Here is a 144,179-nt window from a genome sequence, read left to right on the forward strand (position 1 = left end):
CTTATACACAATCTCCCACAGAATTTCTATTGGATTACGATCGGGAGATTGAGCTGGCCACTTTAAGACATTGATTTTTTGTTGAACAAATCATTTTTTAACATGCTTGGCAGTTTGTTTGTTAAAATATAAATTATAACGGCATTTCCCATTCACAATAGGATATTATAATACCTTCTAATACGTTATGATACACAAAACAATCCATTTTGCCTTCTATTTCAACCTGAACTCAAACTACCTCCATGTTTAATAGTTGTAACATATTTTGAATGAAGACTACTATTTTTAGGGCGATGAACAAACTGTCCACCATCATTTCCAAATTAAATTTTAATTCGTCTGAAAATAGTACTTTTTTCCAATCTCTTTGTGTCCAGTTCAATGTCTATGAGCTAAAAGAAGTCTTGCTTCTCGATTCTTTTTCGAAACACAGGGTTTTATGCCTGGACGTCTTCTTGGCAGCCTTGCCTCCTCTAACCGACGCTGAATTGTCCACGAACTAATTGATTTATCTTCTAAATCTCTTAAAATTTGATTTAATGCTCTGGAGGTCTTTCTGTTTCGCCCACCTCGTTTTCGATTTTCTAGGTTTCCATGAACTCGAAAGCTTTTAATTTTTCTTGATATTGTTTGTTTTGATCTTCTTGAATTATAGGCCATAAAATAATTTTATTTTTTAAATCTGCCGACAAATCTTAATTATGAGGCAATGTTAACATAATATTCCCGTATGAAAGATATAAATACGACTGAAAAATCTCTTTATTTTTGTCGCGTACAGTTTCTTGGTTTTTAGAAATAATTGAATAAAAACAGTTTCTTTCCTATTGAACATGAAAAATATGTGGGACATAAATAAACTAAGAGAAATAAATGTTTAATAATTTAGTTTTTGCACATTTTTTTCAATATTTAAGACAGTCGTTCTAATTTTGTTCAATACTGTATTTGATGCGTTTCAAGAGCATCAATTATGTTTTCTAAACATTTTGTATTGATTTTTAAAATAAATTTAAACAATTTTTTTTTTGTGTAAATAAAGGAAAAATAATATGCTGCCAGTAGTCTAAAAACACCTACACACACACGAGCATTTTAACTTCAAATAAAATTAAAACACGAGATGTGTGAAAATACAATTCATAATTAATGTGAAACCCCCGGAGAGAATCAATTTACGTTCAGTTTACATAAGAGAGGTAAAAGGTAAGCTTACTTCATTGAACCCGTCCAAGCTATATTCATACACGTATTTATTCTGATGTTAAAACACAGACACGATTTTTTTTACCCGACAAAATAAATATTCATTTTTGTTCCGATGTGTGCTTTACGCGAGCTGACAGACTGCAGAGAAATGTAAAATCGTATTTTAATTTAAGAGCATTTCAAGGTGGAAAAAAACGCGAAAAGTAATATCGGAGCGGAATGAATCAACCTTACAAATCAAATGTAAATATTCATAAATTTCAAAATTGTTAACGGTATGGAGATTAAAATGTAGACGAACCACTGCAGACAAAAATTAATTAAAACACGTAAAGTGCAGAACAGTCTGACGAGTTTGCGTGCAGAATATAAATGTTGGAGGTGTTGTTCGGCGTATATTTTACTTATTCCCACGATTTCGCTTTTGGTTATTTCTTTTGCAAAAGCGAAATATCACAATGTAATATAAGGTTCCAGACGTACATTTGTTCTCCGCGCAAATTCGGACGGGATATTAATTTATTGCAACTAGTTAATTATGCAGTTAGTACACGACGCTGGAAACGAGATTGTTCTTTACAAATCACTGGCTGTGAAATTCACTAGTCAAAATAGAATTTTAAATGTTCTGTCTCCACCGAACGTGCAAATCACGTTGTTTACCCTTGAATTTTATTTAAAAAGGCCTTAATTTAATAATTGAATATATAATTACAGTACAAACGAAAACGTTTGTGTTCACAAAAACATTTAATCTTTTGGGCTGCTGCAGAGGACAGAAGCTTTAATTTTGGAGTACCAGCAATGTGAAATTAAAAATAAAATCCGTTATTCTGAGATAAAATGGTTGTCACAAGAGATGCAGACATTGAAAGTTACATTTTATTATTGTTTTTCTGTTTATTTTGTTCTTGTAAGTCAAAAAATATTTTGACACATGGCGTGTTTGATTTTTTACTTATTTTACGTCTTCTTGTCACGAAACTCCCAAATTACCTTCTTTATAGTCTAAATGTAGGTATATTTAAACTCCCCTGAAACATAATTATATCGGAAATCAGACAACGTCGTCACGTCATCATTATAGACAGCAATGAAGCCCCGTGGTCCCTCGTCTTGTTGGTATTCATCGGACATGTGTAATCAAGCTCGCAAAACTCGTGGACTCCTTTAACGGAAGAGACCTCCTGCTTCTATCTTTCTCTCCCCTTCGCCCACAATTCAGGTTAACATCTATTGGGAATATACTTCGAATTTAACTTCCTCCTAATTAAACCTGCTCCTCGAACTGGTGAGCTTTAAAAAGAGTCGCGCTGCCGTAGGAGTTGCAGGAAATGAGATGAGTTCGTGTAACGAGTTCTCGTTATGTGTTATGTGATTAAGCGACGGTTTGATTTAAATTATGTTTGAAATTTTTTCTCGCGAGAAGTTTGGAAGGTTGTCAAGCGAAATCTAATTAATCAAATGTGCGTCTCAGCTTTTAATTATTCACAGCACATATTACTTAAAATCCTGTGATTGTAAAACACTGTCTCGGTATAAATTTACGGTCTGGTTGAACGAGTAATTATTTTGAATGATTTGAATCAAAATATGAACACAACCAATTACAAAATAAATTTCATATTTCTCCATTGAAATAGAATCACCGTTGAAACATTTAAATCTTGAAAGTTGTAATAAGTATTTGATTTGTTATTGCTGAATTACGGTTCCATATATTTTCAGCCATTTAAATCGAACAATTGAGCTATCGACAAATTTTTGTCTTCAGAATGTTTCGTTCTTCGACGCATTAAGAGTATGTTTTGAGTAAAAACATATTATTTCTTAGAATAATTTTAAAATTGAAAAAGCTTTTTTCGGTTTTTGCTTGAAATTTTTGATTGAAAAAAATTTATTCCTATTTTTTTTACAAAAAAATTTTTTAAAAAAATATTGATGGAATTTTATGATTTTTTGAAATTTTTTTATTAAATTCAGGTTCATGTTTTATATCATAAAAAATCAAAAAATTAATATTTTTTTATATTTTTGTTTTCAAATTTTTTTAGGCGTGATGAAGAACTTGTCTTGGTCAATTGAAAAAAATTAAAATATCTTAATTTTAAATTTGAAGAATACTGATTTTTGAGTTTTTTTATATAAAAAAAATTTCATATTGTGTGCCTTCATCAAAAATAGAATAATCTCATAAAATAAATAAATGAATAAATAAAAAAATTAGTCTAACCTAAACTATACTAATCTAATGTTTTTTCAGAAAATTCATCAAAACAAAGACATGTAATTTTCAATTATTGAAAATTAATAATAGAGTAACAGAATATTTTAAAAATAGAGTATTAAAAAAATAAACATGAGAAATCATTTAAAAATATAAATATTTTATTATTAAATTTAATAAAAATTACTAATTTTAAAAATTCATAAAAATTTGTTGCGTTATTGACAAATTTTTTTATTTTTTGAAAATATTCATCAGTTTTTTGAAACTTCATCAAAAATAGAATATTTCCCTATAAATAAATAAATAGCCTAACCTAAACTATCCTAATCTAACCTAAGTTTTTTCAAAAAATTCTTAAAAAATAGCACTTACATAATTTTTCATTTATTGAAAATTAGTAGACTAATAGAGTATTTTAAAAATAGCACTTACGTAATTTTTCATTTATTGAAAATTAGTAGACTAATAGAGTATTTTAAAAATAGAGTATTAAAAAATAAACGTGAGAAAGTAGTCAAAAATAGGTGGAGCCGAAATTTAAAACAATTACATTTTTGTTACTTGGAAGAATTTTGAAAATGAAAGATTTTTTAAAATATGTAATAGAGATTAGAATAAAGAATTTTTATAATTTAAAAAAAAAATGATTAATAGAAGTATATTAAAGCAATAACAAATTTTAAAATTAATAAGAAATAATTTCCCTCCCTGAAGATTAATTGGAAAGCAGAAATGGCCAGAGCTGCCATTAGAAGCATCTCTTTTAGGTTTTTCCTATATAGGAATCCACATTTACCGAATTAAAACTTATGATATCTAATAAATTCGTTTGATGTTGCTCGAACGTGGTGCGGTGGAGGGGTATTTTAATCAGGATCCGGAGTCTTGTGCGGAAAAGTTTAATTTAAGCCGGAAGGCATATGAACACACTTCTGGAACATGTGATGAGATACGTCCCCATTCATTTCTGTCGTATTTAGTTGGGCGCGCAATTATAGGGCCTCCTTTTATTGGAACACAATGAGACCCAAGATGTTCACCCATGGGGAAAAGACGGTCAACGTTGCCAAATTCGAATAACCATTTAAAAACTATATAGGTGGGTTTTCAGTTGTTGCTACCGAGATGTAACGTAATTTGGGGAAATGTTGCTGTGCATCGTAATTTAAAAAGTAATTTCGGTTCAACAATACATGTTAATTTAAAATAATCCCGGCAATTGAAGAAATTTATTGAAATCGTTAACACTTTGAATGGAATACAGAACGCGTGAAATATCCCGCGTGTGCAGTCCTGATACCGAACACCGGTTTGTTTCCACCCCTTTCACGAATTACTGATGCTCCGCTAAACACTTGATAATTACTGCTATTGCTGCTGTACAATACGCTGGCTAAATATAAATCCCGTACAAGGTGCGTTCGGAATTGCCGAATTTATTTGTGTCGGATTAATTGGAGCGTCAGCAATAATTTATTGGACGCGAGAATTATGTATAATTCGTTTTACGAACTGTATTTGACGGATGCAAATACTTAGGTAAATGTGCCTGTACAAATGATTTTAGTTAAGGTCACATTATGTTTCATATCTAAAAACCAAATCTTAAAAAAGACTTGTTTGGAAATAAGTACATAAAATAATTCCTTATTTTTTGTCAAAAACTGATTATTGAAAATTTTTGAAAAAATGGATTTTTATAATTAAAATCATTTCATTCTTTGATATCATTATCCAGTTTTAATATCAAAATTTTGGAGGATGAATTCAAATTAATAAAAAATAAATTAAAACACTTGAACGGAATAATTAAATTTAACTTTTGAAGAGGTAGGAAAAAAAGCTTTCCAGAAATATACAATGAAGACAGGGGGGTCTTTAGTTTTAGTGCCAATAAAGGTGCTTGTTGATGTTCTTTATAGTAGTGATCAATTAGACCTTTTTACGACTTCACTGTATATTGTACTTGAAATACATTAAATTAATTTTTGTTTAGACGTGATAGTATTTTTGTTATTATATTAATTATCCCAAAATTTACTATATATATATTGTTGCAAATTGATAGATATAATTTATTTTATCAAAAACTACATATATTTTAAAACTTGATATTTTTTAATCTTTTAAAAGCAAACAAAACTATAAATTCTATTTGAAAAACACACATGACTCGAAATTTTAAATATTAGCTGTCAAAATTTAGCCTTATTTTAGTTACTTTTTTTCATAATTAAAAAAAATATTTACAATAAAATTAATTTCGTCTGAATGAAAATTAATATAACAGAAACTAATATAATAAACAAAACGGCATCACAAAGCGGGATTAATCTGTTAAAGGTCCCACAAAGACCAGCAGTAAACTTATTAAATGATGTTGCCGGCGCTAAAGAGCTGTTAAATTAAAGCAACCATTACCCGAGGAATTATTAAAAATCTTATTCCCGTTTTAGTGCGGTCGGACTAAAAGTCTCTTGATTAAAGCGGTCCCGGATCCGTCTGAAAGCTGCGGCTGCGGCAGTGATGCAGGATCGAGCCCCGGGCATCTTCGGACAAGCACTAACCTGTAGCCAACGATAACAATTAAAACAACGATAAAGTAAGAAGGGAACGGAGGGCGAACATAAGTAATCTATGGGCGCCCGGTCGCGGTCTGCCCCCGGACTTTTAAACGAAATAGTTTGGATTACGATGCAAAAAGACCCCAACGACGTCGTCCACAAACATGTCCCATAAACTGTCTTCTCTTTGAATTACCTACGTCCACTCTGCAAATGGGATTCTAATTCAACATCACGATTATTTTGGTAATTTAAATTACATATTATTATAAATTGAAATGTTTTTTACTTATATTTACTTCAAAGCTACCATTTTTACTTTTCTATAAAATATATAGATTATTGAAATTAATAATAGATATAAATTTTAAAAGGTTTATATTATATATATTATATTATATATTTTATAGAAAAATATATTATAGAAGAAGTATCATTATAGAACATTTTTTTATAGCTAAATCAAAATTAATTATTTTTTCTACTGATAAATATTACTGATTTAATTTTTAGGAAAATACTTCGTAAAAATTTTATTGCAAGCCTCATTTTCAAAATTTGTAGCCGTTTTACATGAACATTAATTATTAAATCACGCCCTTTTTTAGTCAACCTCTAGTTTGAAGGTAAAGGTCCGTTATCTTATTAAATTAATCCAATTAACATAAGTCAATTAAAGGTGGAACCTAATCGATAAATCACAATTTCGCTGACGGAAAACTGAAAACTGCAGAAGCATTAAAATGTCCATATGGTCACCAAAGTTAACTGCTTCGTTCGCAAACCTCTACATACGTCGGGTTTCGTACCCTGATTCATAGCGAAACTTTAATTAATTTCCTGTTAATTGATTAAACTGTGTCATGTACACCTTGCTCAGATTAATAGCCGTAATACACGCCATTGTTCAATTGAGACTTTGAAATTATGTCCAATTTTCAATTTGTAACGTTTAATGTGGAATATAACAACACCCTTGAATTTGTACAAGTTTATTAATTTTTGGTTTTGGTTTATTGATTCGGACATTGGATTTCCAAATTTAAATTAAAAGCACTCTTTCTAAAAAAATATGCAAATAAGCTGACATTGATAAATCTAGTAAAATATTAACAAGAAACTTGAATTTCACTCTATTCACTCACAAAGCTTCCTTCCATTTCAAATTATAATTTATAGAAAAAAAATACTTAAATCTTCTCGAAAATAAGAAAAACTAACTCTGTATTTCTGACAACGTATAATAAAATTGTTGAATGAAAAGTTTAATGTAAAAATGGTTAATAGTTTAAAAAGAAGATAATTAATTTTTAATTAAATAATTTTAATTACATGCATTAAAATCTTACTTGATTTTACATGTGTAATATATTTTTATAAGAAGCTAATAACTGAGAAATTTAGTTTGAAAGTATATATGCTTAATAATGGATCAAGGTGAATTCTTGGATTGTGTCGAAGAATCCAGTCGTTTTCGAAGTATTTAACCGGGATGTTTTGCAATCAAATCTTGATTGATGCACGTATAAATTAGCGACATTAAATTGCCCGTCCGAAGTCGGGAGTTTGACGTGTTTAAGGAAGAGTACCGAGGTCCGGGTGCACGGACAGCTAATAAAGGCCGTTCCGAAAATGCCTCAAGTCCGGCAGTCCAGTCTGCGGTTCGGTCGAAGCCTGTTCCGACGCCCTGTGAACTTGCGGTCCAACTTAAATTACTAAACAATCCATAAGTTACTTTCGAATAACTCGATTTAGTTCGGGTGACATTCACAAAACCGAAATGACCGGACCCTGTTGCGGATATTGCGACGTCGTAATTTTCTCGAAACATTAAATTGAAATTTAACACACCGCTTATTATGTTCCTCGACTAATTGTAAACTCATTGCAATTTTAATAATCAAATTTTAACTACCATTTGATTAATTCTCTTTATGTACGTACAGTAGTGGCCATATTTATAGTAACATATTAAAATATATTAAGAGCTATACGACTTCAATTGGGTGTTAGTACCTAAAGAGTTTATTGCTTTTTCGATTATTGTTATCTACAAGGCAATTGGTCAATCTTATTTTGTTTTTTAAAAAGTTATTAAATTATTGGGCAGAGAAGAGAAATTATAATACAAGAGAAACAAAATCAATTAAAAATATATTGTTCCCTTTGACAAAATAAGAATGAATTAAGGAAATTTCGGTTACTCTTATACTTATTTCGTCAAACAAATTCGTGTAAATGCGAAATAAATAGAGCTTCTGATGTTCCAAACTGGTGCTTCACATGTTTTCTATATTCTATAAATCATCGGGATTCGCATCCCATTTGAGATAATCCACCAATTTGAGATAATTGTTTAGAATCACCACTCTGCCTATTTTCTGCCATTAAAAATGGGAAAATTGCACTATCGACAATTTTGTTTGAAATTTTGGTGAACATTTTTTTATACTATATGCCTATTTTTATTAATATGTAACATAATTTACATATTTTATGAATTTTTAAAAATTTAACAATTTTTATTAAATTGAGCTTTCACGTTTCATATAATAAAAAATCAAAAAATTGTATATTTATTTCATATATTTTTTTAATATTATATTTTTAGGTGTGATGAAATACTTATCTTGGTCAAATCAAAAAAATAAGATATTTATTAGAGAAAAATTAATTTTAAACTTTAACAGTACTGATTTTTGATGTTTTTTATAAAAAATTCATATAATTTTATATACTTTTTTTCAGAAAGTAGAATATTAAAAAAAAAGAAACCAAACCTAACCTAACTTAAGATATTTTTTTTCAGAAAGTTTATCAAAAATAGAATATTATAATATATAAAAATGTTACATTTTTGTTATTACATAAATATTTGAAAATTATTGTTAAAATATTTACAAATCTGGAACAAAACTAAAAAGTTTTAAATAATAAATATGTTAGTTTCAAGAAAAAGTCTTAAAAAATCAATATATTTAAAATTTAAAATTATTTATTCAAAAGATTTCATTTCATTAAAAAATGTTATTGACAATTTTTTTTTTTTTGAAAAATAGGTTACGTTAGGTTAGGTTTTCATTTTTTTAACTAATCTTATCTATCTAATTTATTATTATTTATTACATAAAAACGCAAAAATCAGCATTTTTTCAAATTTAATAATGTAATTTACAAATAAATTAGTTTTTTACTTACCAACAAAATTAATATAAATTACACAAATCAAACATAATAAAAATGATCTATAAATGAATAAAAAATCAGAGTAACCCAAATTAATAAACACGGAAATAAATTAAAGATGAATATAATTTTACCCAAAATAAATGAATATAGGTAAACACATGTAAGAAATGAAATGTTAAAAAATATAAAAATTCACAGCGGCAACACATAATAAAAAATAACTATAACATTAAATACAGAAGTTATGGCTAAAATATTTAATATTTTGAAAAGTTGCTATAATATTGACCACAATTGTATGTACGAAAGTGTAATAATAAAAATGATTTAAAAAGGCAGTTATAAAATACTGAAAAATGTATCAACTTCTAAAAGTTTTTATTTGGTGGAGATTTATATGGACATTATAATTATTATGTCCATAGCAGTAGAAATCCCAATTCGAAAACAATTATCTAACAAATCTGGCGCAAGTGACAGACACGGTAATATGAATAACAAAATTCAAATATGATGCGAATGTGATTAACTGAAAATCCCCGAAGTAATGAATATTAAATAAGTTCCGAATCAGCTTACGGAATTGGTATTCGAATGTCAAATAAAAATTCATATCTTCGAGATTAATCCTCGGAAATTGCGTTGTTCAGAGTGAATGCCTCCACGTAAAAATTATTTCAAATAGTGTATCCAATAGGAGTAGTCTATTATTTTTTATATAAATTTCAAAACACATCCAGTTTTTACCATATATAATTTATTAATTTGAATTTAATTAAAAGAAAATGCCAATTTGAAAAAAAGTATTTTGATAACTTGTCCCATTTTATAGAATATCCATCTACTTTGGAAAAAAAATACTTTATGATTTATTTGAGTCAGCGTAAATTTTTTAAGAGTAGTTTTTTTTTTTATAAATAAAACTTTTTTTGTTCTTTTAATAATAATTTGTAGTAGTGTTTTTATAATTGTTTCAACACAGATCGTGTTCTTTGCCCACTTGAAAACCTGATCTAACTGTAATTTTCTATCGACTATAACGATAGACATGTTGCCGAAATGCAAATTATAGGAATCCGCTCGAACCCCAAGAAGTTCCATCAAATTTGGTTGGCATGTGGCGTGACGGAGGTGGGCCTGATATCGGAAAAGGGCAAGTCGAAGTTAGACCAGGCGTCTCTGTGATTATCCCGAGTCGGTCGTCGTACGGGGCCCCATTTGATCCTTCGGATAAACTGTTGATGACACTATTTGCTATGCGGCCCATGTGGCACTGGCCACTCTGCATACACAGGTCTCCGGTCGTTTGTCATCGCGGTTGGCGGCTACGACCCCTCTGAAAGACGTTGTCCTGTCCTGTCCCCAAGAACATCCCTCAGGATTTTTATTCCAACGAATCCTGCGATCACGGCCTTTCGCTGACGTTTGATGTATGTATTGTCTTATGGTCGTGCCGCGAATTTAAATAAATCGAACGTTATCTAATAGATAGGGCAAAGGACGTCTGTAATTTCGTCTGCATACATAGAAGCAATGTTATTTTAGGAGACTGAAGGTGCATTTTCTTTAGACTTTTATAGGATAAAAGTATTATTGAATTTCTTACGAATTCTTTTATCCTGCCTTTTTTATTTTAATATTCCCTAGCAAAATCCTTAAAAGCAATATGCTTATATCAGTGCTACACTAATTCATATGAAAACACAACAAATTTAAATTTCAAAAAATGTTTTTTCCCCTTATTTCTATTAGCTTTGGTCTAATTGTGTTTAAATATTTTGTCACACAATTTACTACGCCAATGAAAATTTAACTTAATTTTCAAATTTCTACTCTTAATTAATTTTGATTATCACAGCAGTTTTTGAGATATTTGAGTTTTAATGTTTGATAATGCTAATGTGATTTTCATATAATTTCAAGAGTTGATTTACTTTAGGAAAACTATATACCTACAATCTAAATTTACCCATTATTGGTTCAACTCCAAATATTGACCATCTATTTTAGAAACACCTTGTATAATGATATGGTGTTTAATATTCGCAATTCAAAAACAGAAAACCCAAATTCCAAATTATTTAGATTTTTGGTGTTTTACATACTTTCCACAATTTATTAATACTTAGATAAAATCGGTACTGTTAAGTATTATAAAATCAATATGAATTTAGTTTAGTAATTGTTTATAAATTATTACTTACCTGATATTATTACTTGTGTTAAAAACATTTGTAATAACAGAAAATATAGATGTCTTAATATGAAAGGCAAAGTTGGGAGGTTGGAAGGGGTATTTCGAATAAAACACATGGATATAGACAATGGTTATATTAATTACGTCTTAAAAATTTGTAATCCCATTGTATTACATTTATATAAAAAGCCGTCAAAAGCTCGATCATTTTATGTCATATATTATATTGATATCAAATTTTCACGCATATAAAAAACATTTCCACATACTCTATGCTGGGTAGATCGGTATGACACCAGGAAGAAAAATTTTTAACCGTCTTAACCTAAATATTTTTTCAATAAAACAATAACGAAAAATAAATAACTTTTGTACATTCTAAAGCTTTACACTCCGTGACATTATACCGACTTAGTCAGCTACAATTTTATTGTTAGCCTAATGTTACAAATAGATAATTTACAATATACTGAAGGATCCTGACAATTGCATGCTTCTCCAGCGACATCATAGGTACTCTAGTAGTGTTTAATAAATACATACTTGTTTTTATTGTTTGTAAATTTGTTGGTATTCAACAAGGATGTGAGAATCTCCGTCAGATTCATACAGTATATTTGGCATGGGAATCCTTTCCAGGTATGGCACACATTGCTTAAGAAAACCTACGGAAATGCTCACCTCCATATTCAACTTAACATTCATTTTTTTATTAAAAGGAATGGCAACGATATTCCACGACGAAAAACAACAAACAAATCAGTAATTTATTGCTAATATATACGTATGCACATACCAATAATAATTAATAAGTTAATTGCCTACTAAGATTGGAGACTTGGTTTGATGCATCGATTGTTTTATTGAAACATGTTTTATTGTCTAAACATTGGATAACATACAATGGAATATCGATGGAACCATTACCGAAAACAAAATGATAATAAAAACCTCTGATGATATTGCTCATGCTAAACTCTGAAGAATTACATTATCAATAATAATAATAATGATAATAAAACCGGCGCGGCGAGAAATGGCAGCATTTTGTACTCAATCAGTAATCACTAGTTGATTTGTAACGTTCGCGGACTTTTAGTCCCTTGCAACCGTTCCCAAAGCTCCCCGAAGAGGACTTGGTCGACTTCGATCGAGCTTTGGGGACCGCAGCTTCAACATATCGATAACAATAAGCTTCGGTCGCGCTCTGCTAAAGTAGTGCCGCCCCTAACTAAGGCCAAGGGGCGGCAATGCAGAGCGTCGACTCCCGGCCCTGCCAAATCCACCGCCCGCTACTACAGTACACTATAAACATACATAAACTACCTTCTCAACGCTCAACACTTTCCAATAATAATAATTATGTGTAATTGAAAAACAGCGAGGGAGCATTCTAGCGGCGGTTATACATATGTGACCGCTAAAATTACGCGGCCTCACTATGAGAAAATCTACGACACCGAAACAATTGGTTATCTGTTAATGAATAATAATTAATAATTATGTTAAAAGTGTTAATATGAAAAATTTGTACTTCGATAGGAGAAAGGTTGGGTCGCGACACGACAGGTTTTTCACTGGGGGTCGTTGGCAGATACATATCTCGTAATGTGTTAATTTAAAAGAAAGTATATGTTTATTTTGTAAAAGTTTGCTTGTCATAAAACCTTTAATATGCAAGCGAAAAGTGTTCAAGAAAATTCAAAATATTATTATGGTAATATTAATAAAAATACATTTGGGTGTTTGAATGTTTGCAAATTTATTGATGTACCAACGACCAGATTATAATCAGAGACAATTTTCCCTCTATCCGATGTCAGTTCTAAAACCAGTTATCTGTTAAAATCTTACATATTATAATCATCATAAACTTGAAAAATGCCTCACTCTATAAGCATTGACCTGAGTTTTAAAAATGTACAATATATAGAGGCTATGAATTATATGGTTTTATTGTGACAATGGGACTTCGTGGATGTTGCTTTATTTTATGTGAAACTGCACGTATTGCAACCCGTCAACGCAAAAGCAGGGGAACCACCACACAACCATGAGCAACGAACAACACAAACGACACCTAAATCCTATTTAAGTCTTAAAAGTCTACTTTTTAAATCGTTATACAATTTACAATAATTTTAGTATAAAAACATAGAATCCTTACGGTCCAATTTCAATTTTTTTGCGGATTTTTACGATTTTTTATAAAAAAATTATCACTCATGAGTTCCTTATCAAATACGATTGAATCACACATTTTTAAACGGAACCGCCCCGTCTTATCATATCGTAAAATTTTGAGCCAATTGAAAACAACAATATAAAAAATTTAGCGGTACCAATATAATAATAATAAACGCTACCACGATTCTCGTATAAAAATATAGTATCACAAAATGTCAATTTCTCACATTACGTTTTTTTAAGCCAATTCGTAAACACTAGTTTACAGCAATGTCGAGACATCACCAGTTACCGCGAACCGGACCAAAAATTTTGGGTAATAAGGTAATTAACCTCGACGGGTTGTTCTCATGGTTGGTGGCTGGAGGACTCAAAAAGTTAGGCTAAAAGACATAAGCGAAACACACACAGATACATATCATTATCTACTTGCAGCCAAGCTACACTACTAAGTTTACATATAGTGGTGCTCTATGGTACGACCCTTACCCTGATTGCGCCTCCGTGTATTGTGCATCGACAGCCTTATCAAGTGAATAACAGCGGCCCGGCCAAAATTCATTGTATATCCCTACTCTATTTTGATCTACGTTCAGTTTTTCCAACGATTTTTATTGAAGAAATATTTTAATAGTAGTATCACATTTTCAATTAAATGAAAAATAGTCAACTACTTAATATTTGAAAAGTAAGTTATCAAAAATGACTGTTGTCTTGAATATTGATGGTGAATATTTGACACATTTTCAAATTGGCATGACAATATTTAATGGAGTATTCTTCTGTTTCGATTTAGATAAAATATCAAAAATATTATTTTCAGACCTTCATATTTGGTTTATTAAATAAATTTTCAGAGGTATTTTATGGCAGTGATAAGAATTAGATAGAATTCGTGATATTTGAGTGAGTTCATTCAGTGAGGTTTAATCAGTGTAGGCCGAGCCGCAACGATTAGAGAGGACACCGGACCTCCGAACGATTTTGTTCTGGCATATTGTTTGACTTCTCGTTTTTAATAAGCCCGAAACCAGACAAATGAGTCGAGCTCTGGCAGCCACCGATTTGGTCCTCGCACCAGCTTGGGGTGCCGCGCCTCTTCAACGATTACACCTATAATTCGTATTTTTAAATTTATATAAAAAATCACTACGCACTAGACTTACGATTAATCGACATATATTATTGTAATACCAATTAATAAAAAAACTAATTATTTTTTTTCGAAATCGAATACGTTATGTACAAATTTTAAGTCGCTGTAACGACTGTCAAAAAGATAATAATCAAAATGAGTCATTTTATATCCGTGGAATGAACCCCAATTTTTGTTATCTCAAATCTGGCGCAGTCGGTGGATTAACGATTGAGTGTTTGACACAAAACAACCGAGTATGATTAACAAAATTTGGGCTTGATTAAACAGATCGAAAGTCTAATGACCCAATAGTGGATCAGTACTTACTCCAAATCACAATAAAACATGCATCACCTAGTTGTATATTACGTTAAAGTGTAAGTGTTATGGTTTAATATTTTACAGATGACAGATGAAATGGATGATCCTCATTTCTTAGCTAGTTTAAGCATTTTGCCTAAATCATTTGACTATAAACGTGGGATGCACACGATCAAGAAGACGGTGTTCTAGAACCAAATGCTTGATTTAGACTAGAATACTCACAGTCCGTCCGAAGTTTGGAGTTGCTTGTCCACCGCACTAGTAATAGTAACATTAAGAACGATTTCACGTAAAAAAACTGGTAGATTATTAGACCGTGTCTTAGGCCTCGATAACAAGAAGAAGCGGAAGTTCCTACTCACTATAGTCATTTCAGAGCCAGCTAAGCGGGTTGGGCATGCAGTTCTACCTTTCTAAAGCTACACTAGTACTAATCTAAACTACGGCACAGAAGCTCGCTCTCACACGCGCAACAAATCAAGTCGGTCGATGTGTAGTGGATAGTGACGCGACGAATTTGGTCCAAAACTTGCACCGCATTCGGCGCTGTCAAATCCTTATTCAAGAAAAACAACAGAAGCTTTGGCTAAACGGAGATAGGAATTATTTTACCCTCAACAATTGATTATATGTATTATTTATTATATAAAATTTGCAAAAGTAACGAACGGTTTGTACTTGAAGCAATTTCCTAGATCCGCCACATTCATCGTCTTCTATTTCAATTGTATTTAAATTAGTTCTGAGGTATTTGCGGATAATCTGAGCGGCTGAGTACTTTGTACGTCCGTTTCGGAAAAGGCTACTTTGTGCAGCATCAGGATATAGAAGGGGTTGTAACAATTATTCATCTTCACCACTGCTATCAGATATTTGTTTGTATTTAATAATACAATTTATGATTGATGAAACATTTAATGCATATTTAAATTTAAATAAATAAGTAAATTTAAATGATAATGAGAAAAAATCTACTAAAAGTGTATATTTCATATAAATAAAAATGAATGGAGTAATATTATTAAAATTATCCGTTATGTAATTCGTTTCATTTAAAAAAAAATCTTGATATAAAATATTAAAATAATTCAAATAAAGTAAACAAAGTAAAAAAGTTTTAATATGATATCAAGATTAAAATAATTGTCACGAAACACATACATGAACCCACCTCTATAAGGGATGATTGTGGCAGTGTGCTACTCGCAGGGAGACCGACTGTCCCTGAAACCCATCACATAGACATCGATAACGATTAACAGGACACAGGCATGCACTTCTCACTTGTCTCACGCTATTTTTTATTCTGTTTGTTTTATTAAAACCCCAAACACGCCGCGTCCCTCGCCTCCCATAAAAGAACACTTCCTTGGGACCCGCAGGGACGTCTCTCACACCTATCACTAATTATTGGGACACAGCAAAGTTATTACTATAGTACTGTAATGTATTACAAATATTTAAGTAAGACGATCGCGTGGATCGATGATGAAACAATAAAGGATATGATAATTAAAATAAAGAACAAGAACTAACGCAGGTGCACGACTAATCTAAAATCTAGCTAAGGGCGCGAAGGTGATTTCTTTTTAGTTTTAGTTAGACAGTTGATGGAGTTTATAAGTAAAATTGTTACAGTCAGATCAAAGTACTGTTCAAATTTTACTTGGAATTATATTTGATTATCACAAGTTGACGATCTGTAACACATAATTAACTAGTAAAAGTTTGGTTACTGAAGGATTATTTAACCTTCGCGCAAACAGAATTCGAATAAAACTTAGAGTTAACGATATAATCACAATTGTCATTCATTTTCGACTTAAGATGAATAAATTCACTAAAAACTAACAAACATATAATTGTAATAATAATAAACTAATAACATAACTGATTTTACGCGGGTCGCTCACGCGTGAGGCGGTTCCTCAGCTAGGGCTGGAAGCCGTCAAATTTGTGTCACACTGGCAACCGCCCCCCGCGCGTCCCCCACATAAAAAATGCAACAACATAACAAAGAAAACTAGTTGCGCCCCGGGGCGAATCAGATCTACCGCGCCCTAGTCAGCTGCAGGCGACAAAACTCGTCGAGACGGAGACCGGCCAGTTCGCGCCACAAAAGCCCAAGATCCAAATCCATGGGATCTGGATCGGGGGGCGTAGGGGGCGTGGGAGGCGCTTTGGCTACGGCTCCGGGGGCCGTTAGCTATGGCCACATTTGGAGTGTTCGCGGTGCAGTCTGGCGGGTGTAGCAGAAGCCCAAGGGCTTGACGAAGTGCGTGTCTAGAGTGCGACAGTGCGGACACGGCACCATGTGACTGTAGTCGCTGAAGAAGTTCAGGCGCTGGGCCGGATGCAGGACCGGCTTGTAACATGAGTTGCACTAGAATAGAGGAGTACTCATCAGTGATCATACTTGAAACTGTTGAAAAATTTACTGTAATTTTCTCTTTGCCCACAAATTACCGAAACATCTAAAATTTTTTAAAACTTACCTTAATTCTTTCGGTGCAGCAGGGCATGGCGGCGAAAATGTCATAAGAGTACATGGTACCGAGAACCAGAGACGAGCCGTCCCATTTTTGGTTGCAGTAACGGCACACAATGCCGCGACCAGTCACACCCTCCAGACAACCCATGCAAACGACCGTCAAGAACTGGGTGCGACCCTCCACTTTCACCTGGAACAAAACAGACAATCAATCAATATTCAATAATAATTCAGCTTATCAATTTTAAGACACCAGGAATGCAACACGTTGCTGTATCACGCTAATACGTTTGAATGCAAAGAAAATGAATCATTGTCCTTACCTCAATGCAGCTCTTGGCATGTTGACGAGGGCTAAGGAAGAAAGTGCCATCAACAAGAGGATATCTGTCGAAAACGAGCAACTGATCTTCGCACAAGACGCAGTGTACCTTGGAACGCCCTTGTGATGCCAATGTGGATAAGATGAAGCAACGAGTATCGTCGTTTCCGTGATTACCTTCATCTTCAGTCTGAAACAATGACACATTTTTTTATAATCTTCATTAAAATATCAATATTTGTTGACGTTTTATAATTTTTAAATTTTAATCTAAAATATAAATCAGGTAATGATTACAATTTTGTTCCTTCAGTTGTTTACTAGACACACTAATATATAACCCTTGAAGATAATTTGAGAACTTAGGTACAAACAAATAAAACATCGCCACGTGGGGAGAAAATATAAGAACAGTGCCTTGCGGCTGGGATGCTCCGTTATTGCGTCCGGTTTTCGCCACCTTATTAAACGTCGTCCGGATATTATCCTTCGGAGTTTCCAATCGGAAAATGATCAAAGCACAACGCTTAAATGGGCCCCCGTAGTTATTGTGTCGTTCGGTGGCGTCGTAAAGACACTTTTCACAACAGAAACGAGATCGTTCTGATGTCTGTTAGGCGTGTATGTATCGGGTAAATGGCTGATAGAATGTGCGCAAAAAATACGAAGGGTCCAAACTATATTATGGACGGTCAACGGAGCAATATTTTACATAAATAGTAATTTCAAAACATCTGAAAGATAAAGTTTAACTCTCCGAATGGGCTTTCAGTATTATGGTCTATTCACATTTAATCATAACATGATGAAAGCTTTTTTATCTTCAATTTAATGCTAATTTTTCTATTCACTATGCTAAGTGATTTCTGTTTTACACTCCCTTAAACTTACAATTATATTTACATTTGGGTTCAACGTTTCATAAACATCTTTAAAAGAATCTGAGACACGCTTGCAATGTTCCACCTTATTGTCTTCATTACTATAAAAATAATTACCATCAAAGCTTTAGCGTCTAGGAACGAGTCGAATAAAAACACGCCCGCATTAACAGCAACGTTCTAATAAGAAAGTTAAGACTCGTAAAGATTTCATGAAAATTACTGAAAATTCACTCAAAAAAGCTATTTACAGAAGCTTTTGTGTGCGACTACGTTCCCTCTAATTTATGAATTTCAACAGATCCCGAGCACCTTTTTAATCACGGAACGATTCTTGTCCCGGTCTAAGCTTGTAATATCTCAAGATTTATGATATTTCAGAAGAGACTTTCTGTCTGTGTAACGACCGTTCAAGTTGGTGAAATGAGCTTTCGAGGACGTCGTATTTAATAGATTCCTTCTCGGATGCTTTTTAAACGAGGATAGCGTATTTTTTTTACGGCCATTAAATGTTTCTACTCCGCATGTTTTTTTTACCTTGCAAACGTATTATTCAGTCAATTTGTTGTCGCCCGGTCAACGGCGGCTCGGCCGGTCAAATAAAAGCTCACATTATTGGACTTCGCAACGAGCTTGCCCTTTTAAAGAACAATTGTTGCGAGAAACACAATACAAAACGTCCGTTAGTTTCAAGCTCAAGCACCCTTTATGTTTAGAATAAAAAAGAAAATATTTTATTTAGAGAAATTGTTCATTCATAATATTTGTTACTTTGTGCGAATGCATTCAGTTTTTAATTTAATTTATATTTTTAGCGAGATATTAAAAACTTGTCACACAAAATTATGTTTATGTAGTATACTTAATGAATCCTACTGTAATTGTCAATTTTATTAATTAACGCGTCAACTTGTATCGTTAAGGATTTTTTTTGCGAAATTACAGGTTTTATTTCAAGATTATCTATTAATTTGTTTAGTGACAATTAATTAGAACCACTCTAAAGTAACAGAAATTGCGTGTACCTTTCATAACGGTACGTTCAAATAAAATTACTACCGTTAGATAAATATGAAGTAAATGCACCTAACATTTGTTTAAATAAACTATCATGAGCTAGTCATGGGAATAATCTAATTGGAATCAAATCTAGAATTACTTTAAACCAAAAAAAAAAGGAAATTATCTGATGTATTAAATTAAAGACTTTCGCCACCGAAAATAGGACTGGTTTTCTCCATTGAAAAAGTGCGGTGAAAAGCAAAGTACGGCGGGTCTTTTCATCTGATAGGAGTTCGAGAAGGAATTTATTTATCGCTTAGGGCCAAGTGATTTGTTTATTTCATTAGACATCGAGGGACTCTATTTTTAGTTGCAATTACCATAGTTTCTCGACTTTCACAAAGATCTAAAATCTAACGGCAGTCAAGTAGTGTAACTAGGAATGATACACGTATAATAATTTCCCTTGCTCATGTTAAAAGTGATAGTGTTAATAAAAAAATCAGGAAAAAAGTGTATAATATTCCGAGACAGTTTTTCATTGAACACGTCGTATAATGGGGCCGTAACAAAAAATCTCTTTCTCCTTTCATGTGTAAATAGGAAAATCTCACGAGTGGCTACCCTTTTTTATGTAATTTGAAAAGGTTCGGATTTTGCGGATGTAAAGGCATATAAAGGAGTTTTGTCCGGGTTGACACCGAAACCGATGTATATATCATAGGATTAGAATATTGAAAGCAAACACTCCTGGACAAGGGATAAATCTCTTTTTATTTTAATCTCGAGATTGATGTGCATAAGCAGTTTTATTTATATCGTGGAACATTTTCGTAACGATATTCCGCATCAAATTTTCTTGGCGCAAACAATTAATTTAAGGGCTGAAAACGAAAATTAAAAAAATTAATCAAACTGATGAATCATTCCCAGTCAACTCAATTACCTCACCCTATCGTGCGCCAACCCTTTTTTAAATGCGCCTAATTTTTCTGCTAATTGTTAATTTGCTGGAAACTTTTAAAAACGTCATTTTTCACTATCTGATCGGGGCTGTGAAGTTTGCGCCAAATGAAATTGATAATTTATGGGCACGATATTTGATAATCAGATTTACAAATGTCACTTCGGAAATTAACTTTCTTTGATTATTTGTATCTACCCTCTCCTAAACATAATTAAGTAAACAATGTAAAATACGAATGTACATCTTAACATCTTATGTGTTACTAATTGAATGGATGAATTTTCATAAAAACTCAGAAGTACTCTTTTACATTTTATCAAGAATTTTTTCTGCATTTCTTATATTAGATAATTTTTCTGGGAAAACTCATTAAATATGTAAACAGGTAACATAAAAGTAAAATTAAATTGTAGAATCATCTATTTGTTGATTGTTTATAATTATGTTAAAGGTACTGCAAAATTGGATTCTCACAATTTTGTAATAAAGTTTATACCTTTTAAAAAAGTTTACACATATTTTTAAGATGTGCTTTCCTTTAACTGTAAATCTAAGTAACAACAATATACATTGTTGAAACAAGAGCTGATAAAACGATAATTAATTTATTTACCTCCTTCATAAACACACTTTTGTTATCATGGTTATCAATCGTTTTTAAACTAATTTATACATCATTAACATATAGAACACCTGATTTAAATAGCTTAGTAATGTAAACACGAGTACATAGATCGTCAGATACAGTCCAACAAATCTTATTATTTGATTGGCGATCTCTGAATAGAGCCGACATTATTATCGTAAAGTTAAATCTTGTTTTAGTTAATATGGGCCTTGTTCGTCGACGTGAGAAGATGGCAGTTAATCCGTAAAATCGCGGTAAAAAACACCGCCAAAATCATCTAAATAATGTACCATTACATTTTTACAAGAGTTTCGCGTGATTGTTTCGCTTAACATGGCAGACAACCGAAATTCCGTTGATTAAAAATGCTCTAGCCCTACGCCTTTTACGAATTCAGAAGCACGCAAAGGTCATCGAGTGAATTTTTTGTCTCAATGAAAAATGAACAAACAGAAAAAATCCTGATAACTTTTGTAAATATATGATATCCTTATTTTCAGGATCCAACTCATCTGTATCCTTGACTTTTACGGATAACTACTAAATGAGATGTCAATCTGAAAATTTTTGTTATGCATTTTGCTGAAATATTTTCAGTACAATAGTATAATATATTGTCAATTTTTTTTTGGCCCACCCTAATATACAATATAGCATAAAATACAATGGTGAAGATTTTATGGTTATTCTATTTGAAGTAAAAAATTATTGCCTTTAAAAAAAAATAGTTTTTACGTAGAATTAAAAAATATTTATAGTGTTCCTTTTTAGTTCTTTATAAAATTATAACAATTCAGTTAGCACAATCAATGGATTAAACTATGTAATATATCAGGTGCAGCCATAGCTGCAGGTTTTTCCCACATGGGTAAACTCTATGCCAACCCTGTATTTATACTTAAGCAAATGGGCGTTGTTGTACCACAAAAACGTCGATCGAAAAAGCAATTAACTTCCACATAATGCCCCATAGACATGTTTTAATTCGGCTTAAAATCGAAATCGTGTGGTGAACGCACCCGTTTAAAATCGAAGTTGTTCACCCGTCAAAGTAGATATAGGAGTCTCGTCCCGCGTGTCCAGGGAAGCGTTATTTCATTTCGAGATATTAAACTTTTGCCCGGTTTTTATTAGTGCCTGACAGAAAAAAAAACCGCGCCACCGTAGCGGCAAAACGGGGCGGGCGGGCTATTTGCACAGGCTCCGCTGCCGCCGATGAAACAATACACTCTTTTGCTGCGATTCCAATTCGTGATGATTGTGCCAGATAAATACTTGCCTTATCGCAAATGAAATATTTACCAAATAGAACAAGAAAAACGGTCCGACCCCCCGATTTCGACGAGTGCAGTTTATTAACTTTGGAAGGTATTACGATTCGACGTTTTATTATTTATTTTTTGTACGCTGCGGGTTTTTAACTTGAATCGCAAACATTCGTTTATTGAAATTTTTTGACGGGGGCGCAAACGACTCGCCTCGGGATTTGTTTATTGCTTAAAACAGGCGACGCACACATTCACGTTCAGACACAGAGTTTGAAATTAAAATGGAAAAACAACAAGAATAATTACCCAAGTTCTAGACTTTAATAAGTTCAAATTAGGGTATATTAACTGGGGAGGGCATGTATCAACGTGACAACACACTCAAATAAACTGGATGTTAAACTGACAACAAAAAACTGCAATTTAATTTGTAATTCTCCTTATCTCGTAAAATATACTGGTCCCATTCAGTCACACAGCTCGCAGTTGACTTAATTGTCGAGATATTTTAAGCAAACGACCTTTTGGCTGCAAGCCAAACTCGGTACTTCCAACCTATGCTAACGCCTTTCTTATTGGAAAACATTCCGAACGTTATTTCGAGTTTTATAATAACGTAAACTCAGTCGTATATTGTGCCTTAGAAAAAATATGCATACAATAGAAAATAATAAAACTGGCATTGATATTAAAAATTATGCGGCCGTAAATGATAAATTTAAAACGTTGTAGAAAAAGTGTCTGTCGGGATTCATCCGAGCGGGCGAGTTAAATATTCAAAAAATCTGCATAATATGCCATTCCGGCATAATCGACTCTAACGCGTAAAAAAAACTTACGGTAGGAATGATAGCATATCCTCAAAAATCCGTTACTTTTAACCATGAATATAAATTGTTAGTTAGAATACGGATAAAAGCACACAAAAAAATATTTTACAGCATAAAAGTTTTCTGTGTTTGTTTATTTTGCTGCGATCCGAAACTAGAAACGGGGCGCGACTAAAAATTGCATGAAATACTGATAATAAAAATATAATTGGATATATTTTTACGAGTTTACTGTTCCTACTTTACAAATAGGACTTTTATGAATTTGCCCGGCCAGTTTGTACATAAATTTTAATTAATTAGAATCGCGGGATCCGAACATCTGCAGCTAAAATGGACTTTTTTACTTTAATTAACGACGTGGTTTTGTAAATAACAGCGAACGCAATATACGGAAGATATTTTAGGATTTTATTATGAAATAAGTCATTAAAATAAAGTTGTTTTTTTTTTGAAAAAAATATTTCATTAGCAGTTAATTAGCTTAAAATAAAATGTCTGCTTTAAAGAGATACAGTACAAAATGTAAATTTTAAAAAGCATTTTTATAGAAAAAATGCCGCAGCTAACGATTATTATTTCTAATTGTGTAATAATTTTTAATTAAGAAATATAATAAAATATATTATTAAAATATCAAACTTTATATCAGATATTGTTTCTTCTTTTCCCTTATAATTGTCCCAAATGTTATATTAATTTAAATTATAAGCTAGCGTAATTTGTGATGAGCTTCCATTGTAAATCAGTAATCCGGAAACAATGAGGGATTATAAGGCAATACATTAAGAGATAATCGACGCTGAATTCACGCTGATGGTTCGACGCCATCGCAATGTCGGCGGATTATAACGCGGATCTTTAATTAATCCGCAGATCTGACCCGTGTCCCGTCCGCGCGGGTTCTTTTTCGGTTCTCCGATCTCCCCCGTCCGTTTCCTTTTTTTTTTTTCGCCTCCGCCGGTTCCAAAGTGCAAAATTGGGGCGCGTGCATTTTCGCCGGTGCGACGTGCGATTTAAGTTTTAAGCCGCTTTGCCCGCTCTAATCCAGTCGTTCACAAGTCACCACCTCGCGAAATTAACTCGAAATCAGATCTTTCCGCCTCGGCTTTACGGATTTTCCCTTCTTCTTGTTCTCGACACGGAAAATTATTTCTATCTATTTTATTTTAAGCTACGAGAAACAATTATTATCCGGAATTATTTTCGCGCCTTTCGGACGGGTCTCCGGATTTTACCTACCGGCGAAAATCCTCTTAAAACTCGGAAACTTTTCGGGGAGTTTTTATGTTTAATTAAAATAAAGATTACACCCTACCCAATTAACGGGCGGAACTATGGCTAAAAGAATGACAAATTATTATTTAGTAAAACCGCACTTTCACGAGCACGCAATTAATTTTGCTTGAACTGCTGTTCGTCCTGTCGTGTGTAATATTAGATACTAATTAGACTTAAGTAACCACAATTATTTTAAATCTTGTCTAGTCTCCGTGTCTCGATCTGCAGCGTAGCAAAATTTAATTTCCGATCCCTGAACATTCCACTTGACGAACTCTTCCCCGCATGTACCGATAATTTTCTTACGTCGTCTAAATTTCGACTTAGACGATAATGAGCGCCTCCCAAACCGCATCGTTACAGGTGAATTGTACGACTACCGTACCGATATTTGCACTACACATTAATTAATCCAGCCCTGATCCTCGCTGACAAAAGCGAACGTAATTAATGATGACGTTTGCGGATCGATGCTTGACGTGGATTAGATCTAATGAATTCGTGAGACAGTGTACATTAATGGCGAATGCGCCGAGAAAATTGTGTTCTTAAATATTTAATTCATTGCTAGGAACTTTTTTTGTGTCGTCCATTAGGCGGTTACAAATCAATCGACAAGCGGCAAAAACCATGCGACAGAATGCATTGAAAGTAAAGTTTCGGATACAGAAAGATGGGGCGACTCTGAAAAAGTGTTTCGAAACAGGACACGGACGAGCGGTAGAAAAACCGAAACGGACAATGGTTAGGGTCGTTTCAGACCAGATTTGTCAATCCTTATTAAATTGATTTGATATGAATCGCATCCTGCAGACCGAAACACAATGCGGCTTGAGATGTGTCAAATCATGTGTCGTTGATCTGGAAACAATTCATGGATTATTGGACAAACTTTTACAAACAGTTATTTAAAAAAAATGTTATTATATTAAGAACATAAATCAATTTAAGAGTAACTTTCCAGTAAAAATTGCTATTACGATAAACTAATTTTATAATTGAACCAAGCCTGCCGTTTAACAAATGTGTCGTCAATAGAGAAAGTTTTAAATAGCATAATAAAAATATCATTTAAAATTTCAGCTTTTACGATAACAATAAAGCCATGTACAGTGGCAGTAAAAGTTTAATTCCACTCCTCTTTACAGACTCTTTAAAGACATACCTAGTTATAAAAGTAAAACTGAACTTTTATTTATGGAAATGCAATAATACAAAAACATTCATAAAAAAAAACACCCGCCTTAGTTTACGACGAGAATTTTTCACAGTAAAAGTGAGGACTTTTTAAAATCGACTATTATTTTTACATCATAAACTTATGGGCGAAAATATCCAAAGATTTTACGATAACATTTTTCGAGCGCCATTTTCTCGTAGTTTACCACTGTAAAACTGTTTTATTCCTGTCACACCTGTACGTATTCTAGAGTGTAGTTTAGACGGCGCGAAAATTTTATAGGTGTACACTTTTACGACCTCAAATAAAAAGATATCGGTATTAATCGCTGAAATACGCGCCGTGGATGTCTGCGGATGTCTGTCAGATTTTACTCCGAATGCGCTACTGTTTATGTCGCGTGGGTTTACGATGCTACAGCACTTTCAAGTTTCCCTTTTTTTAATTATCATCTTTGTTTCATGGGCGATAAAATGGAAATGTATTATTAATTAGATTTTTTTTATAACTAACATACACTGTTTACGTCATATTGAATAGAAATAATATCGTATATATTTGTTAAAATATCAATTTTAAAGGACACTTTTACTTTAAAATTAAATTAATGACAGACCGAAATGGGCCTTTAAGATGAGTTCAAAGATGACTTGTCTATATCAAAGAATACAAAAATAAAGTAAGAAGTATTCTTTAGTGGTCATTATTATAGCAACTTTTTAAAATGTTAAATATTTTAGCAAAAACTTTTTTAATATGTTTTATACAGTATTATAAAAACTACCATATTCTTATTCCATAAAATATTACATATACTTTTTTAATTGAGCTGGACATAAATATGCAATTTTAATTTCAAAAGGGTTTTTTTAATGATTCAATCTGTGCTATTTAATTTAACATTAACTGTATAATAAAATCCTTTTTGTTTTCTAATTTTGGCCCATCTCCATAGACTCGACCATTTTCCGAATATACAAGTATATCCTTTAAAGCTTTTTGAATTACTGTGATGAGTTTATTTAAATCTGTATTTTTTTTATTTGTGATCCTCATGTTTTATAAAAGATTGATGTCTTTTGGCAAGCCAAAACATACATAACCAATCCATCACAATTTTGTGTAACCATCTCACAGACCTTGAACTAATTTTGGCTAGTTCCAACCCCTACAGGTTGGCACAATGTGATTTATATAAGACATAATAATAATATATTAATTAATGTATATAATACACATCCAACAATTTATTGTTTTGAACGAATCATGATATTTATAATAGTTGCATGAAAGTCTGTTTTGCGTGGAAGTACGCCAGGACCATTATTCTATTCTCGTTTCCTGTTTTGGCAGCCATAAAACTTACTGTACCTTAATAAGTGGTTCTGTCGGTTTCTTACCTGTAACAAAAAAAAAGCGGTTATAGATTTATGTATTTGCAATAATCGGAATTCCATTTAACAAACCGGGCAGGGCAACTGAACGTTGCGACTAATTTCGCCGGCTACCGTAATCGTCGTCGTGTTTATTTTATTTCATACAAATTCCATAAATGCTAAACATTTATGCATGCAACGGGGCGATAAATTTATATTTTGCAATTAATCTCTGGCTACGTTTTTGCTTCGTTTACCCATTACATTGTAAATTGATACCGATCATGATTTATGACACGGCTAGTTTTCTTCCGTCTTCTGTTATCTCGGTGGGTGATCCGTGTTTTATTTTTAATAAATTTATCGCCACTCCTGAATGGCAAACACAGGAAAAAAGTACGTGGTATAATAAACTCCCTTTGGTCCAATTAACATATTTAATAGTGACGGCCGGAAAAATGGGATTGCAGTGAAAAAATCGGACCACAGACAACAATGGCGCTTCCTCTTATAAATATGAATTAAATCGAACGAAATATAATAGATGGTGGAAAAAAGCCATGGCATGGCGCGTTTGGAAAAGTGGGCATTCGTTCGGTGCATTTAAAATTAGATGTCCTTGGTTTCGATATTAGCATCGGAGTGCAGTCGTTGTCCCGTACCGGTTCATGGCAGGTCACACTGTCATGTGTGCATTTGTCATTTGTGGGAATACTAGAAAAATGTCCTTAAAATGTATTTAAAAAATTTCGTATTTTCACAATGTCTGAATAGGAACAAAGTGTTTAGAATAAAATAAAAGTAAGTAATTCCTGCAAAAGTTTGATTAAATGCAGAAAAGTACAGAAACAGAAGATCATTTGAAGGAAAATCGTTTGAAAATATTTCTTGATTTCTCCGGACTCGTTATAAAATGTAATTCTGTTTTTGAATGTATGTTAAAAATTAATATCTGAATATATAAATAGTAATGGTAATTATCCAATTATTTTTATTTACATTGACATCAGTTTTGTGTACATTTCTTCACTTCTATTTCTAGCATTACGGTGCTGGAACGTTCATTCACAACCAATTGGAACACTGGCAACGATAATGTGCAATTGAAATTATTTTTAACCCATTTTATCTTATCAAAAGTGGAACGATTTATGCAGTTACGGGTTGAGTGGTGCAAACAAAGCAGCTCTAATCAAAATTTTATTGGTTAGATATGACCTTATCACATCGGTTGTGGTGAAAATAATTGTTTATCGACGAATGGGCTGTGAAAACATGCAATTATTCAAGAGGGGCTGAGTCAGAGAATGAATGAAAAAGTGAACATGTCCCGGCTCTATGATTGATACGTGTTTTCTTTTGGAAAGTTGGTCGGGTTGGTTTACGACTTTCGTCCCTAACAAATTCACGTCGATTTATTTAAGGCACGGTCTTAAGTAAGTAATGGAAGCAGAGGAAATGGTTCATTATTCACAAAACGGCAAATAAGACACTTACGCGATTAGGGCTTTTGCCTTCGGGTTTTGTTCTTTTTTTTTTGCTAGTGCGGTGACGTCAACGACCCATGACTATTTGCACGTAGAGCTTTTACTGTCGCCAAAATCTGTGATTGTGATTTTAATCTCAAAATAAATTTCAAACTAGAGAAAACCCTTGGAATTGGCATAAAAACCGACATTTCGATGAAACGATTTATATGAAACATACATAGAAACAACTATCTATTTATTTTTATTTTGTTTAGTATTCTTATTATTTTTTAATAAATAAATAATGAAATAATTTCGTGTGTGAACTGTAGAAATGTTAATTTTGAAGAAAAATTATTAAAAAACTATTAATTTAGATTAAATGTAGTGGAACATACTTAGATCCTATATTATATATGTCGACCTTAAGTGATCATTAGGAGCAACGTTAAAATTAATATTTGAATCACTTTAATTATTTATTGACAGCACGTTTTTTTTCTTGTTTGGGGGACAAAGAGGGGAAAGTTTAAAAACCCGTCTCTGGACACCGATCAGAAGATCATAACCATAGGTGTTTACCATGTATGATAAATCATACATGGGGGAAAAGACGTATATTTGCATATACGGGGTATGGGCAGCACGTTGGAAATAACAATTAATAAAATAATAAAAAACACTGATGAAGGATGATTTAAAATAAAATATAATAGCAAATAAGTGCCTTGGTCAATCCTTAACAGATACTACTACTAAAATTAATGAAAATGTTCAGTTTTCAAATTTTAATAAAAAAAAAATCTGTTGGGGATTACTATTAAAAAATTGATGATTAATTGTTTAATTAATTAATTTTAATGTTAACAAAGGTTTTATTGGAAGTATTGTTAGAAATGTTTGTTCAAAATAGTTAAAAAATATTGAACACAAATATTGACTGTTTAAAATTTCCAAAGGATCCAAATAAAATTACAATGGGACGGAAGCCAATAAAATTGTGCACTCAAAGCAAAATCAATCTAATTATTGACATATATAAAAAGAGTATTATCATATTGCCGTGTAACAACGAAAAATCCATTGTCCAAAAACTTATAATTCCGTCCCGGGCACCGATTAGCGGGAAAATTCACCACTCGCGTACCGGGATCGATCGTTTTAAAGTTGAACTGCCGTTCGGACGCGTCGCGACCAGTCGCATGCAAATATTTGGACAATGCCGTGGCGGCGGCGACGGCGGCGGCAACTCCGACTCCTCGGGACGACGTGCTGCGGGGGGTTATTTCGCTTTTCTGCGGATCCCGGTTTCCGAAAGTCTCCCCAAACCCGAATACAATTTAAATTAGCCTAGGTTTCGGCTAACGGGGTCCAGTTTTGCTAAAATAGTTTGCCTACAAATTGATATAATGGTAACTTGATTTCTGTGCGGTTTTGCCGGCTCGGATATACGGATTAATTATTCAGCAATCCTAAACGAATTCCTGCTACGGACTATTTGCTGCTCGTCGGGCTATTAAATTGTAGTTATATGTAAAAACAATATTGGCTCTGATACTTTGTAGTTTTAAATTGGAAGTTATTCCGGGAAACGAAATACCGATATGCAATTTGTGCCTTTTAAAAAAATCACTGTGCGAGCTGGCTTTCGACAGGAAGGGCAACAAAGGCACAAAACAACATAAATAAATTTTCGCGACGGTTTTTTCTACTGTCACTGGCTTGTGTGACTGTATATGAAAACAAATAAATGCGATAAAATTGCTCGTTATTGGCCCATGTTCAAAATGTTGCCTTTTCATACGTGATGAATGCGCGACCGTAAATAACTACACGTCGGTGGTCCCTGCTTTTTTTCTTTGTTTTGTCAATTTACTATTGATGGCCGTATATTTGTTTCCATAAGATAAGCAAACAGTGTTGGATGAAACGCTGCTAACAAAGTTCAGCAAGTTAAACCAAAAATTCTTCATTTATTCATTACTCAAAAACGGTGTAAAACATATAAGGCATTCAATTAATCTTAACCGAACATTAACAAGATCTATAACAGTCTTTTTGAAAGTCGTAACTCAAACCACATGTTGCACGAAACATAAACGAGAGAGGCAATTAAAACATACAAAAGCCTTCGAAAATTGACCAGATACAACAACTTGCTCATTGTATAAATAAGAAATAAATAAATAAAAAAAAAAGATTGTGAGAGATGGAAATGGGTCAAGTGGCGCGGCAACACTCCTTATAACACGTGCGATCTGATGCAGTCGGTGTCTGGTTTGGTGTTGCTAAAAATGGTCGACAAGTTCGCAATAAATGACGGGGTCATCGTCCCTGAATGTGTGTCGAATGCGTGTCGCAAATTGTTGCATTTAATCCAATGTTACAATGAAAAAGGGGCAATTATAAAAATTAAAAAGAAACATGTAGTTTATTCCCCTAACAATGATTAAAACAACTGACATAATCTGATAAAGTGAACTCCAATTTGGAAGACATTTTGATTATACCTTAAACAGTTACGTATATTAAAGTCTGAAATAATACTTTAATATACGGAAAAATTAAATTTGTCACGACAAAATATTTGTTGTTAGCAAAACAATTAAGAATTTTATGCTATTGAAGTAACAGTTACCTACACTAACTTTTTCTCGAATTTAAACAATTTATTTCAAAAAGGTAATTGTAAATCCTGTTGAAAATTTCAAGAAGTACCCGTTATTAGTTTTAACGACCAAAAAATTGAAGTTTGTCGACAATTCCACGAAGAATCGTCAACTAACCATCGTTAAAGTTAATAAATATTACTTTTACAACAGCATTTACAAAATTGAACTAACAACTGATACGATGTATTAAAGTGAACTTTAATTTGGAAAGGCTAAGAAAACATATTTAAGTCGTGACATTCTGATATGGGAAACATAATTACGAAATTTGCTATTAAAATAACATTTTCCGTAGATATTTTCTTTAATAGTCACACAATTTATTTCGAAGGGAAATTGAAAAAAAAAAAAAATATAGAAAACGTTTTGGGAAAGAATTCTCTACTTACCATCGTTAGTAATGAGTAAATATGGTTATTTCGAAATGGAGTTGTAAAAAGTCTCCATCAAAAATTGAATACCCTTTGTAAAAAGTTCAATAGTTTTTACATCGCTTTCAAACAATACGATCAAAATTGCCTATAATAAAATAACATAATAACCCTTGAAATAGTAATTATTTTGGATATGATATAGTGCACTTTCTATTCATATATTGACAAACAATTCCCTCATATAATCAGCGAAAAAATGCATCAGGTTTGCAACAGGAAGTGCAAATAAACCGGAAACTGATAGTAGGGTTAACTAATAATAAAGCGAGTTCACTAACCTTAGTCGTGCAGTATTTAGGTGAAAAAATTAAGAGTTTATGTAGTTATTAAAATTGTGTTAGAAATTTAAAGATGCATGAACCGTTATATTCGAAGTGAACAACAAAAATGCAGGCACGGAGGTGGATATGTGGAAAAAATAAGTGAAATATTTTCGTTCGACGGACAGCGAAGAGGTGGAGCAAATTGTTCTAACAGATGTCTATCTGGAACAAAGTACTGAGAGATTTCACTCGCCTTATATGAAATGCGCGGTTGGGAATTATTATAGAAATCAAGCAGTATTAAATATGTGTACAGTTTTAGTTTCATAATTGATTTATCGACGACGAGACGTTGATGCAGTTTAATAATATTTTTACAATTTGTTTTCATAATTCATAAAGTTCATTCTACTGTTTATTTTTTATATTACATACATTATAATATTAATAAATAGTATTCTTCTGATTTAATAATACATTTTCATTATAATCCAGAACTAATGAGATACTTGAAACAATAATATTCACTAATTAACTTACAACTGCAATTTTAAACCAATTGAAAAATTAAATTGTGTAATTGTTATAATATTAATTGTTCTTACTTACACAATGGCACATAAAAGCGTGTCAATGGCCTACAATAATAAATAACAGATATGAATAATGAAACGATTTTTTATAGTTTCTTGATATCAACAAAACATTTACTTATAAGGTTGCGATATATTAGTGTTCCAAATAAGAATATAAATTCAAAAATAGTAAGGAATTGTATAAATTTATAAATTATACTTGAAACTTTCAATTGAATAAAAAAAAAATTATAGTTAGTTACACATTAGTTTTATTTACGATGTATGAGCATAGATTTTTAAGTACTCGAGCAACTTCACAATGAGTTTAACGAAGAATTTAATGAGATTTGATCTGAGCAAATTAGACACTTTAAAATATTAATCGAGTTGTGTGAATGCAGCAAGGATAATAATATGCATCCAGTAACAGGTTTCGTATAAGTAGAATCTAAACGAGTACAAACCTATACTTTCTCTACAAGATAATAAAATGGCAAATAATTTTAATGAAGAAAAACAAGTTGGAATTATCTATGAATTTGACATTCTATAGTTCAAGACACATTGTCACAAAAAAACTTGATTTGTGTTATAATAAACGGTTTGATTAAAGAATTTCATTAAAAAAGGCCCTATGTTATTTAGAAATGTTATCAAACATTGAAATGCAATTGGTTGTTACAGTTGCCAACTGTAACCCAGTTCCAAACCATCAAATATAATTCTTATTAAGTAATGTGAACAATACAAAAATAGCTCGTCGCGAGTGCTTTTAAAACGCAACGTTTTATGAAATTAGCGATAAACATTTCTATTAATACGTTTAACTGACCTAGCCTAACTCCGTTCGAGTTAACAAAGCCACCTACTATCGATTAGTACAGTGCAAGGCAAGCACTAGCGGTTATTTTCAGACGTTTTACAGCTATGTGCTCTCGTGATAAAAACGTTAAACTGTTAGTTTCTTAATGGCTTTAGTCCATTATCTATCGTAATTGTGAGACGTAAAAATTGCCGACCATCCAAAAAAGACACACTGAATACAAAAGCGATTATTAATAATTATTTTTTTTGAGTACAGAATGTGGGAGGACAGTATAAACCAAGAATATGAAAGTACAACAAGGAAGATGAATCAGGGATGTGTCATATAAATAATTATAGGTACGGCGTTGCGAACTATTCCTGGAAAATAATTTATTATAAGGATTATCATTGTGTCTCTTACCCGGTTAATTTAAACTTAAATCGTTAAAAAACAATTTCAATAATTATGAGACAAGTGTAAAAATTCAATAAGGATAATTTTTAAATTGATTTGGATCGTGGCAAATTCTTAACACGTAATTTTACCTAAATCACAATAGATAGTACTTAATTATAAGCAATTACCATTGCTTTCTCATAGAAAGACGATGTTGGGAAATCGATTCAGATATGCAAGAATACGCGTGACAAATTGAGCCATTAAAACTGTTAAATATTTCCCTTCGCATTTTCCATTTTTTTTTCAGTGCTGTGAAAATTATGCAACAAACAATTACAGGCAATTAAATATGCTAATTATGCGCTAATTGCATCGAACCATTCTTGGAGCCATTGTACATTTTAAAAGCTTTTTGGTTCCGATCGATAGCCACGGTGATAAATTCATATTAGATTAATTAATTTATGGACGCCTGTGGTTAAAATTTTAATTGTGGTCGCTGCAAATTTATCAGGTGTCAATTTTAAACCAGACTCGATTAAAAAATATTGATTTATCGCGTTATGATAAAAGTTATCATAGTTTTGTTTTGTGTCTGCCCGAGTTGGGAACAAACAAAAATATTTATTTTTAAATATATCCCAGGTGAAGCTTTTGCCAAGATCAATTTATCCAGGGAATATTAAGCCAGCAATATAACAAAAAACATAAATACAAGATTGACACGTTTGGATGAAAGACGAAAAGACAATTTTACTTTTACTTTTTTTACTAAATCTAAAATAAATAAAACGCCTTTAATCAAACGTTAATTGATTTTTTTCAAAACATCAGACAAGAAATGGTTAATATTTCATCCGAGCCCTTTGCGTTATTTTATTTACGCGTTTACCACATTTCTTCTTACCGTGCATGTGACACGTACGGGAATAAATAAAACAGGGAATCGATACAGTTGATTCCGAACGATACACAATTAATTCTGGAACGGTTGGTTTTACGGGCCGGCAGGACGGCGGGAACTTCGCAGGCAGACGATTTAATCTCGGTTTCCTGTGGCCAATTGTTTTGCTAATTGGATGAATTATGCCGGCCACGTTTCAATTGATCCGTTCGGTCTTGGCAGGGTGACAGATTCAGCACCGCTTCCGGCGAGAACGGGATAAAAGAATTGGAAAAAAGGCGAGAATGATTGTTAAAAGTAGATTGGACATTTTTATTTTAAGAAGTCTAATTTTCTTTATACTTAAGTTGATTCTATTTTTTGTTTTCATAATTTTATAACATCTTAAGTGAAAATATAAAGATTGAATATATTTTCCCGCAATAAATAAGAAAATAGTTTTGCATACTTAATTAAATAAAAAATATATAAATTTTAAATTAAAAAATAATCAATTGTGTCAAGCTAATAAGGTAATATAAATTAAAAGTTTTTTCAAATATTAAAGAATTTTTTTGAGATGGAAATATGCTTTTTAATATGGAAAACTTTAGATGAATTATGTTACGACTTGATGATTTCAAATATTATATTTCAAAGTAGTCATAATAACAGTAAATTAAGAAAGTTGTATAAGTTGATAACTTCTGTAAAAATTTCTCTAATTCATCATCCGAGGTCGTTTGCCTTCGACAATTATTGCTTCTAAATTATAATAATTTTTAATGTGCGCTCCTAGAGTTTTCGTAATAGACTTGCATCACGTCCGAGATACATCTCACTACTAGTATTTATGACGATTTATTATGCACCAAGCCCCGCCAGAGATCCCATCTGTCCACCGATGAATGGTACCATAAATCTTTGACCCAGTAATGACAATGTCATTCTCCACCTCGATTTTCTAACAGCGCCACTTTACGACATCGTCACATGCATAAATCCAGATTTTTTTTAATTGTCCAGTTCCATTTGTCCCAATCAAAACCGGTATGTTTTCCGATTCGACTGGGCCTTTTTACGTGTCACCAGGAATTACGAAACCAACAGACAAACGTAATGAATATTTAATACAGTTATGACGGTGATGTGTTTGTATTGTCGCGGGGGCAAATTTATAAATACAAGTCGGGCGATTCCGCGATCGATTTGTTTTGCAGACACGGACGCGGGACGAAGCGAGGAACGACTAATTGACTTTGTGTTTCATCAACTGTCTATTATCTTTTCGTTAATCACTTTACGGCGTGATCGATAGGGGAGTCGTTGTTTTGATGTGAGCGGATGTTTCAAGTGAAAAACAGTTCTTACGATTTATCGATAAACAAAAACGGTTTACTTTTAATTTATTGTTTACGGAACTGCTCGAAAATGGCTCGAATACGTCATCATTCGGGAGAACTGATGGTGGAGGAAACCACGAAATATTTCGTATCCGTTGCAACCAAACGCAGCAACGCACCCCCCGATTCCAGCCAATTTGGCACCGGATTTCCCATCTAAACACCAGAATATTAACAAAATACTCGGTTAAATGGCGTGTGACGTTCACGAAAGTCTGTAACATATTGCCCGGGTATTAGGCACGCGGACGCGTCGATGATGACCTCGTATATCTTGTCATTCAGTTGTCGTTCACAGACAACTTGTCGCATTTGCCTTCGCGTATTTCGGATGTAAAAAATGAGAAGATATTACGGCCTTAGGCAGATGCTCTATACATTACGCTCTTTTTCTCTTTTCCGTCGTATTTTTCAGACTCCTTCATGTTACGAGATCAATTTCCCAAGTTTTATTATGGCATTTTCGTTTTAAGTTCTGCGAATTGTCAGGAATTTGCTGAACGTTTCTCAATATAATTACTCAAAATCTCACGTGACACGCGAATAAAGTAGCGTGGTTAAATAACAAAATATCCGTAGCGCTGCAAACTTGAAACGTATAAAGGTCAGTCCGGCATAAATTTTACTCACACGGCGTGTAATCCGCTGGTGGTTGGCCTTAAGATGACATGTAAGTACTTACCTGGAAAGATAAATAAGAAAAATTATTAAACGGTTAAATAAATTGTCACGAATGCGGAGCCCGATCCATTAAATCAAGTGCACAGGTGGGTTATCCAAGAGATTTGCATCTTCAAGCCCGGTGAAGAATTTAATAGCACAAGTTTTGACTTGTTTATAAAACGTATATTTATTTACAACATTCCTGGTTCCCTTTTTCCTTTTTTCTGCACATCGCAAATTGTAATTTATCTAAGACTGAGATCTAAGCATTAGCCAACGAATTCAAAACACAAAGAATTAGTTGTTTAACTCAGTTTGAATGAGACACATGTTTTATTATTTTCAACTTCGTGACAATGCTATTTTATCGAGATATTGTAGAGATGAACTCGACTACTATAGTTTAAGGAGAATCGCCCCCGCCGAACAGAAGTTACTCTGCATCAATCAGGCCGTAATTAGTTTCAGAAGTTGCTGCCTCTGGGGACCAGATAGGACCTGTGTTCGCCAGTTATTTGCTACATATTTAGTGATTCAGTACTGCTACCTCGCTAGTTTCCAATTATCGACTCTGGATGGGAACTTTTAGATATAATGATTATATGTATATGTCTAAGAAATCGCCGGCAAAAACTTGTTTCCAACGGCAATGACATCTTGTTTATGCTTAAACTACGAATCGATTAAGGAATATAATAATTTCTAAATGTTTTTGATTTATCTTAATCTGGAGAGCCATGATAACTGAAGTTATCGTAAAGAAAGCTGGTAAATTTTGTTCTTGAGCTCAAAAGGCAGCCATAAATTTAGCCTATCCTATGTATTTACTTCTATAACGTGAGGAAATCAAGTTTATAACTATGTAATTTATGAACTCATAAATATAACAAGTGATTTTATTTCATACTTATACAAAGAAAATTACAAATACAATACAAAAAATACAATACAAAAATAGTTAAATTTGACAGCATCACTTATGTTGTAAGCTTATACTTGCAAAAATTCTTGACCGCAAAGTCAATACAACAAAAACTGACATCAAAGCTAATAAAGTTTATGCGGCGTTTATTTAACCGTCATCGTATAACGTGTATTAATTTTAAAGTCGTGTCGTGTCGATAATGGTCTTGGTAAAGACCATTAATCATGCTGTGCACTCCACACAAAATCCACATAACGTGAAGAACCGACTTTTGACACGGAAAACGGAAACGTGGCCCTCAAGAAACTGACGATTAATAACTGAAAGAAACAATTCACGTGCTATGATCACTAAATCAACGTCTAATTTAATTTGAAATATGTTTTATGGTCAGTTGCTTCCTCATTTTCAACAAATGAGATTCTCACGTATAATTAATTATTTTTAGTGAACAATACCCATGATGTTTATGGCATGAACTGAGGTCAAAACGAGTCCCTTCTGACTGCAAATAATCCCCGTATCAAACAAAAAACCAGACATGAATGAGATGTCAATTTATCTGGCCCGTTTCCATCCTAAACACGGGGGATAATGTAGACATGGGAGAAAGAAAACTAAAAGCGTTTAATAACACTTCTCGCGTAACTTAAACTTCGACAGGGAAAATTTGCCTGCAGAAAATGTCGGTATTTTGTTACCGGGTGTGTAACGTTACGTTCTTTGACACTTGACACGAGAGACACTGGCAAAATATGACAGGGTCGAGCTTTAATAAAAGCCCCCGATACGCGCTGAAAGGCATTTCACGTCGACATTTTTGTTGCTTTATTATCGTGTTAATGAAAATTTAAAATTAAGTTGACACGGGATGAGTGTCGCGGGAACAGAGACAGAATCAGCCACAATCAGCCAGACACGGACATCACCTACAGATTTTCCCCGCTGATAAAGCGCCTTTTCATTATGCCCGCATTAATTAAAAACAGAAAACGAATCAAATTAATTTTGTGGAAATAATTTATTTTAGTTTGTGCGCACCAATCGATGATCATTTTGGTGTCTTCCATGTTAATTAATACATGATTTTTACTTTTAATTAAGGGGACTTCACGATTCACGATGAAGATTTTTAATTGGTTTTATAAACAAATACATTGGTTCCAAGTTCTGAAGCTAAGGAAGTAAAAAACTCTACGAAGCCAGACAATCCCAAAATAAAACAACCCGGCGTACGTGTCATTTCCATATCTATCGAGAGACAAGTGAATTTATCGACTCAATTCCGATAATTTTCACTCGATAAATCACGACATTTTGGGTTTGCATCCGAATTATTCGTAAAATAGACCCGAACCTAGTGCAAACATACCCACCACACACTCACACAACCACGTAGTTGGCGAGAGATACACAACAAAACTTTCGTTATCTAAACACGGTCTGGCAAACACAATATGTCTCCGGCGTCTTTCTGCCGCAATGCTCCTATTCTTATCTTTGACTGTATTGTCTCAACGTGACTAACTTCCCCATTCCTTTTTTCCTTATTAAATATTTGTGATTAAGTCCTTTTCACGTGTAATTATTAAGGCGACCCTTCATAAACATTCCATATAAAGTACCACATCTAAATTATATGTATCCAATCATCAGCAATTTTCTCATCATCATTCAAACGACGTGAATGAAGAACCTCTTGAAACATTTGACGGACAACCTCTTTCACGCCTCGCATTACAAATTTTTCCGGGCGATTAAACTTGATATCTTCGTCTGATACGCAGATAATACATGCATAAGAAAACTATCGATAAAGAATCGCATTGTTCTAGGCTGAGAAACTCATCATCATTATATTATTATGTACGGAGCAGCGCACCATTGTGGCAAAACGTCTGCATAACACTGCAAGGAACGCTTTTAACATGCACGTCGTGTAATAAGTTTATTAATAGATCACATCCAACGATTACACGCTGATTGGCAGTCTAATCAACGCAAACGGTTTCGTGTGTGTCGCGGTTAAACCAAATTTGATTTACGCGCGAAACCGTGACCTTTCATCCAATCCAGACGATGTCAAAAACAGCGAAACCGATAATTCGATTTTGCCTTTGATACTACCTGTTCAAATATTTGCGATGGCTGAAAAAACTGTCTGGGTATTTAACCAGGTGTAATGGATGATTCGATCTAATAAGCCATTATTAGTCGTTTATAAAACAACAAATACGTTCAAGACTGGTACATTATTCTACGTATTTTCAATACAAAGAGAATAAGTGGCATGTTGGTCGAAGTCATGATCCTATTGGGCATTGGCCCCGGAAAAATCGTTAAATTATATCATGAAAATAATATACTTTTACTTGTCGTGTGTTCAGGCTTTATTTTACCTTAAAAAAATTCCATGTTTCTAAGCTCTCGGTGAATTATTTAAAGAGAAGCACTCAAAAGAGGAATGGCCAAGAACGTCAGTTAATTTTAAACGTAGCACATCCCCAAGAATGTTTTACAAAAAGTACGATATATAATTTACCCGAAACACGAAAATATAATAATGTGCACCATCGTGAGACAACTTTATGACAATAATAATTGGACATGATTAACGTGGTGTGTTTTAAACAAGGCTGATTCTATTCAAATTCTAAGGGAAAAAATTAAGAGTATCGACGAATAGGAATGATTAAATTAATCGGTAGACAGCTACGTTAACTGAAATATTTAATGGAATTTCTGATTTAATTAGCAAGTTATGATTTCCACATTAGGTGTGTATCTCTTGGTGGTGTACACACACAAAAGTTTCATAGTTCGCTAAACCGCGTCATATAATTACCCGAATAATAGAAAATGTGACGGGACTGCGGCTTGTTTGTTTGCGAAATTCGACTTCGGGATTTTGGTGAAAACGGGAAACGCGGAAAATGTAGCATTGTGTGCGGGTTTCCTGTTCCCGAGGCTGTTGAGTGAAATGAAAAGAAATACGGTGTTATGTTTCTGTTTTGAGGGGATTTAATTTATGACGACTTCACTATGTTATTAATATTTTAACTTGGCAAACATAATAAATATTATTTTAGTACATTTCCAAGTCATAAAGCATTATTAACAGTATTTGATTTCAGAATAACAAGGCAGTTTTGAAGAGTATAATTGTTATAGACATCCAGTCCTACTGTTTTTGCTATAAATTTTCGCTTCACATTTATTATTATAGCATAATACTTCTACTTGGATTGGAATCAGCTTTAGGATACTTCCTAGTACCATTCATAAAATTAATTTGACGTCGATGACCCAGTTTGTCAAAGAAACCCAGAAGTAATAATCAGAGGAATAAATAAGACGTTGGGGCCTTTGATACAATGGCGCTTTGTTTAATTCTCTAACCGACCATTTACTGTTGTATATTGCTTCCATTTATTTAAGATTCGTATTATTAGCATCCTACACGTACACAATATCTACATCTAATATCTTGAATGTAAATTGTATTTCGTATTAAGCAAGTCAATATAATAATTTTCACAATTTTCCAATTAAGATGTCAGATTTAACACGCTGCAACGGTCAATTATTTACAATTTTTACATTGCTTATCTTCGTATAATAAAATTCAAAATTTCATTGGCACTCGTTTACGTAAATGTCAAACCAAACAAAAAGCCACTTTAATACTGAAAGCACGTTTCACTTTAAACCAATGACGCCTTTAACCTTTTCAAATACAGTCACCGTTTTTAATAAATATCATAAAACTATTTGTTCTGTTCGAATGGCCGCCTATTGATTTCCAAACGATTTCGAGTGCATCAATTTATAATGGTTTAGTGCTAAATCGACATTTAATTGTTCCACGATGCGTTTTTTACCTATCCATTTTCATTTGTGTTTAAATAAAACCAAAATACGCCACCGAGTGCATATTTGAACAATCGGGAAGAGAGATTAACAATATTTCATTACTCATTTTTAATTACTGAGTTGTTTAAAAAGTATATGATGATAATCAATCATATTTTTGATATTCTTGTAAGTAAAAATTAATAAATTCAAATCAGCCAATTCGTAAATTTTTATCCGTGTTAAAGACCAATAAGTTATAAGTGCCAAAACAGCGAAACCTAAAACTGTCCAAGTTTTTTGGTTGCGACATTTTTATGTTTGCCGAGAGCTATAGATCGTTGTCTGGTCCACGCAAACATATAAATTACTCGGGGGGGTCGTCCTTTTGTGGAATCACGTCCTGCGTCGAAAAATTATTCAACCCTTTCGCCAACGACTCGGCAGTCGTTCCGTGCTTTATGGCAAGACTAACGACCGACTTCGGCGATTCGCGCGTATGATCTAACGGCATAATTTCTGAAAAGAGGGCTTTAAAAGATTAAAATTTCGCTTTATTGCCGTTTAGAACAAAAAGTTTTACGGCCTGGCAGCTGCGTGACAAAATTAAAAATTAACGTTAAACAATGCGCCGTTGGCGTGTACAGTATTTCATTCTGGTTAACGGGCGAAGACGACTGCGAGTAATAATCGAATAAATTACTCTAAGTGAGCATAAAACGGGCCATTCGGACGGGTTAATGTGTATTAACTAAATTCCTGTTTATATTGCTGCTTCATATTCTTTTAGACTAACAAGATCACGCGTAATTCATAAATTAACATGGATAATGGACGTTAAATTCATATTTTGAGTTACCAACTTCGAAGGAGACTAGTTTTTAATAACAGAAATACGAAAAAGCAAAACAAAATTTTGATGTGGATCAAAATGAATTCAATAAAACCTCAAATTTATATTTTATTTAAAGAGTCATGTGATGATATCCGTGGTGAAAAATATGAAAAATACAATCTGAGTTCAACAAGTGTTAATATTAAACTAAATAACACATTTAATTATTAAAAATCTTTTCAAAATTAAAAGTTAATGTATTTTTATCTTATCTTATAATTTAATTTAGAAGAATCTTTGTAACATTATATAGAATAAGAATATTTCGACATTTTCAGGACATGTTCTTTGTTTTTACTCTTTTTACTTAACCCCAAGCTTTAATCTTATGTAAAACAGAAAATACTTGTTATGTAAAAGCTCAAACACGTTCCAGTCAAAATATTACACGGCTGTCTTATTATCATTGTTGATACTCGAGCCCACGTAATACTATCAAATGATTCCAAACACTACTAAACGTACGCCTACCGCAATTCGTGTCTGTCGCCTCACTCTCGTTTCAGACGCCTAAAAATCGTAATGGACCAACCAGTTTTTTAAGTCAATTTAACCGCTGCACATTATTTAATCGCGTCGGTCGTGCACGAGATGCGTGAACCCCGTTGAACCCGCTCGCGTATCACGTAGGCACCAAATCGTTTGTTTACGAGAGAAGGTACTATTTAATAAATGCATCGAGCAAGTAGGTTAAATGGGTTTTTCGTTTTCGACAGTGCCTACCGGTTTTTTGATTTAATGGGCGATTGTCGGGACCCACTGAATTATGTATGCTATAAATTATTTATCTGGCCGATATTAATTCAAGTAAATTCCCTCAGATACGTGTGCAATTTATTTTGTAATTTGATTTTTTGCCTGAGCCCAATTTATGGGCTTACTTTTTCGCTGGTTAATTGTTGTGGTATAAAAATAGTAATTGTAATAGTAGGTAAGTGTGCGTATGATCTGGTGCAACATTAGAAACGATTTCAAATGCTATTTTAAGCGAAATGTATGCATTAAATTTAAATTAATCATGTAAAATTACTTAAAGAAACGCCACAGCTTGCCGACCAATTGTTTCCGATTTTATGGTAAGTTAAACAAAACTGCAATTCCATTAATTCCATTGGATGTCACAAGTGAACAATTTAATAATTTAAAATGCATAATTAACTAAACTTTTTCTTCGGCTTTCAAGACTGGAGACTTGCGTATTTTGTCGTTTTTAATTAAAGTTTCAGCAATAAAATTGTTTTTTTCGCCGTGTCAGGAATGCACGGGGTCCTTTAAAACACTGGATAAGAAAAAGTGCAGAAAAATGCCGAACCTTAATTAAATACAAGTACGTTTTATTTTTAAAAATTCAACGGAAACTTTTTGCGCACAGATAGCCGCTCTAAATAAACTCCCTCGTCGGCTGGAAGTTTTCCCACTTTTTTCTGCCCTGATGCCAATAAAAAGCGTTTTATCTGAAAAGTTCGTATTTATCCAAGCGAAACAACACAATGAAATATACCGCGGTAATTTATACCGGTATTCCACAACATCTCGGGGAACTATTAAATTGTAATTAAGGTTTTAATATCTCTATTAGAACCGCAACAGAGCCAGAGACATCTGCTATTAAGACGGTGGCGCGCCAGTGCCAACTTATCCCCAACGAAACGAGATAAGCACATGCTTGGGGTTTGCAACACTGAAAACTGCACGCCGCACGTTATTTATACAGGACATTAAGGGCCTTAAATTTCCCATCGTCAGTATCGTGTCTAACAAAAATATGTGGTCAAACATTTGGTGGAGTAATTTTTATCTTAGAAAACTCAAGAAAGTACTCTTACTTGTCAGTATTCAACAACAGAAACTAGTCGAGTCATATTGTTGAACTTGCTCCTAACATAGTTTCTAGACTATAAAATGAAGAATGTTAACAATGAAAGCATTAAAAATAATATATTTGCAGTATCTATTTGAAATAAATAGTCCAACTTGATGAAATAGCTATTATCTTTGAAAACTCAAGGATTTGTCTAAAGCACACATAAATTGTCAACATTTAACAAGAGAATTGAGTTTACTTAAAAGCTAATAGGGAGTCAAACTGTTGAACTTGTTTCCATCACTAATTCTAGAGTATGAAATATTGAGAGTGTTAATACTCGGAGTCGCACAAATATAAACACTCTAGGGCCAGAAAACCAATACCAACGGTATAAATTAACTGTTATTCACTCGTCCCGGGAAAGTCGGCTCGTTAGGTTGTTTGAAAGTGAACAGTTATTCACGTCTACACGATAATAATCCCTAAGTTAAACAAAACTCCACATTCACGGGAGTTCTTCGCGTTCCGGGACGTTCCCGGGTGTTCACGTGCGTGCACACGATACAATCCAGATCCCGGGGCTTTTACAACATAATGACTGGCAAAATATACGCGCGGAGCAGCCCGACATGATCCGCCCATTACTTCTAACTACTAACCGTCTATATTATGGCCCCAGCTATTCGTAATTACATGTGAAGATTTGCATATCATCAGAGCACCCCGAAATGAACAAACGACATTGTTTGCTCTCAGCTTGAAGGCCAACTTAAAAAGGTGTTTGGCTAAAATATCCTGAGCTATCGCGTTTTATGGGAGGCACGGCAAATCTTTCTAAATCGAGTTTGGATTACTTTTATGCAGCAATTTATTTGGAGGTCAAAAAATTCGTAATGCTAATTTTTTACATCAAAAAACTAGACGTACCTTTGTCTCAAACGCATTAACGGTAAACATTTAAGTCATGTAAGAACAGTAGACATTCGTATTCAAGTGTTCCTGAGGCAAAGATGAGGGAAAACATTAGAAGGCGACACCGCGCCGTTTCGCGAACAAAATACTTGGAAACACTCGACTTTTATCGGCTACCGTAAAAAAGACTGTCCCGCATTTCCATCGTAGACTTACCGGAGTCTGTATTACAATGCATTTGTCTCCATTGTTGTCAGATGCGTTGCGAACACAGCGGTTTCGGTATAAACAACGAGTCTGTATGACTTAAAGAGCCCTTTTGTTTCTTCCTTTTACCCGTTTTTGTCTGAAATACGAAATCACTAAATTCCTTCGGTGTATTTTTGCTAATGCGATAAAAAAAGGAATAAATTGTGCACCGCCGTCTGCGCCGCTTTTTTCCTGCCAGACATTATTCTGATGGAATATAATATGTATATAATTTCTGAGATGAGGCTAACGATGCGAAATATTTTTGTGCATTTGCTGTCTTTGTGAAACGTTTACATAAAAAGTGAAAACGATGAGACCAACCGGTGCGAATATCTAAAGAATATGAATGGAGTATTTTTGATAGATGAATTTTATAAAATTTAATGCGAAAGATACAAACTAAAAATTATAAAGAATAAGTACAAGAAAGGGCATCAGGAACATATCGAATTCACTCAAATGACAGCATAATGCATATTTTACTGGATCCACTCTAGACTAAACTCAAGCCAGAAGAGCAAAAGGGAGTTCCATACGCCGTTGTTTATTCATTTACATCAAAACCAGCCGAGACAAAACAAAGGAATGGCTGCGCACTCTGCCGTCTCGACAAAAGTTGCAATCCTTACAAGTTCGATATACAAAGATTGGACGACGCAAAACAATTTCGATATCAACTTTCCTTCCTTGAACCCAAAGAATCAGGTATCGCGACTTTTTTCTTATACAGTTCTTCGGTTTTCATATTAAACGTAAGCTAAGAAAATTGTTTCAGTCTTTGAGACGGACCGGACCCGTTACACGACACTGTGACAAAACCCAATCTGGCCGACTTAAATAAAAAAGCGAACAAGGAAAAATACACGAGTTTGTCATTCCACGAACAAGAGTTTCTACTCGACGACGGTTCCGGAATTATCTGCGGCGTCTGAAAATCGAACCGGTTCTCATTTTCTTTGCATACGGTCTAGCATTTCCACATAAATTGAGATTAAGTGTAAATTTTTGCGTCGTTTAAGGTCGCTGATTTAGAGCGTCGATAGCTGTTTCATTTTAGTTATGATCTGTAAGACATAATGAAACGGGACCCGCCCGATGATAAGAATCGCGCCAGACAGCCTTCTAAACTCTTTCATCCCGGAAGCTTTTCCATTGAGAGTTTTGTATCTCTTACAAATAATCATAGGAAAAGAGGGAACGGAGGAAATCGTATAATAAAAAGCAGAAATAATACGAGTAATAATTATTCTGTAGGCTTCATTTTTGTTCAAAATTCAGACAAAGAAAATGTAAATTATTTGAATACGCCGGAGCAACCGACTAATTAGAAAGGTTTGGCGCGTTGGACGAATTCACCTGCGTGCATGTGTTTTGGGCGCAGCACGGCTGCAACAACAAACATTATTCTAAATTTCGTGTTGCCCAATAGGCGTTTTATTTATAGCCAGTCAACGACCGGTTACTTAACAGTGTGCCAAAAGAATATTTACTTGAACGAAAATGCTTATTTATATTTACTGATCAGCTCACGTAAGAGTAGGTCGGGACAAGTTTATTAAAAAGGTCCATACCACTTTAGAACATTAACATCGAATATTAATTAAAAATATAAAAAATAATATAAACATTACGCATTGTTCTCGATGAAAGGATGGACAGATATTAAAATGTTTATGTAACAAGTTTGGTTTCAAATCTTCCATGAGGTTCGTTTCCGTTTCGCAGTTTCCCACACACCATAATACATTATTTAAAAGTGCTACTTAAATAATTTCCTCAATAACACTCGAATTAATTCAGGATACATAAACTGGCTGGTTTTCATCGCAAGCCCATCAACTAAGAAAGATAACATCGTTGGCCCCGAACGCTTCCCTTTATATTATGGCCTCCATTCAGCTCCCAACACACACTTGTGGTTAAGAGCTAATATTTTAGGTTAAAACCTTTATGGACACCTGCGGACGCACAAATGAGGCCCGAGCCTATTTTCTCGACATTACAGCATTTTCATCCACCTATAGATGTTTATAAATATTGCTTTATATTTTGGAGAAGCATACTTTCTTTAATTTAACCGCAGACTTGAAAGGCCATCGTAGATTTAAATCATTTCTTTGGGGCTACATATGAAGAAGTATGAGGTAAGTTTGTTTCAATGTAAACCATGGAGAAAAGGATAAAGCGGTGAATGCGAAATATAATAATAAACGATCTCGTTCCATTTTATGGACAATTTACTGCGACCAACAAAATATGATATTCACGCCGCTTTTATGGACTTTCCGGCTATATACTTCATAGTATGCACTCGAACATTGTATCGTGGTATTATTTCTGTTATGGTTCTCTTCAGTTTGCTGCAACGTATGAATTGGAATTAAAATTATGATCGCTCTATAAATTGCAAAACATTCACTGGTCTTGTACTTGTTATCCTGTTATCTTTAAAATTGCTTGTTTTCTAGCGATAGGCTCTTCATGTGCAGTAAAAGCTATCGTTAATTATTTATTAATCAACCGTTAACAAGTTAGTTAGTACCTGGACATTTTTACAACCATTTAATACCGTTTCCCATTTTTGTCTTTGTTTATATGCTGTCTGTATTTATATTTATACAACGTCATTTTAGAGGTTGCAGGATAATGAGAGTATATTTCCTGCGTTTTCTCCAGCTGTGTTTAAGTTATCGAAATGCAGCCTTGTTGTTTCAGAGTCGATATTTGTTTGCTTGTTTAACACCGCGCCGCGAATAGAAACCTTCGAGCACAGAAAAGTGAAGTGCACACTTAAGAGGCATGAATATTTATGCACAGTTGACACCTTCATTAAAAAAATATTAGTCAAAGATGTCTTTGAACGTAAATTAGCGTAAAAAGTGTTTAGCTAATATTTTAAATAAACATGACTGGCAAAAGAAGCGCTTCGAGCTGCGACTTTATTTACATAAAGTTGGCATCCAGCTCGAGTATCATTAAAAATTAACAGCGAACTTATGTAGGATTTTCACTTTGGTGCTGCAAATACTGCGATGGTGTAATTAATACAATGGGAGAGCCTGCACTCCCTCGAAGAATCGTCGTAAACTCGAACTTTGCATGGCGGCAATCGTGAAGCCGGAAGATTGAGGACCTGCAAAGGGGGTAATTAAAGCAATGACTGAATTGTTCTCATTTACATAGCAACCAACATGGCCTTCGCTACGTGATGCGACATTTTTATGTTACATTTTGAACCCTTAATTAGATGACCTACGACCGATGGGAATGTCTGTAGATTGAGGGGCCCCTTTTGGGCCAAGTTTATGGCCCAGATTCTCCAGTTTACGACCCGGCGTCATTTTATTAAACACAAAAGCTGTCTATCACACTCCAAGAATATATCCGGATTAATATCTCAATTAACAGAGCTGTAAAAGTCTCAATTAAGAAGACAATTAAGACCAAAGAGGGGTGTAAAGGATTAACAATGGAAAATAAAGCCTCGCGGTAATATTTATGAAAAAACTCTCAAACCTGTCAGTAACGGTAACATGGAATAAAGTGGTTTTAAAGATGAAATCGACAAGACAAGTAATATTTAATATATCTCATCAATTCAGCTGGATAGACACAATAAAGTCTTTAAAGGACTGATCATAAGCACAATCAAACAGACTTCATACATACATACAAGCCCTTATCCAATAAATTCTGCCAACCGCACAAAGAAAACATTTTGCAGGAGTGAACATTACGGTCAACAGCCTTAGGTTGGGTCTCATTCGTCGAATATGAGTTTATGTCATTCGATATGATCGAACACACTCAATTGCCCTGTTACCTGAGAACATTGTAAGCGGAAAATGTTAATGCTCGACAAACTGCAAGTTGTCTCAGTTTGTTTTTACATTTTTATGGTCGTGTACAGCTACGAACGATACAAAAAAAGAAATAAGGATAGTAGTACTGTTAATCAGCGCAGCGATCTGTGAGTATAGTTTCCAGTACATTTTGCTGGGATCATGATGCATCGGAACTTTGTAGTCATGATCCGTGTAAAGTGTCAACTTAAATCATTGTCCTTAATGTAAACATTGTAAGATTTATTAGGATTAAAATCATAGTATCGCTGTAATTAGAATGATTGAGGTTAATGTTTATTTTAAATAACTTTAAATTAGATTGTAGCTACAATAATTGTAGAGTAATTATTATTGATTGATAGCCAGATTAAAATGTCATTATTACCTCTAAATACACATAAACAGTTATCTGTCGGACTGTTGAATTTGACATAAATAGATTGGAAACGGTAAAATCGAGTATGTACCATAACACGAAAATACAATAACATCCTTAATATTTACTTTTATTCTCACACTTAATAACTGATTAAAGCAGAAACTGACCAGGAATAATAATTTATATACGTGCAATTTATCCGGCAAATTAAAATAGCTGACATTCTCCATATAACAGAATTTTAATTGCTGACATAAAATTAATATCATTATCATACATTATTAAACACTGTTAGTAGGTAAAAATATTGTCCATTAAATAATAGTAATAGTCTATAATTACCACCATCTCCAAGTTGTAAGACAGTGTGATGCCCTATAATTAATAACCACTCAATTTACATGTACTGTTACTTCAGTTATTCAAACACCGGAAGATTTTATTGGCTTTGAAAATAAACAAACAATACGAAGGCTAGGAAATGAATAATGTTCAAATGAAAGCACAAATACACCTACGAATTCATTTAATGATCGTGCTAGAGACGTTAATTTTGCCTAGAAAGCAATGAATATTGCCGTTCGATAATTTAATAAATTAAACAGTAATGGTAAGAAAGAGGGGAATTTACGTATTTGCATAATCTTAACTTATGCCAAGTAAAAACACCTTCCTAGCTTATCCCTGGTTACTTACAACTCGCATAAAGTGTTGGAAAACGAGGCTTACCTGAAACAGAAACGCATATAATTAATAAAATATGTAAACGCCACGAGTGTTTCCTAAAGACAATTTATTGAGCCATCAGGAAACCATAAATGATGATCATGTCGGACGTGTCTATCCGTTTAAATTACAAAAAAAAAATAAGTAAATAACCCGAAAAACGTGTCATCACAAATTTTGACAAACAGCTGTGAACGTGGACCCGTAATTACGACGACAGGTGGTTTTTACATTTTCGGCGGGTCATTTATTAACAATTTCAATTTTTCTTTGTTTATTTTGGTTGTATTTTGGCACCTGCGCCACGGTACGATAACTGAACGCGAAACTGGAATGCGTGCATGTAAATGTGCTTGACGGAAAGGCGGTCTAATTGGCGTAAATTTGATCGAAATGTGCTGATAAAAAAATTGTGACACGTGCGATCGATGGGTTCATCTATATGGCTGCGATGACAGTTATAACTTCATATTTTCCTCGGGCGTTCTGGTTTTTAGGTACACCTTTAATTATTGAAAAGAATGTTGTAATCAGCTTCCATTCTATTACGTTACGAACATCATTTTGCCCTAGTAACATTATCGTGAGAAACGCCAAAGGTTTTTTAAATTCTATTAATTTTCCCAAGATGGCGAGAGACTTTCCCGTTAAACTGCAAGTTAAATTAAATCCATAAAATTGTTTCTTCCCGGGAAAAGTTATGGAGAACTCTTTATGCAACACTGTTAGCGCTTCATTATTATCATACTGTTTAAGACTGTGAAATGCTTTACACCCATAAAAGTAAGCGAAATAAAAATGTCTGGGCAAATAAGTAAAAACAGACGGACGTGATCAGCTTCAGTGATGATCTTTTATGATTTCATTTCTGATTGGTATTTTTTGTCAGGTACAAATTGGTGTCAGCCGAGATATTTCCGTCTAATTAAATCATCATTGTATAAAACGAAATCAATTTTTATGGCGATCGACATATAAGATACTTTTGCTTTAATCCTTTTCTAATTCTTCTGACCTTTTATTAAGACACCATAAATATTTCAGATTGCACAATACAAAGATTGATTCCGTATATGGATGGTGTCGTCTATAAAAACCACGACCCCGGCATAATAAACAAGACATACTGTAAATGACCGGCGGTTAGGATCGGCTAATATTACGTAATATAGGTGTTTGTCAGGACGAAACGGCGTACAAACTATAAAAGGCCATTATACCGATCCCGCTTCTACAGGCTCTGCCTGGATTAAATGGATGTGTTCACTTCGCAGCCGCCATGCCAGAAGTTTGTTAATATTGAGAATGACTGTTAGTTTAGAGCCAAATAAGCAAACTTGGGTAGTTTATGCTCAGGTGCAAATAGCGGGGGGAAAGTCTTCAAATAAACGGTTTTTGATTAAATGAACGATACGTGTTTTTCTATTGTCAAACTGAATTCGAATGATCCAGGTCGCAAGAATAAAACGTAAACATCCAGATGGTTGTTAACTGATTTAGTTTGTGTCAGACTATTTTATCTAAGTAGCCGAAAAGGTTCTTTAAATGGAATCAGAGATTCGTCTTGAATGAACAAACCGTTTTCATGTTAAGAGCCCTTTAATATAATGCTTATTTATTCATTTATACGGATGCTTTTTTTATTACGCACTATATTTTCCTAAATGACGGGAATTATAATAAAAATACTATTAATGCGCTAAAGACTCCTGCTATAAAACATATATTCTGTTATACTCTTACTATACACACACAATGAAAGCAGAGTAATTGTATTGTAATTACATATTTTCACATTTTCCTAATTGTATAAATAAAGTCTTTGTGGATAAGATGATGATTAAGAAGTTCAAATTAGAATTACATTTACATTGGGAGTAAAGTTTATATTTTTGTTACACTGGTATTTAAATTTTAAACTATGTAGATAGTTTTAATGGTATAACTTCAAATTTCATTAGAATTTTTCAAGAATGTAAAATGTATTTTTTATGGCTTAGGTTTTGAAAACTATGTAGGTATTTCTAATTTAAACAAATTCTCCTTGGACTTGATGACGGATCTAAAGAAATACAATTTAACTAATTTCTTTAGAACCTTTTTTTCTAATTTCTTTTGACCTATTATTAAACTTTGTGCCTTTAACTAAGCTACTAATTAGAATAAATGAAAATTGGAAACTGTAATATCCAAAAATATGTTTTAAGCACACTCGAGTGACAAATTTATAAACATAAAGTGAGTTGTTATCTTTTGTAATGCGTCCTGATAATTTTGTTTAGCGTGCAAACATGGGAATTTACATCATAATTTCAAGTTTTATTCGAGCTTACCACCTGTAACACGATTTTGCTTTTACAATCGCATTACTACAAAATAAGTGCCGTAATTAATTAATATTCACGTATTCAGGTTGACCAACTTTTTTATTTTCAAACAATTTTCGAACAGAATCACTGTTAACTTGCATACATATTTAAATTAGTTGCATTGTGTTTGTTCATCGGATTGTAATTCATTTAGGCGGTTTAATTAAAATTTAAGCGTGTTGCAAGAGCAGAATTACACTTTTTTTTAATGAGTTCACCGCTTGAATTCGACCGCAATCGTTTATCATGCTTAATGCAACTTCTCTTTTGAACAAAAAGGCATTACGTTACAGACTATTTTTCACGTAATGAGTTTATAACAGCGATCGTAAATATCACTATTTAAAAATTGGTTGGTACCAAAGTATCAATGATAAAAAAGTTTATGTTTCTAAATAAAACAAAAATATCTTAATGAAACACATGCACAAATAACAATTATTCTTATCTTTTTGCTTTGTTTTTGTGCTGAAGGCAATTCATCATAGGACTTATCTGAATATTATTTTCATTTTATTACATCACTTAAAATATCAAAATCAAATAAAGATAGAAAAAGGACTCAAAATGCAGTACATCCAGAATTGATCATTTATAAAGATCCATTTATAAAGATCCATTTGAAAAACGAAGTTAATGTCATTTCCGTTTGAACAGGGAGTGACAGTACATTGAAAATATTTTAATCTCAAAATTTTAGGTTGGATGGAGATTTTTATAGGTACTCTGTCATTGAATGTTGTGGATAAAAAATTATTTCGGCTTCTTTCAATTACTTTTTTAATTAGACTTTCTTGTGAATTATATCAAGAGTTTGCGATGACACAATAGTCACCTATCAATAGATAGAGAATTCGTTATTTTGGATTACGTGAGAAGCCGTGGGAGTTTCCCGATCCCGGTAGTTTAATAAAACGGCCGAAACTCCATTTAAATTTCGTATGAATGCTTTTTATTCTCGTCCTCTAAAGAGATTTAAAAATCCCCTTCGTTTAGTCGTAAACGTTTTGGCAAATTTGATATTGTCTGTCGGAAAGCGAGCGGGATATTAAATAAAAAGCGCCGGTGTTATTAAATAGAAGCACATCATTTCGCAAATTTACGAAGCCAATAACAAGGGTAGCGCAGACGCTCATAATCATAACAGCGCACAGGTTGCGATAATGCGGAGACTCTCCTTTTCTCCCGGCCCGTTCGCGCTTCTCCTTTTCCTCGAGTCCCGTCGCGGTTTTGCACGTTGTCTCCGCGGTAAACAAAAATCGTTCGTCAAAACGCCAGAACCACGTAAAATCACCCAGACAATGGCGTACCGACTCCACGGGGACTTTATGGAGATATTAACGGGTCAAAGGCGCCGCTGCAAATTAAATTCGCACGCCGAAAAGTTTCCAGCCACAGTCAACTGGGCTATGATGTTAGTATTAGCTTGGTTAATAAGCTGCCAGTGTGTACTATAATGGAAGAACCCACTTGAATTTGTTGGTGTTAATTAAAAAATTTTTAGCAGGCCATTAATCATCGTTGAGCGTGTCTCTGTTCCTGCTAGATTAATTAATTGCTGATGAATTAAGCGGTGATTGTAATGGTGATGATAAGATATTTTAAGCACACGAAGTCATCATTTAAGCACTCGGGAGACTAAAACTGCTAAATGATGTTCATATACTGTATTAACAATACAAAATTAAATTTTAGGAGGTCAGACTGTCAAAGAAGCTTTATGTTATTATTGTATACATTTAATTAGCTAAAAGTCAAACTAGGTTTATTAAACACAAAGGTTTTTGCATATAATATGAACTAAAAGACTAGTTTTCATATAAAACATTTTTAAATGTATGTTTTATTTACATTACTTAATTTTCTTTCCATCAAAACCTAGCTGTTGAAACCGACTTGCTTACTACCAACAGCTGACACTCAATCCACTAAATGGAGATTCACGTCTGGTACGTTCCCTGCCAAGACGGATCTCAGTGCCTTTTCACGTTTTATCGTCTGCCGGAAATCTTGCATTGTAAACAACGGCCTGATTCAGGAATTAAGGGGATGCTCAGTCTCGACGTATTGCATAAACGGGAAGCTGGATGCAGTTTACGGCGGCGCCGGCAATTCGCACTAGGTGGGTGCACTGTGTTACGAAATTACAATGGACTTGCTGATACGGCCAAATTGAAATTTACGTATTACGGGTTAGTCGGGAACAATTCGTCGGGGAATTTTCCAGCCTGTAATGATGGTCTGCGTATGCGGTTTTCAAACGAACAGAACTTTAATCGGATTCGATGGTTTTTGGGGGAGTTTAACCGGTTTCACACTGACCAGAGAGTCTGCACGAAGTTTGTTATGATATTTGTTAAGTAATTTGCACATTCCCCATATAAATGTTTTTATCCTCATTATTTTCAACTTCATTTTCTGGCACAACTCGAAACTTTAACTTTACCATTTAATATCAAATTTTTAAAATTTTTTATGCATATCTATATAATAAATAATTGTATCAAACTTATATTTCAACGAAAATGAATCGTCATTGAGGATATAACAAAATTTTTTGAAAAGGGTAAACATGCTTTGGGTGTGTCACTGTGTCGTTCTTACTGTTGGTAGTTCCTGTAAGACATTTCTTATGAATCAGAACTTTTGTTGGGTTATTTCTTTTCAAATATCGTGTCACGAGTAGCTTGGGGTTGACTAAAGTGATGATGCAACGATAATTCGTCGGCATTTTTCCACTTTTTCCTCATACCCTCGTTTTCCCTTATCGACGTTAATCTTATGCGTTCGCAGTGAGTCAGCGGTGTGCAGCGTGTTTCCCCCCAACAGGGCTGACGCACCGGCTCGGTTTCAGTATTGTATCGATTTCGTGGGGACTCCCTCAAACGTGCAATCCCTAACCAACGACACAATGATCCAGATTGTGCAGTCGCTAGATCCGTATCGTGCTTCCAGGGATACGTGATACGCACGTTACATGATTAATTAATTTTCCTGTGTTTTGTTTGCTCTTGATGGAGTAAGCTTGAACAGTGGCCAGCAAAATATCAAAGTATTTTTGCAGTATTAATTAATGTTTACTAAACTCGCTGTTTTATTCAAATACATTATCATTTAGTAAATGTAAAATTTGTTATTAAACTAACTGAATCCTTTTTATATAAAGACTGGAAGTTTGAATTACACTCTACCTACACAGTTTGAAACTGGCAAATGCAGTTTTAAATAGAAACCAGATAGGGAATTCATATTTCAATTACTGCAACTGTAATTCATTAAACGTAGAATGAAATGCGTATATATGCGATGCTCAGGCAATAAATTTGTTTATTAAATTAACCTTGTTCCATTGTGTTTGTTTTGAAAAGTCCTACTTCACCGTGAGAACTTTTATTTTTTATTGTTATCACTGGAAACGGAGATGAAACCACCCACTGAGTAAATTTTATGGTAATACTTGCATTTGCAGTTTTAGTTACTTTAAAACACAATGATTTATAAAATGCTTGATTTCTGTCCATTCCTGCCTAATTAATTTCTTTACTGTTATATAGTAAAAACGATTGGTCGCAGACACTTGAATAAAAAAGATATATTTCTAGTTCTCATGTTAATTTGACACCCTCTTTCAAAAATCGTCACTAGTTAGGCTATTTTGCAGAAGCTTGTTTCTTAAGCACTATCATTGCTATCAATCGACTTTGCATATCGCTCATTAATTTCCACGCCAGAAGTGCACCATTCCCTAATTACGCCACGTAAATCCCGTTGATCTTTTAATCCTCTGGCATAATTCTCGCTTTCGCCTGCACGCACGTCAATCGTGGCGGTAGGTCACAACTGGGGGGAAAATGGTGACTCATCGAGAATGGCGTGGAGTAAGGATTCATCTGCTCCCCTTTTATGGGAGGGGGGTTTTCTGTGCAGATAAAGCCCTCCCCCAGAAAATACAATTATGGCTTTATTTTTATGCAAATGCAGCAAACGAACGGCCGTTTAGGGACGAGGCAAATCGGCTTATTTGCTGTTACCAACCGGCACTTGGTACAGTTTTAAACTCAACAGATATGTTCCAGGAAGAGATCAAGCTTAAAATAACACAGATCTGGTTCAAGTGAGATTCGAATCGATATCGAGTAGACAATGGGCACAACGGAAAGTACATAATGGCTCAAATAACTGTTCCATATGAAATATAGACATACAAAACGACCCAATAATACATATACAACATGAAAAACAACATAACAATGGGGCTTTTTTGCGGTGCAGTAAATTTTCCGACAGCGGGAAACGCACTTTTTTAATTTATGCTCTGTGAATATTATTTATGCGGCTATTTATATGATAAAATGTAGCTGCAATCGTACGGCGAATTATCGAAGCGTGAAAAGTACTTTTCCACTGAATTCTGGAATAGTATTAGTGCGAAAATGTCAGCAGGAAATACTGACATTATTCATAGACATAAAAATTTAATATGCACCCGAATGTTTTGCCTCACTTCATTCAGCAGACTCCACAATTATGAAAGTACGAAAATAAAAATTAATAGGTGGATTTATTGGTTGGATAGACTGGCGAACAATTATTTAATTTGCGTCATTTGATTTATCGTCGAAAGATGTGCACAACCTACACCATTGTTAAAAAACAGATAATCGACAGGAAACTGTTAAAATGTTTATGGCCATTGTCTTATAACATGTGTTTTATTTTGTGATAAATTTACGACTACTTACATGTAGTAATAATACCTTCTAAATTAATGATACAATTAATGAAAAACATTAAACCATAATAAAATTTTAAACAGTTTGTCGTATAATGAGAATTATTTTAACGTATATGTCAGGATAGAATTTTTACTCCACACGTAATAAATTTCCTCGTATAATGTACTTTTGACTTAAAAATAATTAATACGTATGTAATTGGAATTTATAATGTAAGTGTGAATACTTATTAAAAAGCTATCTCTATTTTATAAACGTTGCACACCTTTATACTACATGTTTATTTTATTTACAATCATAATGCGAATAAATATATTGCAAACATTATTAATAATTTACATCAGTAAAATTTAGATATACGTTTAAATAAACCTAAAACACACATAGTGCTTTTACATAAACTGTACATCACACTTTACAATTTTATGAGCATTTAAGTTTAATAATAATTAAATGTAACTGCAAGAAGAAAAGTTTCATCATCACAATAATAATTAAAACTCACCATGTATATATAATGTTAGTAATAATCGTTCTAAACAAATTATACTCAACCACCAAATAATTTTTCATAATTCTGCTTAGTTAATTTTAATATCAGATGCATCAGGTTTCTTAATTACATCGCCAGACATAATTAGCAATAAACCGACGAATAAATTCAATTAAAACATCAACAAGGTGTATAAAATTTCGTTCGCCACACAATTTCGTACACTTGAAAACAAGGAGTACTTCTAAGTTTTTTTTCCAAGGGGGGTAATCCAAACTCATCGTTAATACAGCCACTTTGGCTGAGTTACGGGCGGGTTTAATGAAGAAGAATGTTGGTGGAGTTCGTATGAAATTTCAATTAAACTAAAGTGACGGCCAGTTCTACCTATGTAATATTATAATTTGTTACTTAATCAAAAAGCCATACAAATCAAGGAGTTTTAAAGTTTACATTAAAATACAAATTCTTCCTTCATAAAACCGGAAACAAATATTTATAATATGATTACCGCGGAATAAATTATCTTATACTTAAATAACAGAATAACAATCCTAAATAAATTGTAAAAGAAATTGAATTTTTTAAAATGTCGTATTTATTTGAAGTAAATATAAATATCGAAACTGGCAAAACGAACTTATTTTGTTATTTTTCCGCATTTCAACTTGTTCAGATCTCTTCAAAGACCCGTAATATTCCCCATAGGGCAGCCGTTATTAGTAATCACCGATAGGAAATGAGATCCGTTGATGTCGTCGCGAAAACTTCGCCCAAAAGTTTTCTATTATATCTGTCGAAAGACAGAACATCTTAACTTCGAGACTTTTATCGTTGAAAAATGCAAAACGAGAATTTCCGATGCTCAAACAATGCGACGAGTTTTTATTACTGTCGAATACGAATTGCGCGGGGAATCAAATGAAAAATAAAGGAGAGACCGACTTTTGTTCATACGTAATTGCAACAAAAATGAATTTTAATTAGAAAACAAAAGTAGTTAAAATAGCGTCAAGTTAATAACAGCGTTTTAGGAATGAAAGATTAAGCATAATCGTAAGTTAAATTCTCGACAGATAATCCCAGACTCTTATCTGCAAATCTCTAACGGCGGGAATGAACTTAAGACGGGCACACACAAAAAAAACTTCCACAGTTTAGATTAGCCTCGTAACTTGCAAATTACCGAAACACACAGAGATTTTGTCTTATTTATACTTCATTTAGAGAACGAGTCAGCCGTGCTAATTTATGTTTTTGTACATAATTTTGTGCTAACGTTCAAGCTGTATTACCCTGGGGAATTAGAGGACTACAGTTTTTGTTCTAACCGGGATGTATATTGTTTAACGTGTTACTTAAATTGCCCACAAGCCTAAATTTAAATTGTTAATTGAAACAACACAAGTTCTCTTGCTGATTATACACATTTACATCTACAACCACCATTTCTAACTAAAACATTATTAATCTTTAAGAAATAAATTCTCCCGTTCACATAAATATAATATTACGGACTTCTAGAAGATGGTGAATAGATAATATAACACATTGTACAATAAGTTAATGAGAGTGTCGTTTAGATAAAACTAATTCAGATATGTAAAAACGTAACTTATTAATTATCCGTCAAACAAAACAAAAACAAAACTATGAATTAAACATAAACTGACTTTTATCGTTGTTTTCAAACAAACAACGTTTAAAAATAGCTATGCCAGATTAGCAAGGTCGTGCATATTAAATTACTTATAACAGTTAATTGACATAAATAATGATCTTATTATTTACGAACAGATTACGATTGTAAGCCAACCATTGTTGTGTAGATTAGCATTTCTTTTACGTTTTATTGAATGTGGGATTTTGATTATGTTATTGAACGATACGGTGCGTTATTGTGCAATGTGAATTGATCAATTTTAAATTTATGTTGAGTTTTCTTTCATTTACTATTAATTTCTTTTCTATAAAAGCAATATTCAGTTTTTAAGATGGCTGATATGAGTCTTGAAACATCTGACTTATCAGAAAAAACATTTTTTTTAATTTTTAATTAAAGATACTGTTTAAAAATAGATAAGCTTTCCATAACATAAAATGTTTTGATCATTTGCAACAGCTACATTGACAGTTTTTTAATACTCTTTTAATCACGAAAACTGGGCAGGGTAAGGCAGAGGTAGAAAAAAGTTAATATGGACCTAAAGGGGGAAGCAGAAATAAGGTGGGATGAATCGTGAAGAATTTCAGGTATACATGGCTAATTGGATTTAGATTATAATTCTAATTTGACCCCCAAATCTTCATTTCTACTTAAGAATATAGAAATGGAATTATGTTAAATTCAATCAGTTTTTATATAAAATATTAGAGCAGATCAACGAATCTGAGGATATTTTTTGCAACACGATTTGACTTAAAAGAAAATAGATATTTTTCTCCTATTTTACATAAAAAATATTTTTTTCTGTATTAGCATATAGTCCATCCACTATTAGTTTCTGACCACCTAGTACTGAATTATAGTAAGTATTGCATAGTACCGCTATTTTTATCAGCAGACAAGTAATTAAATACATATTAAACAAAAACATTATCCATTGTTTATTCACAGTGATTGCGCATGAAAATTCTTTTTCCATGTTTTCCCGCCATGACAGTTGATATATTAACAAACCGGCCGTCATTTAAAACGCATTCGTAACTATAGATCAACCCGTTCCGATGCGATGCATGTGTATTAATATTATTGTAATGTATGCGCGTGTTCGTGTGGGCAGTGATCTCCTTTTATGGAAACTGAACCAGGGGGACCGGGCCCCGCCGATTCCATTGGCCCACGGTGCAATCAATCCGGTGAATTGTTGATAGGTGTATGACAGTTGTGAGCAATTGTTTAATGCACTTATTACGTAATCCGTATGGCGCGGTGCGTTATTAAATGTCGTCAAAACGCATAAATTATCGCGTGATTTTGTAATTACGGCCGTCGAAAACTATTAATTTTAAATTTTGAACCGGATCAGTCGATGGTTATTACCCCCTTAACGGTCTCTGTTAATTAATAATCCATATTGTCCGGACGATTTTATTCAGTGTATTCAGTGTATATTCAGTGTATCATGGATTTTATTGGCATATTGATAATGTTAAATATTTCAATAACAAAAATTAACTGATCATCTTTTTAACGTTTAGCTGACATCAGATATGGCTAATCAAAAATCAATACGCGAGAGATAAAATGTGATTTGGCCTTGTGTGCGGTTGCGGTGGACCTCGTTAATTAAAAACAATAAACCTGGTCCGTATTATATGCAAACAAACCCAGACACAATCGAAATGCGAGACGCCGCACCTTTTTTGTACACGGGTGTGCAGTCTGTGCACGACGATAATGGAAAACAGTCGTCGAGTTAACTCTTTTTATTCCTGAAAATTTGTTGAAAATAAAATGATAAAAAATCCGGTAAAAAAACACAATGGACTGCAAATCACTACTTTTTCCTAATGGGTATGAAGTCTCTTTAAATAATTTCTAAATCTAAAATTTACAAAATAATATCAAAAAACACCCAATTTTTGTTCTACATTTAGAAAAAAGATCTAATTTATAAAATATATTTTTCCTTTCAAAAATATTTGTCATATTCCATATTATCAATGAATTATTACAGTAAATTCTAACAGCAATTAATAGTTCAAGAAAATATCGACTGTAAACAACCATTACCTCATACGGGTTGTAAAACACACTCTCAAGTCATTTCGTGGCTTTCCAAACCACTCGTAAATTTTCCCGTTGTAATTTTACGTCTCGTGAAATTTTCTCGAAACCAGACAATTTTAATAGAAGGATAATAAAACAAATTTATTCATGGGACTTTTAAAAAACAAACAAAATCAACAAAACACATTTTCTCTCGCATAATTTTGTAGATGTTATATTTCGATAGACCTTTAGCATATTGACACACATTTGGAAAAATAACTCGTTTTCGAATCAATCTTCGTGGAAAATCATATTGATTGGCTTCCAGGCGCGATTTCCCGCGGAAATTGGAAAGTGTTTCTAATTCGACCCAATTTAATTTGCAGTTGATTTTCGCCAAAGGCAGAAATGGAATTATTACCCAACCCTTACACATAATGATTATGATGCGTATCGGAGAGTAATTAATGACAAATTAAAAAGGAGATGGGTTTTCGTGTCCTCATCTGGTATAAATATAAACGGATGTGTTAAAAATTTACCAGTTATAATTGAAAATATAACTTCTACCTGTCCGTTAAATTGGAAATATTTAAACAAATGCATTTTTTATCATTTCAGATTACTTGTAATTAAAGCGGTGTAATGGTCAGTTACAATCCAACGTTCTAATGGCTAGTTGACGTGAAGTTGGGGTAATATCAAAAAGTTTACATATTTTTTGCCTCGTTTGTAAGATAGCCGTGTAATTACAGCGCCGATTTCCATATTAAAGTGAACATGAAACCAAACGACACACAATTGTGGAATTATCAAGTGTAATGAGAGCTGCAGAGGAAAGGTTCAATTTTAACGTGCACTCATTTCAACTAAGCCAAACTTTATTCCAGACCCCTTTTTTGCCGGTTACTGTATTGCTCTCATAACGATTGATAATCGTGTACGTGTGGGTACATCCTTATCTTTTAATCCCTGGGATTCCCGACTGGATACGATGAGTGTCTGCTCATTTACATCCACCGATTATACAGGCTTACAGCACGATATAAAACAGATGGAGATGTTGGATGGGGGGCTTAGCGCCGTTTCTTATTACGCCAATTTACTGTTGCCCGGCCTTCAAATGGGACGTGCTCTTCTTATCGCGGTCCCGGAGGAAACCCCTAGTCTTTGGCGGGTAATTTTAAAAAGGAAAAAAAACGGTTTCGTGTTTCTAATTTTAAAATACAAAGAAGACAAGTCTTCACTGTGTACTTTTATAGAATTTATTCTAATCTTAACTGATAATTGATAAAAGTTTTTTACATTATTTTTAAATCAGGGATATTTAATTTCAATTATTGTACATTTTAAATTTATTATTATCCAAGGTGAGTATTTTAATATAATTTCCTCTACTTTGCTCTAATTCACAAAAGGCTTTGATTTTGTAAGAGATTTTTTCTTTAATTCCAAAATAGGAGTGTTTAATTAAATTACTGAATAAATTGTTATTGTTCAAGGTAATCCATATGCATTTTTAATTAATATTTACAATAAGTAAACGTTCATTTTTGTTTGTATATACATATGAACAGATAAACAGATAAATATCTTACACTGTTCACTTTTCATGTAATCAAGGCTAATGCTCAATGACCTACAGACAATTAAGCCGTAATTAAAAACCATTGTTCGTGTTCAGACATCTCACCTTGTCAAAAGATCGATTTATGCATCGTTTTTTGCTCAATTGCAATTCATATTGTGCAGATCAACATCTCGACATTTGCATCTGAAAAATGTCCAATGTTAACACGTAGGTTCCCCGTATAAATAATCCGAATGCATCGGGATACGCGAAACGAACCAAACGCACGATATTCAATCGTTACATGAATACGAACGACCTGAATTGTTCGGATTTATGAATCGAAAACAAGGTTTCCCAAGGTATCATGTTCGCAAACGTGACAACACAAAAATTTACATAAACAAATGTCCCGCAATACGTTACGGCAACATTTCGTCCCGTTTCCTCGAAAACATCATGTTACGTAAATTGAAACGGCGGATCAATTATTTTTTTTTTTTCTACTTTTTGAGCGTGATCAGCGCCCGTAAATTATATGCGTGGGCGTAATCTGAGCTTTTATTCGGGGAATTATTTGTGAGAAAGAAGAAAACTGCAAACAAAAGCCGAATTAAGGAATCCACCTGAAACTTAATTGAATCGTATTCTTTGTGGATATCAATTACTCATTATATTCCCGGACACAATGCATTAAAAGAATAATTAATTGATAAGCTCCGCCAAAAAGAATATTTAATTGCTACTTAAAAATCTCTTCAATAATTCAATACGTGCGCGAGCGTCGTTTAATGGATGCTTCATTGTTAGGAAACTCCATCGGATTACTTGTCATTAGCGTAATTCGAGGACAAACAAGTTTAAGTAGAGTATTTTAAAATATGTATACTGTTATTTGATTGCTTGAATGACTCATTATATTTTTAAATGACTCTTACCCTTTAATTGTTGGCGATTTTGTACTAACCTGCAAAATAAGGAAAAATAAAATTAATTATACATAATATCAGGATTTAAAAAATAACAAAAAAATGGTTTTTATTAATATAATTTATATAATAATTTCAGCCTTTGAAAAATGAATGGTTAATTGTAGGTTAGGTTTAATATCGTTATTATCTTTTGAGTCTATCAATGTCGAATTTTCTAAAACAAAAAATAATTTTTATTTGAATGAATGCTAAAATATACTGTTAGTATTCTATTACTGTTGCCTTTTTAATATTTCAAAAAAAAACTCATAGCTACAACACTTTAATAGATTTCGAATCTCCTAGAATACAACACAATCCTTCAGACCTCTCTTAGAAATGTGAAAATACATCAAAATTATAGGGTTATAAGTATCTTAAAGGTACTTTAAGTTCAATAAATGGACAAATTTATCAGAAGTTTAAAGGCGCTTTAGACAGACATTATATAACCAATTTTGAAACTTAAAAGTACTTTAACTTTAAAAAGCTTGCGTTATAAATACCATATTTTATATTATTAAATGTATATATTTAATCTTTGCTATGACTAAGTTTAATTTCAGCAATTCGAAAAGTTAGGAGATTGTTTCCGTTAAATCAAATAGCTATAAAACAAGTCTCCTGTGACGCCGCCATGGGTGACATGGTTGATATAAATTCAGGGATGTCTACAAAGTCAGTGATGTGAGTTGACAATAGCGTCCAACGAATTCCTGACTCTAAAACGGCAACGAATTGTGGCCGCGGAAGTGAAAGGGTTGACTCTGACGTTGCATTTCCCAGTCGGGAAATTAAGGGCTGTAACTGACAGATTTTAATTATTATTGATTTGGTAGTTGTTTGATTTTATTCGGCATCCTGGCATTTTATCCTCTTCGTCTCTTTCGCACACAAAAATAATAAAAAAAACGTTCAATTTCAACAGTCGATTTATTTCAATTTGCCGAGGGTAGTTAGCTATGAAAGCCAAATCGGATCGACAATATCTTTGCAAATTAAATTCGCTTACGTTGAAAACTTAAATTTTTATGCGGTCTGAATCGGGACGGTTATTAAAGCAGACATACACTTAGATTTTAAAAGCATACTGAACTTTTTTATCGATATTACACCTTAATCGTTCATGTAACCTGGGAAGGGCACTAATCGAAAAATTAACAAGATGGAACATTAAAGCGTTTTCGTATAGGCATTAAAAGTTTCATAAAATTTAAGGAAAAATAAATGGAAACCAATATCAATTTCAAAAATACGGAAATCCGCTTGTGAAACATGAGAGTATTGTAAATGAATAAAGACATCATATCAGAATTATGAACAAAAATATAACAAGATAAATCATAGACGTTAAAATTTCATAAAATTCAAGAAAAAATGAATAAAAACCATGTGCAAATAACAATATGGGAACCTACTTCTAAGATACAGGAGTACCGAAGATCAATAAAGTAATCATAATCATAAGTTATAGAACAAAATTTTCTAGTAGTTATTCACGGCTCATAAATTTCTTTCGACGTTGAATATGTATTCGGGCCTTTTTTCGGGATCCCCACGGACACGAACAGTCCCAATCTCCAAATGGCGCATATTGAAAAAATATATTTCGAACAAGAGCACCGAGACGAGGGGGGTGGCCATTGAAAAGGTCCGCCCCGCACAAATTTCTTGACCCGTGGAGGAATAATTTGTCATGAGGTACGAGGCAGACGAACTTTTGCGCATTTATTCTTTCGGTATCGACGCACTTAGTAAATCATACCCGTCTCGTCCAGGAGGCAGGGTTTGAGGTCGCCGCTCGTTTGTTTTACCGTTTTTGCACATTTTATTATTGTTTTCAGTTCGGAGCCGGCTCTAATGCTTTCTCTAAATTGCCCCCCGAAAGCCGTTTGCTACGAAATTATGACAGTCCGAATCCGCAACTTTTTTTTTTTTTTTGTTCGGGCGGACAGATGCGGCGACCGTGTTTCGTGCGGTTTTGTTCGTCGGTCGGAGAATTTTGGTAATGGATTTATAATTTCGGCGGGCGACGCGTCGCATCACTGGCCGCAAACTTTTTGCTCAGGGAACTACTTTTTATTGGCCATTAACGAAGAGAAATATTACTTGAACCTATTTAAATTTTAAATATTATAAACATTTTATTCAGCATTGTCAATTATCTGTAAATAAAGAAAATTTTTGCAATCTCCACTTTTACACAAAAAGCTATTACATGTTAATAACAATATTCTACTTAACAGTTTTTGTATCAATTAGTCGGATAATTAGTTTTAAAAAATTAACTTAAAAAAGTAATACAATGTGTCAGCAATCAACATGTGTTCACACAATCTGTGAGTCAATTCATATCTCTATATTTATTTTTTTTATACTCTATAAAATAATTTGAATAAATAGTTTCCAAAGCTATTTAATGAGAAGCACCCCCCAATAGACCCTTTTGGTCTATATAAACAAAAGTACAATATTTGGGCAACCAAAAAAGAAAAAAATAGAAAAACAAGAGAGAGATGAAACAAAGTTTCTTGTCATGTACAATGCAAACGACTCTACACAAAGAAGTGGACGAATTAAGGAGTGCGTGGAGAAGTAACGTAATTTATTTAACCAATTTAACTAAATTATTACACCAAATTCCATAAAAAGTGCGTCCCGCGTTAAATAATCAACCGACTACAGAGTTACGCCATTTCTACCCACGTTAATACCCACCCAATTAGTGGTTGTAAGAACTCAAACTCATTCAAGGACTGTACACTTCTGACTCCAGTGTTTCGTAACAAATACGACCCTGGGGTATAAAATTGCGTGAGTCTTACCAAATAAATGTTTTTGGCTATGCCGTGGCGGGTTTTATGTACACATGTCGACGCATCTTCTAATTGGGATAGGTTAGGGTCTGGGAAAAAATAAAGGGGGATTCAGAGACGAATCACTGATGAATTTTTTTTATGATGTAATTGGTCAAACACCAAAATCGTTACTAGATCAGCGTACTGTATGACTTAACACAGGGTGTATAATTAGCCATCGCCGTAAAACTGGCTGTTTGAATCCGGATTAATTAAATTCGAAACCGTATCGCATCATCGCGTCAGTAACAGTACATTGTGTTGTCATATTTGCATAGATACTGTCTGCTCCACTGCCAACCTAGTAACAAGTCTCGATCTCTCACATTTTACACAAATAATGCTAATTATAGAACAGCGACGAGTTCAACGACATCTTAGTGCATTCGAAATGTTTACAATCGCTGTCAATATTTGGTTTTTTGGTATAAATAACTGTTACCGGCGGGCAAATATGCACGCATCCAATTTATTTGGAACACAACGGTTAGTGGATGGTAATTGGGGTTTATTGCGTTAGTTTTTCATCAATATGTAAATTGTACTAATCACTATGAAAAACGTTTGTACAACTAGCAACTAGTGTTAATTATAAGTCAAAAGCTTTTCAAAGGCGATTGTTTCACTGAGTGGTGTGTTTTAGCTTCATTCAGACACTATTTTAAATCAAAATCACGTTTACAGTTTCACACTTGTGTTACTTCGGCGATGTAATTGCAGACTCATTGTCTAGTGTTTTTGTTTTTTTCAATTTCCTCTCCAATATCAAAAAAAAACCTGAAAATTCCGCACCGGTGTAGCCTGGTGACGGACGTGTTGGTGCTGTGCATTTTGCGTTATCACGTCCAGATTCCCGGCACGTCCTCCGTCCGATTGTCACAGTATCTGTTGTCGAGCTCTCTTCCACCCCTTCAATTCTATAATGCGTTTGATTTCCTCAGTCTCGAAATCGTGTCATGTCAGACGTTTTTTTATCACTGGTTTTTTTCTACCTTCCTGCAATTCTTTTATTTCGCGAACAGCTTTAGCCGAATCGGAGGTGGACTAACTGGAAAAAGAACCGGCACAAAAAAGCCGAAGACGTACAGCCGGAATACCGAAACGACACAATACTTATAAAACAACGTCGGTGGAGGATTTGAAACTAGAACTTTTCGACTTAAACTTTATTTTGATATTGGAGTTGTCCAAGTCAGATTGCTAGATTTATCATACTGTTCCGTCGACCGTAAAATCGAACATCCCCAACGTCTCTTGAATTAAATATACAAACTTGTGGTATTAATATATTATTACCTTTCTTGCCATATTGATCCCGACTTGTAATCCCCCAAAGAGCATTAAGTTTGTTTATACGTCTGCTCGAACCCGGTATTTTCTATTTTATGAGGGAATAATTAAAATAACATCGCCCCCACAATGCGTTTTATAGATAACTGTACCAACTCCAACATTAATTGCAAGACCGCAGTCATCATTCTAATGCACCGATCCCCGTTTAATTAAAACTGAAAATCAACCGTGCACAACAGGCAGCAGTACAGAACGGCGTTGTGGCAACAGCGACGTTGGGAAGTGCGTGAGGCAGAAATCGGCGTTGGGTCGTCGGGGACCTACCCCATCATCTGATGCGTTATCCGAAGCCATCCAATCCGAGCCACGCACAATGCGTTCCGCTGTTGCTGAGCGCCGCGTTTCGGGGGGGCCTCCCCCAACTTGCAATCGTTGATGCCCGACGTCGCGACGCCGCCCGATGCACGTTTGGACGTTTCACGTTCACCGGAATTAGTCCCCGCGGTTGCGTTTGTGTAATGCATGCAGGATTAAAATGGGTTGAATTTATGCTGGGCAATATTTATCTTTATTGGCGAAGAGTTTATTGCTAGTACGTACTTACCTATTAGTGCTCGGATACTACTAATAGTTACTCCAATCAATAGTTTCCTATAATTCTAAAGTATACTATCAATAATTTTAAGTGTTTTGGGGCCATTAATTTATTATTATATGCTTCACCTAACAGGTTCATCATGTTCAACATAAAATTTTGGTGGCAGATAGCTTCCATGAGTTTTACAATAATATACTGCCACTTTCGGTTCAAGTGTAATTTGCTATTATTTATAGAATTTTTTAATTCTACATAAAATTCTATCTTCAATTGTTTCTGAGATTTATTAAAATATCTGCATTACTTACAAATATAATGTCAAAGGGTTCATTTTTTGTTCACAGGTTAACAAAAGGTTGTCCTACCAAGGACCAAGGTCATTAGTGTCCGACCAGTATCAATTTTCCAAAATAATTAACTACCATTCTTCTTTTCTTCAGAGCAATACAAATAAATAAATCCAACAATATCGAAAACGAATAAAGAAACAACAAAAAAATATTACAAATATTACGTGGGTTATGCAAGTTCTCGCATAACCATACGTTCCGGAAAACCAGTTATCGGCCGCGTTTGAAAACGAAACACGAAGAAAAAAAGCACGTGGACAAAAATTCATTCTCCAGTAATTGGTTTCGTGACTTACCAGTCGGATTTGGTGGTGTCCACTTGGTTTTTGACCAGCAAAAAGAAATTACGGGCCGTATGGCCGTGACCTAGCGAATGCACCGACCGGTTTTGCGTTTTTGCTGTGGGGAGTGCCGAGTGCAGTTTGCCAGAGACGGACTCCACCGGGAGGGATCGTTTCGATCGACGAATGAACGTACGTATTTGCACTAGAAACGGTTCAGCGCAAATCACAGTTAATTCGCTGTACCGATGAGAAAAAAAAAACGCAGTTTCTGGAACGAGAAAATTGATCCCGGCCGCCATTAACTTAAATATCTCCGGCACAATAAAACTCGAACTTCCTGGTCTCCGGTTCTATTTTTTCTCTCTTTATGTACATTTCCAAGCACCAATATTGGCGCAACAAAAAGAGAAATTCCCATAACAACCATCATATTTGGCAGTTAAAGTTTCCTTATTACGCGCACTTTAACCATTGTTTGTCAAGCGAACTGGCAAACTTAGTTTTCAGGACTTTGACACTGTTTTTCTCACAGCGTCCCCGGAAAGGTAATGTAAGTAAGTTAAATATACACAAGTTTACACAATAATATCATAAATAACTAAGTAATTAATTTATATAACTTTGATAGTGATAGCACTTCAAAAATGAAAATAATTCTCGAAGCAAATAATAAACAAGTGTTTTAATTGTGGGATATCCTTTAACTGTCGTTTTATTGTAAGTACTGCGAATTTAATTATACATACTAAACAAATTGTGGTTCTGGCCAGAATTAGCGAAATCTCGTTGCTGGCGATGGTAAATTAACTCCCCGGCTACATTCAATTTGCACCTTTCCGCCGGCAACTTTCTTTCGTCGAAATAAAAACGCGATTAAATCCTCGACTTCGGGGCCGAACGTTTTAATTCCTTGCCAAGTTAACCAAATTAATGTGCGCCGATTTAAATAAACCTCCACGGTCCGTGGAAAAAACGCAGTTTATTTGGATGGAAAGTACTTTGTAATTCGCGCTAAAGGAAAGTTGTAAATGGGAATATTGAATGTCTGGCAGTGAATGCGTATTCCCGGACTATCGATCTACGACCGACCGGAGTTTATAAATTGAGTTGCACATCAGTTTTCCTCGGGCCGACGATTTAACTTCTTTAGTGCCTACCTCAAGTATTTTTCTCAACTTATTTAAATTTAAATTAACTTTTGACGTGCGTTCTTCCACCCGACATTATTTGTGCATGTAAATAACTTCAGATTTCTGTCCAAAGATTGTTAATAAATTCCGATAATATTTTTGTTTTTCCATATTTCGACGTTGTTTATTGGTTTATAAATTTAAATCATTTGTAGAGGTCAGAGCGTTACAAAATTAATAATGCAATTTTTAATTTTTATAAAAATAACAGACTAATAAATATAATTAATTTAATGGTCGAAATCAATAAAAATCAAATAAATAAATTTTGATATATTCTATAGACGGTTACATTTATTGAGTATTTAGGAAATACATAGAATTTTTTTATGTATACGTGATATAAAACATGTATTTTTAATTAAGATAAATATTTATCCACGTTATTAAAATTTACTGGTAATGTTTATATTTATTAGCATGATAAAGAACGACTTGTTTGCTTAATTAATATTGTTTATTTTTTCGATTTATTATTTTCATTTTCAAGTCAATTATCTTAGTATGATTTTATTATAAGTAGGAATGTAAAAATTATTTATCTGAATAACACGAAGTACCAATATTAATATTCTTTATTTACTGATAAAACTAAAAACTAACATTGAAAATAAAATTTATATTTAGAAATAAAATAAAAATAACTTCATGATACACATAATAATTGTTCTTATCTTTTATTTTTTAATCCGTGCCAGTCATCATCAGACTCATCTGGAACACTCATTTCCGTTACTGTAGCAAATTTTGTAAGAGTTTACCACTGTTATACTCTCGTGTTTCTTAAATTTGAATCTCCATTAAATCAGTTTTAAATTTGTTATCTCAGGATGATGGTTATATATGTCATCAAGTCTATTTTTTTAATTTGATGTCATTCAAGTTCGTATAAAATGTAAATTTACCAACTTAAATGTAAATAATGTAATATTGTATATTTAAACAATATTATTAACAAAACAACATAAATAAATAATGTAATAACATTTACATTATATTATATAATCTTAATTAAATACAGTCAATAGCCGAAGCCAAATGTGGTAAATAAATGAAATAAACTTCGAAAGATTTATTTTTGCAGTTTTTGTCAACACTGCCCTTTCTCTGCCAGTATTTACGGTTTCCTGGGCAATTTTTTCGCATCCCCTTGGCGGTCGGCCGAAGTTAAATATCTCCGTATTCGTCGCCCCCCACGCAAAACGCAGGTGAACAAAAACCCGCACCAATATTGATTATAATGAGAGGGACCTAAAACTGCGTGGGACTCGTGGGGTTGCGTAACTGCATTCTACGTATGCATCGGACCAGACGAACGCTGCGCGGGCCACGCATTTTCCACCCTGAATAAACGTGCGGCGGTTTGCGGCCGCGTTCGGGCAATCCGTTGTTTGGCGTTGGCAAACGCGAACGAAACGGAGAAATGGATTGGACGATTGATGCGTTGACATACGACTTGGGCCTGCATAAGATATGCGATCCTTCTGTGTTGGCTTTTGCAGGATGGGACTGAAGTGGCCGTTCATTTAAGATGAAAAAAGGGAATTAAGCAGTTGGGCCGTTTAAAATTGAAGCAAAATTGTCCGGGTTCATAAAAATCCAATTTAATTCCTCCATTAACACCTCGTCATGTTTTAATTTTAACATACTTCATCAACAGATAATAAAGCGTTAAATATTGCTGGGTGCCATGATATTTTATTTAAATAAGCAATTTAATTTTCTCATTATGAAAGTGCATTTCGCGTGTTGTATGTTAATAAAAGACATCCAAGCAAGACCATCGAAACAACTCATGAAACTTCAACAGAAAACCCGACAAAACGGACAGTTTTCATTTGATGAGATTCGCCATGACCACGATCGCAGCCCACTTGGTGAGTAAGTGCCATTGTCTGCGGTTTTGCATAGAATGCGCAAGCAAATAAAAAAATATAAATTTAATGAATAATGTAGACAAGTGCAGGAGGCAAAAACAATGAAGCAATCATGGTGCAGCGGGACATTATAACCGCCATTAGTCACAATTACGAGACAAAACACATTCAAATGTCACGAACCTACGACAAACGAACCACTTGTCCTCGGCGACATCCAAAATTAACAACTATGCCAAGTGTGCGTTACTCGCGATATTCAAATTTTGCTAATTGTTTTCAGCGGGGATGGAAGCTGAAAAACTCCCTAATGAAGAGGCTGGACCACAATAACTTAACTTGAACTTCCATTTCACAAGAATTATGATGTTACGTGTTATGAACCGTGAGTGTCGAGTTAAAACCATCGCGTTTATTGGCCTGATAATAATATCAATTACTTCCTTAGCACCGAAAAAAAAAACGTTCCTTAATGCCATTAATACCGTCTGCAAGAGCGTTAGAATAACGATGTTTGGCGTGCGTCTCTCGTTTTAAGTATCGCTTAACGGTAAGAACTGGCCTGCCAGTTGTAATTCCATCCAGTGAGACAAGAGGTTGGGCTCGGTCTGGCCATATAAGAAGTGAAAATAGACATAACGAGACTGGACAAGTTACGGGCACGCCGACTCTAAACAGTTACTGGGACTTCTCGAATCGCGACACAACTCAAGAATGAAAATGGTTGAAATAATTTTTTAGTTTGGTCGCCAAAAAAAACTGAAGATGCACAGTGATGAATTAACTTTTAAAAAACACCAATAAGGTTGCTAAGAATATAACAGCAATTAACTAATTTTCTCAATGACATAAAACTATAACTAAATTAGAAGTAGTTTGATAGTCGTATACACAATTAGTGCAATTAGTAATTAGTATAATATTTCATTTTAATGCATGACATTTGCTGGACCAACTAGGCCATCATTTCCATTTGCTTTATTGAAATAACCGATAATTTCGAGCACTACTGCACATACATAACTTCCTCGTTCGCTTATTTTGTTTAACATTAATCATCAATTACTCTTTTTATTGTTTTGTTTACTTTGTTAATCAAAAACGACCATGAATAATGCCATAAAACTCTAGTTATTAGTACCGGCGTGAATGAACGTTCGTTATGTTGTTGACGAACTGCGACTTGAATTGTTATGAATGCAAATGTCACAAACCTGTTACGTTTTGCACACAATAGAAAAACAACAGCGTTTATTTATATGATTCATAAAAAATAGCCTGTGGAGATCAGTTGTGACGTGACCACAATCACACATGCTATTTTAAATTTAGCAACGATAATAAGCGACGACCGAAATAATAATCATCATTTTTATTTCGAACGCCGAATAAGGACGCGTCCAAATGACACAATCCGAAATTCATCATAATATTAACAGGTAAAAATAAACGATCAACATTCAGTCATAATTTCCAGATGTAACGCAATAAATTCGTTGTCTCCAGTTAAAGAAATTTATTCGTTCAAGTTAAAGTGTTTGGAATGGAGGGGTCCTTTGCATCGAAATGTTTTCAATTAAGTCCTAATTCGTCGGAATCGTTCGAATGATCGGCGAGCAATGAAAAGCAATTGTACCGAATTTGGCGGGGACGCCTTAATTTCTGCGAGAGACGTATTTTATAAAAGACGTGCACAGGTCCTTACCTTAATTTGATAAGAATTAAGTTTGTTCTTCGGCAGCGCGTTGAACGAGCTGAAATCCAATCGGCGAGTGAAAATACCATTGGCACCACCTCCGACCCTGTAATTAAAAGAAAAAGGCAGTCAGTAAAAAATCGATCGGTCTCATTTCGGTTTAATTGAGTGCGGGGTAATTGTTTAATTTCAAAACGGCATGTTTAATTGCCGGCTTTCATTATTTAATCAGCAATTATTGTTATATGGTTAAATAAATAATAATTCGGATCTAATTGCAAATATTTATTACTTCATTTAAGTTTCTCAAATTTTTTTTTCATAGTTTGACGACAAATATTACAAATTCTGTACGTCCAACCTAAAGTTTATGTCGTACATCTTCGGTGTTATTCATTATTTAAATATTATTTAAGTGTACTTAAAATTTAATGTGTTTTTTGTTTAGTATATTTCTTGTTTAACCTTACGTAGTACCTAAGGTCGAAATATGCAAGGTTTTAAAATGAAATAAAACAGTACATACAGCAAAGGAAATGTTTTTCAACAGATAACCACTGCTAATATATGTGATAAAATTTAAAATATACAATCTCAATGTCACTTAAAAACATTAGATATTTTAGCAATTTGTTTAAATAAATCGAGCTCCTTGCTTTCAAAACAAAAAATAAATATTGATGACGTTTGGATCATTCATTTTGTTATTTAACAACCAACTTTTAAAATATGCCAAAGCCAATTTACGATGGTAAAACTAAAATAAAAAATGAATCCCCAAGTGGTTTACATAATTATTACATACAAATCGCTTTTAACTGCTAGCTCTGAAGATAAATCTTACTCATTACGTCGCAGCGCGACTTAATCTAGCACCAAACACGCCTCACAATCCGAAATTAAACGCTTAATTCGTTAAATAATCATTTAAATCATTGTCCCGTCCACAATGGACGGCACTTATCCTTCCATCCATCGGACTCATTGAATGGTGAATCAGTGAGGCGCGACCTAACGAACTGATTGTGGCGTGTCCAAAGTGAGAAACTCTGCAATTAAAGTTAAATAGAAGGCAAATTTATACGTGAGAATCTTTTAATACACTTGCAATTAAGCCCAGACCCTGTGAGAATTGGCGAAGTCCACGGACCGTGCTGGGGGATTCGAGAAACGGCGGAGCCGTTTCTGTTTTGGTTGCCTGATGCAAGGCCGGCGAGTCTTCGTTCGCTCGAATGCTCCACTGCCTCCCATTTAAATATAAAACAATGTGAAGGTCAGATAGGACGACTTAGACGAAAAACCAGATTCACTTATTATAATTACTTAACGTTGGGTCTCGTTTTTATTGCGACCGCATTGTTTGGTGCCAGTTTAATGGATCGTTTACCGTTGTTTTTTTCAACGAACGGATAATAAGCGTTTCGAAACTTCGCATAAAAGGCATTTCGTAATGATTCATTGCCAGATCTTGAATTACGAGCATGAAATTTGTAAAATGCTTTTTAATCGCGTCACCTTTTTATTCGAAATTGCAAATAAGTAACTAACCATTTTGGAAGATTGGCTTTTCGTTGGTCGTGCACAAAAATTCAACTCTTTTTATACACTCCACGCTCCAAAGTTTCAGTTTCTCAAGCCAGACCCGCATTTTATTTAGACTTTCAGAACGAATGTTTACACATTTGTGCAAAAGTAATGAACACTAGAATTTCAATATCTGAATCTCAAAAAGACGTTCCATCTAAATTTACAGTGCGTTATCCGAGCCCTTAAATGGAAATGATGTGTTTGCAATTTTGATTCCCACAGGCACGCCGCGACGCCAAACACCAACAGCGAGACAGGAAAATATGGATTTCGCCGTGACATTTGACGGAGATCAATGTAAATCTAATTCGGGGAGTTGTGCGTTCCTGGTTGCGACAACCTTGGCTGCTTCGCCGTATCCCGTTTAAGTGTGTGTGTGTTGCCATTGGAGAGGAGAATGTGCCTGCCAGGCAAAGCAGGCAAAATGAGAGATATTACATTTTCAATATCCATTTTACATTACAGCTTTATTTGCTGGGAGAGTATTTTCAACTACAATAAAAACTGAGTGGCAATAACTGATCCAAAGATATTTTTATCGATTAATGCCAGAGTTCATTTAGAAAATATATAAAAATAAAATATATACATATTTCTTCAATATTTACATAATGGAAAACAATAAGCAAATTTATGCAAGTCAATATTTGTTAATTAACAAGTAATTTACCATTCGAAAGTTAATATTTATGAGAGGATGCACCATTATGCTATTAAAATATTATGTTAATTAAATAATGTGTAATGGTGAACGTTATTTATTTTATTCTTGCACGTACTAGTTACATATTTAATTATGTAGATGAAATTGGCCGTTTAAGTCGGATGGTGTTTATATTAGCTTCAATAAATTTATATGTTTATAAAGTTTTAATTAAATAAATGAATAGAAAGGATTTAATTACCCAAACAATTGAATTTTATAATATATTATGATTAACGAAGTAAATGACATAGGTGTGAACCATAATTACAAATTCAAGGTGTCTTCCAAAGTGAAAAGGATATTTTACTGGTGCCAGACATGTGTGTTTTATCAATTTTCAACCAAAATTTAATGACTTTTGATTGACAAAAATTACTCAGAATTTGATATTCTGATTCTGAGTGTCAAAAAGGAGAGAAGTTCTTTTCCATTTCCTGTGTAGTAAGAAACGTACCTCGCATACGGTCTCTGAACTTCAGTTGTTTGAAACTATAATTTCTGATTCAGTTACTAATCATTGAATAGTATTCAAGAATCCGCATTGTTCCTTATGAGAACTTCTTAAAGAATTTTGTTTTTTTTTCTTGTCCTTCACATTACGATTAGCAACAAACCGGCTAATATTATACCACATTTTTTCCATACAAACACACCATTCGATTTAATTAAATTCCAGTTGGAGCTTATCGAATTAGCCAAAGCGCACATAAATTCCCCGCATAAAACTGACAGGAGCTTGTTGAGGCCACAACTTTCTAGCGTGTATTCATTAAACCACGCGTATATTATTGCTGAATTTTATATTTGCATCGTTAACGTCGTCGTATCCCCGCCTTATTTATGGAAAATATGCCGATTTGACGTTCTTACACTTTCGTATTTCTGAAATCAGACCTGCTTATTTATGGGGTCCGTTATGGAATTTCAACTGCAATCAAACGCATACAAATAGGTAAAGATTCCGCTCGATATGTTTCCTGTTTATCCATATTCATACCAGAAACGTTACAGAATTTATGGACATTACCAGTCTTAAATCGCAGGATTATTTGCAGATGTTTCCCATGAATGAAAATTAATAAATGTTAACTTTCCTCTCTAATTTTGCAAACTAATCATAGTAAATTAAACATAGTCAACATGAAATGCTTTTGCAATTTGGATGTATTTATACTTGGAACCTTTCCGAGTTTATGGACATTACTACTCCTATTGCGGGATTAATTGTACAGATGTCCCATGATTAAAATTTCATAATATTAGCTTTTCCCTTTTTCTATGCAGGCAAACTATTCATAACGAATTAATAATAGCCATCCTAAAAGGAATGGACTTTTTACATATATTCATATCACCATCGTTTTAGCATTTATGAACATTACTAGGCGAAAGATAATTTTACTCGTACTTCCCATGAATAAAAATTACTAAATGTTAATTTTCTCTTTTCTCATTATAAGATTTGCAAACTAATTATAATGAATTAAAAATAGCGAATTTAAAATGAATTCGCTTTTTATTGCGTCAACTTTTATAACCTTGGACTTGATGTAACGTGAACTACGTTTTTTCTGGGCCATTAAATTACCATTGTCAAGGTTACAAACACTATTTTGACGACCATGACTTTTTTATCTCGGTTATTTATGTCACTTTTAACAATTGCACAAAAGTATAATCTTCTAATGTCTAATCAATTCTTTAATGGACTTATGAATCACATGTGTAAGAGATTTAAGAAGGAAAAGGGTTACAAGTTAAAAACGGGCCCGAGTTTACTTAGCCCGAACACATTCGAAATACCAAAATTGCTCTGGCCAGGCATCCATTAGCGAGTCACCCCATGCGTAAAAAAACGTTATTAACGAAAACATGTAGCCAGAAAATACGCGAGGGGAGATTCCAGGATTTAAATGCGCGAATATCCCTCGTTATAGCATTACCTGTAATTTGCCATAATTATTGTGGATTCCTGGAACTAATAGAATGCGTTTTGCATGACGTAGGGAATTTCATTTCGGTCTAGCGCACAAGCAATTGAGGAATTTTTCCAGTGTTCATTTTTTGGTTGTAATTACGTGCACCCGTGATACTGTTTATTAAAATGAGCGTCCGAATGAAGAAGAATGCAATTAAATGTAAAAGGTTGGATTTTAAACGTGAATTAATCTTTTTGGTCAACCATAATTGCTTTCAACTTTAATTAGTTAGGGCAACACGGTTTCATTAAGTTTTTTCATGTCATGAAAATAGGAAATATTTTTTGAAAATAATCTTAAAATCTTAAATATTTAAATAAATAGTAAAATTACAGAATAGCCATGTTTTGGGTAGTAGAATCCATTGCAAAAACTTTGCCAATCATGAAAGCAAGTAACACTTGTACAAACAATATCTTTAATATAAACCTGAAATCTGGCAGGAAAGTTTATTTACATCCACTTAAAATTAGAATTATAAAATATTTTTAGATTTCCAGTTGTAAACATGTTTTCCGAATACATTAAGCCTACGATGTAAATGCATTATTACTTTTTTATGTGGAAGACTCGTATTTATGGAACATTTTGGAAATCACGTAACGTATTACATAACTTGTCTTGAAACCTGTTTGACATAAATAAATGAAGTTAATTAAGACTTTGAATATGTGAGGTTTCTAGAACTTACTTCTTCCGTGCACGTGCAATAAATCTAACGGATCACTTATTCTTCGAACATTTTATGACCGAACGGCTTGTAGGTTATAATGTTAAAAGAAACAGATAAACCTAAACAAAATTCGATGACTTTTAACAGTATTATTCACTTCCACTTCATGTTCAGTAATATTAAAAAGTTCCATTTCGTTGGACGTATCACGAAATTCATTAAAAAACTTCCAAGTAAATCCTTAAACAGCCTCCGGCTTCCTAATTGGTAAAGTAATAAATGATGTAGTTGATTGGCGCAAACAAGTTAAACAACTCATGCCAAAAAATTAATAAGCTTCTATAATTTTTCCCCTACAGTAGAAACTAAGTATAGTCTGTCTTAAAACTTTCGCCAGTTCTTGCGAGCTTTCCTCGCAAAGTCTGAGACGTTTAAATCGAATATTTTAATTTTGTACGTTAATTAATTCAACAGAGAGAATGTATATAGTTGCTTTAAGTCTGTTTCGGTTTGTAATTATCGGAATATTTGCTCTTGTTATCCTTATTATTACCTTGACTTAGGTCTATTTGAAGTTCGTGTGATTAATCTCAAAGAGCTCCCTATCCATATTTTTAGAGAAGCGGAGACGTGAGAGGGGAATTGAGAAACAGTTGTATAATGCGAGTAATTACGCCCGAGATGCTGATTTTATAAACAAGTCAGACGGTTTTTGCACTTCTGTTGATTGACCATAAATTATCTTAATTTAAAACATACATTAAATAGTTTCACGTCTACGAGCTAAAACTAAACTAATGCTTACATTTCATGAACGATCTACGTCCATAATAAATTCTGTTGATGCAGCAATAATATAAGCTTCTGGTGAATTTTCAGGAAAACAATGGCTCCGCCAGTATTTGCTTAGCCAAAACGCAGGACGTGTTTTCTCGCAGTGTTTACAAAAATGGCCGAGATGTCTGGCCCATGGATGTGCAAACGGAGATTAAGCGTGTGTTGGGCCACTGTTATTGAATTTATAATGACCTTTATTGACCTTGGGGGCTGGCGAAAGGGTGCCCGGTCCAACATCGACTGCATTGCGTACACACTCAGGCTCCGGATCCCGCATTGATTTCCACCCGAAATTGGTATGCAACGATCGGGACGCGTGTTAACCGTTTTATTTTGCTTAACTTTGTTTCGTTGTGCATGGCCTCCCCGTTCGCCTAATTAAAATTACACACGTAAGCGAACGATGAAAGGGAAAACAAATCAATTAACCGAAGGGGGAACGCCATTGTATGTGCACTTTGTTTGGCAAACTTTTTTTATATGCATCTTTTTGCAAGAACTCACGTTGTGTGATTAAAAATGGTATTAATGCAAAAAACTGTATTTTAATATCAGTTTTTATCTCTGTAAGTCTAACGAAAACCATTTGAAGATTACGGAGCTCCATAACGATAAAAACGTTATGGAGCTCGTTATATCCCTGAATTATCAGTTATAGAGAATTTAAATGTAATGTAACAGACCGTATTTAATAAAAAATACAACAAAAAGTAACAGTGCAAAATAATTCTAAGCATTCGAGTGTCGGTTGGACGCAGGACACTAAAAACCTTTTAATAGCCATTTGGAAAGTTGTCACCGTCCGTCGCGTGTGAAAAAATGTCGGGGCACTAATTTTCGTGCATTTTACCCACCGAGTGCTCTTCCAAATGGATTCTAGTTCCACTACAAACGGTTATTAGCAAATATTTAAAGCATTTTATGGTTTTGGTGCGACTAATTTATAACACGTTAACCTTTATAATGTACATTACAAGAAGTTCTTTAAAGGATAATTAATATTGATTTTAATGATACTAAAATTTCTTAAGTATAAAATATACTAGTTTATTGCATTAGTAACATTTTTGCACAATATTACGGAATGTGATTGTTATATGTTTTAAATATAATTAAAAAAGTCATTATTAAATCTAGACTAAAAATTAAACATAGTAAATAAGTCCTAGATTTCCATTTCTAATTTTTTTAATTTTACTGCACCATTCTCAAGAAAACATTCAAATACTGAATTTTTATAAAAAAAAAACTTGCTCAATATAAATTAAAAATAAATTTCTCTACAAATATTAAGTAATATCTAAATATAATTAATCTAGGACAGTCGTTTATTACCAGTGCAATTAGTACATTTCGATTATTGACTAAATATCAAAAATAATTATAAGTATAGTACTAAATCATCTCCAATCGTATAATCTCAGTAATAAAACAATCGCTCTCAATTTACATATGATAATTCCTGCAACCGTACTAGAATGCATTACAGATAACCCAAACACAAATTACTGCTGCAATTTAATATTAATATGAAACGTGTAGGCTTCAGTTTTTCACGCCGCACAACCAGTTGTGCCAACAACCGGTTAAATTAATATAATAAATAGTTTATTGCAAAAAACTGATGATAACTGAGGTAGTGGTTTCAGTTTTCTTTTTTCTCGGCCTGTATCATTGCCCGTTTAACTCCGGACGGGTTTGCGATTAAATGGAATTACGGTGTTGCAATTTCACAATTACGCTTATTGATCATTAATTATGTTGGTATTAACGAAGACAAAACGCCCTTATTGCGAACCGATATGTTATCGTTGTGAAAGCTCTGTAATTTGGATTTACTCCTACATGCTGAACACTTTATTAGGGAAATTAAGATGAATTATATTGCACTAGTTTACATAAAAAATGCATCACTTCGAAAGTAATAATTTTAATTAAATCGGAGAACATGAATGCACATACTGGCTGTAAAAGTAGTACTTTTATGGGATGTTACATTGTTTTTTTTTAATTATAAAGTAAAGATAAACCCACGTTGTATCATTATTCATTCATTATTCAACTTTCAAACATTAGGAATTATAGAAATCAGTTAGAAAATATCCGTTCTTTACATGATTTTATATATGCTTCCTTTATATATATTTTCTTCTCTTCTTCTTTGGTAAATTACTGTAAATTCTAGTTTAGTAAATTTGGTCTGGTGAATTTCTTTTTAATATTGGCCACAACACCGCAAATTTTTAAATCTTATTTATGTCGTCCCTGCACAATTCCCCAAAGTACTGTATCGCATTTCACACTATCCCGACACGATGCATGGAGTCATAATCCCGCATTTTGTAGCAATTGATTTACGGGAGTGCTAAAGTATGTAGAGTGTCGCGATTACGCGTCATCCGATTACGTGCCTTTTTTTACGCTCCATTGATTAATAATGTGGTGATTTAATTAAAGTTCTCCCCTGTCAAAACACGGTTGTCCGGAAATTAATTAGCTGGCATTAAACATTCGCATATCCACGATGGACCAAAACTAAATAAAATAGTACGGTTGAGTGAAATTTACACATCTAAAGTAAATATTTGAAGTGGCAAATTGCTGCGTTTTTCACGACCGCTCTCTAACTTATCTGTTTTTCTTTAGCAAACTGATAAACCCGTAACATTGTGTTTTTCGAACAATGGCCGTCCGCTTATCCAGCATCTGTCCTTTTCGTTATTATGGCAACAGACTTAAAACCTTGAACGAATCATCTAGGTTTATTAACCACTTGACACTTAACATCCTTCAATGTATAAAAACATTAAACGATAGACAAGCAGTGAATGCTTGAGGTAGGTCAATGCGGTTATCTGAAACAGCTATGAATTATCTAACATTGTATTATACCAGTGCATTGTAACTATAACTTATATTGTGTGTTATTGAATATGCGATAATGATCAACAAACAACGAATTGCATTTGAAATTGTACTTAACGTTTTTTCTTGAGTTAACTTGGAGTTACATTGTTCCGTGGAATGAGTAATTATTACTGACATGTTCAATTAATATATTACACAAGTACCTATTAATCGTCGTAATTTTTAAATCGTTGGTTAAATAAACCCTGGAACTCATCATTATCAAGAAACATACTATTGCAGTAATAGTATCTTCTAGTAACATCTCAATTAACGTCGGTCACAAGTATTCAGGAAACAACTTTGATTCACACCTTGAAACTGCCATATGCATTTTGTTTGTTGTTTGGATGGAGATTAATTGTCGCGAATCGATTTCGTGTTATTGCACGCATCATAAATTTTAACAATCCGTTCCAGTTGCATTATCGGGAACGCCTTGGCGCTTTTTAATTCGAACCCTGGGCAAGGTATCATGAAATAAATTTTATTTAGTTGCACGCAAAGTGTCGGGCAGTGATGTATTAAGTTTGGGAATGAAGTTACACGTAATGGAAGAAATGTGTTGGTTAATTAGAATTTATAACAGGAGACACTCTTCAAAACCCAACAACGGTTAAAATTATTTGACTTTGAGATGTTTAAACACGTTAATTTGAAACAATTGTATTAGTTGATTAGAATTTATAAGAAAAGAACGCTTTCTTTAAAACCCAACAAATCTTTAAACTGATAAATCTATTGTCAAGCACAGTGGCTTCACCCTCCAGAGGTTTCAAGAACCACACCAACAATATCAAAGAAGTGTAATGGTTAATTTGAGCTTTCTTCAAAATCTACCAAGAATTACAATTATTTGATTTATCTCGACAACTGACAATTGTGCTCTAGTACCTTCATCCTGCGGATGCTTCAATAACAACCTCAATAATATTATTTAATATCGAATTCATTCAATCACAGTAAGTAATAGTTTACAAATCGCCATTATGCATGTACCGACATACAATAAATCAACGTGCAACTAAGCGCAAAGCATGTAAGTACATTAAGGCCGCATACATTAGCTCTCCGAATCCGCCGCAGTTGTCTTGTGGCACTAATTTGTCTCGAATCCGGTGTCATTTGCTCTCCTGGTTCACGACACCGTCTATGTGAGCATTGCATACTCGTGCATTCGTCGGACGTGTGGGGAGCGGCAGTTGCAACAGTCGACCAACACGATCCGTTCGATCTCGGTGCATCGGATTCGGATCCAATCGATCAGCTGGCCAGTTGTGGCTGTTGTAGAGGCGTGGTTCTCGAGCAATACTATCACATATTAATAGAGTCAAAGTGCAATGCACTGTCGGGGAATATGTGTGTGTGTGTGTGTTTAGAACGGAAAAAATGAGTTATTCACGCCGAGCTCGTTTTACTGCAGGCGAACGATCTACCTGTTACTTTCGAATGTCACAAGGTTAAGTTTGTCGAACGTTTTTATGTTTGGGACTTTGGTGTAAAGATAATATTGATTTTTATCACGTTTGTAATGGAAAGTTCACTTAATGTGGTTAAAAATATATTATCAATAAACTGAAAAGTATATAAAATTTATACATCTAATTTATCAAACAGTCAGCCAAAAAAAACACCGAATTACCGATTGGCATCACTCCAATTTGCTTTCAGCTATTTTAGAAGTAATAGCTTAGCATGCAAAACGCTTTCCATCGCGATACCTGGCGAATGTTTCGTATGCATGAGAAAAACGGCGTATTCTGATTTTCCTTCCATAATACTCTTGAATCTACGTCGAACTCTACGGCCAGACTCTCTCGAGAAACGTAAAACCAAACCGGAATCCACGTGGGACCGCATTAAGAAATACCCTGCGACGTATCGCTATCATTGTTACAACGAAACTGGTAAATACCGATTCCAATGTTAAGTTATTAGATCGAAAAATGGTAAATGGGTTCCATAAGTTTGCCCCGTAAAAGCTTTTCCCGAACAGTGTCATTTCCAATTAAAGGTAATGTGCTTGTTGTTTACGGCTGTTTATTTTGGCTATGAAACATCGAGAAATATCATGAACAGGTAATCTTTCATTGTTAGTCCGAAGTTTAGAGTATACGTGCTGAGAGAAGCAAACCCAGGATTTGCCATGCATCAAGTTCATACGAAAAAGTCTTACTACATAAATAAAAAAATAATAATCCGTATCAAACCGTTTTTGTTCACGCCCGTCAAATTTCATCGGGGAATAAATGGAAAACTATCGACTTCAGGTCGTTACTCCTTTACAGAAATTCATTTTACAAATCTTTAAATGATAGTTATTTGCATGTTTATGTCTTTATAGTCATAAAACCTGCATATTGCGATTGACAAGGAACAATTTATTAGTACCATTGACCTATAAATATTCTCATTCATGCACAATAAAAACAAATGTTTATGCAAGATAAAATATTTACGAGATGCAACTGAATCTGGGTTAAGTCCATACATAATCAGATTCAATTTCTCATGTGACATCATCACAGGAATTTTTTTTACATCAAGTTAAAGTATAAAATTCATTACTTTTGTATACGTGTTTATATTCTCAATTAAACTGCCGTCACCAAATTGTTTTTAAAGATAAAGGCGCACCGCGCATCATAAAACGGAAAAATGAAAAAGATGCTTATCGCGCAGTGTCATTAAAAGTTGCGCCAAAGTTGCAGAAATAAACTTAATTTAAGCAGCGAAAACAAGTTACACTTTTTGATGTTCCGACATTCAACCATTCCAGTTTCGGAGTCGACAACAAAAATAATGAATTTAAAAGTTGTCTGTAAAGTTATGAGCTTGGGGAAAAAAGTGCGCCGCTATCGAATTACCAAAAATTTTTCCGACCATTTTAAAATTTTAATTTCGAATCGATATAGCGCAATGTATCTTGATGAACTACGTCTGGAATGACGGGCGAAAAAAAGCCGGTAATTAAACTTTCAAGAGAGTGATTAATATCGTATTAATCTTCATGAAAATAACTCAAGATGACATTCCTCGGCACAGTCCACGAAGGCATCGTTTTCGGATATTTATTAAAAAGTTTGTCACATTTAAAAAAAGTAAGAATGTACACAAATTACCAAAAAACTTTATTAAAAGGCAGTTAATTAAATCTTCAAGTGACTTGAGAATTCAATCATTTAATTTCAAAAATAATTCAATATTTATCAAAATAAAATTGAAATTGCCCTAGAATGATTTCATATTATTAGAAAATAGTCGATCGACTAGCTGAGCGTCAGCCATTATTATTAGACCGTGGCAAAAAGGTGAGAATTTCATTTGGTCCCGTGTTCATTTTATTTGCGAAAAGTCCCCTTAGATGTAGGTAGTCAATTGTGTGAATTTTATCAATATTGAAAATCGTCTGGTACTGATAATATGAGAGAGAAAATTCCGGGACGAACGCCAGTTCTTTACAAGGTCCCGAGTTAGACCTACGTGTGTGGAATGTTTCGAATTTATAAAATATCCACGGCCTTATGGGGCGAATACACACGCCATATCGATTCAAATATTTGTTCGTTAAATACATCAGTTTAAACAGGATTTATTCTGCATTAAGTCCGTCCACAAATGCAATCATTCGATTCCTTGTGACCTTAATAATTTTTCAACTCGTCCATCAGTAGATTAATTATTTATAGCTTATAAAAATCGATTCCGCAAATAAACACTTATTAAATGATAATAATGCAATTGAGGTACAAGTTCATTTTGTTAATAAGAAATATAATTAGAAAGATTAATTAGTTTTATTTAATTTTAATAATGATATAAAACTAATTTATACTATTATTAGCAAGTCTGAGAAAACTATCAATTTAAATTAAGATAATTTAATATGTATTAAAAATTAAAACCTCTAAACAATTATGCACGATTAATATCTGGTAACTTTTGTCATCTTCCACAACGGCGCATCCCAACTTAACGTCAAAAGTTTGGTAAATCCACTCTACATGTTGCCACAAATATTATTATTAGAAGCTTACATTTGTAACGTCGCTCGAGTACACAGATTGAGATTGTCCACCCGGAGATCCAGTAGGGAATTAACATTTCAAGGAGAGCTTCAAAATATTGTAAATTTAAACGTAAAATGAAATAAGTCGGAGTGAGACCGTCGTTAAAGCTTGGCAGGGTCCGCTGTCTGCACCAGAGGCTGGGAGATGGTTTATGTGTTTGTTGTTCCTGTGCGACGGAATTACGAGTTTCCACGTAATTCTGCTTTTCCCTATTCTCCCGCTGTTACAGACACTTTCCCTTCGAAGTCTGTCTGTCAATCATACATCTCAAATAATAGCGGGAGCGTCCTATATCTAAATCTATTACAATTATCATTTTAGAAAAATATGATTTCGTAATTCGTAATTCAGGAAATATGTAATAAATTATGAGAATATGATACGAACAAAGAGAAGAGCTAAAAGATCATTTTTATGGACTCTAAAAATAAAAACATTATTTTCTAATAAGTACAACTCCGCGATTATAAGATCACATCCCAGATTTCTTTAATGAAATCCTCGTACAAACAAACCAGTCAGAGACACGCTTCATTAAACGATCATTTATTTGAACAGACACCAAAATTATCGTCTCTGTTTGTATTCGCGTTAGCTGATTGTGGAAAGGGGGGCGTCAATTCGCGAATTTGGACACGTCCGCATGGTCCACGTTATAGAATTGCGGAATATTTACGGAAACAATTGGTGTTTATTTTTCCCGTAGGAGGGACCGGGAATGATCACGTGGGTGTTACGCATTTGCAACGTGCTCTTGGACACGGATGAGGGATTAATTTAGTCGAATTGTTTCTATACGTAATCTGCCAATATGATTTGTTCTCTTATTGAATTATGTTCAAATCTGAAGGTTTTGACGGTTATTGGGTTTGTGGAAAATCTTTCTTGTTTGAAGAAATTGCCTTAATGCTGATTATTTTTGGATGTGTGACGATAAAAAGTATTTTAAATTAGTTTATATAAGTATTCTGAGAGAAATGGGAACCGTTTTATATTGAAACTACTTAGTCTTGTTATTAAAAATCAAGTATCGTACACAAAACGAAAGTTCCAGCCAAATTTTAAGCCTGAAAACCTAGTGAAATTACGATAAGAAGTTATAGGTTGGCGGAACATATCTGAAGCGTTGCCAGGAATATTATAATCCAAACTTTTATCATTTTTACTATTTCCACTTTGTGCATTTGCAGAGGGTCCTTGTTATTAAAATCCTGCCACGTTTTCGGTCGTAATCTTGCGAAATAAAATGGGCGAGCCTTATCTAAATTGCGTTAATAGATTTGCCAAGGCAATAGGAGTCTATTTAACCGGCTCTTGTCGTGAGATATGAGCTGCTATAACAGAGACATTATTCCGTCGTCTGGTGCAATGCGTCGCATATCCGTCGCGGCGCACTTTATAAAAATGTTTAGATTTATAATATAATATGGAATCGATTGGCGGCAAAAAGCCAGAATTGTCTATTATCGTTTCCGTGATACTCGGAGCGGAAACGCTCCTTTATGCCTTGAACAGACTCCGACATCGCCTTATATTCAATGAAGCCGAAGATTTTTTGCACACTCTCTCCTCTGTATTATGTAGTAAGTGTTTAAGTAAGAACAGGTTCTTGCCTGATGCATTATTGACTTTGGCGAATTCAGTTCTCTTTTAAGACGATGTTGCAAGCTCGTAAATTCGAAGTAGCGGCGCATTATCCAGACAGCATCGGTTGCACAAGCACTTCGGCATTTGTAAGACCGGCGATATTTTCAGTTTCTGTTTCAGCTCGTTTTCTGGTGAAATACGGCCTTATGCAGTTGTTTGTTAAAACAATATGGCTATATGTAATTTACTGGTACCGTAAAATGCTGGAGATAAAGCTCAAATAAAAAAAAACATTGGATATACGCTAGCATAAAATAACCATTAAAACGTAATTACTTTTATAAATCTTATTCTAGATTCGAACCAAACATTGTAATGCTGTTCGAGTGAAATTGCACGGGTCTTGATAACTCCCTGTTGAATAAACCAGTATTAATGACGGACAAATTTAAGCGACAAGAGACTAATGAAGGGGTTTAAAACCATTTTAATCCGATTCTAAATCACTTTTGAAAGGGAAAAAAGTTTTAGTATGTGCGACCACGCATTTATTCGTCTTCTTTAAGCGAAACCACAGACTGAAAAGGGGTGAATTTTCTTAATCGGCCCCAATTAAAATATTAACGTTCGAGGAACGTCGCTGCTTCCTGAACGGCACTTTTATTCTTTAGATTTTAAAGAGAATACATTAAACAAAAATGTTAATAAAGTGTTCAGTATTTAGATTAAGGGTGACGCTTATTTCAATCTCCGTTATCAAAGATCTTCGATTATAATCTGCAAAACATTTCCAGTTAAGTTAATCGCCGATAACTTCTGTCTTAATTGACCGTTCGGTTGAAATCCATTTTCGCCGCGCATCTACCAACAAATCATCTTCGCATAATTAAATCCAGTCTGTTAAAACTAATGCATCGATTATCAATCAGCCCGACAGAGAGAAGGCAAGTATAAACTAGTTCTTAATTATGATACTTTATATTTATGAATGGGAGCGGCTGCACTTTGATTTGCATTAAATTTCAATTAAGCCGCATACGGCGCTGCAACTGCCATCGATCGCTTCAGATTACTGTTCGTACGTCAATATGTACACAGGGTGTACACGATACCAGACGTCCCAATATTACTCACAGGTTGTCCGACATAACAATATCCTTTGACAAGTATTACAGTCGTACCAAGATTTTCCAAACTCCGTTCCCTCGTTGTTACGGGAAATGTAACAAGTATAAGTCTTAACTGGTTGTTTAAGCAACGGTGGGGCACCTAAGCCCCAAATAATCTATTAACAAGTCGCGTATTCAACAATAACGTTTTGACGTATTAGTGGGAATTATAATGGGGTGGGTATGGTCTGACGCAAGATGTGGGCGATAAATCAGAAACAACTTGCAAATTAAGACCTGGTAGGTAAGTAAATTTCCCTGGAGCACCCACCGGGACGTAATCCCGCACCGCCAAGCGTTTAAAGGCGTCCCGGATTGTTTAAGGCAAATTAATTATAATCCATATGTAAGGCGGCATTAAGTCTTAAGACGCACGGCCACCGGAGTCTGTGTCGGTGCAGCCACTTATTTTAATTGAATTCCAAGCTAATTTTCCCAAGTTCATCCGGGAAATTATTATTAGTATATACAAATTTATGCACTCTTAGTTAACTTGACTTGTCACTTTACTGTTAAAATTATTTATTTTCAATTATGCTCGCAAGTTTCCTGGGAGAACGTACTTGCAGTGTTCATTTTGCATGTTTCGAGGAATAAAAATAGTACTGTCAGTTCCAATGCAGTTAATTTAATTATATTGGTACACATTTAATTATAAATAAGTTAATGAGTCTCCTTGAGTTTAAAACATTTCATTATCTTATAAATAGAAATTTAATTGTATCCATAAATCAAAATGTAGAATGCATACCAGATTTAACCTTTCTCAGTGCGTTAATGTTTTCATTGAATAAATAAAACATTTTTTATAGGAATTTATTATAAAATAGTATTGGCATTTATAGTGTTGTTTAACTCTTTTGTTTTCAATTCTTTTTTATTAATATTCAAGAAAATATTTTATATTAATTTGTGTAGTAATAGTCATTGTTTATTTATATACATATTTTTTTTAAATATAGTTTAAGATACTTAAATTTTACTTATTTTTTCAAATTAATGATAAAAAAATAATCCAAATTTGAGTTTTAAAAGTAAGAATTTTTTCATTATTTATGAGACATATTTTAAGCAACTTTTTAATTATTATTATATATTATTGAAGTATTTTATATTTATTATTTTTGTACTAAAAATACTATAGAAATAAATGTAAAGTAAAATGGCAGTGAAAATAAACCAGAAGTTATGTTGTTTTATGTTATTATTATCCTTAAAAAACAAAAACTATGAAAAAAGATAATTATTTAACATAATTAAATATTTTTGTACTTATTAATCATTTTATGTTCTATCAGTTAGCCATCATCAGCATCTATATATAAAATAGAAGACACTTGAAATATTATTTTATATTTATACATGAACACAGTATTTTTTTCAATTATTTAAAATATTAAATTTAATAATATATTGAGCACTTATTTAACATATTTAATATTAACATATTCTTGTCAAGAATGCCATCCAACAACAAAGTTGGACAAACTTAAGTTTACTTTTGTTTCAAATTTGTTATCCCAAGCAATTGTTTATAATACTTGAATTTTTAAATTTTCGACATGCATGCACAAATACCCTGCACTTGTACATGCATTCAATTAGCATATCGCACATGCTAATAATCTACACACTATGCAAGCTATTATTAAACTATCTGTGGCACGATTTTATCAATATGGTAACGGTTCAACGACTGATTTCACCACCCTTGATTACAGGTATTCGAATAATGGACAAGTTTTACGTACCGTGTTACACACCATCCCGATTATGTATCGCGTGCATGTCTACTTATTGTTTGTTACTCGAATAAGAAAATCGTGTGTGGCGTACCTGAAACAAACAATACTCCATTAAAGCACAATTCCAAAATACAGCAATAATAATTTAGTTTTCGTTCCCTATTTGCTCGTTTTTAAAAGCCGTACCTTTCTTGACAAATGAAATCTTCCCAACCAAGTCTTGTTTGCCATAAAAAATCAGCATACTTAAACGTACAGATAAATTTAACAACATTTACAGTACATTGACTCGAGATAAAGGGTATTATTGTTTGCCGAGATGACATAGTGGAGGATTGTTTTAATTTTTCGCTCGACTTCTTTGAGTGAGCCACGGACTGAATAGGAAACGTCTCATCTGGATCTGGATTGCCGAGACGAACGACGGGAAAAAACACAAATGCAGGTATACATATACAGATGACAAAAAAGCAAATCACAAATTAGTATGTCAGTCAAAAGTTAATGGAGCTTTTTTTGCTAGAAGTCGAGCTTCCATTCCTGTTTATTTAAATTCACGCCACCAAAAGCAATTTAACTTTAAATTGACTCGGTCCTAATATTGAATGTATCGTCATAAAACAGCGCCTTAACACATTTTCATATATTCCTAACAACCATTTTTCCCAATATCGTGAAACTTAATTGCTGAGGTAAACATAAACAGGAATATAAAAATGAAAGGCCGGGGCCTTTATTAAAAAGCTAACATGTTATTTATCGTTTTAATTAAAGTATATGCTCGTGAGTTTTAATTGCTCAAGCAACGATTCGAATTTAATCTGGTTACATTGTAGTTTATTAGTTTGATAGTTTCATTTTGACTGTAAGTAATTAAACTTTGGTTAAGGAAAACTTGCCAAGTCTGGTACTAAAGATGTAAAATTAGTGCCACAAGAATGAATATTTAAAACTGTCTAATTAAATTTGCTTAGTTAAGGTTTTGGATTAAATAAATCTTCTAAGTACATTAAAGTTACGCAAGCTTAACGGGCTTGAATTGTTTGGTTTTATTTTAAATTTAGGTGTCTTGTCTACATTGCGTTTAACTTCAGGATGTTAATAATATTCTTATGTTACTAAAGTCGATTTTGGTAACTCTTTAAACATGACATTGAGAAACATTACTTAATTTATCAATTTATAAATAACAGAAAGAGAAAGTAATTTGTAAAATAATTCATTCAAACAATATTGTAGTTCTTATTTAATGCTATCAATTGATTGTATACACGTGTACATAAATATTTTCAATATTATTTTGCAAATAATTTTGTGGCTGCAAAAATTATCAAATCTAAAATAAATTTGCAATCAAGTTTCGCAAATATTATAATATAAATATTTAGTATTTTCAAACCATTTATCTGTCTATTCTTGGGTAATCGTCATAGACTAAAAAATTCTAATTTTTAAGATTCCATTAATTCAATTAATTACTTAATTATTTATTTATGTTTATAGATATATCTGTCTATATGAATGCACACTTTGGAAACTAAAATACATGTATTTTGTATTCATGTGATAGATAAAGATTCTTGTATACCGAAAATATACAACTACTGTAGTTTTCGTCTAAAATAAATTTCATTAAAAAGTAAGTATTTCGCAAAGAACTTACTCGTATATTCTATATAAATGTAAATTAATATAAAATAAAACACTTTTAAGAGTATATTATATAGTGAAATGTCCCTAAAGGAGAAGGAACATTTTCAATAGTTATTTGCATAATCCTCTGTCGAAAATAAAAATTTCGCTATGAATATTTTCCCCAAACATGGAAACTTATCTAAATAACGATCTAGTTTTATGCTTCTTCATAATAGGAAGTAAATATATCCCATTTAAAACAACTTTTAGAACTATATTTATTATCTCTTTTCAATTCTCACAGCTAGTAACAATATGCATTATTATGACTTTTTTATGTATATATTTTTGGCACTGTTCAAGGCCAAAAAATACATAAATTCAGAGAATATTCGCCAAAATTCGCCTAAACCCGTGTCACGATTATAAATAAATTGTCGAGGTTTCAATAAGCTAAACTATGCGGAATTTTGGCAACCGAAATGTTAGAATATTAAGTATAAACAATTTGTCTTTGAACATCCAGTCCAAGAAATAGTTTCTATAATAATGTTATAAATGTATAAGAATATTTTTTAAATTATATTTATGCAATCGATTCAACTGCAAACAAATTACGAATTTGTTCGTCACAGTGTATGTTGTTTACAACAAAGATAAAAAATTCTATTCCCCATCCGAGCCTCACATTTATGAGAGCAAAAATAACTCGCCAAACAAATTTGATACGTTTACCATAACCGCGGGTTTTTCGATAATAGATTACAAAATTAATTAAAATTATTACGCTGTTTGACAATGTTTGACACTGCACGGTCCAACAGCCCATGAGGAGACGATTAATATCCTCGTATAAGGTTAAAAATACTTTACGCTCATGTTTTTGTAGTAGTTGTATTTTTAGCACATCAATTATAAAAGCAATAATTCCACGGTGTAATATTTTCTGCAATGCCATTGCAATAAAACTTATTCATTGACGGAAATGCGAGAACAGCAAACTGTATAATATTGTGCTACGGCCTAATCTCAAGGTCCACCAAATAGAAGTGGATACAAAACAAATATTACTGATGTGAACGTAAAATCGTTTACAATGCACACACACAAACACAATTCCCCGCAATTATTCAACGACCTGAAAATAGAACGCAATTCCGCCCGGAATCTGTTTACCATTAAGTCCATCATGTTATTCTTGACCTCGTCCATAGAGCCCGATTAATACAACTTACGCTACAAAGTAAAATGTAAACTAAGTAAAGTGTAAAGAGTACACAGTGAAATCCAGCAAAAGTTGCAGGTTTACATAAACACTCCGGAGAAACTAAATAAAAAAAAAAACAACCGGGTTCAAACAGTTGCTGACCAAGTTTTTCCATTATCTGACCGGTGTTTACAGCAAGGTGACACGCTCGGTGGATAGAACAAGTGGCGCCAAATGTGACCACACACAACATTACGTCACCATAGCCTGGATATTCGCTTTGGAAACACCCACGAGAATTTAAAGGAATGTCAACAACGTTTTGGCCATACTTGAATTGACAATAAATTGAAGCAATCTGGCGACCAAGATGATGATTGGTCAAAGAATGGGTTTATATTAGTCACATTTTGTATGAGTAAAGTTTGAATTTCATTCTCCCCCACAGAAAAAAGTATTGACGTGTGTTGCAAAACTGATTATTTAACAGGACACAAAATTTATGAAATAGGGGCAATAAAAATTATTAAGAGATAAACTGAGTTTATGGCTAACACGTTATCAGTAAGTGGATTGCGCCCCATTCAATTCGTGTGATAGGTGCCGAAACTGAATAATTCGCCAACTCACTCCCGCAATCTGAATCTACCGAGCACCCACAATGAACAATTCACTATTTATCACCGATTTTTGTTTTAAAACCGTTTCATTTTTTTTCGCTCGGCCCCCATCGAAAGAGGCGTAATAAAGATTATGCATCGGATAAAGTTTCCGAGGATGTAACAATAGCGACCGGCTAACTTGTGGGCGTCATTTTCAATATCAGCTGTGGCTTAAGTCACGAACCAAAGATAAAACGCCAGAAGCCGAGTCTCCGACGATACCGTATCAATTCTACGAACATAGCGACTTGAAAGTGCAAAAATTCCGCAATTACTTTTTCATTACCGGAAACTATTTTTAGAATTAAGGTGCTGCAAATTAATGATTCATGAAAGATTATGAAAAAAACAACAATGGTTAAAAAAGATAATTAACTTCTGTACTTGGATAAATAACAAGACTGTCGAGTTGAGAATAAAAAATTTTGATGTTTTTATAAAAGGTTTAATTGAATATTCTAAATTAGTTTTAAATAGTATACACATCATTAAATCATTTCATTAAATGAAATAATACAGCTTGATTCGCATTATTTAGTTTTTAAAATTTATATTCGGTATTAATCACTTTTTAACCGAACTTATTTATGCAACTACATATACATAACAATTTAATAAATTAGTTAACAAAGCATCTGTTTAAGACTGTAATTCCAGTTCCAGATGGAGAAAAAAATTGAGTTAAGTGTCCAGAACTCATTTTTTTACAATCTTGGTTGCTGTAAATTGCATTTTGATCGTTACTGAAGAATCCACGAAAATTGACATGCCTTTTACGAAAAAAAAAAAAAATTGAGGTACCCACTAAATATGAAATTCAATATAACTTTAATGTAAAAAAAAATTAATTAAACAATTACAATTAGTTGAGAAAATTGTTAATAATAAATGGAGATAACATTTTCCTTGAAATTGTTTATTTCCCTTTTTATTGCACTGTGTTCACATGGAAGCCCAAGTTGGCACCACGGTTCTTTAAATAGCGAATTCGACCTTGACCACAGCTAAATATAATCATGAATTCGTTATTGAATAAACAAACAATTATGCGATATCGGAAAATGAGGAAAACAAATTTCGTAAACATCCTGACCCGTACAACAGGAAAAACCTTGTGTGTCGGGTCGTACAGGAGAAATTTTAACTATCTCAAGTTCCAAAGTAAAAGAGGCGTCAACTGTAATCGTACGCTGAGACTTTACATGTAGAAAAGCACAAAGCACAAGACGCATTGTTCATTCGTATTCAGCCATGAAAAAAAGCGTGAATATTTCATCCTCTATTGCTAGACGAGTAAATAAAACCCACAAAAATCGCATTTTGCATATTACGGGGAATGGAGATGGAAAAATGGCTGGCAGTCGTCACTAATAAAACGGCCATTAATCGGGACGTTCCACGAGAGCACATGTGTGCAGTAAAAGTGGCATTAATGTCCGTCTTGGAACACAATGCTGGCCAATGTCTGGTTCTGGTCTCGCGGCGAAACACGGCGCACGCACAATAGAACGAAAACTCGTAAAATCCGTCTCTGGAATGGCCGTAACTGCGGATCCAGCAGACCATGGTAATGTGGTATTGTTCGCGTTTTGCACTCCTCCCAAGATTGTTACACGCTTTTTTACCTACACTAATTTGTAATCGCGTTGTTTGCTTCCCTCTATTAATAGAATTGTTTAATGTGCGTGAATATTTGTCGGGGTGCATTCACCAAAATTTTAAAAAGGTGCACATTTTGTATTTGGTTTTCTCCGGTTTTATTTGAGGACCGCCCTCGTTGTTGAAAAAATTGCTACTCTTTTGTCCCACACAACAGTCTTCAAGCTGTTACCACAGTAATGATGCATCTACCTTGAGGATGAATAAGATTGTGCTGACGGTTGTGATGCTCCACACAAATACAAGGATAATATTTGTTGTTAATCCAAACGATTTTTTTTAATTTAAATTGCTATTTTTTAAGCTTAATATTTCAAACTTTATAAATATAAATTAAATATTTTATTTTATTATTTTTTTATTTAAAATGTTATTTTTAATTTTTAAGCTTAATATTTGTAAAATAATAAATTTTAAATCAAATAATTTAATTCAGGATTTCTCAAAATTTTGCATATTTATCTAAAAAAATGGTTGAAATTTACATTTTTTCCTCGTCTGAATTTTGAACAAATTAATTACAATCAAAATTTAACTACAAATCATACAATATTATTTAGGCCTTACTTCAAAATTATTTTATAAAAACATTCCCATTTAGAAGCTTTCAATACAAGGATTATTTTAACTTAAATTATTATTTTTTTAACATTCAAATTTATTTAGGATTTCTTATAATTTTGTGTATTAAAAAAAATTGTTGAAATTTTTAATATTTCTTAGTCCCTTTTTTAATTTAAAATTAAGTACAAATTACACAATATTATTTAGACAGTACTCCTAAAAAAATATTTTACAAAAACTTTCCTATTTTGAAGCTTTCAATCGCCTGAGCTGGATCCCAAATTTTACGAAACACCCCGTAGAGACAAATAAACAATTAGATGCAGAGCAGCAATAAAAATTATCCTTTCCACAACATACAAAATGAACCGGTAATTAAATCAATTTTTGCTGGTAATAACGTGCAATTACCAGCAATAAAATCCAACTAACGTCCCCTTGGCAAACTTGAAAGTATTTTTTATATCATTTTGATTTAATTTCGTCCGGAGTAACAATTATGCGACGGCCTTGGGGCTTTTTAACTTTACTACGTTCTAAAAATACCGTCCCACACGAACCGCATCGGATAGATAAATATAAACGGGGTGTTGTATTTTTAACAAGACTGAATTTAAAACATGCTTTTTTATGTTCCTGTTGATAATTCGTGTCGTACAAGTGGCTAACAGAAATAAAATTGGTGTGGCACTTACTTTTCTCAACATAGCAAATAAAACTTAACTTCAAATTATATAGCAACAAGTTTCTTGTGGAAGTGAAGTATAAATTAAAGAATTAAACCAAAACTACAAAATATATTTGAAATTTAAAATGGCAAAGTATAATTTTACTCTTTTATGACACACTCTATATATTCAAGATGGTGAGGATGCTGTGAAGAACTTGACCCAGCAAAAGATGGTCTGGTTAAAAATGTTCTCGTACACAATGTTTTTATTATTTCCAATGCAGACGAAGAACATCTGTGCAATTTAAATATAGCCAATGTTGTTTTATTCTTTTTAAAAGCCCGCTTAACACCGTACAATAACGAGCGTTATCGCATACATTTTAAAAATAAACACTCTTATTTACCAGTTTGATAAAATTGTCCAACCCACACGATCATATCTAGTAAACAACGTTAAAAATATACATATACACATTTCAAGCGTACAACAAGCTAAAGAAGGGATTGCCGGTATAAATTATGTCTAAAGCCAACGTAAGCCGATTATAACTTTGAATAAATTCTAAGATCCCAATTGAGACTTTATTTTTTTATTATTTAACATTAAGTGTCTGTGTTACACGCAAATTAAAGTAAATAATTTACAAAGCATCGAAATTATGTGCATGTTTGTAGACAAAATGACGTTGCCGTTTGCCCTTTTTATTGTTTAATGAGTAATGTAATTTCCCGGCAACATCCATTTACGCCATATATGAAATCAATAAATTGTGCATGTTATTTCCTCGACAGACAGTTCTCCAATATCATACATATTAATATTTTATTCCAAACGAATTCGCAATAGAACATGCTGAGCGCACTTCCTTGCATTTTGCAAAATTAAAACCACTTCCCGCTCACGTCTCACTTGAAACAATACATTAGCAAAATATATTGCTACGAGATGGTGGCCATGATTTTACATGCAGACACACATAAAACTTATGAAAATGGAAAAATCCTATTCTTGTATCAGCATAATGCAAGATGTCACTTAGAGGGTGCTTCCTAAGCATAACGTAGGATGCCACGGCGACCATTCGTCTCGACATGGCGGATTCTGGTAATTCTTAAAGCAAGAAACTAAGAGTGGACAAGTGCATTTATACCTGAGGATTACTCAGTTTCAATTGTCTAGTTGCATCACTAAACTTGAATCTAATACCTAATTCAATTTGTTTCATTAAATTTCCAGAAATAAATTATAGAAGATACATTTTTAACTCAAGAAACTAAAAGTACTTAAATAACAGATTACATAGTACTGTTTTTTATTTTCGTAAGTAAAAGTTACTTTAAATATTCATAAATATAATATTGACTTTTCAACTTTTATATGTTGGAAATTCTGATAAATCCGAGATAATTTTTAACACAAAGAAGTAAAAATTGACAAATATACTAAAATAACCTTAATAAACCAAATTATTCAAACTAGTTTGTCTAGTTAAATTACTAATCTTGAATCCGATTTGTTTTGCTAAATATTCACTTTTCAGCATACTTTTTAAAATACGTTCAATATTTCTGAATGCTTGTATTCTTACTTCAATAACTAAAGTGGAGTATTCAAGAATATTCTGAATAGTTCGTCAAGTTACATCATTAAATTTTAATCTAATTTAAAGTGTTTTATTCAGTCTCTATGAATAAACGTTTTATTTCTCAACATACTTGTTAAAATACATTCAGTACTTGATAATCTAGCAATTTTTAACATAAGAAATAAAAAGTCAACAAAAGCACTTAAATATACAAAAATAAAATTATGACAAGAAATTAAAAGTTAACAAAAAATACCACTATAATAATTACACGATTTGATTGGTTCACTAAACCTTGAATATAATTTTTATTGTTCTATTAAGTTCACTACAATATTCACTTCTAAACATAATAATTACATAATTTTGGCCATTTTTAATGCCTCAAACTAAAAGTGAATTAAAGCATTAAAATTCACTTTAGTTTGACTAGCAAAATTACTAAACTTGAGCCTAATTCGAATAGTTTTATTAAATCTTATAAACAAACTATTCATTTCTCAAAAATATGTTCAAATTGTAAACGATTGTTTCATCACTAAACTTGGATCTAACTGGAATTATTTTACTAAATCTCAATGAATAAACTATTCAGTTCTCAAAAGAGTTGTTAAAATATTTTCTGAACTCATTATATATTACTTTGATGAAACTTTGACACCATTAAATAACAATATTATACAGACGAGCTTTACTAAAACTATAGAATTACCCGATAACAAAGGGCAAACCGTTTTAAGTGTAAATTCTCTCCTATAGAATAGGTTCATCGGTCTCCCATTGCTGACTGAAGGCACATTTCTCTTATTTGGAACGGCATAATCAAGTCGAATTCCCAACTTAGTCATGGAATCCGTTTCCAGAACCGAGCTCGACATATTCGGATTAAGGAGACGTTTATTTTTTCTCCAGCGACACGCACCTTTTCGTTTGATTTTTTCGCTTTCATGTCGCAGCAATTAGACTCGGTAAATCCAATCGGCAATTTGCTAACAAGCCAGCGACCGAATCTGCTGATTAGGTTCGTAAATCGGGGCGCGCTAGCTAACGACACTATAACGTATCGCTAACAACTCGGCGTCGTTAACAAATGGAGCTGCTGAGAAACAACCAGGGGACTAATTACTAATTACCGCGCCCAATCCTCCGAATGCAATAAACCACCTTTGCCAGTTCGGTTTTCAACTCGGACCAAGGGGTTTTGTTTTCCTTGTGGCCGTGCGTTAATTTACGGCGGCGCGGATTCGGAAACCGAATTTTAGGGACTAACATTATATAATTGATTTGTACCCCGGTAAATAATTCAGTTAGTGTGTAGCTGGGAGATAAATAATCCGACACTACGGGAAACAAATGGATCCGGTGACATCTTGCTTTGTTGTGTTTAAGACAAATCACGTTCTAAGTGAATTAACGAAAATTGTTTCCCAAATGCTTTTACGCGGCTGCATATTCGCACACAAATTGTGCAAATGTTTTATAATGACCAAGAATCATTATTTCATTTATTAATTTATATTTTAGAAAATTAAATGTTAAGTTAAGAATGAATTTTCATTTAGTTTATCTGATTACACTACTAATCTTAGAAAATATTTACAAATGAATTATTTTAATAAGTCGGTAAGATTCTGATTAATTCTCACCACAAGAAATTATAATTTAATACGAACAAATCACAGTAAAGACAATATTCAAATCTTGAGTAGAATCCGGTAACTCTTAATGCAATTAATTAATTAATTGTAAGTAAACAGAATAACTAAAAATTATTTAGTATAATTTGTTTAAATTCAAATTTAATTCGATTTTTTATTATTTATTTAAGTCTCTATATAGATAGAAAATATCATATCTGAATATCATTATTCAAATAATTTTAAGGTTTTGGCAGATTCTAATAATTTTTAACTCAAGAAATTATAGAGTGGTGTTTAATATTATAGCAACTTTTTAAAATATTAAATATTTTAGCCATAACACTTTTATTTAAGGGGAACTATTAATCTGCTGTTGTTGCTTTATGCAGTATTATAAAAACTACCATATTATTATTTTATAAAATGTTACATATATTTTTTTGAATACCAACTTTAATTTTGACATGATTAATTTAATTATTAAATTTGTGGTAATTAATTTTACATTAACACTTTGTAAAATATCCTTTTGCTAGCTAGATTAGGTTTAATTTCAATTGATAAAATTGGATTGTTTTTTGTTATTCGAATTATCCTATTATTAATTTTCGTAGCCACCACTTGGCCACTCTTTCTAAATTTTTTAATAATACGGGAAACGATCGACTTATCTAGCCATGACCTTAGCTATCACTTCTTGTTTCTCGTTGTCTAAATTATTTTTTTAGAGTTTCACTTCGATCAATGATTAAATAATTATAATCAGCAAAAAATCAGTGTTAAATAACCAATTTAAATTCACAAAGAGCAATGAAAAACCGTAAAGTGAAAAGTTATTATAATTTTGTCCATTAAAAAAAAAGAATAAACATAGATTGACCAGTTACATAATAGACACAACAATAAGAGAAAAAACAAATTATAGGTAGAGGCATTCAATTCAACTAATACTACTCATATTTTTAATATTGTTTAATAATTTACTATAATTATGAACACTACTGTAAGTTCAAATAACTATTATTTCTAATAACTATTATATTTTCGGTACGTACATGATTAAACTTGAATTTAATTTGAATCATTTTATCGTTATAGGAAAAATATTTATTCTTAATCAAAATTGTCCAAATGCTAGATAAAAAAGTCAAAGACCGCTACAATTTATAAAAAGAATATTTCATAAAATTACATAAAATTATATAAAAATCCCTTTACTTAAACCAACATCAACTTGCTTCCTGAAACTATCCTGCATATTTCATGAAAAAATACATCACAATTTCCTTATCAAACTTCTGAGAGAATTACTAAAAATAATACACAACTCAGAAGTTGAAAACTCGATGCGGTTTACTCGAGCAGTTTTGATGTCGTAATAACTTTTTTTTTTCTTCATATAAAACATAAATTTCATCCAATGCTTTTAAAATTGCATAAGAACAAATCGATATCACATTTATTACGGAGTATCGAGAAGCACAGACGACAATAACAATCCGCCATCTCCTTTTTTCGGCATAATGTCTCGAACGACCGAAAAAGATTACAGTCTCACATGTGGCAACCTTCCAAAATTGGACATAACCGCCTCAAGTTTATTTTTACACCATTCGACCACTAGTTACGAAAGGGTCTCGCTATTTAACGTTTGTGCACCGTCGTCGAATATTGGTTAGAAAGTGCGCGAACACATTTTGATTACGGTGCCAACACGGGGAGAGTTTCAATGGACGCACTTCCTCCGGCGAATTGCAAAAGGGCAAACGATTAGCATACGAACATATATATTTTTTTTGTATTGAGAAGGCGCTTCATCAATCACGTTCCCGGTTTGAATGGCGAATTATCGGTAATTCGACAACTGCAATATTGCAAATTTATGGTAATTGACGGCAATTTTCTCCATTTAAAAATGTGATTTATTGGTGTCCATTGTTTATGTGCCGAGTCTTTGGCCACATGAAAATGCAATAACGTCGCTTAGACAAAAATGGTATGACAATATAATGACATCTGAATAATAATACTGCCTTTTACAGGATATAATTAATATATCTTTACTAAATTGTCTCTCACTTCCTTTCACTGTTATCTTAAAAAATATTACAAAAATATGAAAATATCAGTTTCGTTTTACTCGCTTGAAATATTTTCCGAACATGCACGGTGTACCATTACATATAAATTTTCACGGTGTAGCATTACTTACACTGACCACACTCTCTGTTTGGAATTACGTTTCATTTTACTTTTTTTCATTTATTCCGAATAACTAAGATTACGAGAAAAAGGTCAAATTGCTGCTTACTTTAGCGGATTTTGGTGAAAATATTTACGGTTTAGTTTACATACTTATGTTATATAAAATCTATCTAGATATATAGTCCCGAAAATGCTCAGTAAATATTGACGATTATGTGATAATTGTCAAAATAGCAAAGGTGACTCAACATAGATAAGTTTATATGCATTTTTTATATACATTAAAATTAAATATTTACCAATTAGTATAATACTTTTATATTTTTGTCATTTACATATCTGAAAATAATTGCATTGTAAATATTTATGCTATATCTATTTTTAAAATATCACTTAAAAATTTAGCAACACGAGATTATTTAATATCTACATAAACATTTTTATATCTAATTATTATTTAACAATTAAATTAAATTACAATATTTCCAGATTAAATAACACACAACTTTTTGAATATCATCCTTCGAATACCGCAGAAAATGTTCGCCGGAATCGGGCCCCAAGGCGTACCGAAAAACCACTTTAACCGAAAAAAGCCGCGGCGTCCTAAATCACGCGTGCAGAGCCGACGGAATGCGATGGAAAAAGGCTCAACGTTCCTCTCATCGAGGGTGGCCCGAAAATTGTGATCTCTCGACAACGTCTCCGACGCATTTTTCTCGGAGGCGTCTGCGGCCCCGTAGATCGATAGACGCATCTATCAGCGGAGTCAGCCTCGCAACTCACCTTGACCTACCGAATGCAGGGACCGGTTGCGAACATTTATCCCCCGGCGCCCTTTCTCCCTCGCGGGATTCATTGAATTTACGGAGTGCAAGATCCGCCGGAAGTTTCAACGCAATTTATAAGTGCGACGAATTTTAAACAATATTTAAAACTTTTAGATACTTTTATAATAATTTTGTTGAACAAGATTAGGTAAAAATTTTATTTTTTAACTTATTATTAGGAGTAAAGAGCTCAATACTCATGGTTGGATTGTAAAAATTTAGAAAATATTTTTTATAACATTCATTTAATCTTTATTTACAGCTTTCAAGTAGAAAATATTAATAGTACTGCCTTACTTGGTTGTAAAAATAGATGATAAGATGTGTAAGATACAGTAAAACATAAACAAACTATTGAAGGTGTTTATCAACCAGATGTTTCGACCGAAAATAATAAACCAGTTTATAACAAGCAGTTGTATCGATTTTATTTGTTTAACAAATAAACTATCGAATTCGGAATAAATTAAAATATTTCTAGTAATGTTATGCAATGAAAAAAAAACGACATTTTTAGATATTTTGAGAGAATATTTTAAAAATGTAAATATTTAACTGACGATGTAAATATTTTTATTTAAGATAGGACAAATATGTGAAAAATCATCAAAATATGATATTTAATTTAACAAACAACATACAAAACATAAAACATAAAAAATACGTACATTATATTACCAAAAAATCATTTCAGTATTTTTTAAGAGATTAAATAAAACTTTTATTTTAAGCAAAAAAATAATACAATAGTTTAAAACATTTTTTATAGTTATAAATGAAAAGCATTAATTCTATTTGAAATGCGATCGCGCAAATAAATTGGGGGTTCCCCTTTATTTATATTCTGATGATAGATGGTGCAGTTATATAATTTTTTTATTGAAAAAGTATCGAATTCAGAATAAATTAAAATATTTCAACCAAAATTATGCAATGAAAAAAATATATGAAAAATTGTGATATCTAATCTAAAATTAAAATATTTAACTAGTGACAAAAATATTCTTGTAAGTTAGGAGAATCAAAAAATATAATATTTAATGTAATAAAAAAAATATAAAAATACATACAATATATGTACCAAAGAAATCATTTCTATATTTTAATTAGATTAAATAAAACGGAGATTTTATCTTTTTATAGTTTTAAATTAAATGCATAAATTTTATTTAAAAAATGGTGGCGCCAATAAACTAGGGAATTCCCCGAATAAATTTCGTACATATTCCACTGGTGGCAATGATGTAGAGCTCTAACAGCAACTTATTGATGATATTCATAATGAAAAAAAGACATTTAAAGCATATTTAAAGAAAATTCGTTAGAAAAAAATAATAAATTTTGTAAACCAATAAATTAATGTATTAATATATTTTCAGTACTTTTATTTTTTCTTTTAAAATGATTGTTGTGCAAATAAAATATATTTTAAACGAGTGTTTCGGACTTGACAATCCCGATTTTTTAGTATATATTTTCAGAATACTTAGACTTAAATAAAATACAAGTTTTAAAAATAAATAAATTATTTACTTATATTTTATAAATATTTACCTGATTCTATCTGCGATCTCGATCTTGGACTTCTTCTTGGAATGAGCATGAACAGGCGAGATGCTGGTCTCGCTGCCTGAAGCCGGCGGCGACGATGACCCGGTGCTCGACGACAGACTTCCAGCCCTGCCACGCGTCGGCGGCGCCTCTCCAATCATCCCGACTGAGTGATTGGCGGAGACGGCCAGCGTCGGCTTCGGGTTCCTGTTCCTGTTGCGTTTCTTCTTCTTGCCGGCGTCGATCTCCTCGATGCGCCCAAAGATGTGGCTCGTGGGCGGCGGCGGCATCCAGTCCAGGTCCTTCTTCAGGTGGCCGCGGCCGCACCGGCAGCCGCACGCCTTGTAGGCGAGATCGTAGCCCTTCTTCGTCCAGAGGTTCTGGTGTCGTTGACGCTCGCTCCAGGACCTGGCCCTGCCGCAGGTCTTCAGATAGGCCAGTACGGTCTGTTCCCACTGATCGAAGCACTCGCGGTGCATGTACCGGCCGGCGGTGCACAGTTCGTTGTTGCAGGTCACGCGGACCGTGTCCCGCAGGTCGTCCAGGGAGATGAGCATGGGGTCGTTGTTGTTGGGGCTTAGCTGTTGCTGGACGCGCAGACAGTCCCCGGTGGGCACGCAGCACCGGGTCACGTTCGCGTCCTCCAGCCCATCGATTCCCAACAGGCCTTGAACTTGTCCGAGATGGCGTCGCGGTGCCATAACGTCACTGGTGGCGTCGCGCCAGCGGCGACCTGGTGCCAAAATATCCCTTCGTTTCAGGGTTGCAACGAACAGTTTTACTCCGCACGAATGTTCGCCGTCCAGAACGCCGGAGACGCAGTGTGTGTGTGTGTGTGTGGATGCTGTTGACCTTGCCTCGCAAATACGTTAGCGGTCACGTCTTGTAAGCGGCTCACTCGGCAGCCTACTGCAACGATGCACGCACCGCCGGGGAAAGTGGTCTGGAGGGGACGGCACCGGCCGAAAGCGAAAGGTAGGGGAAGGAGTGGGGTGGGCTTTTCGCTTTTCACTTTCGGTTTCCGCGTGCGACGCAAGCGCCGCGCCCGTCGCCGCCGCCGATTTTCACTCTCGGCAGCCCTGACCGTCGCGACGGCCGTCGGAACGGATCACCACCACGTTGCACCGCCACGGTCGCGGCCTCCTACTACTACCCGATCGTGCGGCGCTTCGCCGTCGCACATGTTAACCCGCACGGCTTCAGCAGACGCATTACTCATTGACGAATGCTGATTGTTTTAATGCACCTGACACGGAGATCGTAAAAATCATGGAGGTACTTATTGAAAATATCAAAATTTATAATATTTTCAATATCTACTTGTCGGTTTATTTCTGTTTTCCAATAGATTGTTAAAATTGTTCATCTGTATGTAATATCTTGTAAAAACGTTTTTTTTTTTTTTTTTTTGATAAGAATAAAAAAATGCATGGAATTTAAAATATTCATATTTAAATGAAATAAAAATAACTTTATGAAACATACGCACAAATTATTCTTAATTTTTAAATTCGTTCTGAAATCCGTGTCAAGAACATGTTATCGTCAGACTGAAAGACCCATTTCCTTTACAAAATTTAAAATGAAACTTTTTTTATCAAAAACGGATTTTCTCGTGGCATTTTATTTTTGTTATTAATCTAAGATAACAACTAATAAAAAATCAACTAAATTTTAAGAGCAATAAATTTCTAAAGTAATCAAATAATTGTTAAAAATTGAAAAATGATATTTTGTAATTACAAAAACCCAATATTTCAATAAAATCAAAGCAAATTCTCAACTTCCGTGGAATTTTGGAACATGTGATATATCGTCAGAAAAGTAAATTATAATTTTTTGTTTTTATATTCAGATTTATATAAGTTTTATATCAATTTCTGTTAAAACCTGATGATTCAAAAAAACATGTCTAAAACTGGCGTTTCCGATAATAGGAAGACTCCAATTGCTCAAAAAACGAATTTGATGAACATTGTTGCTTACGATGTTTTATCAAATATTCATCTATATTCAGGGTGTCAAAAAAATATGTACAAAAAATAAGATATGGACTAAGACTCTGTATCTACTCCTAGAGCAGAAGTTTTATATATAAAAAAACATTATCATCATGCACAATTAGTTTTTTACCTCTAGTTTTTTCGCAAATATGCTGGAAATACTCATTTTCATTCTAAAATTCGAATTTTACGAAAAAAGTGGGTTCATCCGAAATGGAGTTAATTTTCAAAATGTAAATATCTGAAATAAAGGAAGTTCCCATGTTGTATGAAACATTTCCAAATAGACGGATAAGTCAAAGCCCACAAGTTTTTCGTTTGATAACGATAAGAAAATACGTAAATGTAAAAAATCTTCAATATCTCCGAAATTGTTTATTTGTGAATCCATATTTATTAGTAATAATACTGAAGCTTTCATAAATAACACAAAAAAAAATATTTTGCTAAATGTAGGGTCAATATATTTGAAATCAGGTTTAAATAAAAAATTGAATAAATATCGGAAACAATTTCTTCTATTTGATTTTGTACATCTGTGTATAATACAGAAATATACACAAAATTTATTGTTTATTAATTAAGAATAAAGTCTATTTAATAAATTTCTAACTAATGATTTGGAATCATCAAATGACAATAAAAATAAATGCTAACAACCACTATGTATTTATTAGTCTCTCATTATTAAGATCATAAAATTTTTATACTTGATAGTAAATAAAGATGTTAAATAGCTAAATGTTTAAATATACTGCGTATACAATCTCGTGTCTAATTCGAAAGTAATAATTTTATTATTCTCGTACATCTGTTGTATGTCTACATGAATAAACTCATATTATGTGCAAGTCTTCTAATAATGTTTATCTATAATAAAATAACTCATTTTTTGACACTTTGGAAAATCATCCAGAACTGAAGAAGCTCATATTTTTAACATTTAGATTATCTAAACCTTTTACTAACTATTTTTTACAGACTATTTCAGTTTGTACATCTTGTTCGAATTTGTCATTTACCATAAATTAATTTTCCCGGTTTGTAATATTATGAGTACTGTAAACTATTGTCAAAAATATAATTGCAAATATAAAAGCGGTGAATCTAATAGATCCAGAGATATCGCTTAAGACGCTAAAATTTGCACTATCAAACAATGGGAACGTCTTGCAAGCCACACTGACGTCTGGATTTAAGGAGCCAGAAGAAGGGGCTGATGGCAAAGCAGAATAATTATAAGATAACAACACCTCGTCTTAATCTGCACGTCAGACAAAAAGCTACACAATACTGCACATTAGTTGCTATTTATGAGTATTATGGCCGCACCCCATCTAATAAATACCCCGGACAAAGGCCCCGAACATAAACAACTATACACACAACATACTTACATTGTTTAAGCAAACACGGTCTTACGGCTTAATTTATATATTCACTTTTAACGCGGCGCAAATTAATAGATAAGCGGTAATGTGCCCATCTTGTCGTCACTTTGACAGCTTCGGGAATATTCATGCAATTTGCGCCGGCTCATGTTCATTCGTTTTTTGCTGGCTTATTGCAAGCGCTTTCTACATCGTAGATCTTAATATTTTTACATTGTTTGACGTTATGGATCGGATTCGTGAGTTATGGAAATTAATGGTGGATACAAATCCAATTTAATCCACGACATGAAACGATATAAACGCAGAAATTTGTTTAACGGCTTAATGACTCGTGATGTTAAACAAGCTTTAATATTTTACATAGAAAGTTAACATGAAATTTTTTATTTGAAAAAAAAAAATACAATCTTAACTTCCCATCTTTTGGCCCCTACTAAATTACAAGCAGTCAAGCCTTATTAAAATCTTTTTTAATAATTGCAGGTGAACAATTTTCAACCCCGTATTTTTAACGCCAGGTGAATTTTATTCGAAACGTTCTAAAACTAAACCTAGACTGCCCTCATGTTCTTTAAAATATCGTAACATAAACAAAACATCTGCCGCTCGAGTAAATTTAGTCAAGGCCAAGGTCAGATTTAAATCGTGACTGTTTTGCTAATTTGGTCTAATAATAGCTTGACACATAATCAGGAAAATAAAAACAACATTGGCAATTCTACACCTTTACTACCAACTACGCCATCGTGTCCGAAAGGTAGGAACTGGGTCAGTACTATCGCGACAGACAATCTGTAGCTTTTAATTATGTAATGTGCTTCGCAGAAATGCGCAGGAAGATTATATTATGCTCATTGTTTTTATTTTTGATACATAGTTTGAATAAATTATGATAATTTTTAATCTGTTGTTGTGTAATAAATGTTCATGCCGAAAAGGTGATGGGAAAAGGAGTTGTTATAAAGATAACTGGTTCTATTTAAATATTGTTTCTTATAATTTACATTGAAGTGCTGTAGATAAATTAACCAAATCATCAATTAATTAACAAAAACCTCGAGAAAATTTATTTACATCTCAATAATGAAAATTCCAAGATAAAACTCAACAAAACTTTTCAATCATGGCTTCACATAATGAACCTTTCTTCTCTGTTTCACACTTATTCGTGCCATATAAATGTCTTATTCTTAATATATTATATTACATAAGTGGGAAGTCATCTGGTTCTTATTAGACGCAAAGAATGGCGTAAAATGCTACAGATTCTTCAAAGTTTATGTTTAGTTTATGACCAAGTAACATCCACATGATATATTATAATCGAAATATTTTTATTTGTCTATTTAATTTACTATTCTTATTTCAATTCTTCAATTTGCCTTGCACATTAAATTGAATTTATTTCTGAAAAATTACAAATTTAAAAAGGTAGAGCTTTTGGTTTTGTTCTTCGTAATTCATATTCGTTATTTCTCTCTTGTTACATTACCTAAATTGGCCTAAAAATATTATAGATGAAAATTGAGTAGAGTATTCCAATTTCGCATACCCCGTGTCGTCCCACACACGGTCTTTTAAAATGTAATTACCGAATCCTCCATTGATGTTTAAAGTATTGCAATTAATAGAACGAAATTAATTTTATGCGAGGTTAATGTATTTAGCGGCTGGATTCGTGACGTGCCCTTTGATTTCCTTTGTGCTTTAATAAGAAATTTTACCTCTAACGTGATTATGCTCCAAACAACCACTTTGTGTTCGACTGAATCGTCATCCGCTGCGTCAACGTTTAATGGGGAATTGATCGTAATATGATTTTGATTATAATTACATTCTATATACTCACGATACACTTGTTTTTAAGTAAATTCATAAATTAATAGACTGGAGGTAAATAAATAGCGTAGAGGTGACCTTAAACAAAATTTCTTACAAGATTCGACGTTAAAGTATTAATTACATGTTATGTTATTCTAATTAAATCAAATTTTACAAAAAGTGGGTATAAAAATGTTTAGGCTACATTTTCTTATTAGCCTTATATGTTTATGAGGTATGTCGACAGTTTCAATATTTAGAAAATCTGCATGCTGAAATCGAACGTACATTTCGTCAGTTCCAAAATATTATGAAATCTGATACTTTCATGAATAAACTCTTATGAATTGTTGTTTATTGGGAAATTGTGTAAGTAAACAGTCGCCAGAGCAATTAGTGTGCGTTCGACGTTATGGCGCCTATTTTCCTTTAAAAGTGACAGTGCTTAAAATAAATACCCGTTTCTAAGTGACTAAATTAAATTTCATCGTGAAATGGGATTCATGGACGAGAATACATCTAAAATAATGTCAAATGTTTTTACTAGAACAAACACAGGGGAGTAAACAAGTCCCAACCTAAATAAAAAATGATGTAACTACCTAATTATACCATTTTAAAATCGAATCTGTGGGTACGCATTAAATAATCAATTCTTCTTGTACCCTCCTGGCATTTTACTTACCGACGTACTTACACACGAGGAAAACGCGCATTACAAAAGAACACCTGGACAACATCAACAACGGTGAATGAAGAAGAAACGGGTCCGTGTCGGAATAGTGCCTTACTTTGAATACTAGCTCTCCGGCAAAGGTCTTAAGACTTGCCGATGTCAAGGACATCTTCTCGGGACCGCGAATGTGGGTCGGACACGTTCCTCGTGCCTTCTTTGTGAAGTTGGTCAATGGGGGCTCTTTGTGTACCGAATGGGGGACCTCGCCGATTATTTTCCTGACTAAGAAAGCACATTGTTGTTGTGGGGTGCCCTTAAGGTGGTTCCTTCAAATTAATTCAGCATGTGGACGTCTTGAACACAATCACATTTAGTGCGCATTTCGTCCAAGGGAAAATTTTCACATTTTTGAGCATCTGAATTATCCTAAGAAAAAAAAGAGTTTATTTAATTATAGGTATATTGGTCTATAGTCCGTTTCTAACGTTTTACATTAGAGAATATTGACTTTCGTCAAGTGATTCCTTCCTATAGATAAACACATTGATGCACTTAATTTGATGAACAAATTCCAATAAAATTTCTGTCGCTCAAATGTCAGACATTTATAAACTGGAGTCATTGAGAAAGGACAATTATAACACATTGAGGTGAACAAAAATTTACAAGAAAAAAATAATTATAAACGAATTCATCATGTATTAAGAGTTGTTAACTCCATCCTGATTAAATATTTTAATTCATATACAAATTCGAAATAAGTATTGTCAAATTAATCTACAAATGTTCCCTTCGTTGTTTTTTCAGTAATCCTTGAAGTTATGGTGGTCGAATTGAGGATGATTTGTCGAGCAAAACATATTCTCCCCCAAAGGACTTAAATTTATTGGCGTTATGAATTCTCCCCTTTTGATAATTTTTAGGGAAATTAATGTGACTGCGCTTTCATGTTGAGATTTAAGAAAACGCAAGATTATAATGGACCAGGAATCCTTATGTGATAAATCACATAAATTTACATAACACTTATCCTCCACCATCTGACAAATCCAATAACTAACGCGGGGCTCGATATATTTATTTATGGGTCGAGTTTTGTTCATTTATCAAATTCGATGATAGGAACACTGAACTTGTTTTTATTTATGTTAGAAATATTTTAATCCTGTGTGAGATTAAATCAACTTGGTTGCATAAGCAATAACCTGTACGTCAGATACCATTTGTTTAGGTTCACCAAAACATTGATCAATCATCCTGTCTATATAATTTTACGAAATTGAATTGAATTAGAAAATTAATGCTCCTTTAACAAAACAGCTTCCTTATGCGATATTAGGCCTTTCACCATCTTCTGTCCACATTTCCATCTTAAAATCAGGATTAATAGAAATAAATATTCTCGTACAACCTCGTAATCTTGAATTAAAAATACTTGTTACTGGGCACAAGTTTTGAAACATACAATCGGCGTGGCGAATTCAGGGTACGGCTTCATGGTTCGGCCCTGAAACACTCGTCTGAAACGAGACACGCCCTGGCTTTGGCGAAAATAATGCCCAATAAAAATTTTATGGTTTATTTATAACAAGTTAAATATAGTAGTGCGAACGACATGCAGGCAGCCCCGATATTGTTTTATGGACTATTGCAGGTGTCTTATTACTTAAATTGGCCCGTTCCGACAGACACTTTGGGCCCAACTTTGTTTTAGTTATCTGCTGAAGTCAAGTTAATTCTATGGAAACGTTCTAATTAATGTTTGTTCGTAATAGTATAAAACTTGAAAATGAATACACACTTTGAAGGAATTCGATTATTCATTAAATGATAAAAAAGCATTGTTGTTAATTGTTCTTATTATTTTCTAGAGTTAGTTTAATAACATTTGGCATCTATTTCTGTATTAATATATAAATATTTTGAATTTAAGTAAATTCTATGGAAACGTTGTAATTTATATACACTTTAAAGGTTACATTATTCATACAATTATTCATTCAGAAAAAAATATATATTCTTCATTTTGTAATAAGGAAACACCAGAAAATAAAATTTATAATTATTAAAAATCTTTTTATAACATAAAAATAAATTAGTTAGAAAAATAATTATGTTGTGTCTACGATAATTATCGCGTTTAATCTGTATCTAACAAAAGACTAAAGCCCAATTTTGCCGGGACAAAATTATCGAACACATGTCCGTTTTTTATTGAAAGATTTTCTCCCTTTACGAATAAATTACGAGAGGCGAAGCGATTAGTATATAAAGTGGCAATTTCACTGCGCCATTGCAAAAAGTCGATTTAAAAAGTAATTAAATATGGAGCAGATTACTGAACAAAAGCAGGTTGACGGATTTTTTAATTTCATTAAGGGCCATCCAAGAAAATGAAAAATTACCGTCGGGAATCAATTTTTAAATAATTCAACTCGAAAGGGTCCAAGTCGTTAATGCTATAAATACCGGTAATTAAAAAACTTTATCCGATTGTTGGCGCGATCGGAAACCCCATTAATTCTAACTCTTTTTTTTTTTCTAAGATTCTACGAAGAGGGTAAAAATTACCACGTTCCGGACGGGAAATCGAATCAAATCTGCCGGATATCCTGAAAAAAGTCCCGCTTAAAATTAGCCTGTTTAAAATATGTTGAGATATTTTTTAAATTACTTGCATTCGAGTCGTTACACTGTAGAGAAGGCATAAGTACCATCAGTCAAGCTCCCCGTTTTCCAGTCGCCCATGCGAACGGCAACGATGGCGAAACGACAAACTGTTGCAGGATTCTCATGGCGAATTCTGGCAGAATTTAAAATAAAAGAATGGAGCACATGTTTTAAAGGAGTGGATCAGCACGAAATGGGAAATTACAGCGGGCTTAGCCCTTAGCCGATTTAAAAGGCTCAGTTTTATTGTGTTTCTTTGATAGTTAATTGGAAAGAGGAGGTACGAATTTTATTCGAGCTAATTCTTAACGATATGGGCGCAACGAGCTTAAATATTTGTATTCAAATACTTTAATGAGAAAGTTTGTTTACAGAGTGGGGAAAAGATAATATTTAAGTACGTATTGAATAAACTGAAACTTGTTACTTATCAGTAATTAGCACCATTTTTAAATAATGTATTTTTACTTGCTTTTGTAATATGATGTATTTGGATTATATACAATCAAGCGGTGTTGTTACCATATATGCATATTGTGATCGTGCAACGAAATATACGTGCCGTCCAAAGAAGCAATAGATATTTAATAGCCGGTTTTGGAGAGAGGAAGGGGTAAATATTAGATTTTGCTGTTTGGAAAACATTTCAATAAGACTAGTAATAGCAATTACTATTTTTCATTTTATGTATGATAGATAGTAAATGAATTTTTTTTACTTGTATATAATAATATACAATAGAAATACAAAAAAAAGTTTCTGCTACATATAGATTATTAATATTTTAATATATATTAATGTAAACTAATTATTTAATTTTCGGTACTAATTATAAAACCGTAAACCACAAATATTTCATTTAGAAGTATTTTTATACAACTTACTTGTTTGTAATAGGTCCATAATTTTGCAACTGAACCAAAAATGCACTAAAATCTTTATTCCAGATCTGCATTTGTCTCCACAAGAGAGAACGAGAATAAAATACAAATTTATGAGAGTTGAAAGACTCGTCTGTCTAAGGAAACTGTGAATTTTTTTAATCGCAGGTGGCATTTAATAGTTGTTAAATTGCAGTTTTGGAGAGAAGAGTGTTGTCTGTTTTGAAAACATTTCAATATATAATACGGTTTGTTGAGAAAATTATTATTTGACTTTTTTATTTTTATCTTATATTAAATATTTCGTATGTTTGTATATGATAGATATATGTAAATGTTTTTCATTCTTGTGGATTTCACTAGTAATTTAATAATATTAAAAACTATTATTTGAATTTTTGGAATAGAGTAAAAGTAGGATATAATTTATTGTTTTATTCTATATATTTTTTAAAAAATGCAATAAACAAAAATTTAAGTAAAATAATAAAACGAAAAGCACAAGTTTGCCTTTATTTAAGTGAATCACCAAATAAAAAATAAAATTATTTTCATGTTCAGTGTAAAAGAATTATCTTAGAAAAACGTAAGAGAAAATATCTATATTTCAAAAAGAAAATATATTTCAAAAAGATGAAACTTCAGTGTTACTAATCCTAAATATAAATATGTTGTCATATTCATTTTAATTATTCACATAAATTTTTTGAACAATAGAATTTTCTTGAACTTTTTCTCCACCATACAAGAGTATACAGTCTGATATAATTTCATAGATTAAACACATATTAGAGTAGGGAGGAGGAGATCATAGTTGTTACAACCGGTTAAATCAAAAAATTTTCAGTCAGATAGATGCATCAAATTCATTGTTTTTAATATATCAGTATATACACACTCTTTATTTAATTTACTGTACAGTAAAAGCTCTTTATTCGTGGGGTATATGTTCCGCGAATACAGAAACCGTGAATATGGAATGGTAATTTATATAGGGTTATAGGGGATACGTTCCTAGATGACAAAATAAAAAACAAATAGCAATTACTATTTTTCATTTTATGTATGATAGATAGTAAATGAATTTTTTTTACTTGTATATAATAATATACAATAGAAATACAAAAAAAAGTTTCTGCTACATATAGATTATTAATATTTTAATATATATTAATGTAAACTAATTATTTAATTTTCGGTACTAATTATAAAACCGTAAACCACAAATATTTCATTTAGAAGTATTTTTATACAACTTACTTGTTTGTAATAGGTCCATAATTTTGCAACTGAACCAAAAATGCACTAAAATCTTTATTCCAGATCTGCATTTGTCTCCACAAGAGAGAACGAGAATAAAATACAAATTTATGAGAGTTGAAAGACTCGTCTGTCTAAAAAAACTGTGAATTTTTTTAATCGCAGGTGGCATTTAATAGTTGTTAAATTGCAGTTTTGGAGAGAAGAGTGTTGTCTGTTTTGAAAACATTTCAATATATAATACGGTTTGTTGAGAAAACTATTATTTGACTTTTTTATTTTTATCTTATATTAAATATTTCGTATGTTTGTATATGATAGATATATGTAAATGTTTTTCATTCTTGTGGATTTCACTAGTAATTTAATAATATTAAAAACTATTATTTGAATTTTTTGAATAGAGTAAAAGTAGGATATAATTTATTGTTTTATTCTATATATTTTTTAAAAAATGCAATAAACAAAAATTTAAGTAAAATAATAAAACGAAAAGCACAAGTTTGCCTTTATTTAAGTGAATCACCAAATAAAAAATAAAATTATTTTCATGTTCAGTGTAAAAGAATTATCTTAGAAAAACGTAAGAGAAAATATCTATATTTCAAAAAGAAAATATATTTCAAAAAGATGAAACTTCAGTGTTACTAATCCTAAATATAAATATGTTGTCATATTCATTTTAATTATTCACATAAATTTTTTGAACAATAGAATTTTCTTGAACTTTTTCTCCACCATACAAGAGTATACAGTCTGATATAATTTCATAGATTAAACACATATTAGAGTAGGGAGGAGGAGATCATAGTTGTTACAACCGGTTAAATCAAAAAATTTTCAGTCAGATAGATGCATCAAATTCATTGTTTTTAATATATCAGTATATACACACTCTTTATTTAATTTACTGTACAGTAAAAGCTCTTTATTCGTGGGGTATATGTTCCGCGAATACAGAAACCGTGAATATGGAATGGTAATTTATATAGGGTTATAGGGGATACGTTCCTAGATGACAAAATAAAAAACAAATATATATAAAAAATCAATTTAATTGAGGTTTTAACCATACTGATTAATTATTATCTTCAGGCTTATGCAATGGCTTAAAGAATTTTGTAATTTTTTCTTGCTTAGCAGATTTTAGAAGCTCTTTCAATTCAGACTGATATTCAGCAGAAGCATTAGCAATTTGTCTCTTAAAAATAAGACTTTGTTTCATACACGGATCAATTTTCATTTCATTTTTTGGTTGCGGTCTTCGATCCATACTGATAACGCCACTTCCATTTTTTCTATTGTTGGATTACGAACAATTTTAGCTGAGAGTGAAGTTGAAGCTACAAACGACCTTATTTTATCTTCGGATTTTTTTATTGATCAATTACACGATCACAATTTTTGTAACGAATGGAAAGATGAAACTATAAATGCATATGCAATGCGGTTCTTACCAAAGGATGGAACTGTTTGTTTGAATTCTCATAAACGACCGAACGCGGCGAAGGCGGCTTATGTCAAAGATCGAAAAAATACGGCATCGATATTATTTAAAACCATACTTTTGGAATAGTTGTAATAAGGTCTATTTTACTTTTTTATTAGTCCATTTGACGGCGCGTTTACAAAGGGTATTGTGCCGATGTTCAGATTTAGATCCGCGAATAAAGAAATCTTTAGTCGCGAATACAGAAATTGGGTGACATTTTTTCAATCCGCGAATAGTGAAACCGAGAGTGTAGGAAGCGCGAATAAGGAGCTTTTACTGTACATATTGTAAAAATTGTAAACCAAAAATATTCAAATTAAAAAGTGATTTATATTGCTTAATATATTTATCTACCTATATATTCTCAATTTTTTAATATGTATAAACTATTTAATATTGTAAAACCACAAATTAAACTATTTAATTAATTTTTATACAACTTATTTGTTTGTGATGCATCGACTTAAACGACAATTTTGCAACTGAACCTAAAATGTACTAAATTCTGTTTATTGAAATCAAAATTCGTCTTTTGTATTTGTTCACAAGAGTAAAAGAGAAAAAAATACATGTTTACGAGAGTTGGAAAAGGACGAAAATTTTGTGCCACCTAAGTAAGCTGTGCATTTTTTACGCCCCGTGCCTTTAATTGTTTTTCTTAGAATTGTTGTGTTGACGAGAAATGGTAAATATTAGATTTTTGATAGTTCGAAATAAATTCAATACGGCTAACAGTTACAATTATTATTTTTCAATTTTTAGTTTTATTTTTACATATTTCGCATATTTGTGTATGTTAATTTGAACTTTTTTCATACTTGTATATTAAACTAATAATTTGGTGAAATAATTATTATTTGAAATGTGAATAGAGTTAAAAGAGAATATTCTTTTGTTAATTAAATAAATTAAAGCAATTTATTAATTTTTTCGTTCACATATTTCTTAAAATATATAACAAATTTAATTTAAACATAAAACCAAAAAACACAAACTTGTCTTTATTTAAGTAATTTGCCAAATGAAAAATAAAATTAATATAAGTTTCATACGAATTAGTCTAAAAAGCCTAAGAAAACATTACTGTATTTCAAAAGTTGGAACTGGCAATCCATTGCTCGATATTCAATTATCAAAAATTATACTAAAACTAGAGTGGGTGTCCTCCAACGACCGAATTCAATTTAATCTGTGATTTAATTAATACTCAACATTTATTACCTTATACACTGTCAATATTTCAATATATATATAAACCATTTATTTAATTTACTATACATATTGTAAAACTGAATAAAAAATGTTTCATTTAAATTAATTTTTATACAACTTACTTGCTGGTGATGTTACTACTTTAACGACTATTTTACAACTGAACCTAAAATGTACTAAATTTTGTTTATTGGAATCAAAATTCGAGTTTTGCATTTGTCTCCACAAGAGTAAAAGAGAAAGAAATACATGTTTACGAGAGATGGAAAAGAACGAAAATTTTGTGCCATCTAAGTAAGCTATGCATTTTTTATGCTCGACGCAATTAATAGTTTTTTTAGAATTGTTGTGTTGACGAGAAGTGGTAAAAATTGTTTTTTTTATATTTCGAAATAAATTCAATACAGTTAGAAGTGACAATTATTATTTTTCATTTTTTAGTTATATTTTATATATTTTGTATTTGTAATTTGATTTTTTCATAATAATTATTATTTAAAACGTCTGAACAGAATAAAAGCATAATATTTTCTATTAATTAAGTAAATTAAAATGTTTATTAAATTTTTTCGATTAGATATTTCTCAAAAAATACAACAGGTTAAATTTAAGTAAAATGATAAACCAAAAAGACTCAAATTTGCCTTTATTTAAGTAAATCGCCAAATCAAAAATAAAATTAATATGAATTTCATGTTCAGTGCATACGAATTAATCTAAAAAACCTAAGAGAACATTTGTATGTTTCAAACGTTGAAACTTGTAATTCATTGATCTCAATATCACATATCGATATTTAAATACCAAAAATTAAACTAAAACTAGAGTGGGTGTTCTCTGGCGTTCGAATTTAAATTGACCGTGATTTAATTAATACTCTACAGTTATTACCTATAGATTATCAATATTTCAATATGTATAAACTATTTATTTAATTTACTATACGTATTGTAAAACTGTGAACCTAAAATATTTAAAAATTTAAATTAATTTTTATACAAATTACTTGCTGGTGATGTTTCTACTCTAACGACTATTTTGCAACTGAACCTAAAATGTACTAAATTTTGTTTATTGGAATCAAAATTTGTGTTTTGCATTTGTTTCCACAAGACTAAAAGAGAAGGAAATATATGTGTTTGAGAGTTGAAAAAGAACGAAAATTTTGTGCCATCTAAGTAAGCTATGCATTTTTTACGCTCAGTGCATTTAATTGGTTTTCTTAGAATTGTTGTGTTGACGAGAGGAAGAGGTAACTATTAGATTTTTGATGTTTCAAAATAAATTCGATACAGTTACAACAGTTACAATTATTATTTTTCAGTTTTAACTTATGTTACATATTTCGCATTTTGTGTATGTTAATTTGAACTTTTTTCATACTTGTGTATTAAACTAATAACTTGGCGAAATAATTATTATTTGAAATGTGAATAGAGTTAAAAGAGAATATTCTTTTGTTAATTAAATAAATTAAAGCAATTTATTAATCTTTCTGTTCACATATTTCTTAAAAAATATTTAAGTATATCGCCAAATGAAAAATAAAATTAATATAAGTTTCATATGAATTAGTCTAAAAAGCCTAAGAGAACATTTCTGTATTTCAAAAGTTGGAACTTGCAATCCATTGCTCTATATTCAATTATCAAAAATTAAACTGGAACTAGAATGGGTGTCCTCCGACGACCGAATTCAAATTAATCTGTGATTTAATTAATACTAAACATTTATTACCTATATATTATCAATATTTCAATAGGTATAAACTATTTATTTAATTTATTAGACATATTGTAAAACTGTGAAGCAAAAATATTTAAATTAAATTAATTTTTATACAACTTACTTGTTCGTGATGCTTCTACTCTAACGATTATTTTGCAACTGAACCTAAAATGTACTAAATTCTGTTTATTGAAATCAAAATTCGAGTTTTGTATTCGTCTCCATAAGAGTAAAAGAGAAGGAAATACCTGCGTTTGAGAGTTAGAAAAGGACGAAAATCTTGTGCCATCTAAGTAAGCTGTGCATTTTTTATGCTTCGTGCATTTAATTGTTTTTCTTAGAATTGTTGTGTTGACGAGATGTGGTAAATAATAGATTTTTGATGTTCCGAAATAAATTCAATACGGCTAACAGTTACAATTATTATTTTTCATTTTTTAATTTTATTATATTACATATTTTACATATTTGTGTATGTTAATTTGAACTTTTTTCATACTTGTGTATTAAACTAATAATTTGGTAAAATAATTATTATTTGAAATGTGAATAGAGTTAAAAGAGAATATTCTTTTGTTAATTAAATAAATTAAAGCAATTTATTAATTTTTTCGTTCACATATTTCTTAAAATATATAACAAATTTAATTTAAACATAAAACCAAAAAACACAAACTTGACTTTATTTAAGTAATTCGCCAAATGAAAAATAAAATTAATATAAGTTTCATACGAATTAGTCTAAAAAGCCTAAGAAAACCTTACTGTATTTCAAAAGTTGGAACTGGCAATCCATTGCTCGATATTCCATTATCAAAAATTATACTAAAACTAGAGTGGGTGTCCTCCTACGGCCGAATTCAATTTAATCTGTGATTTAATTAATACTCAACATTTATTACCTATACACTGTCAATATTTCTATATGTATAAACCATTTATTTAATTTACTATACATATTGTAAAACTGAATAAAAAATGTTTCATTTAAATTAATTTTTATACAACTTACTTGCTGGTGATGTTACTACTTTAACGACTATTTTACAACTGAACCTAAAATGTACTAAATTTTGTTTACTGGAATCAAAATTCGAGTTTTGCATTTGTCTCCACAAGAGTAAAAGAGAAAGAAATACATGTTTACGAGAGATGGAAAAGAACGAAAATTTTGTGCCATTTAAGTAAGCTATGCATTTTTTACGCTCGACGCAATTAATAGTTTTTTTAGAATTGTTGTGTTGACGAGAAGTGGTAAAAATTGTTTTTTTTATATTTCGAAATAAATTCAATACAGTTAGAAGTGACAATTATTATTTTTCATTTTTTAGTTATATTTTATATATTTTGTATTTGTAATTAGATTTTTTCATAATAATTATTATTTAAAACGTCTGAACAGAATAAAAGCATAATATTTTCTATTAATTAAGTAAATTAAAATGTTTATTAAATTTTTTCGATTAGATATTTCTCAAAAAATACAACAGGTTAAATTTAAGTAAAATGATAAACCAAAAAGACTCAAATTTGCCTTTATTTAAGTAAATCGCCAAATCAAAAATAAAATTAATATGAATTTCATGTTCAGTGCATACGAATTAATCTAAAAAACCTAAGAGAACATTTGTATGTTTCAAACGTTGAAACTTGTAATTCATTGATCTCAATATCACATATCGATATTTAAATACCAAAAATTAAACTAAAACTAGAGTGGGTGTTCTCTGGCGTTCGAATTTAAATTGACCGTGATTTAATTAATACTCTACAGTTATTACCTATAGATTATCAATATTTCAATATGTATAAACTATTTATTTAATTTACTATACGTATTGTAAAACTGTGAACCTAAAATATTTAAAAATTTAAATTAATTTTTATACAAATTACTTGCTGGTGATGTTTCTACTCTAACGACTATTTTGCAACTGAACCTAAAATGTACTAAATTTTGTTTATTGGAATCAAAATTTGTGTTTTGCATTTGTTTCCACAAGACTAAAAGAGAAGGAAATATATGTGTTTGAGAGTTGAAAAAGAACGAAAATTTTGTGCCATCTAAGTAAGCTATGCATTTTTTACGCTCAGTGCATTTAATTGGTTTTCTTAGAATTGTTGTGTTGACGAGAGGAAGAGGTAACTATTAGATTTTTGATGTTTCAAAATAAATTCGATACAGTTACAACAGTTACAATTATTATTTTTCAGTTTTAACTTATGTTACATATTTCGCATTTTGTGTATGTTAATTTGAACTTTTTTCATACTTGTGTATTAAACTAATAACTTGGCGAAATAATTATTATTTGAAATGTGAATAGAGTTAAAAGAGAATATTCTTTTGTTAATTAAATAAATTAAAGCAATTTATTAATCTTTCTGTTCACATATTTCTTAAAAAATATTTAAGTATATCGCCAAATGAAAAATAAAATTAATATAAGTTTCATATGAATTAGTCTAAAAAGCCTAAGAGAACATTTCTGTATTTCAAAAGTTGGAACTTGCAATCCATTGCTCTATATTCAATTATCAAAAATTAAACTGGAACTAGAATGGGTGTCCTCCGACGACCGAATTCAAATTAATCTGTGATTTAATTAATACTAAATATTTATTACCTATATATTATCAATATTTCAATAGGTGTAAACTATTTATTTAATTTATTATATATATTGTAAAACTGTGAACCAAAAATATTTAAATTAAATTAATTTTTATACAACTTACTTGTTCGTGATGCTTCTACTCTAACGATTATTTTGCAACTGAACCTAAAATGTACTAAATTCTGTTTATTGAAATCAAAATTCGAGTTTTGTATTCGTCTCCATAAGAGTAAAAGAGAAGGAAATACCTGCGTTTGAGAGTTAGAAAAGGACGAAAATCTTGTGCCATCTAAGTAAGCTGTGCATTTTTTATGCTTCGTGCATTTAATTGTTTTTCTTGGAATTGTTGCGTTGACGAGAAGTGGTAAATATTAGATTTTTGATGTTCCGAAATAAATTCAATACGGCTAACAGTTACAAATATTATTTTTCATTTTTTAATTTTATTATATTTTACATATTTCACATATTTGTGTATGTTAATTTGAACTTTTTTCATATTTGTGGATTAAACTAATAACTTGGTGAAATAATTATTATTTGAAATGTGAATAGAGTCAAAATATAATATTTTTTTGTTAATTAAATAATTTAACAATTTATTTATCTTTTCGTCCACATATTTCTTAAAAAATATAACAAATTTAATTTAAGTAAAATGATAAACCAAGAAAGACAAATTAGCTTTTATTTAAGTAAATCGTCAGTGTAAATTAGTCTGAAAGAAACCTAAGAGAACATTTCTATATTTCAAAAGTTGAAATTTACAATTTATTGCTCTCTATACCACATATCGATAATCAAATATCAAATATTAAACTATAACTAGAGTGGGTGTCCTTCGACGTCCGAATTCAAATTAACCGTGATTTAATTAATACTCTACAGTTATTACCTATAGATTATCAATATTTCAATATGTATAAACTATTTATGTAATTTACTATATGTATTGTAAAACTGTGAACCAAAAATATTTAAATTAAATTAATTTTTATATTACTTACATGCTGGTGATGCTTCTACTCTAACGACTATTTTGCAACTGAACCTAAAATATACTAAATTTTGTTTACTGGAATCAAAATTCGAGTTTTGCATTTGTCTCCACAAGAGTAAAAGAGAAAGAAATGCATGTTACGAAAGTTGGAAAAGGACGAAAATTTTGTGCTATCTAAGTAAGCCATGCATTTTTTACGCTCAGTGCATTTAATTGTTTTTCTTAGAATTATTGTGTTGATGAGAGGAAGAGGTAAATATTAGATTTTTGATGTTTCAAAATAAATTCAATACGTTTAGCAGCGACAATTTTTATTTTTTAATTTTTAGTTTTAACTTATTTTACATATTTCGCATATTTGTGTTTTAAATTAATTTTAATTTAAACTTTTTCCATAATTGTGGATTAAACTAATAAATAAAAATATGAATAATCAAAATAGAATATACTTTTGATAATTAAATAAATGAAACCAATATTTTCGTCTACATATTTCTTAAAAAATATAACAAATTTAATTTAAGTAAAATGTTAAACCAAAAATACAAATTTATCTTTATTTAAGTAAATCTCCAAATGAAAAACAAGATTAATATGAATTTCATGTTCAGTGTGCACAAATTACATTAAAAAAATGTAAAAGAACTCTTCAATGTTTCAAAAGTTGCAACATATAATCAATTGTTCTCAATATCACATATCGATATTCAAATATCAAAATTTAAACTAAAACTAGAGTGGACGTCCTCCGACGTCCGAATTCAAATTAACCTGTGATTTAATTAATACTCAACATTTATTCCCTATACATTGTCAATATTTCAATATGTATAAACCATTTATTTAATTTACTATAAATTTTGTAACTGAATAAAAAATATTTAAAATAATTAATTTTTTACAACTTACTTGTTCGTGATGCTTCTACTCTAACGACTATTTTGCAACTGAACCTAAAATGTACTAAATTTTGTTTATTGGAATCAAAATTCGAGTTTTGCATTTGTCTCCAAAAGAGTAAGAGAGAAGGAAATACATGTGTTTGAGTGTCGCAAAAGGACGAAAATTTTGTGCCATCTAAATAAGCTGTGCATTTGTTACGCTCGACGTAAATGGTGGTAAATATTAGTTTTTCGATATTTCGAAATAAATTCAATACAGTTAGTAGTGTCAATTATTATTTTTCATTTTTTACTTTTATTTTATATATTTTGTATATTTACGTATGTTAATTTGATTTTTTTTATAATAATTATTATTTAAAACGTCTGAACAGAGTAGAAATATAATATTTTCTATTAATTAAATAAATTAAAATGATTTATTAATTTTTTTTATTAGATATTTCTCCAAAAATACAACAAGTTAAGTTTAAGTAAAATGATAAACCAAAAAAACTCAACTTTGCCTTTATTTAAGTAAATTGCCAAATGAAGAATAAAATTAATATGAGTAAGAGAACATTTCTATGTTTCAAAAGTTGAAACGTGTTATCCATCGCTTTCAATATCACATATCGATATTCAAACATCAAAATTTAAACTAAAACTAGAGTGGACGTCCTCCGACGTCCGAATTTAAATTAACCTGTGGTTTAATTAAAATTCAACATTTATAACCTATACATTATCATTATTTCAATATATATATAAACTATTTATTTAATTTACTATACATATTGTCAAACTGTGAACCAAAAATAATTAAATTATATTTATTTTTATACAACTTACTTGTTCGCGATGTTTCTTCTCTAACAACTATTTTGCAACTGAACCTAAAATGTACTAATTTCTGTTTATTGGAATCAAAATTCGAGTTTTGTATTCGTCTCCATAAGAGTAAAAGAGAAGGAAATACCTGCGTTTGAGAGTTAGAAAAGGACGAAAATCTTGTGCAATCTAAGTAAGCTGTGCATTTTTTATGCTTCGTGCATTTAATTGTTTTTTTTAGAATTGTTGTGTTGACGAGATGTGGTAAATATTAGATTTTTGATGTTCCGAAATAAATTCAATACGGCTAACAGTTACAATTATTACTTTTCATTTTTTAATTTTATTATATTTTACATGTTTTACATATTTGTGTATGTTTATTTGAACTTTTTTCATACTTGTGTATTAAACTAATAATTTGGTGAAATAATTATTATTTGAAATGTGAATAGAGTTAAAAGAGAATATTCTTTTGTTAATTAAATAAATTAAAGCAATTTATTAATTTTTTCGTTCACATATTTCTTAAAATATATAACAAATTTAATTTAAACATAAAACCAAAAAACACAAACTTGTCTTTATTTAAGTAATTCGCCAAATGAAAAATAAAATTAATATAAGTTTCATACGAATTAGTCTAAAAAGCCTAAGAAAACATTACTGTATTTCAAAAGTTGGAACTGGCAATCCATTGCTCGATATTCAATTATCAAAAATTATACTAAAACTAGAGTGGGTGTCCTCCGACGTCCGAATTTAAATTAACCTGTGGTTTAATTAAAACTCAACATTTATAACCTATACATTATCATTATTTCAATATATATAAACTATTTATTTAATTTACTATACATATTGTCAAACTGTGAACCAAAAATAATTAAATTATATTTATTTTTATACAACTTACTTGTTCGCGATGTTTCTACTCCAACAACTATTTTGCAACTGAACCTAAAATGTACTAATTTCTGTTTATTGGAATCAAAATTCGACTTTTGCATTTGTCTTCACAAGAGTTACGCCCGACGCATTTAATTGTTTGTCTCAGAATTCTTGTGTTGATGAGAAGAACTGGTAAATATTAGTTTTTTTATGTTTCGAATTAAATTCAATACGATTAGCGGGGACAATTATTATTTTTAATATTTTAGTTTTATCTTATTTTACATTTTTCACATGTTTGTGTATTTTAATTTGAACTAAAATAAAATATTTTTTTGTTAATTAAATAAATTAAAACGATTTATTAATAGTAAAGTAAAATGATAAACCAAAAAACACAAATTTGCTTTTATATATATAAGTAAATCGTCAAATAAAAAATAAAATTAATGAGTTTTATGTTCAGTGCACATGATTACTCTAATGAAACATAAGAGAACATTTCTATGTATCAAAAATTAAATTAAAAATAGAGTGGGTTTTCCCGACGTCCGAATTCAAATTAACCTGTGATTTAATTAATGTTCAACATTTATTACCTATAGATTATAAATATTTCAATATGTATAAACAATTCATTTAATTTACTATACATATTATAAAGCAGTGAATCAAATATATTTAAATTAAATTAATCTTTATACAACTTACTTGTTTCGAGATGTTTCTACTCTAACGACAATTTTGATACTGAATCTAAAATGTACTGAATAATGTTTAATCGAATCAAAATTCATGTTTTGCATTTGTCTCCACAAGAGTAAAAGAGAAAGAAATATATGTTTACGAGAGTTGGAGAAAGACGAAATCCGTGTGTTTTTTAAGTGGACTATGCAACGCTTTACGCATTTAATAGTTTTTTTAGAATTGTTATTTTGAAGAGAAGAAGGGGTAAATATTAGGTTTTTGATGTTTTGGAATAATTTCATTACAATAACCAGTGGAAATTATTATTTTTATTTTTTTTTTCGATTCACCTTATTTTAAATATTTCGTATATTTGGATAAGATAGAATTTGTTTCATAGGGATTTCTTTAGTAATTTGATGAAATAATTGTTATTTGAATTGTTTGAATAGAGTAAATATATTATAGTATATTTTAGTAATTAAATAAATTGAAACGATTTATTAACGTATAAAAATATACAACTTAATAAATTTAATTTTTTTTCTAATTGTAAAACATACTTATACACAAAATGTGACGTTCTTGATTTAAAAACAGTTTTTGGTAAAGTTTTAGGCATGAAAATTAAAGCAATCATTCTAAATTTTTTATGGCAAATCTTTCCACACTTCTGGATTAAGCACCTCCAAAAATGGATAAAATTTCATAAAAAAATTATGCATATTTCTAATTCATTGGAAAAATTAAAAATAGTATTCTTCTTACGAATTTATTTTTTTTATTAATTAATCTATGGAATACACTATTAAAAAATAGGATAGATTATTTTATTTTTAAAAATATTGGAATATTATACTATACTTTGACTAATAAAACTTAAATTTTCGTAAGTTCATAGTAGAATTAATGAATCACGTGCTGAAATTACCCTAGTACAAATGACGAAGAACTTACAAAAAAGATGTAATAAATGCATTGAATTGAATGATGAAAGTAAGTTAAATTTGGATATTAAAGAGTATAGAAAAATTGAAATTTATATTCAAAATGTTACGGCAAACTAATTTAATTTTAATTTTAGTCGCAAGCTTAAATGAATAAATTTGTTTAAATAAATTGTTGATGAATATTTTCATCAGTTGGTTTAGATTCATATTTTAAAATTTAAATTTCTATAATTATGCGGAAATAAATCGGTTCTCGTCTAGGAATATAAATTAGTCTTCACATTTTCGCGACATACAAACGACATTAATCTTCTTGAAAAATTGTTAGCGTGATAAATCGCCAATATTATATCCGAAAATCAACTTTCAATATTAAATAAAGGTGAGGGGAGACACAGACCCGAGACAAATCCCGGAACAAACAGTTTGTTTTATTCAGTCGGTTATATTGGGGCGCAATATCTACATAAAATATTCCACATTGATAAATGTATAGCTTCGGTAAATGTTATTTTGTTCCACATTACAATAAGCAAGAGAAATACCCGCGATAAAACTTGACAGAATATTTATATGAAATTGAGTGGGTTTGCATAGGAAATGCTTATTGAAAGCGATACATCAAACTTATTGGTTTGCCAGCATCAGATGAATCCATCATGGGAAATGATCGGTATCGTGCAAAATTTATATTCACAATGTTACTTTTGAATTTTATACAGTTCATTATTATTTCTCGACCAAATTGAGACAAATGTTTGGCTACACGAAATATCAAATTACATGTTTTTCTTCGCTGTAATTATTCGCCTCCCCAACTCAATAAAGCTCTTAATATTTAAGTTCATTAGGAGTCTTTAAGAGCTGCCTCAGATTTTCAAGGGCCCTCCGGTTCTTACTAATTAATATACCTAAGTTATTCTTTTCTTTGTAATAAAATATTGCCTACGGGTGCGCGGGAGATCATGTCAGATATGTAAATTTGATATTCTGACGGGAGTCCGACTCCGCTTTTGTTACCGTTTTAATAATTTGGGTTAGTGTCTTTGTAAAATGAATCGCTTATTAAAAGGATTACCTATACCATATTGTTGAATATAATACAGTGTGGTCCATTTCAAAACGGGACACTCCCATAAAATTTGATTTTTTTTTTCAATTGTAAAGCTTGAAATATGTACTTATAGATAAAATGTCACGTTTTTTGGCTCACAATCAAAATTTACGGGGTAATTTTTTAGGCATGTAATTTGAAGAAATCATAGGAATTTTTTTTAATAAATCTAACCACACCACTGGATTAAGCACCCTCCAAAATTTGTAAAAAATTATGCACATTTATAATTCTGGGAAAAAATATCTTATTTTCATGAATTTATGGTTTTTATCAAGTAGTCTACAGAAGAAACTGTCAAAATAGCACAAAGAATTTTATTTTTTAAGAGTATTGTATTAGTAGTACAATAATTTGTGTTATTTTTGACAGTTTATTCTAGAGACTACTTATTTAATTAAAATAATAAATTCTTAAGAATATATGATCTTTAATTTTATATATATTTTATACAGTACCAGTCAAAAATAAAGTAACAAACATAATTTTAATGAATACATATGCAAATAGGATGTTATCAAGGAACCGTATATTTGAACCTTATAACTTGAATCACGATATCATACTTGAATATAAACATAATCCGTTTTTATAAAGTTTTTATAAATTTTTTTATTTATTGAACAGTAAATAGTAAATTATAATACAATTAATTTTAGTCTGTCTTTAGTAGTTTTATGCATACGGTGGGTAGTTAAGTAAACCTAGATAAAAATGCCTGTAGGACGAGCTTTGTTGAATGATTTTAAAAATAATGATGTTTCCAAGTACAGATCAGGACTTAAACAAATTTTAATTGCGATGCAATTAAATTTAAATCGAAGTATTGTGTCAAAACAATTCGAGCCTCTAACATTAGAGGAAATGTTCCAGTATTTCAAGAAAAATTAGAGCTACCAAACTCTAGTTTGGACAGGAGACTGGTCTGAAAACGAATAGAAAAGTACACCAAGGAAACAATTAAGCATGGAGGTGGAAGAATAATGGTGTGGGTCCCATTTTCTGGGTTTGAAATGGGACCATTAGTAAAAATAAATGGAATAATGGATAGGTTTCAATTTTTACACATATGTCTTTGTCGTGGATTTTCCAACACGATAATGATCCGAAGCATACAGCAAAAGTTATAAAAGACTTGCTTCCAATAATGTAAATCTTATGAAGTAGCCAGCTCAAAGTCTCCATCTAAACCCCCTTAGAAAATCTATGACACATGATAAATCCTAAAATGAGGAATGCTCACTGAGGCAAATTTCAAAACTTGAATTGAATTGTTAATTAATTATTAATATTATTTAGAATTCTGTTTTTAAGCAATTGATTGACAATTTTGTTTCTTCCATAAAAAGAAGTTGTCATGAGGTAATAAATAATAATGGATGTGCACTAAATACTTATAAAAATATTTAAAGCCTAGGTATTTTATTTTGTTACTTTACTTTTGTCTCTTTGTTTTATTTTATAACACTACAGTTCCTATCCTTTTAAATGAATTATGCATGATATAAGGTAAGTATAAATATAATTTTTAATTTCATGTACTAATTTAAATATACAAATATATTTAGAATTTTTTTCTCAAAAATAAATTTGTTGCTTTACTTATGACTGGAATTGTATATATGCTAATGCATGATTATACTTGCTATATGAAAGTCATTAGGTCATAACTATTCATCTTTTGGATTTATTTTGAAATATTACTAATAATAATAAATATCAACAGGTTAAACATAAGAAAACATTTACAAAAACATTTTCAAATTAAATGAACTTAATAGGATGTTTCACTAATTGTATTTATTTAATAAAAGGTGTATGGTAATTATCCGTAAATAATATATTAATGCTTATGAATTTTACATTAACCACTGCATTCCAATTTGTAATTTTAAGCAATTAATGAATTAAACATTATTTATTTGACTAATTGTTATCATAACCAGACGACGATAATATGCTTAAAATTTACATAATAAACCGAACGTTTCTAGTGACCATAATTTCGACCACAAAAATAAACACTCCACACCGCCAATTTTCCACGGCACATAAACGAAATTATTCAAATCCTTCGACGTACACAATTTTCGGGGGCGCACCCAAATTAATGCAATCAGGAGGACGTTATCTAGATTTTTTTATGACGAAATAACAGGCTGCAGTTTTCGTTATGGGCAAATTTGCCAGGCATAAATACATGTAACGACGCAGATAGCGATTGTACGAGCGGAAACAATGGGGGGAAGAAGTGGTGTAAGAGAGAGGAAGAGAGAACGTGAACGAAGGAAGGGTTGTAAGAAGGTCAAGAGAGGAGCTTTGGTTGTTGGTCCGGAAGTCGGCCTCCGGTTTTCTTTTATCTCTTTTTATTATTACAACGAATCATATTCGATGATTTGAATTGTTTCAATGGGATGAGACAATTTACAAATGGGTAAACTAATTACAAATGTAAATTATTAAATTTTAATTTCAATAGACGTGTAAGGGAAAATCGAGTTTTTTGATTTACATTGAAGGAAAAACTAAATTTCAACTACCTCTTTTATCCCGTCAATAATCAATCAATCAATCTGTGAATTCTAAAACATTTCTTTCATTTTCATTGTTCTACTTACAAAATGCATGTCCTGTGAACAATGGATGCAAATTTCTCAATGCACAACAGCAGAAATTTTATAATTCCCCGATTGTGCTTATTATTCGTATTTCACGAACAAAGCTGTCATTATCAAAAAGAAATATTGATTGTGAGGAAATATGATAACTGAACATAAAAGGTTCGAATGACTATGTTTATAAAAGTTATGGGAGTCAATCAGCTAAAATTGAAAGGAACGTTACGAGATCCAGTTCAATTTTAATCGAACACGTGCAAACGAAAATCGATTATCAATACTAAAACGAATTCGCAAAATAAACCGCAATCAGCCGTTTTCAATAATATCAACAGGAACTGCTTTATTTATGAGAGTGCGGTTTTTTATCACAAATTATATGTGTATTTGTGCTTTTATCAACTCAAAGCTCCATTAATGTAAAATTTTAATCTATATATTATTGAGTTTGAAGAAAAATTTATATTAATTGATCACTAATATAAAGCTAATTAATTATAAGAGTAATTAGATAGTTACTAGTTGCATGTTATAACAAAGTGTAGAAAACTAGTCAAAATGAAATAGGTATTAATATTTAAAATATAAACCGTTCGCATATTTTTTGAGAGAATCATGTATAATCTTGTACGCATTATTTACACATTACAATATATTTTAATGTTACCAAAAAGTTCTTTATTTTTTTAAATATCTGTAGAAAAACTAAACAATTTAAGTCTATCATAAAATGCTTCAGACTCGTTTAATTCGTGAATAACATTGTTTTGTGGTCGTTTCCACCGTGCTGTGTCATGAACAAAGATGCTCTTGGAAGACCTATTATACAAAGAAGACATGTCAATTAAGATGAAGTTATTAGGGCCTTTGTACTTCTACAAGAAGGTGTTTTATGAATCATCATGGACCAAATTTTACTTCTTTAAAGAGCATAATTTGTGGGTTATAGAGTGACCAGTGAATAGTCCCGATATGAATCCGATACATCATTTTTAGGACATTTTAATAAATTTGGAACCTGCAAGAATTAACTCAACAGCTTCAGAGAGAATGGGACAATGTACCTCAAAACTTGATCCAACGGTTGATACAATCAATGCCTCAAAGTTGCGTCGAACTTCAAAAGTAGATGAGGTCGTAGTTACTATTAAATATAGGGATATGTTTAATTTTTTGAGCTTTTATAATGTTACTTTATTATTTTATATATTTTCATTATTTTTACGCCCTTCTCTACTATGAATAAATTCAGTAAAATTTAGTATACAGTTGTTTTTATACGGGTGTTAGTTAAAAATGATCAAAATTATTAAATAAAAAGTTACAAACACTTTTTGAAGTGATACCTATTCTTCGTGACAAGTTTATAATGCATTCTTTAAAAGGAATTAATTTTTGGGAAAGCAATAAATAGAGAATACATATTTTTTACGTTACTTAACATGCAAATAAACACCATTGTTACAGCAAGAAGTGTACAATTCGGCAGACTCATTTAATAACCCTTTTTGAGTGAGACATGTGCTTGAGCCACTCCGATATAATTTAATTGTGAATTAAGTGTCGCTCAAAACGTGGAAATATGGGGAGATGAACCGGTTTAATGGCGCAATAATTCCGAATGCAATTGGATGACACAAGACAGTTACAAAAGTTGCAGAGGATACGACGTTAACTTCAAACATTATATCGTGTTTATGAGGGCGGCGACAACCCTTTTCCGTTCCGTGCGACTTTCACTGTCGGATCGCTAGACACGCGAACTCCAAACCGAAAACTTTCGAAAAACTTCCTGCGAGTCTGGTTTTGTGGAGTTTCGTACGAAACACGTTTTAACAGGAACTTAATTTACAGGTTCATTGATTTATCTCGGTGCAATCGCGAAATGCTTCTGATACGCATTTGGAACGATTAATTTTAATCTGTTTAATTCAGCGTTAAAGTCCTGGGGATAACTCAAAAACTTTTCCGTTGTCGAGCTATAAATAATGGCGGGATAAGGACAAATCTTGTTAATTGTTTTTATGCTAAATTTTGGATCAATTAAGAGGAAAAGGAAAAGTTTTTTTGCTATATAAAACTTAAAGCCTTTTTTTAGATTTGAACGGAAATTATTTACTAATTAACCAAAATAATTTAAAACATTTATTTAATGAAAAAACAAGTATTTCTACATATAGTGAAAATATTTTAAAATATAAACTTTCATTTAGTTTATTTGTTTTTAATAAAAATTTAAAAAATCATAAATAATTTCTTTTTAAATTGAGAAATTTTAATTATTATTTATGTAATTATAATGATGATTATTGGAACAATAATAAATACAATATTTAAAAAATTTAAAAAAGGTACTTGAAAAATATTTATACATATACAGTACCAGTTATAAGTAAAGCAACAAATTTATTTTTAAGAAAAAAATTTTAAATACATTTGTATATTTAAATTAGTACGTGAAATTAAAAATTATATTTATACTTATCTTTATCATGTATAATGTGTTTAAAACATAATGTATAATTGATTTAAAAGAAAAAGGATGAGGACTGTAGTATAAAATAAAACAAAAAGTAAAAGTAATAAAATACCTATGTTTTTAATTTAGTAGCATATTCAATATTATTTATTACCTTTTGACATCTTCTTTTCATGGAAGAAACAAAGTTCCAAATAATATTAATAGCTTCAAACAATTCAGGTGAATTTGCCTGAGTGAGCTTTCCTCATTTTAATTATTAATGTGTCATAGATTTTCTAAGGGGTGTAGATGGGGACTTTGAGCTGGCCACTTCCTAAGATTTACATTATTGGAACCAAAAAAGACTTGTATAACTTTGGCTGTATGCTTCGGATTATTATCCTGTTGGAAAATTCATCAGGATGCGTAAATATTGAAACCTATCCATTATTCCATTTATTTTTACTAATGGTCCCATTTCAAATACCATTATTCCTCCATGCTTAATTATTCCATTGGTGTATTTAGTGTCAAACATTTTGTTGAGTGGTCTAATCCATTGAATTCTATCTGATGAAAATAAATTAAATTTACTTTCATCAGAAAACAATTGGGTTTTCCATTTTTTTTTCAGATCAGTTTAAGTGCTCCTGTCCAAATTGGAGTTTGGCAGCTCCATTTTTTCTTGAAATGAAGGATTTTTTGACGGGACTTCTTCCATATAAATTATTTTGCCTTAGCCTACGACTTACGATACTGTCAGACACTCCCAAATGTGAATATTTAGTCTTAGGATCTTCGGCAGTTTTATTTGGGTCACTTTTGGATGCTCTTTGATCCTTCGATCGTCAGGACCGTTGTCCTCCAGGTTTAGGAAGTGCTCTGTTGAGTAAATAAAAAAAAATCATAAAATCTATGATATCCATCAAGTTATAAGGTACACTATCTGACAAAAATATAGTTCTTTGATAACATCCTATTTACATATGTTTTTTTTTTTTTAAATATTAGTTTTTTTCTTTACTTTCGACTGGTAATTTATGTATTTGTGATTAATTAAATGCAGAAAAATCGCAGTAACTTTTTTAGACGAAATTCGATTTGAATTAATTCAAGAGAATAAGACAGTTTGACATTATCTATGTTATTAAATAAGTTTATATTTCATTTTTTATAGTCAAAATATGAGATAAATTGAAAGATGCATTTTGTTTCCTTTAAACCAAATACAATATTTGAAATATTTTAAGTTACATACAGTAGGGACCATAATTCTAGGAACTTATTCAAACATATTAGAAATATGAATTTATTCTTCAATGGAAAAAAATTATAACAACTTTTTACTTTATGGACTTTTATTGTTTTCTGTGAATTTATTATATTATTTTAACAGTTCACATTAAATAAAAAAAATATGTCTAAAATATTTAACATTTTAAAAAGTTTCTGACTCTTACTGTATGTTGAAGATAACATAAATATAATATTTAATTAATTTAGTATAGAATTATGGAGATGACAAAAAATAAAATAAGAATCTTCATAAAGGAATTCAACTGAAATGTTGCCTTCCAATTTTAATCAATATAGCAGAAAATCTAGCCAATGTTATAAAAACTTGGCCCATCGAATGCAGTTTGTAATTTGAAATGGTGTTCCAATTCATATACCTAGAGCAAGTGGCCGGGGTTAATCCATTTGTAGCGTTCACGTGCAGAAAAAGTCTCGTGCACGACAAAAGACCGATTTGTATGAAAATTCAATTATGTAAAGAGTACACGTCTCATTCGCGTTTCGGTCCTGAAATCGGCGAAAATTCACTCGCCTATAGTTCCCGGTCAGTCCTTTCCCTTTTTCCGGACTACACCCTTTTTACATGTTCAATGTATGGACTTTTAAATCGCATTACGTCGACCAAATTAAATTAACTTCTCCCGAAATATTTCGGGTTAGAGATACTCATTACTTTAATTGAGATTTTAATATATTTTTCAAAAGGCCAACGCTCGAACTGGTGATGCGGGAAATTCGGACTTTTGACGGAGGACAAAACGGGTCCGTAGCCCCCCGGGATTTTGATTCGCATGAATTAAAAACTCATAAACTTGCCGGTCCACTTTACCAAAACAATAACTCTTAATTATTGCCTAAACCGGGCGACAAACACGTGGGGCATAAAACACGCGATTTTAATTTGATGAAACGAAAGTATTTTAGATATTCTCTAATTGGATTACGCATCCACATAAATTTCTAGTGGGTAGGAATATATAGATTAACCAAAACGCACCATTTAATCCAATTCATTTATTTCGACGTACATTTGGTATTTTTTTGGCAAGTATTGTGTCATGTCAAGACGAAATAAAATTTAATATGAATCTTTGAATGGTTTTATATGGGCTCAGAATGTAACCTCCCTTTTACCAGTGTTATTATACCGTTTAGAAAATCAGTTAAATAATTATGGGAGCTGGTTCAGCTGAATCAAGCACAAAGGAATAAGGCGTGTATATTGGAAAAGAAATAAATGTATTATGTACCTAGTTATTAGGGGCACTAAACTAAACCATTTAACGACGATTTAATTAGTAAATAACTGTAATAAAATAATGTGTTTCACTGAAACATTCTTTACCTTATTGGATGTAATATGATATTTGTAATTTAAATGATGAAATCAAGTAATCACATATTATGCACGTTTCAAGTTTTTTTGATTTACAATTTACAGTTTTTATTTCTTAATAATTTATAATAAAAATTATAAGGAGTTAAATTATATATACACAGTGAAAATAATTTCATCTGAAGTATTATAATACTTGTTTTCAGTACGAATTTAATAAATGGGAGGCGTGCCATTTAGTACACAATAACGATCATCATGCATATTTTCAAACATGCCTCGTTTGTTGCACAGCTTTGCACTTCGTCTTTGTAAGTGCCTCCACCCAGCCACCCACCAGAGCCCACCTACTGCCCTAATTCCCCACTCACCACCATTCATCTCAACCCTTTCGAGCTGTGAGTACCCAGTCCCCCTATGACACAATATTGCCGGGCCTTTCATCCTGTTTTTAATCTTCTTTTCTGCATACACACTTTGGAGCGTTGCTTGCTTGCGCTCCTTTAACTCTTTCACGTTGACTCAGTGCTTGCGACGCTAATATTCAAATTGGCGAAATGTCAATTAGAGGAACGAAAGAGGATTTTTTTCTGTGATGGATACGATGCTGTGCTGGCGGTGGGTTAATTGAAGGATTCTTTTAAATTTAAAATCTTTGATGTATTCAAATATACCTACATTATTTTACTTGTGCAGTCATATCTCGGGTGATTAATTTTGTAAATAAAACAACCAATTAGAAAGTGGTAGTAACGTTTGTATAAAACAAGGTTAGTTTTAGTTTTTATCATTAACTCACCATAAACGATTACTATCTCCACTGGTACCAGTTTTTAACAATGAAACCGATAAATTCAAACCAATGAGTTAACAATTAATTAAAGTAATTTTAAGGATCTCTCTGAAAATGATCAAGCAAACATTAATTACACCTTGTTAATAAAGCTGAAGCGATTAGCCTAATGATCACTTTCAAACCTAAAACAAGTTATTAAATTAACTTGCCAACCATCATATCCATTTTAAACCAACAATAAAATAATGTGAAAACATTGATTTAAAGAAATCTCATGTTACACTTCCATTAAAATTATTCTATGTCAGCGGACCGAAGAAATTGATTAATAATTAATAATTTTCAAGTTTAATTAAGCATTTTACTTATGAAAGCTCATTACACACTTCGTTGATATCAATTATTCTTCATCTATTTATTAGAAAATTTAATATTTACATTATTACTGATTGTGTAATATTAACGCTGAATTAATCGTAGTTGATAAACGATGTCGATGTAATTCAAATTATCAACAATCGGTCGAGATTTGAGCTTATAATACACGGGAAATCTGCACATATACAATTAGTGGTCTCTGCTTATCTAAATATGAAGAGACAATATTTAATGTATTTGTACATCACTGGATATTACTATTGTTTAAAATTTTATGCCTGGTCATAATTGCTTGAATAACAATTGGAATTTTAATTAAATTTAAAATTCCTATTAGATTTCTTTCTCAGGCATTTTTTTACAAATCTCTATTATTTCTCATCGTTTTGCTATTCACTGTGACACAAGCAAAAAAAGCTATTCGTGATTCAATGTCCGAAGTAAGTTTACTTTTTCCAATAAGGCTCATGTTTAAAATATTAGTATCGACAGAAAGAGCACATTTCCCATTGACATTTGCTTTCCTAAACAGCAAATGTGGTCGGGACTGGCCGCTAATAAACATGTTTTGTTGTGTCTACACGGTCAGCACATAAACAAGAAAACCATCTATTGTTATTTACTGTGAACTGTTGTTGTTTTATTATTATAGATCTCCTTTCTGGTTTTTAAAGACTTTTTTAAGTGGTTTTTAAATTGGTAATTTAAGACGTTTTACAGTCGGACCATGCACACATACACTTCCTTGGTTCCATAATATTCGGCCTCGGACCAGAACTAAAACAAAATTAGTTGGTTCACGTTACAATATTTTTGGTCAGTTTATTGAGTTTCTATGACTGTTATTAAACACAGCAATTTTCATAAATTTAAATATGTTTTTTACAAACATCTGTAGCGACTGTGTCGTAATTTTCAGTAGAACAGATGTAGAAAAAAGGAGGCCGCTCTTCGGTTACTACCCCACCCACCTTGAAATGACCTCATCAGTTCGTAACCCTTTCGTTTTGATTGAAGTACATGAATCAACTCGCATTGTCGATCGGCCGGCTGCTATTGGTGGCGTTGCCAACCCCTCGTTTGTTTGTTGCTTATCCGAGTGTGCAGCCATTTTTAACAATGTACACGTTTTGTGATGGAAATGTGCCGTTGTCCATCTTCCTGATTTATTTTTTAGTTTAATCCAATTGACACTTATAGATTTAATTAGTGGATGTAGTTTGTTGGGCAAGCGTAAGAGTAAACACACGTTTTGTAAACACTGGGTTAAGCATGCACTTGGTCTTGGTGTAATAATCCAGTGTTCGACTAGTACAATTTTTAGCCTTGTCAATTGTTTACGCATCTTGTTTTGAACATTTGTTAATTGTTAAGAATCGTGCCTAATCTTATTTTTGGCTATAAAAAAATCTAAAAAAAAATACATTTTTTTACTCTTCTGCGCATCAAATAATATATGTTGATCAAAATAAGATTTCTTAGAGAAAATTTAATTTTAAATTTGAGAAAACGTTCATTTTTCAAGTTTTTTGCTTGAATTGAAATGTTCTTGTTTTAGGTCTGACGAAAAACTTGTCTTTAAATAAAAAAAATCAAAATTTCTTCAACAAAAATTTATTTTAAATTTTAACAATACTGATTTTTGAGGTTTTTTCTCGAAATATTTATGAAACATTTTTTTATACTGTACGCCTAATTTTAAAAAATACTGATTTTTTGAGATTTTTTCTTGAATTTTTTAAATCATGTTTTTTTCTATCTTTGTAAATATTTTAACAATAATAAGATTTTCAAATATTTATATAGTAACAAAAAATTAAAAACTTTTTTAATATTTGATTAAATTCTGTCGATAATAAATATAAATTTATCTGTGTATGATAAAATAGAATTTGTTTATAATGGAATATTAAAAATTTGATTTTTTTTTCAATAAAAATTTTTAACGTAAATTATTATTAATTATTTTTAATGATTATTAATAATAGGGTATTTTAAAAATAGTGTATTTAAAAAAAACATGAGAAATCATGAAAAAAATATTTTTATTAAATTTATAAAAATCTGAAAAATTATGTTAATGACAATTTTGTTTTTTTTTTTTATTTAATATTCTGTTTTGATGAACTTTCTGAAAAAATAAATATGTTAGGTTAGGCTTCTTTTTTTTATGGTTTGAAAATATTCCATTTTTGAAAAAAAGGCAAGTAGTATAATTTTTTTCTTTAATGTTATTTTTGATGAACTTTTTTAAAAAAATAAGCATATCGTATAAAATAATTTTTTCATAAAAATTTCAAACAAAAATTGGTATTTTTTCAAATTTTTAAATTAATTTTTTTAAGAAATATTAATTTTATTTACTCAATCTAAATACACTCGAACATAATGGGCCGAAGAATAGAATATTTTGAAGAAAAAAATGTCGATAACTTAATTTTTCGATTTTTTATGGTTCAAATAAGTGGAACCGTAATTCTAAACAATTATTAAACATTTCATATTTCTTGAGACATGCGAAATCACTTCACAGACCAGTCATTATCAATAAAAGATGTTTCCGACTCGGCACGTAAATTTTTTTAAAGATTTATCGCTCGCCGAGATGACGACTCACCCCCGAGACGTATCAATCACCCATAAAAAGAAAGCAACAGGCTTTGCTTCGTACATTTACTCCGGGACACATTTCCCGGATGAGAGTATTCAAAAGGTGCAATATTCGCAGAGGAAACTTTTGCTTACTTGTTATAAGCACACGGCGTCACATTTGCACCGGCAAATCCGATTTGTGCCATCCTCCAGGACTAATATTGTTCAAATTTATGCCAAACGAAAAACATAAATAAAATAAAATAGATTCAAATTTCGTTTAGGTAAATTCTGTTACGTTCGGATTGAATTGCACTATTTTCAACGTAGGACATCTGTAGAAAGTTTCGCTGTCTATGGGAATATTGAAAAGTGGTCATAAATTCAAATTAAAATGTTGCACGTTTTATAACATGGCGCTTTAGGTAATGTCAAGTGTCTGACTGCTATAATATTTCATTAAGAACAAATGATTTCTTTTCCACTTTAAAGTTATTCATAAAATCATAAATTTCAAGGAATGTGAATATATTGAAAGTAAATTTTCGAACAAGATGTCCATGTACATATGTAATCATTGAATTTCTGAGTAATTTTTTTATAATTGTTTTAATTAATTATTATAGAAACAGTTTTACGAATAAATCACAATTTATATTGATGAATTCCAATTAAAAAAACTAGAAAATTATTAAGTGACAATTCAATTTAATATTTTCGCAAACATGCCAAGATTAAGTGGAGTAATTAGCGCAATAACAGAAGTTTTTTAATAACTTCATTAAAATCCTGACAAATTAATTGTTTTAATTAAAAAATCGTGCCCTTACGTTAAAAGATGTCAGTTTCCCGACGCATCGTCTCTAGGGTCCTCATAATTGAAACGTTCTGTTCGGTCTCTCCAGATCTCTCTTTTCACTTCGATGACGGACACTTGTTCAAATATTTTCTGTCCACTTTGTTCTCAATTGGTTCGTCGGAACGTGCATCTTACTTTTACAATTAACTTTGTCGTCATTATAGCAAAACGAAAATCTAGATTTAGATAAAAAGGTATTTTCCGTGCATCAATTGTCAGATGGTTTTAACAGTAATTGGTGGGATCAAACAAAACTTCAATCCCAAAAGTAAACTGAAATAAATGCATTAAATTATTCTGCCGGAAAAATTAATTAATTTCAAGTGCTCTTAAATATCAATCGAAGCAAAAATTATTTACAACGTAAATCTAATACTGATATGAAAGGCTGTCGATATAAATCATGGTCTATGTCAAACAATTTCCTTTTAAGAACTAAGTTAAAATAATTACTAATCATATATATATATATATATATATCATTTTGGTCACGTTCGGCCTTGAATAAGCAAAAAATTAAAATTCTTTGATGTGCCGACTTGCACTTGATTGAACTGATTAATCAATTTGACTGTTGTCCTTAAGGTTATCGATATATTTAAGATTTAAACAATATAAGGAATGAAAAAATGCATTTAAAAAGTGTAAGACAATAAAAAATCATAAAAAACGAAATTAATTAAGTTAAATATAAATGTTAAAAACAAAAAAAGAAGGTATTTTCAATATTATTGTTAATTAAAAATTATACTGTGTGCAAAGAAATGCAACACCTAGATATAATTTATTTAATTTTAGAAAAACATCAATTAACCTATTACAAAATAATAATTGATCAAAAAATGAAACAAAAATCTTAAAGCATAAATTGTCAGAAGCTAATAACGGGTCGATAATCTTTGATTAATATATTGTCGCGTCGTGGCATTCATCTAATGAGATTATAGTCATTTTCTTGTGGTATCTCATCCCACTCGAATTGAATTTGAAGTCTTAGTTCATTAAGAGTCGCCCCATCATATCCCACACATGTTCGATTGGGGAAAGGTTAGAAGATCTGGATGGCCAAGTCAGTAAATTCACATGGAAGACTTCTAAGAAGTTTAATACTTGGACGGACATTATGTTGCTGAAAAATTAGTCCGAGATTTATTCTTATCTAGGGAAGATGATAAGGCTCCAAAACGTCATCAACATATTACTGGGACATCCTTTTGCCTCTAATAAAAACTAAAGGTAACTTGCTACCATAAGCAATCCCATACCATTAAACCAATAGTGTTGTAAATGTGCCTCCCATCTTCATTGGCAAAAAATTCATCAGCAGTCATCCTCGTTGAACTCATCCTGGCCACGGTTTTGTGGCTCTGTGGTAGCTCAGGGTCTTCCGGAACATCTTACTTTAACTCTTCTGCCCTCTTGTCTCTCAACACCGCGTCACAGTACTCACATTTCTTTTGAAATACCGTGCTATTTCTCTTTCCCGAAATTCCTGTTTCATGCAGAACCACTATCTCCATCAAACTCGCTTAATTGTCTAAAATTATTTCTCTCGTAGCATGTTAAACATTTTCTTTATAATAAATGGTGAGTAAATAAAAATAATTCCATTCAAAAAAGAAAATATTTCAAAAGAAATCAAATATGCTAAAGAAAATAGGTGACGTACTCCTTTAAATTTCATAACTGCAAAGCCAATTTAGACGTGAACAGAATTTGCATGACAGATCGTAAACTCAATTCTGGACCATTTGTCTATCGTCCCTGAAAAATTGTGACGTTCCACGTATGCGAAATGCGTGACGGGTTGCGTGTCTGCCCTTCCCGAAT

At 32.1% G+C, this 144,179-nt stretch overlaps 1 protein-coding gene across 1 annotated transcript; it reads right to left on the minus strand.

Moving 5' to 3' along the window:
* Positions 1-11,511: 11,511 nt before the first annotated feature.
* Positions 11,512-107,292, minus strand: LOC109598743 (headcase protein). Its single transcript, XM_049964970.1, has 5 exons — positions 105,908-107,292; positions 74,442-74,538; positions 17,856-18,044; positions 17,537-17,722; positions 11,512-17,424 (listed from the first exon to the last, which is right to left on the minus strand). The coding sequence occupies exons 1-5, from the start codon at positions 106,603-106,605 to the stop codon at positions 17,248-17,250; spliced, it is 1,347 nt and encodes a 448-aa protein (XP_049820927.1). The 5' UTR covers positions 106,606-107,292; the 3' UTR covers positions 11,512-17,247.
* Positions 107,293-144,179: the final 36,887 nt, after the last annotated feature.

Source organism: Aethina tumida, chromosome 3, assembly GCF_024364675.1.
Source record: "Aethina tumida isolate Nest 87 chromosome 3, icAetTumi1.1, whole genome shotgun sequence".
Taxonomy (NCBI): domain Eukaryota; kingdom Metazoa; phylum Arthropoda; class Insecta; order Coleoptera; family Nitidulidae; genus Aethina; species Aethina tumida.

Coding starts and splice junctions, on each gene's coding strand:
- LOC109598743 (XM_049964970.1), bottom strand. CDS start 106,605: ATGGCACCGCGACGCCATCTCGGACAAGTTCAAGGCCTGTTGGGAATC. Junction 18,045..74,441: donor TTAATTCTTATCAAATTAAG/GTAAGGACCTGT, acceptor TCATTGTTTCAG/ACTGAAGATGAAGGTAATCA. Junction 17,723..17,855: donor ATGCCAAGAGCTGCATTGAG/GTAAGGACAATG, acceptor GTTTTGTTCCAG/GTGAAAGTGGAGGGTCGCAC.